The 144,179-nt window shown below is 40.5% G+C and overlaps 7 protein-coding genes and 1 pseudogene across 11 annotated transcripts; 4 read left to right on the forward strand and 4 right to left on the reverse strand.

Annotated features, from left to right (window-relative positions):
* Positions 1 to 5,575: 5,575 nt before the first annotated feature.
* On the forward strand, positions 5,576 to 38,064 carry spred1 (sprouty related EVH1 domain containing 1). Its single transcript, XM_038728539.1, has 6 exons — positions 5,576 to 6,434; positions 17,705 to 17,969; positions 23,182 to 23,350; positions 27,298 to 27,344; positions 32,543 to 32,698; positions 32,860 to 38,064. The coding sequence occupies exons 1-6, from the start codon at positions 6,403 to 6,405 to the stop codon at positions 33,550 to 33,552; spliced, it is 1,362 nt and encodes a 453-aa protein (XP_038584467.1). The 5' UTR covers positions 5,576 to 6,402; the 3' UTR covers positions 33,553 to 38,064.
* Positions 38,065 to 39,588: 1,524 nt separating this feature from the next.
* Positions 39,589 to 44,247, forward strand: fam98b (family with sequence similarity 98 member B). Its single transcript, XM_038729895.1, has 8 exons — positions 39,589 to 39,780; positions 39,994 to 40,142; positions 40,251 to 40,379; positions 40,482 to 40,654; positions 42,010 to 42,090; positions 42,184 to 42,300; positions 42,614 to 42,781; positions 42,878 to 44,247. Exons 1-8 carry the CDS (start codon positions 39,743 to 39,745, stop codon positions 43,127 to 43,129), a joined length of 1,107 nt encoding a protein of 368 aa, XP_038585823.1. The 5' UTR covers positions 39,589 to 39,742; the 3' UTR covers positions 43,130 to 44,247.
* A 399-nt stretch (positions 44,248 to 44,646) lies between these two features.
* ptpn21 (protein tyrosine phosphatase non-receptor type 21) lies at positions 44,647 to 64,511 on the reverse strand. Of its 3 annotated transcripts, none has more exons than XM_038729892.1 (19): positions 64,197 to 64,506; positions 63,031 to 63,329; positions 59,978 to 60,147; positions 59,420 to 59,517; positions 58,216 to 58,283; positions 58,045 to 58,115; positions 57,212 to 57,299; positions 56,898 to 56,986; positions 56,269 to 56,356; positions 55,836 to 55,915; positions 54,428 to 54,488; positions 54,136 to 54,217; positions 52,472 to 54,000; positions 49,715 to 49,855; positions 48,748 to 48,966; positions 47,276 to 47,404; positions 46,951 to 47,185; positions 46,515 to 46,675; positions 44,647 to 46,383 (listed from the first exon to the last, which is right to left on the reverse strand). In XM_038729892.1, exons 2-19 carry the CDS (start codon positions 63,208 to 63,210, stop codon positions 46,255 to 46,257), a joined length of 3,618 nt encoding a protein of 1,205 aa, XP_038585820.1. In that variant the 5' UTR covers positions 63,211 to 63,329; positions 64,197 to 64,506; the 3' UTR covers positions 44,647 to 46,254. The 3 variants fall into 3 exon arrangements, with proteins under 3 accessions (XP_038585820.1, XP_038585821.1, XP_038585822.1); XM_038729893.1 differs by lacking the exon at positions 64,197 to 64,506 and adding an exon at positions 63,735 to 64,167; XM_038729894.1 differs by lacking the exon at positions 49,715 to 49,855 and having other exon boundaries at positions 64,197 to 64,511.
* A 397-nt stretch (positions 64,512 to 64,908) lies between these two features.
* spata7 (spermatogenesis associated 7) lies at positions 64,909 to 74,075 on the reverse strand. 2 transcript variants are annotated; one of them, XM_038729550.1, is made up of 12 exons: positions 73,836 to 74,075; positions 72,777 to 72,839; positions 72,566 to 72,655; positions 72,340 to 72,387; positions 70,798 to 70,901; positions 70,141 to 70,607; positions 69,616 to 69,661; positions 66,887 to 67,008; positions 66,732 to 66,782; positions 66,491 to 66,568; positions 66,312 to 66,369; positions 64,909 to 66,176 (listed from the first exon to the last, which is right to left on the reverse strand). In XM_038729550.1, the coding sequence occupies exons 1-12, from the start codon at positions 73,885 to 73,887 to the stop codon at positions 65,535 to 65,537; spliced, it is 1,821 nt and encodes a 606-aa protein (XP_038585478.1). In that variant the 5' UTR covers positions 73,888 to 74,075; the 3' UTR covers positions 64,909 to 65,534. The 2 variants fall into 2 exon arrangements, with proteins under 2 accessions (XP_038585478.1, XP_038585477.1); XM_038729549.1 differs by lacking the exon at positions 73,836 to 74,075 and adding an exon at positions 73,621 to 73,819.
* A 2,404-nt stretch (positions 74,076 to 76,479) lies between these two features.
* On the forward strand, positions 76,480 to 96,383 carry kcnk10b (potassium channel, subfamily K, member 10b). Of its 2 annotated transcripts, none has more exons than XM_038728002.1 (7): positions 76,480 to 77,129; positions 81,899 to 82,314; positions 89,811 to 89,928; positions 92,250 to 92,410; positions 92,663 to 92,855; positions 92,953 to 93,095; positions 93,581 to 96,383. In XM_038728002.1, coding segments are annotated over exons 1-7 (1,680 nt in total). In that variant the 5' UTR covers positions 76,480 to 77,128; the 3' UTR covers positions 94,229 to 96,383. The 2 variants fall into 2 exon arrangements, with proteins under 2 accessions (XP_038583930.1, XP_038583928.1); XM_038728000.1 differs by lacking the exon at positions 76,480 to 77,129 and adding an exon at positions 77,148 to 77,722.
* A 10,996-nt stretch (positions 96,384 to 107,379) lies between these two features.
* Positions 107,380 to 112,195, reverse strand: LOC119910822 (psychosine receptor-like). The gene is made up of 3 exons (XM_038729619.1): positions 110,915 to 112,195; positions 108,892 to 109,800; positions 107,380 to 107,422 (listed from the first exon to the last, which is right to left on the reverse strand). The coding sequence occupies exons 2-3, from the start codon at positions 109,788 to 109,790 to the stop codon at positions 107,380 to 107,382; spliced, it is 942 nt and encodes a 313-aa protein (XP_038585547.1). The 5' UTR covers positions 109,791 to 109,800; positions 110,915 to 112,195.
* A 959-nt stretch (positions 112,196 to 113,154) lies between these two features.
* LOC119910728 (B2 bradykinin receptor-like) lies at positions 113,155 to 119,216 on the reverse strand. Its single transcript, XM_038729516.1, has 2 exons — positions 119,071 to 119,216; positions 113,155 to 116,567 (listed from the first exon to the last, which is right to left on the reverse strand). Exons 1-2 carry the CDS (start codon positions 119,088 to 119,090, stop codon positions 115,535 to 115,537), a joined length of 1,053 nt encoding a protein of 350 aa, XP_038585444.1. The 5' UTR covers positions 119,091 to 119,216; the 3' UTR covers positions 113,155 to 115,534.
* Positions 119,217 to 132,687: 13,471 nt separating this feature from the next.
* LOC119910823 lies at positions 132,688 to 133,371 on the forward strand (annotated as a pseudogene).
* Positions 133,372 to 144,179: the final 10,808 nt, after the last annotated feature.

The raw sequence follows: 144,179 nt of genomic DNA on the forward strand, positions 1-144,179 counted from the left end.
CGTCAATTGCAAAGGCACAACAACTCCAGAACAAAAGCTCCATTCAGAGTTAACGTGCTGCTTCCCTTCCACCCTATTCCACCATCAGACAGAGAAAAAGGTTGTTGGTTACATGTTATTTGACAGGCACGGGACTCTATGCTTGACAAGCCCTGAATCAGACCATTACTCTTTGGCATTCCTTCCTCACCGTTACGCTTACTTCCCCTATTCTTGCATTCTCCATTACTATCCTTATCCTTTTTCTCCTTTCCTTGTCGCTCATCCTTCACCTCCCTCCCTTTCTTCCCCTTTACATCCTCGTTCATGTCTGCTGGCAGCGCAAGCCAATTCCCGCCCTTCTCCCACTCACCCCCACCCCCCTCAGCCCACTTCTCATCCATTTCCATGTGGCGACTTTTCATCAGTGAAGTGCCTTCCTGGCCCTACCACCCCCAACCCACCTACTCCCTCCGCCACTCACTGAATGGATGCAGCATTAAAGAGAAAGGGAGAGAGAGGGCTGAAACCGTCCTGCCTTCCTCCTGCGCCACCCCTTTGGCTGTCGGGGAAGTGGTATGTTCCACAGCAAGGACTGCAGAAGTTGAGAGAGCACATTGTTTGTAATCTGGCATTGCAGGGGTCACTTCCTGAATCGTGTGTCCGCTCCCTGAGCCCCGCGCCGATCCCTCCTTTTTCCCCCTCCTCCATGTGTGTCCATCCATTGCCCAAGTAGCCTAGGGCTTTTGGACAAACCCTGTTCTTCCCTTTTGTGTAGGAAAGCTTCAACATCTGAAAACAATCAAATAATCTGGGCACAATGCGTCTCTTCATGGAGGGGTGCTGGTGGTTCCCAGATGAGCGGGAGGATTAAGTGGAGGAGGCCATATAGGAGAGAAAGAGAGGGATGGGGATGGGGGGCTACACAGCTGAGGGGGGACTTATTGTTACTAGATTTTCATAGAAAAATGTGTGTGTTGGTAGTTCTGTGTGTAGGGATGTTTTGGGAATAAGGAAGACCTCTGAATACTCTTCCAGAGAGTAATATGAGGAGTCATGTCTGACTCACAAGTTTTTAAGGTCATTGATTCCTTCTCATTTGATTCAGAATGGGGAAAAATTGCAGTGAAAACTACACACTGAAAATTAATAACTGTCTCTTCATTCTATTTTCACAGACAGAAAGCCTTCACATTGAATACATATTTGCAATGTTGGACAATGAAAGCATGTAAACGGTAACAAAAAATGTATTTACAACATGGTGCAGTGAGTTGAACTAATGCTATGCCCTTTGTATATTTAGGGTGTATTACTTAAAGGAATAACTTGGCATTGTGGAAAATACATTTATGTGCCGAGAATTTCCGAGAGTTAGATGAGAGAATTGATACCACCGACATGTCTGTACGGTAAGGAGCCAGCAGCTAATTAGCTTAGCACAAAGACTGGAAACTGGAAACAGCTAGCCCCGCTCTGAAAAACTGTAACTTTCGTTTTATGGAGCGTTATGAGCCAGACTATTTTTTGGCTGGTCTAGCAGTTTTCCCTATTTCCAGTCTTTGTGCTCTTTATCATGACAAAAAGCACATAACCTTATGTTATGTGCTAACCGAATGTTTATGTTAGAGATTATGTTTATATAGTCTTTATGTGCTAACATAAAGATTGCTCATGTCAGTCGCCTGCGAGCTAACTATCTACTAACTACTACTACATCTAACTCTCACCATTAAAAAAAATTTAAATAAATAATAACAAGCATGTTTCTCAAAATGTCAACTATTCATTTAAGTTTATTGTAATAAAAGTACCAATATGACATCATGATAATAGAAGAAATGTCTCTTTAGCTCTCTTTCCTCAGCCTTCTTTTATTATGCACAACTGTACAAGCATGCACGAGCCCACACACACGCACGCAAACTTCTTCTTCTCTTGTGTCTCTCATGCTGTTCCTTCTCATCCCCATGAGAATGGTAAATAGTCATCTGTAACTTCCCCTCAAACATATTCATTAATCCTTTCTATCCTGTGGGGCTGGATGATGATTACAGGGAAGCCAACTGAAGCCGCCCAAATAAACACCCCTCAGGCAGCAACAAAGGCCTGTCCACCTCACCCTAAACACAGCTTCCCCAGCGAGCTCAGGTTTCAATCAAGCCCACGCACAGCATGCAAAAAAAAAATAAAAAATAGGAAGTAACAATGTTTCGAGCACAGAAAAAGCTAACTGCGGCTGAAACCAATTTAGTTTCCCATTTTTGTAGTTGAGACGTTAGCAACTGGTATGAATTTACTGTAAAGAAGAGCTTAAGTGTTAACTGTAATCAAGCCTAAAAGTGAAGTGACAGACTGCCTTACCCTCATCACTCATGTAAATGTTAGATAGAAAGTGGTAGAACACCGTGTAAAAATGTTAGTACAGTGCTACACTTTTGGTTTCTCTTCATTTGAAGCAGAACAATAACACCCAACTCATTTCCCCTGTAAAACACACTGTAGTGTGGTTGTCGGGTGTTCACATATTTCAGATTCTAACCACTTACACAATCCATGAGACGTTTCCATCAAGGGCTTTACAGCCATAAATTGCCTTCCTTCTGAACCAACATCCTTGTGCACGGTCACAAGACCGGCTCTTTCAGCTTGACACACTTTACTCATCTATTTATCCACATCCATCTCTCTTCTAAGACATTCTTGAAACAAAATCTTGAAAAAGAAAATCCCCTCATGCTGCTTAAAGAACATCAAAGATTTCTCAAACATGTATTCTGAGGACGATTAAGCAATGTAATAAATGTTTGCATCTTTAGTTCCACACTGGTCACATGCATATACACACACTGAGACAGAGAGAGAGAGTCAGTAGACAGCGCATAGTCAAACATGCCTGAAGGCCCTCACACTTCCTTCCCCTCCAGCCGCTACACCTTTTCTACTTACCACCCTACAATTAGCGTGCCTAAAAGTTGCAGGCTTCCGAGGCCAGGCCCACACTAATCATAGGTATGCATTGTTGTGTTCAGCTGCCAGGCCTTTAAAAATCAGCACCTCTTGTTAAAGCCACACCTCTTGGCCCGGCTTGCCACGAGTCCACTGTCGTTGTCCGAAGGGGTCCCACAGACAAACAGGAGAAGCAGGTGTGTGTTTTTAAGAATGGAAAGCAATAACATTTAACCACTCAGAAACCCGGGAGTCCACACAGTGCTTACACAACATATATGTTTAAAAGTAACTCATGGAGAAAAGGCAGGGAGGTAAAATAAAAAATAAGGCAGAGGATCCTGAGATTAGGTTATTTACCAAGTGACCAGAGGCTACTTGTGCTGCTGGGAGCTGGTGATCACATCATCTGTGTTTTGAGGTCGTCATCTGATTCTAGACATCATCGTCCAGTACTAGGAATGACTCTCCTGTGCTATTTTGAATAAAAGTGGCCATATAAAGATGTTTTTGGGTTTTTTTTTTTTATGCCATTAACTACATTGGTTCATCTCTCATCACTATCCCCTTCATACCATCATGTTAACAAATCCGTCTGTGTATTTTCAGTTTGTGAATCGAATTCTAGTTATTATCTGCAAACAGACCATCAATATGAGCATTACATTCCACTCCAAACACACACCTACAGGTCTACACAGAAGTGTCAACTCATAGCTAAAATCCTAAATGAATGCTCTCAAGTTCATAAGTAGAATAACAAATCGGATCCAAGAAATGGGTAAATAAGTTGTGTGTAAAATCAGCTTCAGTGCTGAAATTATTACTGAAAAATTAAGAAACTTGACCAAACACAAATCGCATCAGCGTATGAGCTGCAAATGATTTCAGCCATCTTCCTGGAAGTCAAGTAAGGTTCTGTTTGAATTGGATTGCTGAATGAGGTTTGTGTTGAGCTAAACACATCCTTTATTCTGTGGTTGTTTGTTGGCAATATAGGAATGTTTGCTTGTTTACCATCTTAAAGAGAATTGTGATGACCCTGATTGCACTTAGTGAGGGAAGCCAAGGGATGCCTCTGTTAGCTAAACATCCTGTTGCCGTGTTTAAGTAAGTGTGCTGTGTTCAGTGTGTGAAAAACACAGGAAATACACTAGGGCTATCCACATTTGTGAGATGAGAAAGAAGGCTGACTTCCTGAACTCTGAATACTCTAAAGGATACAAGCATGCCAGTGGGAAAATTCATGGTCATTGCTTTTTCTGCTCTATTTGAAACAAGGGACACTTTATTTGGGCTTGTAAGCTTGATCATGACAATGGTAACCCAATTCAAAAAGGAAGAAGTGAAGACAAGTGACCACATTTAGTAAAATGCAGTCAGGAACGATTTTCTTTAACCTGATTAACCAATCTGAGAATTTTTAGAAATGCAGATTGTTTTTTGGGAAATAAGCGCCTGTAACATTTATATCAGGCTGGCCTTCTGTATTTTTGGTGAGAAAACAATCTGAAGAGACAATTCCCCTTTGTTCTCAGGCAGTCATCAGGGTAGCAGTACACACCTCAGACAGAAAGTATAATAATAATATAAAATATATATATAATATACAATATGTGTCAGGGCTGTGCATGTGAGGGTCCTGTGTGCACGGGCTGTCTATATACAGTGACACAGAGGGATGTTTTATATGGCTGCAACATAAGGCTGTGGCACAAGCTTTATGAAAGCCAGAGACATACAAAGAAACTTCTCACACAACATGCTGTCACTATGACAACCAGGCAGAATCATTTAGCCTGATCTCTTGCCATTCCTCACAGCACAGAAATCCAATAGCATTTAAATCTTACGCAACCAGGCCACCAATTCACTCTGCGAGGCTGTTAACACATTTGCAAATAAGATTCATAGGTGCACACTTGAAGTTTTCTAGTGGTTTCTAAGGTTGTTTTATTTTGGAGGGTGCTCCAGCAGCCTGGAGTGGGTTTGGGGTGCAAGGTGGGGCAGCTTTTAACTATATGAGTAGACTTACTTGTATGCATTTTAGTCCCCTCCTTATCCACATTTGCAAGCTCAAAACCCCCTTTATGGCTTAGTGATGGAGGTCAATCACATGCCTCATTTTTTATTTACCACTACCAGCTATTGCATTACTGAAACAATAGCACACTGCAATTTCAAACTAGCCCTCAGAATAGATTCCACTTGTGTTTCAGAAAATACACTCTTTTTCTGTATAGCCTTTTCTCAGCCTTTCACTTTACTTTTTGGTGTGAAGCTGTGTCTGTATGTATTATAACTGAACAATAAACACACACACAAACCCGCTCTAAAATAGGAATACAAAGCATGAAAGGGATTTAAAGCATTTCTCTAAAATTTTACATCAAGATTTTAAAAAGTGGTTCGGGGGCAGTCGATCGCGGTAAAGCTGCTTAATGAAGGAAAACTACTGAAATTGTTAATGGCCGAGTCTGTGTGTGTCAGCCCAGGTCCTTCCTCTAGATTATTTTCTACTTTGCGTGCTATCACACAGACGCTTCCCTCTTGTATCAATGCGTGATTGAAGGGAAACTTCTTTTGGGAAGTGCGGGGACTACTTTAGGTGAACTTTGGAACGAAACACTCCTAATTTACTGCATACGGCTACAGGGGCACGCAGTTTAGCGCAATATACGTTACTCTTTAACGAGATACGATACATCAAGTGCTAGTTAACACTCTTGCGATAAAATATGCTTATGTTTTTACTACGTCGCGGAAGGATCTAATTTTCTCAAGCGAAGGTCTACACATCCGCCCAGTTTTCCGATGTTTCATTCCCCCCGAGTTGAAAATGGAGTTCGATTAAAGCAGATGTCCACCAACTTCGCAAGGAAATTTCAATTCTAGATGCTTTTACTTTACGCGTCAGCACTTATATTGAAAACAGTTGAACCCGGTTTCGGCTTTGGATGCCTTTACTGCAAATAACTCAGACACGTTGACGGAGCGACGCTCCACAGCGCTTTTTCAAGTGTTGTCCTGGACCTGAAGTTGGCGAATGGATGCTCGACAGCCAGCCATAAATAACCTGCCAAACATTATTGTCTGCAACAATTTCTACATTTTCTGAGGATCTATTCACGTTTTGCAAACCGGGGATCTGTGTTTGTTGAAGAGGATGGTGCCGATGGCCCATTTGTTGTGGTCGGATTTTACTTCCAGGGAGGATAAAATGAATCAACGATTGTCAATCCTCCTCGCGATTTAACGTTAGTTCCAGCCAGCAAAGCTAACGTTAAGCTAGCTTCATTTGGTTCTCACAGGGACGCTTAGTCTGGCATGCCCCGTCGTGCATCGTTTATTTACCATCCAAAATAGGGGTGATTTCTATATGTGAAGGAAAATGGTGATATTTGTGGCATTTTATCCCGCCGTGACTGCGTCGTCGATGCTATTGCTAGGATTTGGATCCCCGTGAGGAAAAAAATGAGTGAAGATTCAACAAATCCAAACAACGAGTGAGTAACAGCTACTCTTTATCCATTTTCCCCATTCACATATACAACACACAGCTGCAATAGTAATGTACTTGCACATCTTCAGATATTAACACACGCTTTCCTCAATGAGCTATGCAGTACCAGTTCCCAATGACATTTCTAACCGAGCGACGCCGGCGTTTCACCGTCTTACTTTCTTAATATCAACAATAACAAAAACAGATTTATAATCTTTTTAGTTTACTAGACTAATATAAAGGTACGCCAGGGATTAAATTATTAGTCTTAAAAGGAAGAGTGTCTGACAAGGAATGGCATAGGCCCTTAATAATTCTGGTCTTATAATTAAACTAAGTAACATGTATGATATGATAATTCATATTAGGCCACAGTAAGTATATTAATGGTTGCGTGAATGTAATAGATTCAACCTGACAAGTATATGCCCAGGATATTATTACTTTATAGGTTTGGTAGTTATACGGCAGTTTATGAGGGATCACGCATCGTAGACACATACACAGCAATAATCCAGTGTAACTATGATTTTATATACATGTCTATGCAATGCATCACGATCAGAATAGCGTTATAGTGACAATCTAGATCTGTATGTAACTGCTGTCCGCCATGATTTCGGAACATAATCATCGATAAAAATCGTGCGGATCATGTTTGTATCTCAGTCCAGCCTTTCGTGTATGAAAAAAACCCTTCGAGCGGATTGCGGCAGTGTCAACGTTGAAAAGCTGAAGATGCCATTTTTTTTTTCTCAATCGCACTCATTTACATATCACAATCCCCATTCATAAAAAAAACGCTTTAAAAAAGGCGTCGCATTCACGCCCAAGTCCCCACAAACCGCGGACATGAATTGTGATCTGTATATGAGGTGTTATTTGTACACGTCGCGCCCATTTCAAGTCGCATTTCGCTATTGTTTTAATGGGCTGATCCCCTGTGTGCGCTTGTTGACAGTCAGTGAGAAATATCTGCTTCGGGAGGTGCTGCGGTCACATGATCCCCTCCATTCATAAAGTACCTGCCTGCCCATTCACAGCACTGTACACTGTTTCGCATTGCACCGGCGGTCACACAATGGCCACTTCTTCTGCCTTTACTGTACAGTGCATCACGCAGATGAACACCAGTGCTCCTCCATTAAGGCGTTTATTTTTTTTTTTACATAAGCGCAGCACATGCTCACCATCTCCGAGGGTTTTCGTTGATAATGTATTTGTCACAGAGGAAGTTAGATGGCCTTTTCAGCTATTTATAGTGTGACGGTTTAATGTTCGAAACGTACCAACGTATTTCATCTCTCTGCCCTTTTATAAGGTTAAGATTGATTTAATGCATGGAGGCTTTGTCCTTTAAGTACACTTCTGCATTTTTATTTAATATGTCAAGGAGTGCCCCCCCCCCCCCCCCCCCAACCTTACATCAAAAAAGATTGCATTTAAACTGCAAGCCCTCTATTGATGAATATTGTTTTAGTTTTTTTTTTTTTATGTAAGCTGATTTTTGCAGTTTAGATTAAAATTGTGGAATAATGCTAATTTGAACGGTGTAACCTCTCATTGGAGCAGTCATCTGAATACATTTTCTCATCATATTAACCTCCAGTGAGAGAAATTACAGTGAAATTAAACAATCCCTGAATTAGCTGGGACTCCCTGCTGTGGTAACCTCAGGGACTCCTCGAGGCCCCCCAGGTCCCACTTTGGGAGCTACTGCCATAGGCTACAGATGATCGATGTTGTGCAAGCTTCAGTATATGCTGAGTTTGTTCCACACTGCATGATGACAACAGCTAAGATGGCGAAGTGATCCAAACATTGTTGCTATGATTCCACCGCCTTTCTGGCTGTTGTGTGATTCATAGTAATGGAGTGAACAGAATACAGAACATTGCTTGAGCCATTTATTTTTGCTCAAGAGAGTCTTCTTAATATTCACCTTCCTAATGACACACTATTCACAAAAATCTGATTTTGTGTCTTGTTTTTTTAGCATCATGAATAATCAAAATGTTTTTCACAGTGTGTCCCTTTTTACATTGTGACATTATGCTCTCTTCCTTTTATAAGATAAATTCAGATCTTTGATGAGTCACTTGCTAAATCCTAAAAAATCATCAACCTGCCTTTTCATTTAATAGATGGATATTGTTAATTTAAATCCTGGTTATCTTTTGATGTTATGCTTCGTAATTCAGGAAAAATGTCTCTGTTCCCCTGTAGCCTTCATTGTAAACATTAGATTTTCCAAAAATGCGTGAAGAGATAGTCCTGAAGTGGTTTGGTCTCAATGATAGGTGGTAAGCCAAGCTGGTGTACACACAGCACACCCTTTGCTGAGAACATGTTACTTGGCCTTGGTGCAACTATGTTCGCAAGGCTAAAATGACAAGAAAGCACATAAAGCCTTGTCAGATTTTGGATTGCGTCTGCTCTGGGACGTGTGTCGTTGTGGAGCGGTGCGGTGTAAAGGCTAATGTGAATTTTGCAGACAGAGACTATGGTCATACTGGGAGAAGTGGGAGATTTATGAAAGTATGTGCAAGCAGCCTCTCTGCTGAATGTCATGTTCATCTAAAATATTTATCTCAACCAAGGCGGTAGTCTGTTGAGGTGCACTGTGCTGGCACCTGTTTTATCTGTGTACTGTAGATATTCTTTTTTTTGTTTGTTTATTGTATACATGTGAACAGCTTGTTTTTACATTGCATTTCTGGATTCTAAACTAGAGGTTTATAATAGGATAAAATTTGACAAAGAGAGGCTTCTTTGTCTTTCCTCAATCCATACCATAAGAAAAAAAAAATCAAGCAGGTCATCTTGTAGATTTTAGTTTGAGGGCCTACAGAAACATGAGTCACATTTTCAGGTCTGTTGCCTCTATATTCCATTGAACATGTATAGGGTAATGGCCTTGTTGTTTTAGATTCCTGCAGTTCTGTGGTATTGTCTGTTGCCAGTCAGGTGATCCTCAGTGATTCCTCTCTCTGCGTCCTCTTCCTATCTGTGTGATTGATTTGACAGCTCAGCATTTTATCTGCAATATGGGTGTCATGATCTTATCACCTGAGGGCTGTTTTGCACTCCCATTCCTGTTGCAGAGCTTTCCAAACACATTCCTCCTAAACCACCCCCATCATGTCCTGAAACGACAAAGGGAGACAGCTACTTCAGCTGTTAGGGCTGGTGCTTTATGGCCTGGGTAATTGCCCATATCCTGTGGGCCCTTATGTTAAGCTAAATAATTTCCTGGACCCTTTTTTATAGGTAGTATTATTTGCTGTTATTGCCAGTTGTTAGATGTGATCTCCGTGTACACTTAGCTTTAGTAGCTGAACTAGTCTTAAGCTATAGGCTTACCTTTTGACAAAGTCTGCTGAGCTGAACACATCTTTGGTTTTGCTTCTGCGTTCTTTTGGGGAAGTGTTGCTTGTGACTGACCACAGTGGTTTACAGAGACTATTGGCATGTATTATTTGATGAATATACAGAAGGGCACACAGCATTTTACTTTACTGATTGCTAAGCATGCTCTCATTTTAGATTTAGGTATACATCTATATATAGTAAAGTGTCTTTACATGAAATCTCTCACCTTATTTAATTAATATGAAAAATTGCATAATACTAAGTTATTTTGCATATAGAACATTTCTACCCCGCTGTCTTCTTGTTCTGTTAGAAGCTGTCATATTGTTTGTGTGATTAATGACAATGATCCTCTGTATAACTAGAGGGCTTGGACGGTCTGTAACTGAGACACGCCAACAAACTGAACAGGCCTTGTATAGTGGTGGACTGTTCCATTCCCATGGCCAGATTTAGGCTTGGATTCTGTGTATTTTAAACCCAAGCCACTTCCCTCTTATAATTTTCATTTCCTCTTCAAGTATTTTAGGAGCAAGCATAAACTGGCGTAAATGTCAGCAATGTATTTAGAACATATTTCAAATAAATGGTCTTACTCGTAAGACAAAGACCTGGTATGGACGCATGCTGTGTATGAAGGCTGTGAAGCCTAAACTAAAAAACACTTTGTTTGTGTCTTCATCACAACATCCAGATAGCAGGCTTGTCTTTATTTCTTTGTCAAGAAGCTCCTCTGATGTTCACAGACCATATCTCAATGCCTTTAAGAAGTGCTTTTAGCACTAAGTGTCTGAATTGTGGATATTGTTTTCAGTTGTGCTGCATGCGGGAGCATGAAGGCTGGGCCTTGTTGCGAGCTCTTTGCTGCAGCTGGGCTGAGATGGTTCTTTCCTGTGAGGCCACAGACATAAAAGGGCACAGATGTAAATCCTAAACCTTGTGTCTTTGATTGAGTTTCCAAACACTTTGAAAACAGGAAGGGGTTTCTGGGTGTGCGTCTGTGCGCACACACTTATGTGTGTTTATTTCTCTGGGAACATTTGGCATGTGTATGTGTTTTTGGGAAAGATAGGCCCGTATCCCAGATGAGAGAATTTAAGCAAACATGGCTTTATGTTTTCAAAAATAATTAATATTGGAGGCCTGTAAGAACATATTTTTATCTGCTCAGTAACTTTTGATAGATTTTGTTCTGTCGAGTGGCTATATTTAGAATTTGGAACAGACGTTTATTGGGTAGTAATTTTTTGTTTTGTTTTTTTTGATTCCTCCTAATCTTAAAGACCGAGATTCAATAAAAAGCTGCTTGAATGTGAATCTAATTCATTTTCAAGATGCACTAATCTGTTGGTTTCTAATGGTGATGATAATGTTATGATGATCCCACAAACGGGGCATGCTGTGATGGTTTACAACTTGTCATAGCAGTTTCTCTTTACATCCATGGGCCATCATCATGGTTTGGCGGTTTGTCCTTCCCAAGTTGCTCCTGAGATGTATTGATGGTTTCTCCCACAGCTAGATGGCTGCCTTGTTCCCTCAGCTTCCCGTCTCCCCCTTGGTTTCGGAGTAACTGACGAGTAGACGCTCAGTCCCTGGGGACTACTCTTACATCAAAGAAGACCAGAGACGCCGTAGCAGTCCAAATTTGTGGTTCCTCCTTCTTTCTTTTTTTTTTGTTTTGGTAATGGCAAGCACAAGGTTTTAATTTTCTAAATGCTTGTGGTTCAAATTAAGATCATCTCAATATGTGGCTTTGATTGATGTTTGAGAATAGTTTTTTGGCATTTGATACACATATGGGATTCTTTTCATTTATAGTGCCACGGCGCAGCGGCACCTAGAACATTGTTGTTGGGGTCACAGGCCCAATCCAGTAATAGAGGGGTTGGTTAGAAAATCAGTGTTAGAAACGCTGTCATGAGTGAGCAGATTTGACATTCATTTGCTGGTGTAAGTCTATCTTTGATTTGGGCTACAGGCTAATTTGACCCTGTAACTGCTGTCTGTGACGGATCCTTCCATAAGTGTGATGATCAGTTAATTTGTCATCATATTAGGTGGTGTTTCTATGAAAGGGTGGTGATAAATTTGAAGTGTAGCTTTGCTGTGTGGTGCAGCAGCAGAGTAGACTTGTTCTGTGTTTTTTTTTTTTTTTTTTTTTTTCCCTGAGTCAGTTGGTAGCTAAGCTGAATGTTCTTGTGAGGGAGATGAGTCACCAGCAGCCTGAGGTGTTGAGAGGAGATAGGGCAAATTTCTCTTTCACTTCTCTTTCTATAGCCAACGTTTTAGTTTTCACTGCAGCTAATGTAGCAGGCTTGCGATGCTGGCTGCCTGTTGGTGTTTCTTGCAGGCATTGTCTTTTATTAATGGCCAACAGACAGCCCCTTCAAAAGTGTCTTGTTCTGGCCTTATGTCATAATTTGCACTGCATCCATGTTGGGTCATGTTGGTGTTTGTTTTGGGTATGTCCGTGCCCTTGAGTTTGCCACTGGTTATTTAGGGGATTTGAACCGTGGCTAATTGGCCAGCTAGTTTGCACCATTCAGATTAGATGCACTGCTGGAATCGACGGTCGAGTCCCAGATTGCATGTTATTCATTTCTTCAATGAGGCGTGATCGCAGTGAAGAAAACTGCTCCACTTTATCCTCTTACAACTTTAGCACCCAGTTGCCATTTGTTACTCGAGATGTATGTTTTGGAGGGAAATATTATGCCGGATTACTTTTTTTTTTCATTCAAATAATTCAAATATTGCATACTTTTCTGCTACTTTATATCTACAAACCTTGAACCTGTGTACATCTTTGGGCAAGTAGATCTACATTGAATACATCAAGACTTGCATTTTAGGTAAGGCTAGCTTAAGGAAATGTAAAAGTAGCGCATTTTGTCTATAAAAACAGCTGTTGAAGATAGCCACATAATTTAGTAAGTATAGAGAATAAGTCACACCTAGAGTAGATTTTCACACCATCTTCCGCTCCCCTCTCTGCTTTCCTAGTGATTGCTTTCCTTTTGGAGGATAATCTATAGAATCGGATTGGAATAAGTAGCTTGTGTTTATTTTCCCAATGATATTTTAATGATTCCCCCCTCCTCAGAAGTCCTACAAACCAAAGTGTTCTAGTGGAGCTTGACCGAGCTTGACAGCCTCCCTCCGGTTTTGATACAGGGGAGAGATGGGGAGGAAAGGGGGTGATGGAAAAAAAGGGGTAGGTTGGTGAGGGGGACTTTTTCTCCCCTTTTCTGATGCTAATGAAAGGAGGAATGGTTTTCCAGCTTTTAGCTTGCAGAGTGTGTCTCCCCTGCAGCATGCTCCGCTGCCTGGACATTGTGGGAGGACAAAACTCCAGGCCCGGGATCCAATAACGTGAAATTTCAGCAGAGAAGCGGCCATTGTGTAGAGAGAGGCAGCCAGGGAGGGGTTGGGTAGAAGGGGGAGATGGAGCGGAGGAAAGGGAGGGTGACTTGGCGAGCACCCAGGGCTCAGGCCACATCCTTTCTCTCTTTCCTCTCCTCTCCTGCACTCCTCCTCTTCCTTCTCATCCTTCCCTTCTTCTCCCTCTCCTGTCTTTCTTTCAATACCCCTCCACCACCACTGCCATACTCCTGTCCTCGCCTCCCCTCCACCACTCTCCTCTGGGTTGGGAAGCCTAAGGCTGAGACAGGAGCAAAGCATGATGGCATGCTGGAGCCCAGTGAGCCATGGGCCGGAGCAGCAGACAAACGGCCACTTTGTCAACTTAGGAAATGGTTGTCCCAGGATCCCCCTTCTCCGCCATACACTGGAGCAGCCGGCCTCGAGGCCCCCGGCCTGCCTGGTCTGCACGTGCTCCCTCATCACGCCGTCTCTTATCTTCTTACAATTTATTTCAAGTGGAAGCTGAATTCTAATTTAAGTTATGGTGTTGTGTGCTCTCTCTTTTGACTGAAATAGTAAGATACTGTTAATTCTCTTATTGTGCATTTATAGATGCCATAAAAAGCATTTGCCCATCCTTTTTAATGAATAGAAAAGGCCATATTCAAATGCATGCAGGAGCTATTGACTGTCACCTTGGTCTCCACCCTGTTCCCATCCACAGCCACCTCCTCCTCCGCCTCCCCCCGCAGTCCTCTTACACTCTCACCCCTCCCTTCGTTTTTTCTCTCCTGCTTTTGGTCGGAAATGAAGTCAGTCATCCAGCAGAATAAGTTGGAATAATTTGGAATGGTGTGTGTGTGTGTGTGTGTGTTGTGTGTGTGGGGGGGGGCTCCTTTCTCTCTATCTCCCCCCCCACTCCCCCTTGCTCAAAAACCCAGGCCAGCTGATCTGCTTCCGCTCTCAATTGTGTGTGTCCAGTCGACTGTGTGCTCCCAGCAAGGGGCGTGGAGGCCAGGCTTTTGTCTCCACCATCCTACTCTCGTGTGTGTGTGTGTGTGTGTGTGTGTGTTGCAGCAGATTGCGCTCAAATATCTTTTTGCTTACTGTTTTTACTGAAAGAAAGGAAAGATTTTTATATTAGAGAGAAGAAGAGGAGCCGATGGGACCTTTAAAATTCCCTTTTTTGTGAATGATTGAATGATTTAGTTTGAATTAGTTGATTTAGTTTTAGCTTAGTTTAAATCATTTTGTTCTTGGTTGAGTTGAGTTTCGTTGTTGGTCTGCAGGTTTCAGAAGTGTACTGTGGTGATTGATTTTAATTATTGACCATGACTAAACCATGACCTAAAACAAAGTTGACTTGGGTGTTTTGAGCTAGATGCAAAAATGCACGTATGCACAGTCCACTTAACTTCCTCTCTGGGTCCAGCCCCCCTCCCTGTGAGTGTCATGGTTGCTGGCATGTGTGTGATGGTGGGTCTGAAGGGTCAGGCCTTGGTCATTGTGCCCTGGTCATGGCTGAGCGACACCACCGCCTGCCTTCTGTTCACCCCAGGGACCCCTGCCTGACTGACAGCCGCTCCTGCACCCATCACCCACATCCTTTATTGGGGGCCGTAGAGGGGTGTAACAGCAGCAGTATTTCCCTCTTTTACTGCCCGTTATACTGCTAAAAAAAGCTTTTTTCTGCTGTGGCAGGGGTTCTCATGTAAGGTTATGCATTAGCCTTCTTCTGCGGCACCGCTATGAGGCGCAACCAGAAAAGGAGGCTGCAAGGGGGAAGTTGGTTGTGTTTTTGTGTTAGCCTCCCACGACCAGTTACAGTTTAAGCTCTGGGACAGCGCATTAGAGAGAAAACTGACAGTTGATATGAGAACATTTAGGAGATTCATAATGTTTGTAAATTCTGGATCTGTTATTGTCCATCCCTACTATTTGTTATTATCTGCTCATATTTATGAGATTGGCAGAATATTTACTTATTTTTGGATCAGTTTAGTCATTATGTGGCAGGAAAAAAATCACAACATGATATTTGAAAATGCCCTTGGAATTATGATGGTTATAATAACAAGTAAAAGACTTCCAATGTTTTCCACTTTTGTTTGCCCTGTGACTGACGAGGCTTGCTGAGAATAAAGACAGATTGGCAAGGCATCAACAGAGTGTGCACAGCTCTACCAAATTTAATATCGTTGAAGGATTTGATAGCCATTTGGTCTGACGAAAGGATTAATGGGATAACGGATTCTTGTTGCCAGTTGGCATAGGCAGAAAGAAGTCGTTTACACATCATTGACATATCACCTTTTAATTTAATATGGCAAAGTTCTTAGCAAAAAGTTGCTTATATTTACATCCAGCAGTTATGGCGCAACGTTAGCTTTCATTTGGAGTCGTGTTTCTGTCCACCTGATGAATGTAAGTCCAATATTCATATTCTTTTAGCTCTGTAGTTGGTCTCTACCCACTCGTGAGGTAAATATCAGGCTCTATAGCTGCTAAATTCTCCACTATGTTCACCGGTTAGTCACTAACTGTGTCTGTCTGCTGTTTGGTGATGAGCAGATAGTGTACAGTGGGCTTTTCTTTTTTGTTGTTGTTGCTGAAAACAGCTGTGTCTGAGGGAACCAAAATAGTAAAGTTGCCCGACAGCTAAACAATGAGCTGAAATTTGCTATAAAGTAATTTATGCAGAAATTGCTAAAGTAAATTTGTCTGGAAAAGGCTGGTGTGTGTGTGTGTGTGTGTGTGTGTGTGTCTCTCTCTCTGAACAGACCAGAATTAGCCGGATTTAAGTCTGTTTTGTCGGTTTGTTTATTTTTTGAGTTGCTCGTATTTATCATGCTCATCAGTCCTTTGAGTGGAACTTTAGTCAACTATTACCAGGTGCCAGGATATCAAAGCATTCACATGAAGAAACGAATGGCTTCAGATTTAATGCTCAGTGGCTCTTAGATTAATTACTAACCAAAAACCTGGGCACTGCCATTTGCCAAGGGTGTGGAAGGCGGGAGGCCAAAGGTTAGCCTTATTGAGTAGGCCACGATTTAGAGAGGGGGAGCAAGTAAGGGGGAAGGACGCAACAATTCTTCTTGTCGAGCACCAGCAGCTACTTGTTAACTGTGTAATATATTACATGTTGTCAGTTAGTGGCATTTCCCTCCCTTAATCACTTTCAGAGAAGAAATTCTTTACCAAATGTGTGGGACCCTGTGATGTCATCCTTATTGGTCAACCCGGACGTCAGCCAGAGAGCAATATGTCACCGGAAGACATCCGGCGGTCATATTCTTTACTTGCTTTACCTGTTTCTGTCAGCTCTCAGATCTTCCCCTGTCTTTAATATCTTACTAGGAGTTTCTGCAAAATGCTGCCCTCAGCACATCCTGACCTTTGTCATTTCCGGTGGCCCAGTGCACTCTGTGTTATCTAATCAGGGAAACATCTGATTCCAAGTAAAGGGACAGAGAGGCAAAAGGGTGTGGGAGAAAAAAATAGAATGAGTGATGTAAAATTATGATGTATAATTTACTATACAGTTATAGTCAGAATCAAAGTATGGTGTGATGCAGTCTAATGTAGCAAAGTACAATCCATTTGGTTGTGATATTGTCGTAGACATGTTCCCTTTCTTCAGTACAGACTTTTAGATTTTGATTGGTCAGCCTTTTTCCCGTTTGTGACTGTTTGACATTTGAATGACGATGCATGCGTTTATGTTGCTGTATGTCTGGGGGAAAAAAAAAAAAGTGAAGTTTTATGCATTTTTGTACATACCGTCTCATGTCAGCTGTGTATAAACTTATGTTATGTAAAACTAATGTTATGTATTATAGACCACTGCCTTACTTTGTATTACATCATAATTCAAAGAGGTTGATGTGAGTTGGAGCCCCTGTTATTAGTTGTCTGGTTTGAAACCACCTGCTTTAGGGGAAAGGTTGTAAATCCCCAGTGGGCAGAGCCTGAACTTGGCCACATGGTCAGTCACCCTCTGGCCGGGGGTTAACCATACACCGACGGCTTCAGACTTGAGAAATCGTAGCCAGTAGTCTGTTATATCATGCGCTAAAACCAAAACATACATTGAATCCAAAATTGAATTCTTGACTTTGCTTCTTCACATTCTGTCTTTAGTTTTGTTGCTTGTAAGAGCTTCTGGTTGAGGTGAACTTTGTTTAAGTGCTCAAATTGTAGGACAAATGTGATGTAGACATTTTAGACCTCTCTCCTGGCTTTATCTTATCTGTTTGTTTGTATAGCGTTCCACGCACATGTACTGTACTGCGATTTGTTTATGCTGCGGTTCAGCTGTATTATGTGGTCTGATATTTCATGTCTACTTTTGATGATGTTTTTGTAATCAAAGTGATATAAAAGGTCACAAGAAAAGATCCTCTAGGAAAAGTTTAAACTGCTTATTACTACTGATTATGTTCACTAAAAGCATTGTTTGTTTTTTTTTGCTCTTTCCCTCTCTTCCTCTTCCTTCCACACTCCTTGTCTTCCTCCCTTCCTCCTCCACAGTGACAGTTATGCACGTGTGAGAGCAGTGGTCATGACTCGGGATGACTCCAGCGGTGGGTGGCTTCCCCTGGGGGGCGGAGGCCTTAGTTGTGTCACCGTCTATAAGGTCAGCCGGGCGGAGGACAGCAGCAGCACCCACAGTGGAGGCAGCGGAGGAAGCAGCAGCAACCTCAGCCCCTGTAGCCCCAGTCCCAGCCCTAGCCCTAGTCCCAGCCCCACCGCTGTGGAATTCCACATCAAGGGCGAGAGGCTCAAGGACAAATTGGTAAGGGAATCTCTAGCTCATAATGTTAAAACAGCCTATTTTTAATGTATTTGGTTATGCTATGTTGCATACACTCAGATTAAGATTGATGCGTTTACTTTCTCTGTTATTTAGTCACTCCTTCTCTTACATGCACACTCAGGTGCGCAAACGCAGAGATCGTGCATTCTCTTGGATAAGATCACCCTGAGCCCCCCTTTCACCAGACTCCCCTCGCTCTGTCTCACTCTCACACACTCACACAGGAAGTGGTTGTTTGGCTTTCCTCCATGGCGCAGGTATCTGAAAATAGGAGCGAACTGCGTGACGCTGTGATGCATGATGATATCATCAGGGAGAAGGGCAGATTACTCAGGAGCAAAGAATGTGGGATGAGGGATGTGGGAAATGCACAAAGAGCAAGAGAGAGGGACCCTGGATGATGGAATATGGGCTGGAAATTCACACTCATTCTGGTTTTCCATGAGTACACGAGTAGTTGCCCATTTTCTTTATTAGCATTTCCTCTTTTTAGATGTGTAATGTAAAGACTGTATGTCTCAGTAAATTAAGCCAGAAAAATATGTCTCTGGTTATTCTAACTGTGCATTCAGACCAAACGCGAATTTAATCCACACAACGCTTTCCTCACGTGGGTTTTATCGGTGGACATCCCTGGAGTGTTCACACACAACGCGATAACGCGAATAAACACAACTCGCCATTACTACAGCTGTATGAACCCAAAGGAAACATTTTGCTATGATTAAATTGCAATAAACGGATCAAACTGATGCCGAAATAACTACAGTATGATGCAGATTTGTTAAACATATGAATTCATGCTTTGTCATGTCTATTAGCAAGACAGCAGAACAACAACTTCTAAAATGTTTTTTTTTCTGAATGGAGTTTGGATCGATCAGGGCTATGCTATGCTAACTTGGTCACAGTAAAGTACAACAATAGCTAGAATAAAGTTACATACACATGTTTTCTGACCTCACAGGTAGTTCAACCTCCTCGCTTTCTTTTCTCCCAGCAATGTCCCATTTTGTCCGTTTTTTTGATAAATATGAAGTAGTGCCAAATGACCCAAACAACACTGGAACCGGATGTGCACGGAATCTAGCTGCTGAGAAGCTCGAGTGAAGCCTGGCCCTCTTCACACAACGCTCTGAAGCTGTCGGTGAAGTACGGACAATCTCAACATTGATAGGCTATCGCGACTCAGCGTCATGCGAATTTCTCGCTTGAGTTGAAAATATTCAACAAGACATTTATTGAGAAACGCATCTTCACATTTGAGGAAATTTGCTTGAAAAATTTGTCAAAACTAACAATTCATTACTAAAATAGCTGTTGATAAATTTTCTGTCAAACAGCTAATCGATAAATTAACGACTAGTTTCAGCTCTAGTGTAAAATATTTGAAAGTCTACAAACTGAGCAATTACCATACGATAATGAATTGAAGGTTTTCTTTCGAAAATCTTTGTAGGCACTGTATTTTGACATGGGTGCAGCTGGGTCTGCAGCCACACAGTATAATAGCATATCGCTATCAACGATGGGCAGAGTCGAGGGTCAATGGACTTTCTTTTGGTAGATTTTAAATTCAACAAAATAAAAAAGAAAAGAAAATTATATTTCTGTCTCATCAACAAATAGTTATCCTTTACAACCACAGTTTGTCAGTAGGCGCAGTAAAACCAGTACAGGGCTACATTTAGAGATAGCGAGATATCCTACACAGCAAAAAAAGACCTCACCTGCCATGCTCCACTTTGACTTTTTATTTAAATTTTTACACACATTTTTGGCACCATATGGAACATCTACACATACAAACACATAACCAGCAAACTGCATGGTCATCCTGTCTCCTCTGTTTCTGTAGTATTATGGCTTTTGCTGGAGTTGCTGTAAAGCTCACAAGCTTCTTGCCACAGACTCATTCTGTGTTGTAGATGTAAAGCAGATCCAGTAGATGTACAAGAATAATCCTGGTCTGTGATAATGAGAGTGTAAATCTGTGTGTTTGGGAGAGAAAACTGTCTGTCAGATGTCAGGAGACCCACAAGGCCACCATAATGTACAGAGTCTGGCATCCACCATTAGAGGCTTGTTACAGCAGGGCGTCTAAATCACCTTTTTTTTATCTTCTTTGACTAAACACATTTTATGTGTGTTGTGTGTTTACGCCGTGTTTGTGCTTTTGTGTGTTGCTATCCAAGCGTGTGTGTGTGGCACAGGAAAGGGTGTGCCGGGAATGCTGTTGTTCAGACAGGGTATAGACATGGCTCAGAGACCCCGGCAACTCTTCTGGGATGTGGTAAAACACCCCTATCACCGCCAGAGTCCACCCCCAGCCACCACAACAAACACCCAGCCATATGTAGGTCTGTCGGGATGCCACCCAGTGCCATGGTGCCACCGACAGTCTGGGGGCATCAGAATAGGAGAGGCAGAGTGATGTCCATGAAAACAACAGCAACAGACAAAACCACATAAGATGTCTGCCAGTCGAAAAAACAAAAATGCAGGGCAATATCAGTACATGTCTCCACAGTGTTGTCTAAAACAGTAACATCAGTGTTTTGATTTCAGAAGTAAATGAAAGACCATAATTATGTTGTATGAGGGATGTTGGAAACAGAAAAGGGAGGCCTAGGGACGAGCTCCTAAATGTTTGAAAGACTGTTTGATTTGTTTTATCTAAAAAACACAAAAAAGGAAAATGCAGTTCCGCGATTTAGATGTATTTCTTTGTCATCTTAAGGGATATAATTTCAGTGTTTTTAATTCAGCCAGAAATGGACAGAAAAGGAAAAAACAATGACACCCCCCACCCCCCCACCCTATCCCTGACAGGAACCTGAGCTAGACAGAGGAAAACAGATCAGAGATGCAGTTATTTTGAAATCACAAAGGCACGATTTTGGCTGGTAGAAATGAGGTAATTGTGGTGCATGAGATATGAGATGAATCAGGGAAAGAGAGTGTGTGTGTGTGTGTGTGTGTGTGTGTGTGTGTGTGTGTGGTCAAAGAGCAGGAAACAGAGGTGGAGCCAGATAGACGGAAGAGGTGGAGGGGATCTGTCTATAAGCGCAGTGATGCGGCACAGAGTGTACTGGTGATGACTCAGCTGGCTCTCCATATAGCTACCAATCACTCTCCTCCTTGCCGCCCTGCCTCTCTCTCTCCCTCGCTCCCCTTCACTCTTATTCTCTGACACTCTTAAAAACTACAGAGCTGATTGGTTGATGATTACTTACCATACTGGCTCTCGGATTATGAGAAATCTCTTGGCTTAGCTCTCACCTCGCATCCTGTTGTTCGTAGTCTTTGAATCCCGGTGATTGATGCAGCTGTGAATGCGGTGTAGTCCAGTCTTACTCTAAGCACTTTCTTAGGACAAAGTCCCGCTTGATACAGTTGTTTATTTCTTCTTTTTAACCTTGTCGTTTGATTTGGTTTTGACTCATCCTTGCTAGTTGTTTTAATTTTTTTTTACCTGTAAGTCTTGGGTGAGGGGGAAAACTGGTCTCAACTTTAACCAATGCCTCTTACCAAGCCTTCAAAAGTCAGTGCTTAAATATTATTGCATACCATCTTTCATGCTTCTGTATCTATATTCCAAGCATTGTTATTGGAAGTGATTATAGGTAATTACAATTCTAAAGGGGCAAAAGCAGTGTTCATACATTGTCGCCTGATTTCTCCCTCTTGGTTTCTTGTGTGTACGTCTCTATCTTCCCCCATTTCCGCTCTCTCTACGCTATCTCTTCACTACTCTCTGCACGTCTCACCTCTGCCTGTCTCTGCCTCCGTCCCTCTCCTCCTCTAACATCTCCAGCGTCTATTCCGTTTCAGTCTCTCCTCCTCTCTTTTCTCTGAACACAGCGTGGAATGCGGTGTTAAGTATCGTCCTTCCATGCAACTGTGATACTTCCTCCTCTGTTGGCCTCGCTGTGCGCTCACCTTTCCTGCTCCGGCTCCATTCAGTCTCGCCTCCACAATCAGCCCCAAAGGCACACCCCCACCCCGCCGCCGCCTCTCTTTTCCTTGCCACCGTATCCTCCTCACATCCATCCCTCTCGTCTTCCCTCCCCTCATCCACTGGCTCTGGGTAATCACACAGGCTGAACCTTTGACCCTCCATTTCTTGGGGAAGCATGTTCGCAACAGTGACACGAGGGCAGATATTGTGCGATCTTCCGCATGCAGAAAAAGGACTTGCTACAGAGTGTGTGCAAAAAAAAAAACAACAACAAAAAAAAAAAAGTATCTCACTCAGACATTCACAATGAAATGTAGACCTGTGTGCGCCCTCTCTGACACACATATCACATGTCATCAACCTCTCACACAGCTGCCCCATATCAGCCCCTTAAAGCGTGCATGTTGACTGCATGTCCAGATCGACGGGGAAACGGTGCCATCTGCTTTCAGTTGTCGAGTATTGGTTCGTGAGCATTATCCTCCGACAAGGCGTTTGCGCTGCAAAGATGCACAGTGTGGTGCTTGGGTCACTGAACTTTTCATCACACCGGCTCCTGCACTTGCGCATTCTCTCACGCAGCTCGCCAATGCGCACGCTCACACATTCACACCACATAAAGCCACCTCTCGTGCACGTCTGTAAGAAGGAAAAAAAACCCTCAAAGACTGTAATGGCCGTCTCTCATTTCATTTAATCTGCCTAGAGGAAGGCCGGGAGGCGGCCCAGTAGCCCTGATTAATAATAGGCTTTGGAAACACAGTCTCTCTCTGCCACACACTTGGGCTGCCTGGCTCCAAAACATACTCAACCCCCCTTCTTCTGCCACCACCACTGCTCTCCAGCTTTATCATCATCTGAAATGAAAACCCCACCATTTAGACTGTGTTTTACAAATTATCCAAAGAAGCATGTGAAATGATTTCGTTTAGGATGATTTTTGTTTTTTGGCATTTTCTATTTCTATTTTAGAAACTATGAACTTGTGTGTGTGATGCAGGCCTCTTGCTCATGTTACTGTGGAATGATTAAATGTGACACATTTGAAAGGCTTAGGGTGAGGAGCAAGATGAAGGATTTACGTGCATGTTCCCTAGTGAGTTCCATCGCCAAATCTTTAAAATCTCCAAATGATGCAGTTTCCAGTCTGCATACTAGCAACTTTAGCTCGACCAAATGTAACTGCAATGTAGTCGAGTGCTAATATGCCTTGTGTATGTGTGTTGTCAGGTGGTGCTGGAGTGTGTCCTGCAGAAAGACCTAATATACAACAAGGTCAACCCCATCTTCCACCACTGGAGGATCAACGACAAAAAGTTTGGACTGACTTTCCAGAGCCCCGCCGACGCCCGTGCCTTTGACCGGGGCATACGTCGGGCCATCGAGGACATCAACCAAGGTGGGTGTCTGTGGGTTGGTGGGTAGTTGATGGTAGCTGCATGTGTGTGTTTTTAGAGTTTAGAACCCTATCAACAAAGCACCGGTTTTGTTTGGAATTCCCTCCAAACAAACCTGAGGGGTTGCAGTATACTGTGTGTGTTGGCAGCTATCCAACACGTGTAAAATAATACGGGTATATGTGTATGAACATGCATTGTTACCTGGTTTCTGCAGCCTGTATTCCTGCCTGTTTGTCTTTGGCTTGTAATGGCTGACCTAGCATCTGTTCTAGGAGAGATTCATAGCGTTGATTAGCGTTGATGATTTCCCCCACTGCTACCTGCTCACTCACCCAAGCATGACCCCTCCTGTGCTATCTTATCAGCGCCAGCTGCCCAGATAAACTCTCAACTTCCTGTAGAGACTGGTAGGGCAAGGCTATGCCCAGACAGTGGGTGATATAGGACAGAGGAGGGGGGTTGGTAAGAAAGAGCGGGGCTGGAGTTGGGACAGAAGAAGGGATGGCAACCTGAGATAGGGGCAGAGCTTTAGTGAGAAGAAACTTGACAAGGTGCGGCTTTTGTGCTGCTCAAACTTGGTAAGTAAGTTTGAGGACTGGCTAGTCTAGTCTGTCTGTGTTCAATGTGGCCTAAAAAAGCTAAACTAGATATTACACTGGAGTTGAATGGCTGAGTTTAGTTAACAGCTTTGGATCCATATAAGCATTATTTTCAGTACAGTGCCAGAGGTTGCAAAGTCATCCAATTAGCAGGAGAATCGCCAGCTCAGCAATCTGCCACCCAGCCCTGTGTTACACAAGAGGCTGGCTGGCTATGGAGCTATAATCTCCTTTACTCTAGACCTGGGAACTCTGGGGAGCATAGAGGAGGCTCAGCAGAACATATCGTAAAAGGCTTATCGCTGCTAGGCATCAGTCGCTTCTTGCCCACAATCGTTTATCTGAGATTTGAACTTCCTGGGCACAGTCCACACATTGTCTAGGTAAAAGGTAATTATGGACAAAAAATGTATGAGCGGGCTTTGCAAATAGCTCTGCCTGCCAATGCCAGTTGAAGATTGAGAACAAAGAATCGTGGATTGCTATAAACATAACATATCAATGAGGAGATGACAATGCCATATCAGAAGTAAGGGCTAGTTAGCTAGTTAGACTATAAGCCACGTGAAGAGCACTCTTTAGCCTCTGGCACAATCCCATGATAAGTGTTTTATTTTTTACTATTTTCTGAGAGAAAATAATCTGATAATGAAAGTAACAGTTAGTTGCAGCCCTAGTTCACACAACAAGGTGCTTAGGGAAGAAAAGTTGAGCATCTCTGATACCCGTTCTGTGTGATTAAACACATTCCCCTCACTTTTACCCCAGAGGCTGTGCAGCTTCTGTCTCCTAGTAAATGCTTCAACTCTTTGTGAATGTCAGCTAGAGCAGGTGATGGTGAGTTTCGTCTCCCCAGTGCGCTCCCTCTCTCTCTCTCTCTCTCTCCCCCCTTCCCCTGCTCTCCTTTCTCTCCTTTCTCTCCTGGCATCTTTCTGTATTCTGCCGGTGTTGTGTAATGCCTCCCTCTTCAGCGCAGGCAGGCAAGCAGGTTCTTCTGTATTCCTGTTGCATCGTTCTGCTGTTGGACTGCAGCGTGAGTGAGTGAGTGAGTGTGTGGGGGGGGGGAGAGCGAGAGAGAAGAGAGCGAGAGAGAATATGTTTTGCCCGTGTGTATGTGTGCGCACGTGTGTGTTGGTATCAGTCTTACAGTCCTCTGTTGCCATGGCAATGCCGGGCACATGGCTCAGGCAGCTTCGCGGCCCAGCACTGCCAGAGTCGTGCTGCAGGAAGCCTCATTCTCTGTAGTGAAATGCACACACACACACACACACACACACACACACACACACACACACACACACATGTGATTCAGACCAGTGGACAGACTGGGTCTAACACAAGCTTAGTGAATTCTTCTGTTCTCTTTGGGGCAGATATAGCACTGCCATGGCCATGTTTTGCTGTAACACCCCCCGCCCCCCCCCCCCCCGAATGCAGACAGACTAACTGATGCCTCAGTGCTTCAAATGAGGCCTCGGTGATCCTAATTAAGTGAACCTAAGTTTTAAAAAGAACCTCTCGATGCCCCAGGTACAAACAGTTTCCCCTTCTTCTCAATGGAAATGGTTTAATCCCTGTTTTCTGCAACATTGCCAAGACCGTAGCCTCAACTGTTTTCTCTTCTCTTAAGTTTCTTTAACAAGGTTCTCTTTTGTCATGATTATTCTGGCTGCTGCTGCTTGAAAATCAAGTGCAAGGTTGGCTCTAATCAGACATGCACTAGTATTGTGTGTACAGTACTAGTTTCAATGATAATTATAGTAAATAGTAGTTTTAGTTTAGTCTTAATAGCTTAATAGTTTACTGACTTAAACTGATTTCAGCATCATTAGAAGTGTAAAGAATATCTGTTTCCCAGATTATTTTTGTTGTCACTACTGTGTAGCAAAGTGGTTGCATGTATGAATTCATATACACATAATTGTGTAAATTTTCTTCACTTTTGTTGTTGGATGTCTAGCTTTAAGTTCCATTAATAAGACCATTAATGCAAGATTGAAACAAATGACAGCAACTCCTATGTTATACATAAAGCTCGGTAGGTATCGCATGCCAGGATAATTTTACTGACGTTGTGATGCTGCTTGATATCGTTTTGATACGCGTATCTTGAAAGCAGCACAAGTTTTTCACTCCCTTTTTATTTTTCAAAAATCAAATACAAATCTTGAGATTTTATTGGTCTGCGTAGCCTCATGCTTTGCTGACAAGCTTTCATTTAAGCCAAACTTCTTGCACGTAAGAACTTCCACAATTAATGAGTGATTTTGCATTGTTGAAACGTACGGACACAATTAAAATTGTCAGCAGTACATTGTTACTACTTCAGATTCATTTTTAAAATCTTATATAGTGTTTAAGTAGTACTTCTGGGTAGTATTTTTCATTAAGGACAATAATACTACAATACTGGGCAACAGTATTATCTCTTAACCAATGGTGCTCTCAATGTGAAAAATGTCACCCTGCTTTATTAGCAGAAAAGGGTTTAACAAAACAGCACTTTGTGTTAAAATATCAGTAACATTAGTGTCTTTCATCGGGTTACACCATCCACAGTTTCATTCTCTGTGGTAATGAAAAGCTGTAACATGGTCAGCCTAATACCTGAAACATAAGCTCTGACTCCAGCATCAGCAGAGGTGTTTTGGATTGGATGCGGAAATGGCACATGGCGTTTTAGCCAAGGTCGGGGTTACATTATTCTTGACATGCATATTTCATTAACTTCTGTGTGCCCCACTGACACAAAGCAGCTTTCATTTCCCCATTAGGCTGCAGTCAGAGGAAAGCAGAAGGCTTGTCCTATTCTGGCCTGACAAGAATCAGCGTTCTGTTTTAGCTCAAACATGCTTTGTAGAGGAGGTGTCATCCACTGAGAGTAAAATAGTTTCATGAATACAGTATAAATTATATATGTTCTTAAAAATTTAGCTATGTTTTCTAAATATTACAAGGAAGTGGACAAGTCTGGTACACGATTTCACTGTTGTTCCACAAGATTTTGCCCCTAGTGGTAAAGTTCCCAGACCAAGTCCTTCCTTGTATTTGTTAATCAAATGTAGCTATCAAAGAAACTAAACAGTGTGCTATGTGTATGTGCTATTATACAAGTTTCGTAATGTACAATAACCTGATGCAACATGTTGATAATACCATTAGTTACTGTGGGAGGAGGTTTTATTGCCATAGAGAATGATGATCCATGGATTGTGCGCTCTTAGTACTTTACTGTTGTAAGCTTTTAGTCGCTTAACTGTAACAATGACTATTGGTTTAAGTGTATAAAATGATCAAGTCAGGGCGCTAATCTTTCTCCCATCTGGGTTCTTTCTTCTCTCTTCCAGGTTGTCGGTCGATTGGGGAAGGGGATATTCCCGAGGATGGACCTCCGGTGAGTGAGATTAAAGCTGAGAGGTTCTGCCTAAGAGCTTTAGCTTGAAGAAATTGTGTGTTGTGTGCGTGCACATGAGTTTGTTTATGCTATAAGCATTTTTCACAGTACTTTCACATGGTTATGTAATGTACAAGTGCAACTACCTGTAGGTTTTTACAAGGTTAGATTTATCACAGAACTCTCCCTTGCTATTAAATTGGAGGCAGGTCATAGCTAGAACCTGAGCCATATGTTCTAGCCCTGATGTGTCCCACCCAGGCGCTGACACCTGCCTTTGTTTTCTAACAGTTGTTCTCGGAGATTTACAGGTGTTTAACCAGTACCAGCCAGACCCTGAGGTGAAGCTGGGTGTTGGCCAGCGAATGTGCTAGAGCAGGCTTAGCCGTCTCTATCAATCTAACTAGGTAGCTGTCACTCTTGTTACAATTGATGCTGTTATAATAACTAGTCAGTGCCTCAGGAGCTGGTTGTTGAAAGGTAGCTTGGTGAAAATGCTCTGTGATGTCAATGTTCTCCAAACTGAATGTGTTTCTTTGTGAGCTGGGCCTGTTTTTGTTGACAGGCTGAAAACTGATAAGTGTGTGGATAGATAGATAGATAGATACTGTAGATAGATATAGAGACTGTAGACTATATATAGTCTTATAGTCTACACACCCATGTTCATTTGTTTTAGATATCAGGCCTGTAACAGGAACGTCAGTCATCTTTTCCACTTCTGATTGCAAAGTAGGTGAAAAGACACCTTTGTGTGAGGACGGCCAGTTCGTGTAATGCATTCTTAGAGATGCAGAAACCATCCAATACAAACAACAGTCCTGCAATAGGTGCTATTTTTGTGAAACATATTATTAATTAGCATTGACACTGTGCCAGAGAGGTAATAGATTCAACTCTGGTCATTCTTTACTCTGTAGTTTGTGGTGTACACAAATGTACAGCTCAAAAAGGATTTATTTCAGGTGCATTTTGACTCTTGACACTGTACCACCTATGAGTTTGTTTTTAAGCTGTGAGTTCACTGGACTTGTCAGAGGCTAGTCATCACCTTTGACCTTGCTAGCATCTTGCTGGTCCTGTATGTTGTATACTATATGAACAGTGAAGGAGGGAGAGCTGCGTTCCTGTGGCGAAGTTCCTCTTTAAGGAATAAGCCTGAACATACAGGAAATCCAATGGCACCACTGTTGCTAGGCAGCGGGTGGAGGGGGTGGGGGTTGTGCAGTGGGAGGGGGGTTAGAAGGGGGTGTTCACAAGGTTCAGCGAGTGAGCCACCGAGGGTGTCACCATGGTGATTTGGCATCCGAATGTTGCGGTCGGAGACCTGGGCTACAGAGGAAGAGCAGGGAACCAGTGGCAAGTGCTGCAGCCAGAGAACTAGCAAATACCATTACACAACAAGGTGGGATATTAGCTGTGTTTCTTTATACTCATAAAGTCACAACACAGCCCGTACATATAACCTGGTACAATATGGTCTCTAAAAAAATACACAGACTGAGGGAGGAATGTGGTGTCTAAAAGAATTCTAATTCAGGTATTTAGTTTGTGTTATTGACGGGCCCCTTTAGAAGCAGGAGATCAGTCCCGAGTAGCCTTGACCTTGTTGGAAAAAGCAGAAACCAGTGTCTCATCAGTACGGGAGGTCATCACCAAGCCTTCTTTGATTAAATTCAGACATCTCTAAAAATAACTCTTAATCTTAGAATTTTGTGTGTGTGTGTGTGTGTGTGTGTGTGTGTGTGTGTGTGTGTGTGTGTGAGAATGTACATGCGTTCACGGCGGTCTTCTCCACCCACATCCTGCCCACTGAGGCTCAGCACCCACTTGTATGCCCTTCACAAGCTTACCACATTCTTCCTCTCACTCAGAAACACACGCACACACTATATGCACATGCAGAATATTTTACCCATTAAAAAAAAAAAAAAAAAAAAAAATTGTTGCACAACACCCTGCTCAGCTGTGATGACCCACTGCCAGGAATTTTGCCGTACCTCCACAGTCCTTCCGCTGGTACAAAGTAAAATGTGTTTCTTTCGAATGCCACAGGAAAACATCCGCATCTAATTTAGAACTGGCAGGAAGTTTTCTCTTATCAGTTTAGTACACAGAGGTTTTGTTGGCCAGTTGACATTTACAGCCTCACCCACAGACCGGTTCAGTAGACTGGTTTGGTGTGTTTCAATAGTGCTCTATAAAGCACGTTGGAGTAATGAAGAAGAGCGGTTTAAACGAATAGTTTTATTAGCTTTGTTGAGAGAGACTTAGATGAGAAGATTGATACCACTCTGCTATGTCTCTCTCAACTATGAAACTGCAGCCTGCAGCCCGTTAGCTTAGCATAATTACTGTAAACTTTCTGTTCTGTCCAAAGGTTAAAAAAATCGGGCCTACCGGCACTTTTAAAACTCACTAATCACCACATGTATACCAATTTGATTTAATTAGTACAAAAGCCAAACAATTAAAATGACATGTTCTGGTTTTTGGGAGGTTAGGTGTGGGCATATTTTTTGGCTGGACAAAGCAACCACCACTTTTTATACTTTGATTAAACAAACAAGAAACTGTATATGACATGTTAATTAGTGAGCGTTAGAGGTGCTTGTAGGTGTGCTTGTTACCTTAGGGCAGAGTCCCTCTGTTTCCGGTCTTAAGCTAACCAGCTGCTGGCTGTAGCTTCCTATTTAGCCTACAGACATTAGTGTGGCTTCAATCTTCCTATCTAACCCTCTGCAACAAAGCTAATAAGCGTATTTCACAAAATGTCAAACCATTTGACACATGGGGAGTAGCCTTGAAGTTGGCTGTACTTCTTTTTTTTTTGAGTTAACAAGTCACAGAGATGAGCACTGCTCGTGATTCGCCTCATTTAAGCAGAGTTGTATTTCTAGAGTGTGAGAAACACATAAACAGACAAACCATTTAGTGTGATCAAATGTCTGAACGTGCACATTCTTCTCCGTTCTTTTCTCTGTCTAATGGAGAGATCCATGATGTTCTGTAGGTTTGCAGTATGGGGGCCGACCCCAGCTTTCCCTGTCCTGAGCCCCTGTGCCTTGCATGCACTGCAGAAGTGCATGGATCCCTGATGTTGGTGTGGAGCCAGGTTGCCCCTGGCTCCACACCACCTCCATCCTTCGTCTCCCTCCCACTCCTCTCCTCCCAAACCCAGCCACATCTCTAGGGTCAACTCAGCTCCAGATTGGCCCCCACGCATGCCTTTGAATGGTGGGGCTTAGGCAAGCGCTTTAAAAGGAAGCCCAAGTCTGTTTCCCATTTCACCCCCCCCACCACCACCCCTCGCTCCTTTCTTTCTTTCTTTCTTTCTTTCTTTCTTTCTTTCTTTCTTTCTTTCTCTCACATACACACACACACAGCTGTCATCTGGCTTTTTAAGTTCCGTGCTGCATTTCTCCAGCTGGAGCTGGTTTATGACATTCCCTCAGCAGACTCTTTGGCCTCTCACTCTCTTTCTCCCTTTCTCTCGCGCTCTCTCTCTCTCACTCACTCACTCACTCACTCACTCACTCACTCACTCACTCACTCACACACACACACACACACACACACGAATACAACACAAAGTCATTTTTTCCTGTTCTGTTCTTTCTCTTCTCTCCCTCCACTGTCTCCTATTCATGACATTCCCCTGCAGACGCTCTGGATCACCACTTGGTATGTTTGGAGGCAAAGAAGGAGCAAAGTCACACACATACACACACCACGTGTTAGCAGTCTGGGTGGGGGGGGGCGGGCAGGCAGGCAGGCAGGCGGCCGGGGGGGGGGAGAGTCAAAGGAAACATCTCTTAGCAACCACAGGACAGTAATTACTGTAGCAGCAGCTGGGAGCAAACCAGATTTCCGCTGTGCGTTAAAGCACTGGCGTGGGCTACTTTACACACGGCACTGACTAACCAGAGCCAGTAGCCTCCTCCACACGCAGAGCTGAGAGAGAGAGGGTGGGAGAAGGAGAAGAGAGGAGGACTAACCCTGCCTTGATGAGGTCGGGGTGTGTGTGTGTGTGTGTCTGTGTGTGTTTGGGAAAAGAGGGACTGCTAGCCAGTGTGTACAAGGCTTGAATATGTTTCGATTGAACTTATATGTGTGAAGATACCGCGGCGTGTGTGTGTGTGTGTTTTTCTGAGTGGGATTTGAAGAAAGCCATAACCTTGGAGACATTTAGCGGTTTATATGAATCATTTTCAAGCATTGAGAGAAAATGTTGTTTGTTTGTTTTTTTTGTTTTGGATGCAAGCAGAATTAGGGCTGATTGCATATTTTCATGTAATTTGCGTATGTGATGGTTGGTTATACAGATGGCTGTGCTGAAATAATGAAATAGCATCACACAGCTCTTGATGTAATGGTCGACTATCCTCCCCCATCTCTCATCACCTCTGCACGCATGAATCATGAATAGCCATCACTTTTGTGATTTTGTTGCAATGAGGACTGAAGTATTAGACTATTTCTATTTATTTTATTCCTGTCAATGTGTAGAAATATTTTTATTTTAAAATGTGTATGATGCAGACTGTGGCATTTAAAAGGATGTTATTTATAGACATCTCATTATGGCTGAGCTTCCTTCTTGTAATTATGAGATTGTTAGGCGTGAGGTGGAAGAAATGCTCACACGGTTTCCGTAGTCTCTTTCTGTTTTTTCATTGCATGTTTCAAGCATCTCTCTGGTTTTTATTTTTGTTTTTTTTTAGGCCCGTGTTTGTAGATTATGCATCAGCTAAAATGTTTATGGGAACACATGCAAGGCTGATGGGAACTCTGAGTTCTTAACAGAAGGGCCTTGAGTCATCACCACACAGCACACAGTCATTTGGCCAAGTGTGGGCACAGGATGCCCCCTGGTGGTTACAAGTGGAACACACACAACCTACACACCCTGAGTCAAAACAGTTGTGGTCATGAAAACTGAATTGATCCAACGTTAGTGTTTTTAGTGTGAGAATGATAGCTAGATATTATGGGCATACTACGTAATACAATGTACACAAAATCCTAGTATACATACTGACAAATAAAGTATAATTGGATAATTATAATGAATTATGTCAACACACAGGTGTTTTGTGTTTCTTTGGCGTGCGTCCGTCTGAGGGGAAACACAAGATGTATTTGAGTTTTCAAAATACTTACCTTACTTACTTTTAATTTTCTCTGTATTCCTCAAGGTGTGTGATGAGCTTCCCTCTATCTGTACGCCAATGAAAGAGCCCTTCTCCCCGCTGAACAACGTCGTGTCCACCGAGCCATTCAGGGGCTGCTACGTCCGCGCCCAACCCTTCGACGAGTTCCCCTCCAGCAACCGCCGCTACCTGCCTCCACAGGTCTGCCACTTCTCCACACAACCATTCACATCTTTAAAATTTGAAGTAGATGACACTATATTGCATTGTGGCGTCTTGCGTGCGTTTCTTATATTTAATTACTGCTACAAAGTATTCTTGTTGAGTAGTCAAACTAATTCTCAATTTCTGCTCTTCTGAAGGTCTCCTTTAAGTCAACTCGTCATGTCAGTTTTCACATGGACGAGGAGGAGATTGTTCGCATCAACCCACGCAAAGACGTGCTCATCCGCGGCTATGAGGACTACCGCCACCCTGTCATGTGGAAACAGGAGGCCGACCGCGATGACCTGGACTTCCCCACTGCCTTTCACAAACTGGACAGTAAGAAGTGCGAGTACCTTTTCCCTGATGGCCCCGGTGGGGACTCCCTCTCTGGCCCTGGTATGGGCATTGGAACAGGTATGGGGCTGGGCAAGGACACAGCAATCAAGACTCAGCCCTCGCCCTTGCTCAAGTCGAAGAAGGGCCGACGGCGGCGAGAGGATGGCGAGCGCTCTCGCTGCATCTACTGTCGGGAGATGTTCAACCACGAAGACAACTGGCGGGGGCAGTGCCAAGACGCCCCCGACCCGATCAAGCAGTGCATCTATAAAGTCAGCTGCATGCTGTGCGCTGAGAGCATGCTGTACCACTGCATGTCCGACTCTGAGGGTGACTTCTCAGACCCCTGCTCATGTGACACATCTGACGAGCAGTTCTGCCTGCGTTGGCTGGCCCTGGTGGCGCTCTCCTTCATAGCGCCCTGCATGTGCTGCTACCTGCCTCTGCGCGCCTGCCACCACTGTGGCGAGGCCTGCCGCTGCTGTGGGGGCAAGCATAAAGCTGCAGGGTGACCCGACAGACTCTGGGACACCCTCAAAGCTAGCTAACACAGGAAGTGGATAAAAGCGGAAAATTAAAAGCCGGCATCCTTTTTTCATTCCCTCTCAGACGGGGTGATATGTTGTTGATCCCCAGCTCTGAGGGCTTTTGGAGATTTCAGTTTGTGTTTGTCGCCGACAAGCAGCAGTGGAGGACAAACCATGTGCTTTGTGGGGGCTCTGAGCATCAAGCTAAGTTCAGGAGCTTAATCTGAGGAGAAGAGGAGGAGGATGGATCAAGATTAATAGACTTGGAGATGTTACTAAAAACACCTGTAAACACACACATACACACACACCTACACGCCTCTCTCTCACATTCACACTCATGCATTGACAAAGCCAGGCCACAACTGTCGGAACTCTGCTACAAGTAATGTGTAACTTTATGAAGGAAAATTGTCTTTTGTACAGAGAGCGACGACTTAATGAAAAAAAAAGAAAACAAAACTACTCTGCGGTCCGAAAAAATACTTGTTGTTTGAGTATGCTAAAAGGGATACTTTATTGCTTTTTTTGTGAATTTGCAGTTGGGTAACAGTGGCCTTTCCTTCATGGCTTAAGCATTTGCGGACAATGTAATTACTAGACAGAGAAAAGTGCACTAGAAATGGTCCCCCCCCCTTCCCCGAGTAAAGGTAATCCTCTCAAATTCTTGTGGTACATTAACTACCATATTTAGTGTAATTTTAATATTTGAGAGATGTTGCTGTGATGGATGTATGGCCAATTCCTTGTTTTCCTTTCCATCGAATGTTGAAGAAAAAAATCAAAAAGTAATGGCTTTTTTTTTTTTTTTTTTTTTTTTCAAGGTACAGCTTGGTATAGCTTTTGACATTCATTTAGAAGTTAAAATGATTTAAAATGATTACCTTGCTTTCCCGGGGTGATTTAGACTATTTGATTGCATTCCAAAATAAAGGGATCGATTCCATGATTAGAAGGGAAAAAATGGTAATGACTTTACCATGCAGTTCCCCAAATAGCCCCCCCACCCCCTCATGAAAATAGCATTAGAACCTCTTGAACCATTTAAATTGAAACCAATACATGACAATTTGATTTACTCCAGTGAATTTCAGTTGTAGTCCAGTTATTTACTGCTGTAGTGAAATTGTTGGGTGTTTTTGTTTTTTCACTGTTATCTTTTCCTGCTCATTTTATAATTATTTTTGAAACAAAGGCTGAAATGTTGCTCAACCAGCAAGTTTTGTTTTGGTGAGTAAAGGGGTTACAGTGCTCCTTGGCTAAATGATGAGGCACTTAAATTAGGTTGTTTTACTGAGAATCCCTCAGATTGTGAAATTAGTCTGTACATACATTTGACTAATTTAACATCCATTTTGGCACAGGGGAAACCCCTCCAGAAAGCACTGCTCTCCAAGCTTTGGTTGCAGCACCCTCTCCAAATGTCCATGTTTGTCCCATGAATGAGTTATTTTATTTAACTTTTATTTTCCCCTCTTATCCTGTCTTAATATAGTATTTTGTTGTTCCTCAAAAGCCCACTCCTTCTGTGTTTCTTCATTTAACAGGCCCTGAATGAATGAATGCATTGTTTCAGGAATGCTGAGTATCTTAGCTATTACAAAACATACAGACGTGTGTGTGTCTCTCTCTCTATATATATATATATATATATATATATATATATATATATATATAAAATGTGTATGTGTTGACGTCATGTAACGTCACCATTGAATATGTAATTAAGGCTTTGACTTATGACAGTACAAACAAGCGTCCTGTTTTCCAAAGTATCTTTGATATTTTGGGAAATTTGCTTTCTTTCCCAAAGTTGGATAAGAAGATCAATACCAGTGTGTTCAATGTTAAGATGGAGCTTGAAGCCACTTAGCTTAGCATAGCATAAAAACTGGAAAAGAGGGGGAAACGGCTAGCCTTGCTCCGTCTGTTTGTGACCAAATTTGCCTACCAACTCCTCAAAAGTTCTCTAAATAACATATATGTCATTTGTTCATATAACATTTGTTTTGTTCAGATTAAACAAACAAGATATAAAGTATTAATTAGTGAGCTTTAACTGTGCTGGTAGGTGAGTTTGGCAATCTTTGGACAGAGTCAAGCTAGCTGTTTCTTCTTGTTTTTAGCCCATTGATAAGCTAAGCTAACCAGCTGCTGCAGCTTCAAATGTAACAAATAGATTGTAGAGTGGTATCAATCTTATCATCTAACCCTCAGCTAAAAAGCAAATAAGTGTAATTCCCAAAATGTCAAACTACTCCTTTAACATAGTTTGGGAAACAGGGACTAGGCAGACTGTACGCTAGAGTCTAGCTGTGTTTGAACCCCATTTTCCCACCTAAGACAATTTTTAAATTGAGCGTGTCTTACTCACAAAACCATAGTTAACTCAAACTAGTCTAAACAACAACACTTAGATTAGAGTAAACTCCCTCTCAGTTTGGGCGTCTGGCTGCAATAACCAAAATTATCCCTAAGCAAGGCATTGGCGTGTTTGAAATGAGTGCTAATTGTGATTCACCTCAATATTTAACAGCAGATTTGGTACAGCATCCATGTGCTGTTTGCTAACAGATATGCATTTCTTCTCAACTCCTGTCACTCCTGGTTAAAATACAATATGGTGGTCTCGACGCGACACACACATTTATATTTTCCTAATTCCACCCTGGGCCGACGCTCCCTTTACTTTCTATGCAAACTTTCTAACGTGGGAAACACAGTGACCTCTCTGCAGACTGAGTCAGTGATGGGACAGGACACTTTAACGCTATGTAGATAGGACGACCAACCCCTGGTACCAAACTCCAAACACCTGTAAATACTTAACACTATATTTAAGTTCTAATAATAATCCCAGCTTTTTTTGTCTTTGAAATTTTAAAGATAGAGCTGTATTTATCGTTGCTGTCAGCATATACTGTAGCTTCAATTGACAGCATTATGTACATAGGTCACCTTTTAGTATTATTTCACATTGAAAAGTAGAGGGCGTTTGTGATGGAAATGACTATTGAGCTTCTAATAGAGTTTCTCTCTAGTTTTGTACGGTAGAAGGAAGGATAGCGCTAACACGGTACAGTAGTGGCAGTCCACTTGTTTCAAAAGTTTGATATATAAATATATATACATACATATAAAGCTGCTAGATACAATCACTAATTTTATTGTTTTGACAGAGAAAATCAGCTATGAACGACTGTTAAACCCTAATTTTCCAACAGCATATAACCACGACGGTGAGTTTTTAAATGTTTGATTGCTCTGTGTGATAAAGAGGACACTTGTGCATGTGTGTGGGTGTGCGAGTGTTACTATATACGTGCGTTCTTGTGCACCCACGAGTGTGTGTAAAGTATGCGTGTTCGTTTCCAGCGTGCTGGTGGTGTGGGAGCGTGTGGGGTTGGTGTGTAACCAAATGTTTGGTTGGTTGTCATATTCTCCCATTGTAATTGGATTGCCCTGCATTCATTGCAAGCTGAACCAAGGTTTGATGAACCTGATTAAAACTTGCTGGCTGAGAAGCAAAATGTAGGACGTGCATTTATACGAAGTGTAGAGAATGCTGAAATAACACTTCTCATTCTGCATTAACCAGCACAGTGCAACTTCCTGTCATGTACTGTATTATATATGCAACATGTGTCTGTCTGCTTTAATATATATATATTTTTTGACCTGCATTATATAAGACTTCAGTTTTAACCACTTTGCTGCTAGTCTTTTATCCTCTTTCAATCTTGGAAATTGTGCATATCTTTGGGAATGCATACAAGTGTACATTCTTGACATTGTGTAGATTAAAAAAGAAAAAGCTATATAAACCTGTTTCTCTTCAGTGTATTGTTTTTAAAAAGGATTACTTTTCACAGCAGTTGAGTGGTTATGTTTCAATTCTCCAATGCTTTGGTGCACTGATGATACTCTATGTAAGCTTTTTTTTCATCTTACAGCGCTTGATGTAACATTTATGTGATTAGTTATAAATAGTGGAAGACATTTGTGTTTTGAAACTTGCAGTATAAATGGTACTACTCTTAACTATTCTGTAAACACTGCCTGTTTTCTTTCCTTTTCTTTCTTTCACTCTCTCTCACTTTGTGCATTTTTCTTTCCTGTGCATCTTTAGTTTTTTCCTTTGAATTTTCTTAGTGCCATCGACTTTCACATCCTGACAACCTCAAAAAAGTGCCTCACGTCCATCCTAGTTTCCATTTTATAATTTAACATCTCTCGTTCTGGTTCTATTGGTTTCTACACGTCTAGGTATTTCTTATCATGGTTCGAGAATACCAAGTATATGATGTAAAATTTGTAGTCCCAATAACTCATGTCATAGTTGTATTTTCTTTATACAGATGTAGCTCGTTACTTTTCATAAATATATAATGTAAATATGCATACATATGTTTGTAACTGTTTTTATGTTACATCATACACTTGTAATTTGACATATCAAATAACATTATCATAATAAAATGGTGAGTTTTAATCTTTTGCTGTGCGGGCGTCATTGTGTTTCTTTTCAGCGATCCTTAGCCATGTGAAAACACGATTGGGAACTGGAGCTCGAAGGTGTGCAGACCCAAAACATGACCAGAAATAAACTGTTTGTTTGATCAATAGAAAATTAATCCGTAATAATTCTGATAATCAGTCAATTTGTGGGTTTAAGTCAACTATCAAGTCATGCTGTTCCTCTGTTTTATGTCATTGTAAACTAATTATCTTTGGGTTTTGGACTGTTGGTCGGACAAAACAAGACATTTGAAGACGTCACCTTGGGCTCTAGGAAATTGTGACAGGCATTCTCTTCTGGCATTTGATTTATTGATAATGAATAATAATAAAATTAGTTGGCACTCCAGAGGTTGCAAGATTATTCTACTGGTGAGCATGTTTAAGGCAATGGTGATTAATATTGGCATAAGTTAAAACAGAGAAACTACTTAGCCTAACTAAAGACCATTTGCATCCTATAACAACAACACTAATAATTATCCTCAGATGTTTGGCCCAGATACAGTATGTTATGAGATTATTATTGAACTTTGAATAAAACCTTTTGCAAGCATTTACAACAAGTGAATTGGAAAGAAGTAACTAAGTATGTTTACTTAAGTACTTGATTTTAATTTAGATCAGGGGTTTTGAAAGTCTGGGACTGTGGGCTCCCTTTTAGACAAAGCTTAGAAAAAGGCGCCCTCTCAAACCCCGTTGTTTTAGTTTTGCTCAGCTCCTGGATGCCTATGGGATGATCATTTTATTTGATCCCATATACACTGAACAATTGAGCCAAGATAGTCTAATGTGGCTGTTTGACATAACTTCAGATTACATCGAATAGATAACAAAGGCCTGTCCTAAGGTATTTATTCATTTCTGACTCTAGGAAAGTGGGAAAACAATACAATTGTGAATATCTGGACTATCTCTTTAACCAAATCGCAAACATTGAGGCTATTCTATGTGATCTCATTTTGATAACTAATGTAGGCTACTATTTGTTCCACTTCCATTCACTGAGCCTCACCTGAATCAGTTTGGAGACCCTCAAGGGGAGGCCTGCCTCCCACTTCTCTGATTTAAATAATTTTAGGCACTATTTTAACAGGGCAATAATGTATTTAACTGTACAACTAGTTACTTTGCAGATTAGTCAATTTGAGATGGGACCATAAAATGCGGCTTATATCAACTTTGCAGGACCTGTGAGAAACAGCCTTGTTTTAAATAAAAAAATTCATTTAAGAGAATTTTCTCGAACTGTAAATTAGTCTATCCTTCAAATGCTTTGACATCATGCAACTCACACATTTGGATACACGCTTTATTAATGCACCAGTAATTAAACACTTTGGCAAGAGCCATTCCTCACAGTAAATTTTATTGCTAAAATATGGGTAAAATTCTGACTACATTGCAGTTTTCTACTGTGTATCCCTACTTATTTACCGATTGCAGGAGCGGAACCGTCGCAGCGGAACCATAGATTTGAACGTCATACGTTTCACTCTGACTCATTTACGTAACCGGAACAAATAACGCGGCATGATAGCGCCGCAGAAATGAATGGGTGCAGAAATTAAGTATGTTGACGTTGTTGTACTCGTAAGTTCGTCATGTTTAACGTTGATTAACGCATGTAAAAAAAAAAAAAGAGACGGACTCATCAATGGAGTGTGACATTTTGGACTCGTTAGAGCATCTTGGGTAAGCTAATTTAACGTTAGCATGGTGCGGTACGTGTTTAGTTTTTTCCGTCTAGACTCACAGTCATCGTGTTGTTCTCAGTCTTTGTGTTTACAAGAAATAGAGTGGCTGCAATAGCTAGTCATAATCTAGCTGGTTGACACAGTATCTCTATCTAACATCTGGGCGTTTTGATGCTAATTCGACTCCTCTCACGACGTTCACGGTCCCCAGCTATGACGGCCCTCTGCTGGAGGAGAAGGCTCTGCTCGGAGCCGCAGAGGGAGGCTTGTCCTCTCCTGAGTATGTGGACCTGTGCAGGTGGCTGGCATCCAGGTTAAAGCCGCTGTGCGATCTGGAGGAGAGCATCACTTCCGGTCCAGGTGAGCCACATCGACGTGCACCCGATTCTGATGCTCAAAACTGTCAGTTTTGTCTTTATGTTTCTCGCACACTCTTCAGCCTGTGTTCCTCTCTGTCCTCCTCTCTAGACGACAGGGGCAGCCTTCAGGTGGAGATGAGTGGTTTGCTGAAGGAGCTGCACTGTCCTTATAAAGAAGTAATCTCAGGGATTCTCAAGGGAAGTGTGCGAAGTTCAAAAGATCATCTTAAGTTTGTCTGTATGTAATCTGTCGTGTTCTTCATTCTCACCATTGTGCTCCAAGACCTCTGTGTGATGCGTAAGGAACTTAAGAATATGATTTTTGTGTATCCTTATAAAGTGTTTTTAAGCTCTGAGCTCCAGGCTGCTCAGATTGTGAGGAGCAGACAAGCCTCTGAACAACAAGAAGATAGTCCGGTGTGTCAGGAGCTCCTGGCAATCTGTGAAACACTGAATCTGCCAGAGCCCAAAGGACAGGACGCAGCAGGTGTTATGTCTCAAGTCCAAGACAAGGTGGGATTATTTAATACCATTTAAGTACATTAATATCAGGGCTGCCAAAATAAGCCTGTGAGAGTTTTTGTTGTGACAATAGAGGATTAAAAACACGCATCTCACTAATTATCTTTTTACTTTACATTTATAATGCCAATAAAAAGCATGTGTTGTAGTTGCTGTAAACACAAAAAGATATTTAAAACCATCAGTTGCCCCCTTGCATTGACTTCCTGTTAGGCTTCATATTGATGTTATATATTACTGGCAATGTTTAAGCATTATTTGGTCTTGCTCTATAAATACCGTAAAACTTAAAACAATTAATAGCCCAGCTTAATAGCTTAAGTCATTGAACTCACTCTGCCTATTTTTGGTACAGGCGTCTACATGGGACAGGTCTTTAAATCCTTTACCATGCCAGTGAATCTGAATGAATAATACTTTGGTGCTCATTGTTTCTGTAAAATTAACTATATTATTGAATTGTGGAGAATGTAACTGATCTAACAAGCGTAGCATGTCCATATTGACAAAAGTTTAAACATTTATATTGGTATACAGGATCTAAGCCAGCGGTTCTCTATTTTCTGTATATGTTCTATATTTATATCTATTATTAAGGACCCCGAAACTGACACAAATTAGACCACGTATTTTTATTCCTGAAAATGAATGAAACCCATGACCAAAATAGTCGTACGTTCGGTCACAATGTTACTTATGGATGGAATTTGAGTGAAAATAAATGATTCCCCTTTTTGCTGGGAAACCCCCTCAAGAACCCCTGGGGGTCCGTGGACCCCACTGTGAGAACCACTGATCTAAGCAGCTTAGAACTAACTCAAGCAGGTGACCCGTATAACTTTAAGAGTTTTTAAACATCCAAAGAACTACTATGAAAACCAAACCAGGTGTCTGATTCAGACCTGCCTTTTTTGTCACCCCAGGCTAGTAAAAGTGTGTCTGATTGGGCATTTTACAGTTTTTTAACTGGCCAGGTTCCTATGTGTCCTGTCCGCAATGTTCTCTTCCATTCAGATGACAACGGGCAGGAACCTGTTTCACTGCTAATACTACTAAATACTTAAACATAGATAAAACACGATCGACCGTTAAACAGCCAATACTCTTGACTTGTAGTCTTACATTGAACTGCACCTTTTCATGTGTTGTAATATGCTATTTTAGATATGAAAGTACAAGAATAAATGCAGATATCATTTGCATCTAAATTACAACAGAATTCGGTGCAGTACATACATTGGATGCTTGTGTATATTTGTAATTAGCATTGTGAATCAAAGATGTATTGTTGTATTTTTCTTCCTTTTGTATTTTGCTAATGCATGAAACCCTGTGTGTCACTGTAGGTTGATAAAGTACTTAAAGATCTTCCAAATGGCTCCATGAAAAACCCAGTGTTAAATAAGCCTCTGTCCAGTGAACAATGGGTCAGTAGATGAACATCTGAAACAAACCATATCATATGACTATTTTACAGAAAGTGTATTAACAAATGTGGCTTTCCCTCCTAATCTCTGCAGGAGAAGTTGTACAACATAAACAAGGTTCTGTCTTCAGAGTATGAGTGTCGGCGCAGGATGCTGATTAAACGGCTGGATGTCACAGTTCAGTCATTTGGGTGGTCAGACAGAGCCAAGGTTCGTTCATATAATAATCACATGAACCTTTTTTCTGTCCTCTTTCTTCATACGGGGGATCTAAACTGGTGAACATTATGGAGGAGACATAGCTGCACTTTGCAAAATCAAAAATCTGATTCCTAACACTGAATTGGACCATGAAATATTACAAAATGATTATCTGAGTGAATATTACTGATGCTAACAGCTTTTCACTGAGTGATGCACATATTTTCGGTCTGGGCTCTTAAATGTGTTTTTATGAATTTTCTTTATCCCTATTTTTTTATTAGAAGCTGTCTTTATCATACGTGTGCCTGTGGTTTGTTAGGTGAAGTTGGACAGCATGGCGAGGGCCTACCAGCCTAAGAGACACTCTCTGAGGCCACAGTCCACAGTGGACATGGCCGAGCTGCTGGCTGCCAGAGAAGACATCTGCAATGTGGTGAAGACCAGCAGCGGCTCCAGTAGGGAGAACACTGCTTGTGCTGTCAACAAGGTAAAGAAAAAAATCTTCCGGTTTCTCTGAAAATGCCTTAAATATGAGGCTTTCCTCTAACGCATCAGTTTCTCTCTTCATCTCTGTTATCCACAGATCCTGATGGGGAGAGTCCCGGACAGAGGAGGACGCCCCTCAGAGATACAAGCCCCAAGGCCTGAGATGCCGCCCTGGCAAAAAAGACAAGATGGCGGCGGAGGTGGTGGTGGCTGGGGAGGCCGAGGTGGCGGTGGTGGAAGAGGAGGAGGTTGGAGAGGAGGTGGATGGAACCAAGGAGGACATGGTGGACATGGAAACTATGGAGGACAGGTTGGGCACGGAGGAAAGAGAGGACGCTACCAGTATTAATTTCTACTTATATTCGCTTGTTGTGATCCAGATATGGTTTTTCACATGAACTCACTTCTGTTTTTAATGAGGAAGAAAACACTTGGATCTGATGGCAGTGAAAAATCTTCATGTAGATGATTTATAATGCTTCAAATTATACTATTAGTGTTTAAATTTAGAAAAATATCATTGTTTTTAAAATGAAAACACCAGTATTCCTGTAACATCTGCGCCGGGACATATTATAGCTGTGTCCCAAATCCAGACTGCGTGTGTTTTCTAAGGAAGATTTTGGTATGTTTTTAAGTTTATTTAACTTCACAAAAAAACCTTGATTTTTGAGTGTGCTGTTGATTCACCATATCCTCCCACAATGCAATGCACAACAGAAATGGAGGAGCTTGAAAAATTATATTAACTAATAGTAGATGGTAGTCAAATATCTCCAGAACTACAAACTAAAAAAAATATTTTTAACCATTAAAATGTGTAATGTTTCTTTTATACCAACAGATACTGCAAATAAACAAACAAAGATGATACTATAAAGATTAGTATTTACTGTATATTATCATTTATGTAGTGTAAAACTGGGACACAGCTTGTATTCCCAACAAGGTTTAGGTACCAGAGGGGACACTAAGCGGACTCCTGAACACTGAAAAGACCGACAAAGTAAAATATGAGCTCTTAACCCTTAACATTTCGCCTTTTTACACTGATGAAATTGAATTGTTTGAGGGATTTGAGACTACAGTGAAGGACGTTGAAAATTATGTCTGCAAAACTTAAAAGGCGAATGCAGACGAGCAACGTTTCCCTGGCTAAAGAGGTGTCAGTGTGAACCCTGATAACTGAAACCACTGCAACCTGGTGGGGAACAAGCAGAGGGCACTGTCAGAAGATTGGTCTCAAACACAGAGAGGTTCAACTTCTACATCGCTCTGTAAGTCACACTCAAGTGTCCTCTGCCTCCCTCTCAAGGACAAGAGATGGCTCCCTTTAAATCCATATTTTACTTTACTGACTGGAACACAACAGCTATCGCCTCCTTTCTTTGAAGTTTCTTTGCCAGCTATCATGACTGTGATCCTTTTTAACCTCTGAATTTATTTAATAAACCTCTCCCAAATATGTAAACTCTCCCTTATGTTCATGTAATTAACTGATACAGAAATAATGTAACCAGAGATGGAGCCACTGGCTAATTCCTGCAACATGATGGAATACAGTAGATGAGAACTGGATGAAAGAGAACAAATTATTTCCAAATATTTATTTTTGGCTGAAAATGTTTTCTACACTTTGTTTCCAATGGCATATAATTTTTTGTTCAATAGGTACAGTTTATACATAGTTTGTACAATAACCAATATTCATAAAAGCTAATTTTACATTGTGTACATTATGAACAACATGGACAGAACAGTTGCACCTTGGCCACAAAACACTCTTAAGTCTCCACAGTAAGACTCAATCAGTATCTTTAAAACCAAAAAACAAAATATGAAGCAAATTCATATGGGCCTTAAAAAAAGATCCAGTTAAAATACATCTAAACATCAATTAAGATATATTTTTCTCCAGTAAGATCATTGCCCAAGTCTGACACCAACAACATCAGGGTAGGACAAATGACGGATTAATCACTTCAGCCACATTATAAATTCAGTTGGTGCCTTGAATTGATAATGTAGGCAAAATATTTCAAATTAAAATAGTTAAAAACATCCATGTAAACTTTGCAATGCCAGCAAGCATTGTTTCTGTACAGGTTAACTTCATAATTGAGCTCTAAATACTACCCATAGCTGCATTAGGAAATGGACACGTACTGCGTCCGGCTCCTGTTCTTTAATAGTCAGGGGGCCATGGGTAACAGCAGGAAGTGTCTCTGCAGAGGGACATTTCTCACTGGTGTGAAAAGCGCGGCAGAATACTGTAACTAGAGATGATCTGTCCCTTGGATATTCTGTGACCACCATAGCCAACACACTGCACAGCACTGTTAGTGACATCTGAATACTGTCAAAAGGCCTCATTTCCCCAATTTGTATGTAATTAACAATGAAACTAAGGCCAGACTTTTCCAACTTAAAGGATCTTTTAAATTATCCGGTTTGCAATGCTTGTGCTTTATGCTGGGGTGTTTCTCAAATGGATCGATTAGCATTAATAATCAAGTTATCACTGCAATAAATCAAGCAAGAAATGACACATTTCCTTCGTATTATGCAAACATGTTCAGCCCTTTTAACTTTACAATGCAGATATTTAGGCACTTTGTCTTGGCAAACTATTTAAATGTATACTGCTCCAGCTCAAATACAACAGAGTTCTCCTGATAAAACAAAAAAAGGGATGAAATATATGAATGATTATTTCTGGAACCTGTGCAACGCATTTCTACTTCCCATCAATCTAGTGTTTTATAAAAACCAATCCATCTCCCACTGACGACAATCACATTTATGCACTTGCTTTTAGCAGATACTTTGTTTAGTCGGTACTTAGGCTTTTTTAACAGAAATTTTGCCCGTACAAAGTAGCACAAGGTAAGTGGTATACAATAGCATCATTCTGTTAAATGTAAATTGTCTTAAGTTAAATGGAGGGACAAACCCCTGTTCCACCAGAAGCCACGTGATAAAGATAAAATCTGCCTGAACTCTGACCTCCATAATCAAACCTTCATGAGACACTCCACTGTCTTAATTACTATAGAAAAGTCCTTCATTATCATAACAGTTGACCACACCGCAATACAAAACATTTATTTAAAAATGACCGTAGTCAAATGAAAATACAACTTTTTTGATACACATCTATATTAAAAGGTATTTTAATGCAGCTTAACATTGGTTCATTATGTACAGCAAAGTACTGTAAAAGTGCGGGGTTTATTAAGCAATAACGTATGTAAAAAATAATATATATATAATACTGTTTAGAGGCAGGTCAAAAGTCTATATACTCCTTCATCGCTTCTTTCTTGTACATCCACACATCATTCCTTCAGCCTTGCCTGAGTCGATATCGCCAAAAATTGACTGCTACATTGAACAGGTTTATATGGCTGCATCTTCACAGTGCAGTTTGGCATAAATCTGGAGCAAAGAGTAAAGTTGGGCCAGACAGACAGCTCATATGAGCCTAGAGTTGCGGAGGTACTGGATGAGGACCTTGTAGACGAAGCTGTATTGAGACAAGGTCTGAACCATCATCATTCTCTGCTCACGCAGCATAAAGAGGTATTTTGGGACATCCAGCGCCTGAAACAGACAGACTTTTCGTGTGAGAGAGACAGCAACCAAGGAAAAATACACCAGCTGCGGTCATGACAAAAAAAGCTGTATTACACAGGCTTTATTTATTCTGCTTTGCGTGAAAGTGGGGAGCTTACCTCGTTGTGCTCTAGACAGGCTATCATGATCTCAGACAGGATGACCACTCCAGTCCGTCCCACTCCAGCACTGCAGTGGACCAGCACAGGTAGGTTGGTGTTCTTTGGGTCACTGATGCTGTTCGTGTGTCTCCTCACAGACTGGATCTCCTCCAGGTAGGCTGGAAAAAACACGAGAACACTTACTTGAGAATTAATTGGGAACACAATAAATGAATACAGTAGTTTTGACACAGAACTTTGGAAACGTAAAATATTGTTTTAATGACTTCTAGGAGATCATCCACTTCCAACAAAACTGATCTTGTGTCCTAGCACCAGGTGGAATTAATGTTGCCATCAGTTCAAACAAGTCCAGTTTCAGTCTTTTAGGCAGATATCTCATCATAAAAGCATGATGGCCATAAATAGATAAACTGAGGCTGATCCCACTCACCGAGGAAGCCTTTGAAGTCCTCAGGACAGCCGTGGTCAGGCCAGTCTGTGTACTGCAGGTGCCAGACAGTCCTCTCTTGGCCCGTCAGGAGGTGTTTGATCTTTAGCCCTGTGGTGGCGTAGCAGCCGGACTCTGTGCGGAACCGCGTCGTGATCTTGAACCGACCATACGTCACCGTGTTGTGTCGTGAGCCGAGTCGGGGCCAATACCGGAAGCTCTTTTCTCGGCCATTCTCCTGGAGGAAGCAGATGACACGTGAAAATGTCAGTCCGGGTAGTGATGATGAACAAAGTAATGCGTAGCTGTAAATTTTAAATCAACGCACCTCTTCAGCAGTGACCATGGCGATGATGGAGACACCCTGCTCCCACACCATCTGCCAGAAGTCCGGACACGTGTTCGACAGGGGACCCTGTGTGCAGATGTAGCTCCACTCCTGTCCACCTACAGTTATCTAATGAGACAGGGAGAGTATTTTTAAAGGCATCAGTCATAGGATTTATCTGTAATTCTTTTAAAAACAGAGCTAGAGCATCAGAAAATGGAAATCATTCTGTGTACTGAGTATTTCTATTGCATCATAGAGACTCACTAACGAAGGAGTGAATGTGACTAAAAAGCAGTTATTCCCACAAACCACCCTGTGCAAGTGGCATGCCTGCTACTCATGAGCAGCTTTATCCACAGAAGTATTTAGATGAACGGTTGTCAGGGTTGGATGCTAGGATGAATCTTCTGGGTAGATGGGTGGAGTCATTTATAAAAACAAGAATTACTCTGAATTAGATCATAAGGTAAGGCTTAAATTGGAAGTCTACCAATTTTGCATGTCAAAGTCAATTGACTTTTTTTCAAAAAGAGTACTACTCAGCCTGTGTAAACAGAGATTTTCTAAACTCTGAGAAAATAATCCAGGCGATGTCATCAAGATGATGTCAGTTTACGCTTGGAAACTACAAATTTATAGCAGAAAACCTGCCTTTCAAACTGAGGGGACATGGGAATATACTAGGCAGGGGAGTTGTCTAGTGTTAACAAAAGACACTATTTCCCATAATGCACAACATCAACTTGGAATATTTCTAACTCATTTATTTAGACAATTTTTGGTTTATTCGGTCCCTCACAAGTCTGCCGTCATTATGAAAGTACAATACTAAATCACTGGAGTAGCCATTTAAAAGTACTGAATATGAAGCAGGTCATTCTAATTTCCAGTTGCTTCCACTGTTTAGAAATGTCAGGCCATGCACTGGCAGTCACTTATTGCCACGTGTCACGCACACTATTGTTTTTGTTTTCTGAAGTGGTTAAGAAGCAGACATTTGAGAAACAATTCTGTATATACAACATACGCCGGAGTGTGTCTCAGAAGCGGCTCTCCAATCTGCTCTGCGGAGAACATGTGGCTAGTCTATTTATGGCACTATAGAGTGCAACAGGAGTATTTTAGGGATTTTCTAGTGTATTCAGTAGGCAGTAAGATGGTTTAAAAATGTAGGGCTTTACATTGTAGCAGAAGGTGATATGGTCTGTGGTATACTCATCGAAGCAAATTTACTTATAGCACTATAGCACTTGTTGTATTAGGTGTTGTTGGTGCTCTTGTATTGCACTAAATTAGAGAACAATTGCTTTTTAGCAAAGCTGAGCCTCTGCTTTACTGATGACGTCGTCCTCATGAGCACTGTCATTTTGATTTTTTTTCTGGGTGTGTATGAGCTTTGCTACAGTGATTAAGAACAAAATCATGTAAAAGTGATCAGTGAGATCACAAAAAATCTCTGCATAACTTACTTTAATATGTGATGCGTTTATGTAGCCTGTGTTGTTTTCTTTAGTGGGAACCAGCTCCACTCGGGTGTCATCGTAAGGCAGGACGTCTTGGAAGCGGTTTTTGTCTCCGCTCTCTGGCAGCAGGGCGATGGTGCATCCGCCTGATAAACGACGCTTTGGGATACTCTCGTACTCTTTTAACAGCTCTCCCATCTCCATATGCTGCTCCAGTGCTTTACACTACCACACACAAACAAGGACACAGTAAATACATCACTGGCGAGTCCTGACTCATAAACAAGTTTAATCAATTTTGACTTCCTTAGGCCACTCAGTTTAATTGTATAAATCATAAATAATTTGGCGAGATGTACAGTGTCATAGCTTTAGGAGTATTGATACTCATGACATCTAAATAAATGAATGAGATTTGAATAATTAACCAACAGGTGAAAACAGGAATAGGTGAAGATAGAAAAGTGGATTGCAAGATACATTTGTAGCATAAAAACACTTTTGTTAACTGATAATTAGGAAGTACAAGTACAATAAACTACGTCTTTGGTTATCTATCATTATGTGTGAGAGACATCCGCAAATCTACTGTATGCTCACAGTGACAACGTGATTAGCTGGAGAGCTAAATAAAGTTGTTAGTGTCTGGAATTTACCTTCACTGTTAATGTAAGAATTATCAAGATTAACAAGGGTAGCCAGTTCCGCTAGAGAACATTGAATAAGAAATTCTCCGTCATTTATCCTTTACAAGGCCTCAGCTACTAGAAAGTAAAACACAACCAGCAGGGTCTGGTAGTGACCTTTTGTTCCTAAATGTTTTTAAATGCCAAGTTGTTAACAATACACAAACAAAAATGAACAAATCTCAGTTTCAACTGCCTAAACTGACATTACATTTGCTTTTTCTTTACAAACTAATTTTTCAATGAGCAAATCACTGACAAAAATCAAGAACTCTGAGGTGTCCTACCCTCTCGTCATTAGAGGCTGTTTCAGGGTCATCCTTGACCTCGTCGTGCATTGGCTGCCTGGACACTGACAGCCCATTGAGATGGGCCACCTTCAGAGGGCCCATCTTCTTCACCTCTGACCTAATTCCTCTCTTCATGCCCTGGTATTTCAACGGAGAAGAGACAGAGAAAAAGTGAAGGCGACTGTGTGTGAGCCTCAAAGAAAGGAAGAGGAAGTATACAAGAGAGGAAGGACAGCGCAGCCTCACTGGGTGTTTTCTGGGAGAATGTCACCTGTCCGGTTTTTCTAAAGGTAGTCAAACTACATTCTTTCGACGTGTCAAAGTGAGACTGTTTGCATCAATCAAAGCTGGGAAACTGAAACTACCTCTAATTCTTTGTACACAAAGATCACACATACTAGTGTGATCTTTATATGGAGGCACAGGCATTTCATGTTACTGAGAAAAATACACTGCTCAAAAAAATAAAGGGAACACTTAAACAAGACAATGTAACTCCAAGTCAATCACACTCCTGTGAAATCAAACTGTCCACCTAGGAAGCAACACTGACTGACAATCAATTTCACATGCTGTTGTGCAAATGGAATAGACAACAGGTGGAAATTATAGGCAATTAGCAAGACACCCCCAATAAAGGAGTGGTTCTGCAGGTGGTGACCACAGACCACTTCTCAGTTCCTATGCTTCCTGGCTGATGTTTTGGTCACTTTTGAATGCTGGCAGTGCTTTCACTCTAGTGGTAGCATGAGACGGAGTCTACAACCCACACAAGTGGCTCAGGTAGTGCAGCTCATCCAGGATGGCACATCAATGCGAGCTGTGGCAAGAAGGTTTGCTGTGTCTGTCAGCGTAGTGTCCAGAGCATGGAGGCGCTACCACGAGACAGGCCAGTACATCAGGAGACGTGGAGGAGGCCGTAGGAGGGCAACAACCCAGCAGAAGGACCGCTACCTCCACCTTTGCGCAAGGAGGAGCAGGAGGAGCACTGCCAGAGCCCTGCAAAATGACCTCCAGCAGGCCACAAATGTGCATGTGTCTGCTCAAACGTGGTGGTATGAGGGCCCGACATCCACAGGTGGGGGTTGTGCTTACAGCCCAACACCGTGCAGGACTTTTGGCATTTGCCAGAGAACACCAAGATTGGCAAATTTGCCACTGGCGCCCTGTGCTCTTCACAGATGAAAGCAGGTTCACACTGAGCACATGTGACAGACGTGACAGAGTCTGGAGACGCCATGGAGAACGTTCTGCTGCCTGCAACATCCTCCAGTATGACCGTTTTGGCGGTGGGTCAGTAATAGTGTGGGGTGGCATTTCTTTGGGGGGCCGCACAGCCCTCCATGTGCTCGCCAGAGGTAGCCTGACCACCATTAGGTACCGAGATGAGATCCTCAGACCCCTTGTGAGACCATATGCTGGTGTGGTTGGCCCTGGGTTCCTCCTAATGCAAGACAATGCTAGAACTCATGTGGCTGGAGTGTGTTAGCAGTTCCTGCAAGAGGAAGGCATTGATGCTATTGACTGGCCCGCCCGTTCCCCAGGCCTGAATCCAATTGAGCACATCTGAGACATCATGTCTCGCTGCATCCACCAACTGTCCAGGATTTGGCGGATGCTTTAGTCCAGGTCTGGGAGGAGATCCCTCAGGAGAGCATCCGCCACCTCATCAGGAGCATGCCCAGGCGTTGTAGGGAGGTCATACAGGCACGTGGAGGCCACACACACTACTGAGCCTCATTTTGACTTGTTTTAAGGACATTACATCAAAGTTGGATTGGCCCGTAGTGTGGTTTTCCTCTGTGATTTTGAGTGTGACTCCAAATCCAGACCTCCATGGGTTGATAAATTTGATTTCCATTGATAATTTTTGTGTGATTTTGTTGTCAGCACATTCAACTATGTAAAGAAAGGAGTGTTTAATAAGATTATTTCATTCATTCAGATCTAGGATGTGTTATTTTAGTGTTCCCTTTATTTTTTTGAGCAGTGTAAATAAACAAACTGAACACGACACGGGGAGCAGTTATTTGCTTTTTGGTCAACCCTGCAGCTTGCTTGGTGAGCAGAAAGTGGTTGCTATCGTGGTCATTCTTTTCAAAGCAATACAAAATGCAAAGCTAGTTCAGCCCGTAAGGATTAGCTTGAGAACCGGGGGGGGTCGCCTGTTCAAATCCAGCTCGGACCAGGGCGGACTGGTAGCTGGAGAAGTGCAAGTTCACCTGTGGGCACTGCCGAAGGAGGCCCTGAACCCCTGAACTGCTTGGGGCACCGCACTGAGTGGCTGCCCCTTCACTCGGACATCTCTCCGTGTGTTGCTATGGGTTTTGTGCATGTGTGTTTCTTTCAGACCTGTGTGTAAAAATACTAACATAATAACAGAGTGAAAACATTGACTTCCCCCTCGCGGGATTAAATAAAGTATATCTTCTTCTTCTTCTAGCCAGGGCAAAACATCTAACCTGAGGAAACATCTGATCAAACACAAAACATACCTAAAAGCTGTGAGAAGAGCTTTGGAAGAGAAGAGAGGGGTTTTATTTTGAGTGGTGTCTAAAATATTATTATTTTTTTTTTTTTTAAATAGAGATTTTTGGACTTATTTTTACAACAGAAATTACATTTTGTTATAACAGAGAGAGTAAAGTACCAAAAACATGTACTGTTGGGTACAAGTCCCTAATTCCAGGTAACAGTATCAGTTGTTAAAAAGGCTGGCCATTAGCTTAGGAGTAGATTGGGAATAGGACTCACCGGAGGGGGCAAGCCTTCTACTGTTTTCTTTCCAGGCGGTACATCAGACACAGGCCTTTTCTTTAAGTCTTTCTTAGTCTTCTGCTTGGCCTGGCCACTCAGGTCTCCCTCAGAGACCGACGGCATTATCCTGGTCTGTCGTAAATCTGGCAGCAAGTACAGAGGCTCCCCCTCCTGGATCAAGGGGTGAACCTTGTAGGTCAAGGAGCTGGTTATAGAGGGGTCTAGAGAGGAGCCTATGGGATATGCAGGAGGCGGCTCTATGGGAGTCTGCTGCTGAGGCGTCAGAGAAGAGAGAGATGTCAAACTATGATGCTGTTGTGACACCTGGTTAGGAACAATCGCTGCTACTGCATCCTGAGACAGTGGAGTGTGACGCCCACTATCGTCCTCAAACTCCTCTTCTTCACCACTGCTGTGAACCAGCATGGTGGCATCTGAAAGGGACTTTTTGTGTCCATACTGTATGTCCTCCTTAATGTCACCCCTGTTCTCTGTCTTGGTACGCTCCAAATAAACGTTGAGCTGAGAGCCCTGAGAGCGACCACCACTCAGGACGGGAGGGGGCGTGGAAGTTTCAGCTCCTGAAGTAGACACGGTCCGCTCTTTGACCCTCATCCCCTCTAAACTATGTGCTAATCCAGCAATCTCAATGGAGTTACGCTTCTGAGCATGGTACGGGTGTCTGTGTGGGGGTCCACTGAAAAGAGGCTCTGACACCTCTTGTAAAGAGTGGGCAACAGGCAGGCTGTCCTCCTGGAAAGTCTGGACTGAGTGGTGCACACGCCTCGTGATGATCAGGTCTGGGTTGCTGCTGCTGACATACAAGTGACGTGACAGGTCAGGTGTGCTGTTTGCAGGCCGAGGATGGGCATACGGGTAGGGTGGAGGCGGTCGGTACACTTGTGTCCTCATGATGTTCGGGGCTGGATACTCCTGTGCCTGTTGTAACTGGACATTAGTGAGCTCTGGGACACTAACCGCGCCCACTACGGGCCTCCTCTCTGTAGGGTAGGGGTATGGAGAGGGACTGTGGAAGCTGGAGCCCAGATGGAAGGGATAGTGATGGTGTTGGGCTGCACCACCGTGTTCCCCTCTGATCTCTGGCTGGCTGTAAACTAGAGGGTCTGGTCTGCTGTAGGCGTACGAGTTTCCAATGTTCAGGTTCCTCATGGAGTGGCTCTGCCTGTGCTCTTGAGACAAAACCATCCCACCTCCTGCTCCTCTGGTCTTCTGACGCATCACTGTCTCGTAATCAGGTGTGGCGCGGTAGGAAGGTGGAATGAGAGCGCTGTGGCGATGCGAGGGGACATAGTCCGGCCTGGTGATATCGCTAGTGATGGAGGGGTTGGAGGACATGGGTGAGGGCTGAAGGTAGTGCTGGGGATTGGTTAGAGAGCTGGTGCTGTGGGCGCTGTACACGCTGCCGTTACGTAAACGCCCTCCGCTGCTGTATTCCAGAGGAGAGCAGTCCAGGCTGGTCTGGGAGTGGTAGTAATAACCGTTCTGATTGTTCATGTACAGGTTGTCTGTGAGAACAAAACAGCAACATTAAAATTTACCCGAAGACAAACAACATTATTAGCATCGTGTAATAACTTTATGTATTTTGCACTAATTTATTTAGGTTTCTAGTCACAAGCCACGCTCTATACAATAGATACCTTGTGATGATGTGTAAGGCTCTGTGAAATGGCCATTGTAGTGCATTTGCGGAGGGGGCATCATGTAGGCCTGAGGCTTTGGCTGTGAATCAACGGGAGAGGGATTCAGTTTCGGCTCACATGATTTGAATACTGTCCAAGAGCAAATAATAAAATACAATTGTGTGGTCTCACTCACACACACACACACACACACACACACACACACACACACACACAGCTAAATAATGATTTTAATATACAGATCATGTGCTGCAGTACAATCCAGAAATGGCTTTTGAGGGAGCATTACCAGAGATATTCTAGTAGAGGATCTCCGTCTGACTGGGTTGACAACTGTGGGCTGGGTTTGGCTGAAAAACAAATGTTAACGTTAACATAGTTGAAGTGAAAAGGACTCAGTAGCTATATTCAGAATTAATATAGGGGAAAGGCAAGCCAGAATTTCCTGACTCCTGCTACCTGCCACAACCTGGCATCATCCTAGCATTTTAACAGCTGCCACAGACCACAAGTGTCCGCAGCATACAGCAGTGCTCTGCACTCCTGGGGTGGGGAATATGATGGTGAGACAGTGCAGATGAAATATTGGGGAGATATGACCTGGCTTATCTTTTAATTGAAAGGTGCTTATGGAATAGTTACGGCTCACTAGCATAAGCACAAATAACACTGCTGGTTTGTTTATAATACAGTGGCTCGTGTGAAAACCAGCGTGTGCAACCTTTTAGTACGTTCGCAGAGTTTATATATGGAGGCCCCAGGTCAAGTCCATCAAACTTATAACAAGTCCTTCAACTCTTCTTCAGTACACCATGCAACGTTTTCTCTCCAGTGCACCAGCAAACGTGGTGTAAAAGAGAAGACTTGGGGCATGTGTTTTGATTTCAATTGACTTGCATTTAACAAAACACACCCAATTTATAACTAGGCCCTATATCTGGAAATATTTGATCAAGAAAAATGTACAGAGAACTAATAATCTGACTAAACTTTCAGAGTCAGCACTCAACAACTACTGAGGTTTTGATATCCTGCCCTAGACAGGCTGACTAAGACCAAGATACCAAATGAATTATGGGACCATAAAAGATAGTGAATAACAGTAATTATTTAAAGATTTAAAATAACCTTAAAAATATAACAATGGACGTCTTTTCATCTTTATTGGACAAATAGTACTGTGGATGTGTACAATGGTTTAATGTAATTTAATTGATTTTGATCCCTGTTAACTTCATCAAAACAGAGGCTGTTCCTCTCATCCAATCACACACACCACAATAAATAATAAGCCAAATACATAAATTAATTTTACTTTGATGAAGAATCACTACATGCTTCCCAATCCCAAGGCCCATTTCAGATATAGAGAGTTTGTTTGCTGTGGCTGTGTTGGCTACGCAGTCAGGAAGGGATGGGTGTTGGCACCTGCTTGATAGATATACTGTAGGCGGTGGCTGACTGTGTTGCTCACCCCTTATTAGAAGGCAGAGAGGGACGAGAGAGCATTGGAAAGCGAGGAAAGGATAGAGTGAGAAGGGACTTCTGGGAGACCTCAGAAGGCAGGGGGTCACACTCCTCTCTGAAGAGAGAGGAGGAGAGGAGGATAGAAGTGAGGCTATACCAAAGAGGAGACGACAAAGAACAAAGAGACAGGAACTCGGCTAGACGTTGAGGGGGAAAAAAAAAACACTTACAGGCTGCTCTTGTTAATCTTATAAAACTTGAGTCTGGCCAGACACATCCGGCACACATATTTTGAGGTTTCCATGTCTTCCTACACAAAAGAGGGGTGAAAAAAAATCATTAGATGGTGCGACAATTAGGATGGAGGTGGTGTTTCCTCACTTCTCTTGAAGCAAAGCCATTCCTGTGTATACCTTCAAGTACTTCTACATCGAGTTTCAGCTAATCGTATGTGACTTTATGACCCACACATAGGTAACATACCGAAGTAACCCTAGTTACAGCCCCACCCACACACAAACATAGGTGCATGCATTGTTAAGACTAGCTGATGGTTAAGTTCCATAGCAAAGGCCATTTTAAATTTGGCTAAATCCAATAAGAGACTGAAATGTCCCAGGGGACGGGTAGAGAAGAAAGGGTGCAATGGCAGCGGAGACTTACGGTCTGGAACTGAACACTCTCCTCTCTGTTGGCTAGCTCCAGGGCAAAGAAGGACCTGTTGTGACTCATGTTGTTAATTTCATTCCACCTACACACACAATTTAAGCGCAGTGGCAAAGAGAAAGAGGAGAGGAAGAAAAACACATGATGTCATAGTGGTAACAAAGCCTTTTTTTAAAAGAGACTGTAGCACAGCTTTAACAATGCATAATAAAATCCATCCACGTGTGGGAGTCAATCAAGGTATTTATTTGTCATAATGGTATGTAGAGAGATGCAGTTTAGCCGAGGTCAAGAATGTTCACTCACTCGACTTCAGATAATGCTGCTACAATCCTTTTCAGCTATCACTCTACCTGACTCATTTCCTCTTGGGCCACATTCAGGTCTACAGAGCATTAAGGGACATTACAAGGGACAACCTCGCCTAAAAATAGCTTTGAGCTGTGCCACAAAACTCAATCTATACTGATAGAATAATCTAATTGAATATAATTACTGCTCAGAGTCACAAGTTACCAGACAAGGCTTTTATTCAGCGCATCGTATTTAGTAGATCATATTTCAGGACTTCCTAGGCATTGCTGTGAGAGTCAAACAAACATTCTCCAATTTGTTTCTAGACTTACCTAAATAAAAGAAGCGGCCTGCCATTTTTATGCTTGACAAAGATGCCATCGAGGCAGGATCCCAGGGTAACATCTGTACCTGTACTGTCCTGTTTAAATAAAACGAGAAAAAACAAAGACATTCGAACAGTCTTTTTAGGTTTAAAGAATCCAGTCCTGTCTTTTTTTTGCTGAATAGTTCTTTGTTCAAGCTGCCCGATGGTAGAGGTAGAGGTAACATGCAGCTTATGAGTTCAATTTCTAGTAAGCCAACGTCATGCTTGTTCGCGATTTAGGCTTTTGAAGATTGTGGACTGAACTTTGTAAAAGCCTACCTTGGCTTGATAGCTTTCCTGGCCATAGCCTTCCATTTTCTCCAGCTCCTGCATGTACAACATCTCTGCCTCTGGGGGTGATAAACCCCTGAAAAAGACAAAACATGAAGAAACAACAGTCAAAAATCCCACTGACCCGTTTGGTTCGATTCCCACTGTGACCCATGCACCGTTGTGTCCTTGACACTTAACACCTAGTTGCTTCAGAGGCGTGCAACCTCTTACAAGAATAGCAACTGTAAGTCGCTTTGAAAGCGTCAGCTAAATGAATAAATTTAAATGTGTAAATATGGGACAAATTAAAGTATACAGATTTAGGTCATTATGCATGTAGGTGCAGGAACACCTGTGTTCATTCGAGCATGTATGGATATGCATGTTTGTACATTAACGGCAAACTCTATATATTGAATGTTATGTACATGCATAATATACCATGAAACTTCTAAAGCCAAATTAATTCAAGTAATGTATACTTCATAGCTATGTAAAATTCAGTTTCCACACAACAAGAGCAGGGGAGTGATTGGTGGGGTGAGTAGGTTGAGGTTAGTGAATGAGGGAGTAAGTGTTCTGTAAATCTGTATGTATACATCTCTGTATGTATACATGCTTTTTTTCTATCAACATGAAACCAATAAAAAGTTGTTCATTAAAAAAAGAAGGAAAAAAAATCCTACTGAACCTACATAAAACACCAAGACAAGACACAAATGGGCAAAGTAATGCATAACTTCATGGTAATACTCATTCAAAAAAGTCACTGTGCAATTCAATGTGTTATAGAGATAACAAGTGGAGCAGAGCTGATGATGCTTTCAACACCTGCTCACCTGAAGGACTGATAAAGAAGAGCCACTTTCTGAGTGGCCTCTTCCAGCACTCGCTCATCCTGGATCCATTCCTGCAAAAGACAGAGTCAGGACTGACACAATGCTGGTGGCAAACACAAATAAGCACAGGACAGCTGCGCCATTTTTCTCCATCAAAAATAGAATGCTTACAATTGGAAACAGCGCAAACTTCTGGAGGAACTCCTGGGAATCATAGCGATTGAAGTCTCCAAAGTCAGCTGTGGGGGGAAAAAAAAACCCTATATCATGTCAATCCCTGCATTTAGTACAAGGCAAAATAGCCATTCAAAAATTGCAGAATGGTGTAATGCCTTTTGGAAAGCTGCAGTGTATGATGACAAGAAAGACTAATTTTAGGAGAGGAGGGGCCCGTTTGTTATGCAAGGGAATTTCTTCAGCGTCTGACAACGCAGAGGTCCAAAACTGTTACCAGCTTCAGTCTGCCCGCTGGCAACACTCGCGACAATGTCGGGTATCCCAGGCATCAGCACAGCTCAAAAACTGCCCTTCACTCCAAAATATCCCAGCCAGGGACACAAAATGGGAATAGTCAACTTTATTTTGAGCATAAATGGCAAGTTTGCATGACAACTTAAGCAGTGACTAAAGGGCCTTTCTTTAGGGCACACTGCAACATGGTCAGTCATTTGAACACATGGCTGCAACAGTAAGTGATCTCAGCGGCTCTGCTATGCTAACACCCAGGCCAGTAAGTTGCAGTGCCTGATATAACTTTGCCAGCAGTGTTTGAGATTCTTCTGGCTGAGCATAAGTTGGAGGACATGTCAGGGCCAAAGCTCATGCAAGGAGAGTTCACATTCACACACAAAACACCTGCCCAATTTAATATGCTGGTTTAGGTTCAATGGTGTTTGTTAAGTGCAATATATTACAAGAATCACAAAAATGTTCCTATAAACCCATGGTTAAGTGGCTGAACTGAGGTTTCTGGCAAACTACTGTGAGCAGCAGACCCTTAAAACAAGACATAGGGTGTAAAAAAACCCCAATAATTTATGAAATTAAATTTTCCAGCTGTGCTTTGAGAATAAACTACATTTTGGAAACAAAGATATTTACTATCAGTTTGTTAGGTATTTTGTATCTCGGTGGTCTCCCCACATGTCGAACTACTACGCAGTTTAGGGTGTGAGCCTCCAGTCAGGAAATAATCGGTCCAGTCCAATGTCTGTAGATGTGAGGGGGAGTTTAGAGTTTCATGATTTACAGACAATTGCTGTGTAATTGCACCAGTAATTACTCTGACTGTCCCAGTTGAAGCTGCTGCAGTCACCAGAGAGATTTAGGCCAAGAAACATCAGGCTCATCAAACTGAAGTTTCTGTTCAAATTACCTTGCACTGCCAGGCTAGCTAAACGAATAGCTTGTTCAAGCGAGCATGAGATCCTGCCCTCCAAAACATCCTTCTTCAGCTGTAGGTAATACTGATATCTGTGGAGAAAGAGAGGGTTGCTTAAGAGTGGATAGACATGAAGCCAACAACCAAATATGACAACTACGTCCAGGTTTGCAGAAAGCTGAAAGTCATTACAGAGCAAAACTTCTGAAATACATCAGTATTAAGATGACTTACGACACATTTAATATTCCTGATTCATTCATGAATTTAAGTATTAAAAGAGATGGATGTGGAGAGGTAAGAAGCATCTGATTAAAGGGACACTGAGCAATTAAGCCTCTTCATCAACTTCTTTCCCATTAGGCCACCTTAGCATGGCCAAAGCTTATTAACAGAAACACACTTGATGCGGCTACACTTAACTTTGCTTGGTATTCATTTCATAACTAAAATTGATAACATTTTAACAGCTATTCTTGAAGATAAATTGCCACTAAGCTAATAAGGTTATTGGCTTCGACAAGACACTTTGTATGACTGATGGAACATCACCTTGTGATCTCCTGTTGGAGTTGGGTGACACTGGGTATGTAAAACACTACTCCAAAGTAAACGGTGGGCTCCAGCCCATACTTGTCCAGTTGCTTTTTCAGTGGCTTCTCCAAGTCAATCCATCTTTGCTGGTTCTGCTTGTTTAAGTACCATAGGCTGAAGTACGTTATCTAACAAGCAAAGAAAGCAAGCACAAGCATTTACACCTGAAAAACACTGACATACATTTTAGACTTTACAACAATATTATGTGACTGCTTGAGATCAATATCACACACACCTCCTGTTTAGTTACTTACATTAAGTGCACAAATGTGCAGGTCTTCTCCGAATCATCTACATATTATTAAAAAACATATGTAGACCTGAAAATTCAACCGTTGCAAACTTCAAGATTTAGAGACTGGTTGCATGCCCTGCAGTCTTGTGACTGTCCGAACATCTCACAGTAAACACAAAGTAACCACTGTAGGCTTGCTGTTTACTGTTTACAAAGGACAATTTAGCTGAAAGAGACCTATTGTGATTTTCAGGTAGACAACAAAGCGACAATAACAACAAATAGGTTAGGGCATCAACACAGGTTAGGGCATCTAATTTCTTGGACGACAAACAGCCTACAGTCCAATGTAAATGAAACTGTGGCTCTTATTAAATGTGACCAACATCAGGCTGAAGCTGAATTAACAGATTTTCAAACACAGGACCTATTAACCCATATAGCGCAATCACGCATTGGTTGAAATGTGACAGTGAACTTGATTTGACTAATCACTGAAAACACAATATCAGAAGTCATCTTAAAGAGGTCATATTATGCTTTTTGGCTTTTTCCCTCTCCTATATTGAGTTATTTACCTTTTTTTGTGCATGTAACAGGTTTGCAAAGTGAAAAAGCCCAAAGTCCAGCCCAAAGGAAGTTCCCATCTCCCACAGAAAACACTACTCTGAGCTGCCTGAAAACAGCTCTGAGTAGTGTAGTCCAGCCTTTTCTTCCGCTTTGCTGTGACGTCATAGCAAAACACACGTCATAATGCTTGCCAAGCGGCTAGTCCAACACGCCCTCAAAAACACCCGTGGAAAAACACTTTGAGCTGCAGCACACAGCGACAAGATGTCCGCCTGCAGCCTCCACTCTTCCTTCCAAACATTACCCTCCAGGCAAGTTGTTACTGTGATGTAGAGACAGTGCTCAGTTATAACTTTATGGATGAAAGATACATTTGTACATATTACAGAACATATACAGCTGAACCGAAACCGCGTTTGCCAGCTTTTAAGGACCCATCCTTCTCTGCTTCTGATTGACTAGTAGTCCTTAACTAGGTATGTGCAACTCCCAACAAACTCTTGTAGATGTATCACTCCACAGTAGGGCTGGACAATAAAACAATAATCGCAATATAATTTTATTCAATAATAATATAACAAATGTTCAATAAATATTCAATAAATGTTTGACTTTATTCACTTGAATCATACACAAATTAAGACTTAACTTTTTTATTAAGATGTTTATTTTGTTGAGGAAAAAGGACCGAAAAAAGCTTTTACTTCATTTTACTTGTGCATATTTGTTGAGAAAGATTTTTATCATAATTGTTTTGAATGTTCTACCTCAGATTTGTGAAGTGATCGACTGTTTGGCATCAAGTGTTGCCCATAAAAAAAAAAAAGGTTAAACCACAATTAACCATCAGTTATCCAACGAAGGTTAAAGTCAAGGGCAGACGTTTCGTCCCTCATCCAAAGGACTTCTTCACCCTTTGGATGAGGGACGAAACTTCTTCCAGTATCTTCAACCAAGTTCAGTTGCCCTTGACTTTAACCTTCGTTGGATAACTATGACCTGGATGACTGAGAATCTTCATAGACAATTAAGCATCAGGTTTCTTCAACTTAAACTCAGAAGCAGAAATCAGCCTTTAAACTCAAAAGAAACAACGATTTGATACTTACTGTGATAATTATTGATCTCGAAAGATATGAAACTTTTTATCGTGATAACATTTTTGGCCATATCATCCAGCCCTACTCCATAGCCTGCATAACTTTTCTATCGAAAAACCACATGATTGCACAAACAACCGTGGTGACATCAAACAAACAACATGGCATTACCCATTGCATACTAGAAAAAAATCTAAACGAGGGTGGAGGCTTGTCACCAACACTGCTAGCCTCACTAATGACAAATAAAGCCTTGCTACATTATGCAGCAAAATAACACACACTGACTCACATAGTGCAAGTCCCTATGCCAGAGCGGTTACACATTCAGCAGTCTGAGCTGTTGATTTTAGGTGAAACTGGGAATGACAGCATTCAGGTTTACATCCCTTTCAGGACATGATTAACAGGTGGTGTCAGTGTGTGACCCTAGTGTGACCCCAGTGAACAAATCCAGACAGCAAGCTAAGTACATGATTCAATCCTGACTCAGAACTCCTTTTCTTGACCACATTGTCCATGCTAAGTGAGGGCAGACACACACTCTGCCTGAACGAAAATTTCAAAAGCATTCAGAATTTGTTTGCTAATCACAATGATTAAACTGGTCAGTTGCCAACTATTAAATTAATTGGATAGAGAAATGTTTTAACAAAAAAAAAAGTCAAAATTATCTGATTCCAGCTTCTGCGATGTCAATATTTGCTGGTTTCTTTACTCCTATGACAGTAAACAGAATGTCTTTGGGTTGTGGACAAAACAAGACATTTGAGGATGTCATCTGTGGCTTTAGAAAACACTGATTAATTTGAAAGATTAATCAACAATGAAAATAATCGTTATTTGCATCCCCAATATAATTATAAATTTAGAGTATGTAATTAACAAATTCATGTGGTAAGCAGGACACATATTATGATGAGAGATTACATTATGACTATGTTGATGATAAACTGGTTATCTCAGTTCCTGTGGTCATGCTTGCCAGTTCCAAGTAAGAAAGACAACCTTGCCATTAACACTTTCTTGCTGAGGTGGCAAGTATCAAAATGTCCACAAGAGAGAACACTCAGCATTTGTACTGCATGAAAACACATACATACCTCTCTTAACTCAAGTCTCTGGGCAACTGCCTCCAAACATTCCTGACCAGTGCTCTCCACTGAAAGTGTAAACTCAACAAACTCTCCATTGAGCAGCTGAATACGAGTGACAAGACAGCTCTTGCTTGAAACAGTATACCTTCGAGTCCTTTTAAGTTTTAAGCCAAATGGCAGGGGCATGTTTCACACTTATTCAAGAGGGAGATCTTCACTTAGTCCAGAGAAATTACTCTCCTTGCTGTCCCATCAGAAATTGTGTGAATGTTCCAAGTCATGAGGTTCATCTTCCACAGATAGATCTGAAAAGTGTGATAAGAAAAATGTAAGAAAATCTACAAAATACCACATAACACAGGGGGAAGCTAGCTAAACTTGGAATCTTGGAAAAGGGAATGTAAAACTAAAAGCTGAATCACAACTTCAGTGGCCATTCTCATCACTAAAGACTGTGTCACGATCCTTTTGCATATGGTCTTCACAACTGGTCACTCTGAAACAGATGCCAGACCAGACAAACATAACACTTATCGTAAAGCAATCCTCTTAAATGAGGCACTTTGTTTTAAGTCACCTAACGTTAATTCAGCTAACGTTATCTCTGATTTTCTACCAAAGGTATTTTCTTAACGCTACAATTTCTCTGAATTCGTAAATAGTTCATGGTTTTTCACACTGGGGAAAACATTTATAGCACGCTAACTCACCTGACCCGTGTAATTAATGTTGTCTATAATAAGGTTGGCTTGCCATTATTCCAAGTTTGTGGTTAACGTTAGACTAATCCCCTTCCGGCGAATAGTCTGATCCAAATTCTGACAAGAGCGACCTAATTCAATACGCAGCAGGCTAACGTTCCTTCTGTCGAACTCGGCATTGCAAAAAACCCTGCTCCTTTCCACCTTAACCATGCATCACTCTTACTGCAAATGATCTACGTTACAACTTAACTTATTGAAGTACAAAGAAGTTTGTACTAAAATGTTGACAATTTCCAGACTTACTAGCTACTTTTCATTTGTAGTTTTACTACCCACGTAAGTGTTTACTACAACTACCATCAAATTAACTTTAACGCTAGCGTGCTAACTTATGTACCAGCAAATAGACGACACCCATGGGAAGCTGACGTCGCCGGTAAATATTTTGGCCAAAAATGTTAACGTTACCGTTAGCCACCAGATGCAATTTAGTAGTCCAACTAGGATTCGGTCCTGAGGGATTCCGCCATCAAGGTCAATTGATTAATACTTTTTAGATACTTATCGGAACTGAAGACTACTCATTTGTCTGTAGTTTGTTTATGGATCAAGACTAACTAACGTATCACCCCATGCCTCTTGGTCCGACAGTTCACTCAAGTCCAAGCGTGTTTCGCTTCCTAGGATTGGAAGCGCAACAAGCGTATTCCGTCTATATCCGCGGCTCTATAGCTTTAATAACTATGTTTCAGCAATTGATAAATCACCAGATGCATGGGAATATACTCTGACTCTTCAATAACTTTATACAAAATATATGGTTTACTATACTGTCTTGGGGAAACGCGTCAAAATGCATTGTAGTCCCTTCGTGGCGGAGGAATACATGGAGGTTTTCAGAGCCATGACATCAGACAGCTGGAATGCCGAGCGGTGAAAATGCCAGAAATGGGACGAGTGCCTGAACTGCTGGTCGCTGACCTGTCTGTTTACCTTTAACATCGACTGACAGCTGTAAACGCAGGATAGTGCGCAATGGTTTAAGAGTTTCCCTCTGTGATTATTTGCAAAATGGCTCAGGTCGCGACCCTCAAATATGGTAATAACGCTGGTTTTGCTGCTGTTTGCAGGCTGAGTAATGACCCGTTAGTAATGGACTTAATAATCAGCTGCAAGCATACAAGAAGCAGAATAGAAAATTTATTGCAATTGTAAAGACACTTTCTGGTGACAGTCAACTTCTATAGCTAAATGTCAGAGGCATTATGTCAAGTCAAACGCACTTTCTTTATAACAGAATTGCTCTAGAAAACCAGAAAATGTAAACTGTAGCTACATTATACTGTCCTTATGTCTAACTGGGTACACAATCTCCAATCCACTCAAACTAAAAGATACCACTAATTCCATCTGACATCAGTGCAGTGCTATGGACTATCCTTTGAAAATGTAATCATACTGGTTACTATGGGATAATAATTTCGATAATGTTTAGAGCATTACTCTGGAGTCAGTTAGAACTCAATCACTACTGTTCAAGTATGTGCCCACTTTACAATATCCTAAATGAGACATTCAAGACTGATTAAGTTGCAACACCTCATGCAAAATTTTCATTGTGCTTTTGTATAAAGATAAAAAAGCAGAACAGAACTACACCAGGTGGGGCTTGGTAAACACAACCAGCGTTATCACATTTACAAAACTATACTTTCAGACATTTCATAAATTCCATTTCTTTCTGGAAAAACACTCACTTGGTAACAAAAACATTAAAGGACATTAAATCCCTGAATACACCAACACTCAGAACTCATCATCACTGCCTGAAGCAGCTGCATTTGTATGTTGCTCAGTGGTCTCAACATTGTTATAGTGTGTATTGCTGGACACATGAAGCAACTCTGACAAACTCCTCCCCAGATTCTCAAGTTCCTCGGATTGTCCATCGTGACTGACCTCAGCATGGTCCTGATGAAATCCTTCATCAGTGGCTATAGTGGTGTATTCATGGTTGTCATTGCTGATTTCTTCATTTGGTGCAGTTATGCCTATTTGATTTTGGAAGTTCTCGTCACTGATTCCTGTATTATCAGAAACTTGCTGACTGAGCAGAGGAGGGCTAATGCCCTTTTCCAGACTGTCATCATCTCCATCCTTTTTATTTGTTTTAATTGGTGAATCAGTCCTTTCAGGAGAGCAGAAGGGTGTAGACACCAATAAGGGATCAGCAAAATCTGGCAAATCACAGTATTTAATTAGTGACGCATATGGGAACAGGTCATTGTTTTCTTTGGTCTGCACTTGTTTCCCCCCTGATTCTAGATGTGGTAAGAATGTATCAAGCAGGCCATTCTCATTTTTTTCAAGCTTTGTACTGGAGGTGGATATGTTGGCTGGCTCTTCAAAATCCTTTCGCAGCACTTCCAGAAGGTGGCGCATTTTACCCTAAAATCAAACAATGCAATCGGATGCATGAGAAGAAGTTGAAGAGACCTTTGTGACAACCTTCTAAAATTTTTTCAATATTTATTTAAAGCTGTAGACTGAACACTTAAACATGGCATTAAGTTATATACTCACTTCATCAAGATGTTGCCGATTCATGTCAATATGGCGCTTTATCACCCGGTCTAGGACCCTTGCAGATGACATAGACAGTAAAAATGACTCTGGGGGTTTAAGAGTTTCCTTATGCTACACATGTGCTGTAAATATCTGTAAATAGAAAATAGTTTTAGAGAATAGAGAAAATGACAAACCTATCAGAGATGTGTCCCCTGGACAAGATATCCTCTGTTACAGCAGAAATGAATTCGAGATACATTAATTCTTCCTCCCTGTTGAAGAACAGATGAGAATTATTTCACAGACACAATATTTTAAATTTTCTCAAGATTTACCGAAGCATCACACTGTCAAATCTGTATATATGTAGCAATAATTCTCTATAACATCTATTAAAAGCTATATTAGCATCAGACATTAGCAAAGACAACTTACTCTGTAGATACACTCTTCATAATGGGAGATTTCCAGCCTTCTGGTGAGACCCTAAAAGATGAGGCTTATATTCTTTTGGAACTTTACAGAGAAAATACACAAAGTATAACATTATGCTTAAAATGCTACATAGTATTTAAGTTGTGCGATTTTACCTGGAAGAGGAGTCAAAGAAATCATGGTCTCTGCTCTTGTTTGCTCGACTGTGTTGTCTAAATGTTGAGAGATATGTGCCATTGAACACATCCTCAGACCACTCATGGTCTGTATTAAATCCCTGTAAAACAAAGTGGACAGTAAAATGAGAATGGATATTCAATACTGTCAAGGCTAATCAAATAATCAAATATTTTATGTGACAATAAACAGTTCTTTATGGTTTAAAGGGACAATAAACCAAGTATTACTGACCTTGAGCAACACAAAATTATACCCCATTATTTTTCGTAGTATTTATTTGGATACTATACCACATAAAGCCCTTCAGTTCAGTCAGTGTAGGTAACTGCTGCAGTCATCTTCACTGACATACAGTCCCCTCCAAAAGTATTGGAACGGTAAGTTGCTTTGTTTTTGTTGTTCACTGAAGACATTTGGGTTTAAGATCAAAAGATGAGTATGAGACAAGAGTTCAGAATTTCAGCTTTTATTCCTGGTATACACATCTAGATGTGTTAAACAACATAGGACATATCACTGTTTGTATTAGACCACAGCATTCTTAGGTGTGTAAAAGTAAAGGAACAAATAATCTTAAAGTAAATAACATTTAATATTTGGTGGCATAACCCTTGCTTGCAATAACTGCCTCAAGCCTGCGACCCATCGACATCACCAAACTGTTGCATTCTTCATTTGTGATGCTATTCCAGGCTTTTACCGCAGCTTCTTTCAGTTCTTGTTTGTTTAGGGGTGGTTCTCCCTTCAGTCTCCTCTTAAGGAGGTGTAATGTATGCTCTGTTGGGCAGGTGATTGACTTGGCCAGTCTAAACCCTTCCACTTTTTCCCCTGATGAAGTCCTTTGTTTTGTTGGCAGTGTGCTTTGGCTCATTGTCCTGCTGCATGATAAACTTCCTCCCGATTAATTTCAATGCATTTCTCCGTAAATTGGCAGACAAAATGTTTCTGTACACTTCTGAATTCATTCTGCTGCTACCATCATCAGTTACATCATCAATAAATATCAATGAGCCTGTTCCAGTAGCAGCAATGCACACCCAAGCCATGACGTTACCTCCACCATGCTTCACAGATGAGCTTGTATGCTTCGGATCATAAGCAGTTCCTTTCTTTCTCCACACTTTGGCCTTTGCATCACCTTGGTAGACATTAATCTTGGTCTCATCAGTCCATAAGATTGTGTTACAGAACTTTTGCGGCTCATCTCTGTACTTCTTTGCAAATTTCAATCTGGCCTTCCGATTCTTACTGCTGATGAGTGGTTTGCATCTTGTGGTGTGCCTCTATATTTCTGCTCTCTGAGGCTGCATTCCAATCCACAGTGTACATAAACAGTACTCCCTGCTCCCTGCTCAGGGACTGTCGGTTAAGGGAACTTTCCTTGACAAAATTCTACCATTCAGAACACCCTGCAACATCATCAAAGCACACGTCAGTTCCGCAGTGGGTTACCCTGGTAACGTAAACACCTTGGATACCCACTGCTACTGTGGACATTTACTGAAATTAAATATTGAATATATGTTAAAACAAACTGATACAATTACAAAACTTATATTTCCATAACTTCTTCTATTTATATTCAATTAAAATGTATGTAACTTGTGAATGAATGTGATTGGATTAATTTATAAGATATGCAGCGTCATTCTTAAAAAGATTCATGTAGCATTGTTGTTTTTAGGCAACCTAACCTCTGAAATGATCATATAAATAATGATAACATTAGTTACAACGACAATAATTACAGATATACAAACTCTGTGGTCTGCTCTATTGTTAGCTCCTATGAGGTTCAAAGGCTTATGGGTAATCTTTCTTGTCAACTTCCTGCAAACTGATGAACTGTTGTTCACTGTCAGTTCACAGTGCCCTTTGAAGTGAACATGTTGTGCTCCCTGCGGTTTGGAATCTCACTTAAAATGCACCCTGAGTCTTCTTCCAACAGTGGATTGTGATACCTTCACCCCTGCACTGTGGAGGTCGTTAGTGATGTCGTTTTGGGGGTTTTCTTCAAAGCTCTCACGGTATTTCAGTCATCAACCACTGTTGTCTTCCTTGGCCGACCTGTTTGACGTCTGTTGCTCAGTACACCAGTAGTTTCTTTCGTTTTCAGGATATTCCAAATTGTTGTGCTTGCTATACCCAATGTTTGTCCAATGGCTCTGGTCGATTTTCCTTCATTTCTCTGCTTGCCAATGGCTTGCTTTTCTCCCATAGACAGCTCTCTGGTCTTCATGTTGGTTTATCCTCTTTAACAGGAAACGCAGTCTTTATAAGACTAGTCATGCAGAGCTATTTAATGTTTGGACAATCAACCTATAAGGCACCACCTGGGCAGCAACAAAACATCTGTCAGCCACATGTTCCAATAGTTTTGCTCACTTGAAAAATGGGTGGGTTCAAACAAAGGATGGTATGTCCTGAGAGATGTGAATACCAGGAAATGAGAGCTGAAATTCTGAACTCTTGTCTCATACTCATCTTTTGATCTTAAACCCAAATGTCGTCAGTGAACAACAAAAACAAAGGAATTTGCCTTACCGTTCCAATACATTTGGAGGGGATCAGTTTCTAGGCATGCTGTGAACCAGTATATCTTAAGTGATGTTTGAGAATTGGAGTGCAAACACCAAAGCCATGATCAACTAATGGATTAATTAATCATTAAAAATAAAATTGTTGATTTAAAATTTGAAATTACCTGAGATGGTTCATAAAATTCCTGTGTGTATTCCTTGTTTTCTGTGCTGCATAAAAAAAGACAGAATTTAAGTTACTTTTAAGACATTAGAACACACATTAAACATGTTGAATGAATTGTTTTAGACACATACCGTAAAACTTCAATGAATAGCGCAGGCTTTTATTTGCTTACCCTGTCTACATTTGGGACTAGCGTCTATATGGGACAGGCCTTCAATTCCTTTACCATGCCAGTAATAATTTTGTGCTAATTGCTTCCGTAAAATGAACTTAACGATTGAATTGTGGAGAATCAACAAATCTAACGAAGTATAACATGGCCATATTGACAAAAGTTTAAACATCTATATTGCAATGCACACACTAAACAGCTTAGAACTAGCTCAAGAGACCTGTGTTTATTTTTCAAAACATGCAACCACACCCAGCCATTTAAGAGGGATGGGCATCTAATTGGGACAAGGCTTTAAATTTTAAACGTTCTATGGTATATTGCTTTCCTTCAGAGATGTTTGGTAAGTACCTTCCATGATATATCTCCTGTCGCACCGATTGTGAGTTGGTGCAATCCTCAGTAGGTTCCCTCCGTGGTGCTCTGTAATAACGATATTTTGACAGATAGGAGCTCTTGTCTGATTTCAGGGTCTTAGGTGTGAATGGTTTGTCTTGGGTAAAGTGCTGTGAGTGTTTCTGGAGCAGGTCTCCGCTGTACGTCTTCTGAACAGGGTCCTGGAAAGTCTTGTAGCAACTCTGATCCCCCGAAGCTGCCAGTGAACATGCTGACTGCATCCTGTGAGAAGCTGCCTCTGGGCTCTGGTACTTTATTTCTGATGCTGGGCGAGTATGATGAGACTGGTTCTGTGATCTGACTTTACACAAGGGATAAACTATCTCCTTAGCATGAAAGGAGGTGCTGAACCTTGGGCTGGAGACTGAGGAACTCCTTGAGCAGAGGTAGGGGCTGTCATCATACTGCACAGATAATCTACTCTGAAAAGCAAACACTGTATTGAATCAGGTATTGTACATACTGAAAAAGTTTGAAAGACAAATAATGCAGGCTTTGTATTTAAAGCACACTGCTGATTGGCAAGTTTTCTAGTCAGGCTACTGCATAAGATTCGTTGGCATCACATGAAGCAATGAGAAACACATCAGTGACTCTGCCTTAATTTCTTACCTGGGCAGGGGAGCAGGAGGCTCTGCAATTCCTCTGTGAGAGAGAGTGGGCTGACTGAGGACGACCCCCTTTCCTCAACCGCTCCTGTCTGAGCTGGTCGTGGTCTGCAAACAGGCAATGAAAAAATAAATAGACACAGGAAATAGTCTACTCAGCACTGTGTAACTATCACTGGCTACAAAGCAGATTCCCACACACCACATGGGTTATTCTGTAAATTTCTTTTATTTTTATAAAGACTCACTGCACTCAACTGTGAGGTATTTGAGGGTCATAGAATATAAGAGAGCGGGACTTTCATTAAAGATAAGGATGAGGATGAGTTGCATCCCGTACTCAAATGTGATGAGGGCTGCATTGTACTATTACTTACTGAGACTACTGTCAGTGCAGAAATTGGTCTCTGCCTGTAGTATGATTCATGTCTTCCCGAACTACTACACACTGGTGCAAAGTGGTGAGTTCAGAGAGAAAATGTTGGTCTTTGATTCTGACTACCACTGATACACCAATGCCTGACTGTTAAAGAAAGTCATTTACACTAATTATTAAAAACCATTGTGGGTGTGCTAAAATGAAAAATATATTACCTATAAAAAGCCCAGAAATACATCCTCATTTCAAGAGCAAAAAAGGGTTTTGAGTTGAAGTAATTTGAGTTGGTCATGCCGCTTTACTCTATACAACATATGGAAAATCAGGCCCTACCTCACTCAGTATGCCACCTGGTACAGGCCATGGTTATCTCTCGCCTCGACTATTGCAATGCCCTCCTAGCAGGTCTTCCAGCTTGTGCGGTGAAACCCTTACAAATAGTACAGAACGCAGCAGCGCGTCTGGTTTTTGATCAGCACAAAAGGACTCATGTCACTACATTACTCGTTGACCTCCACTGGCTCCCCATGGCCTCCAGAATCAGATTCAAGTCACTAATGCTTGCATACAGAGTGACTACTGGGTCTGCGCCCATCTACCTAAACTCCAAAATACAAACTTACACTCCTTCACGGTCACTACGCTCCTACAACAAACGCCGCCTGGCTCTGCCATCTCTTCACACAAAGCAATCCCAGTCCCGGCTGTTCTCATCTGTGACACCACGATGGTGGAATGAGCTACCACACGCCATCAGAGCAGGGGCGTCCCTCTCTAACTTCAAGAAGCTTTTGAAAACTCATCTCTTCCGAGAAAACTTCCTCTTATAACACCTCTAACTCCTAACCTCTAACATGCACTTCCTGTGCTCTTCTTCTTCTATCCCTTTACAATTATCTTGTATAGATTGCACTTTTTTTTGTTAACTCTTACTTCCTTCCCTAGGTATTTACCCCATTGATGTGATATGAACAATGAGCTCTTACTAGTATTTATTGCTGCTCTCACTAGTGTGTATTTTCAGTTGTAGATCTGTATTTGATGCTCTGTAGATGCTTGTATGTTGTTCCTCAAATGTAAGTCGCTTTGGATAAAAGCGTCTGCCAAATGAGTAAATGTAACTGTAAATTTAATTAAGCATTTAATATTTGATACTTGGGTACTTACACTTTACACTGTGTATCAAGCTTTTGGGTACTGAGGCATCAATGGCAGCTGTGAAACAAGGCAAAAATGTAAGATCCCAACAGTTTATTAATCTTATTATTATGTAACAAAGATACATGTTTTAACTACTAAACATGTAAGCATATTATGTATGCAGGAGCTTAATTAGTTTGGTCTACTGAATGTCAATGTAAGGATCATGATGTATGCCAGCCATGCTTCTCACCTTTAGCTGAGTAAACCTTTTTATAATGAGACACCATGTGGTCTTTAATGATGGACTGTGTCAACTTGCTGGAGGATGGAGGGCAGAAAGCTAAAAATACAGGACAGAGAACAACATGTAGTACACTGTACAATTAAGCTAGTACATTACCACTGACCAATACTGATTAGGTTTATTTCTCATTACAGTATTAGCACATTTTAATACTTACGGCTACTTTTCAAAGTCTGTCCTCTTGTACCAGGGCTGCAACCCAGTCCAGATGATACACTCCCTAAAAATAATAATAGTTTTAATAAATACTTACCAGTAATTTATCATGCAAGCATTTGGTGCATACAGCTTCTCAAATGTGAAGATTTACTATTTATTTACTTACTTTCTTCTTTGTAAACTGAATACCTTCTTAAATTTTGGTCAGAAATCAAGTGATTTTAAGAAATCACTTTAGGCTTTGATAACTCCTGATGGGAATGTGTCATTATTCATAACATTTATTGACTAAAGAGTCCAAATATTTTCAACAAGTCTTAAAGTAGTATTAAAAAAAGGGAGTATTATTACATTAATCATTAATAATAATAATCCTGCAGTCCTTTAGTCAGGGAAAGTACTACGTGTCTGGTGTTTGCACATTTCTGTTCTAACTAGCATGCTATTATTACTATTATTAGTAATTCTTTTTTAAAGTAAGTTCAGAACAGATAGGCAATTTAATCAACAATGCATACAACAATGAAACCATTTTCAAAAGGTGAGTGTTTTTAATCAGCAACACTGTTTTACAACATTATACTTTGATTTGAATTTATTTCGGTTGATTTGTATCTGTTTTTAATATGTCTGTTGTTAATGTAGTTTAATGTAATCCATGGTAATACGGTAGTGTAAAAATTAATACCACTCTGAAGACAGTAAATGTTATCGTCGACACGGCAAAAACATAAAATATCGTTTTTAAATAATGTAGCCTAACGTTAGCTAGTGTTAATCGAAGCACCATGTTACAAGATATAACGTTAACGTTACTGTATTATTTGCATAAGTTAACTTACTGTATAAAAGAAGTCTTGAGAACAAGTAACTTAATGTGAGGAAAGGGCTGACCATTGTCAAGATAAACCTGAAGTCATATTAGAGTATTATAGTGCATTCGCTGTGAGCATGGGTTTCTTTGGGTTGCTGCCTAAGCGCAATTGAAATGTCCTTCCTTCTGCCGATTAACTAGCCAAACAGCTAGCTAATGCTAATGCTAATAGCGTTTGCATACCTATTCTCGAGTCCATGACAATGTTATAATCAGAGTATCCCATTTTCCTCATAAATATTCTGGGGCAGCGACGGCACAGCTTGGACACATCCAGAAACTACAGTGTACTCGACTGTAAACATTGCAACGTTGTGTAAGGTAATCAAGTAAAGTCAAGTAAAGGGTAACAGCCTTATTAGGTTAAGCAGTTGAGGAGCAAGGCAAAGCCTCCCCGTCGCCATGCTGGTTGCTATGATTGCCTTCGTCATCACGCTCATGCGTAAGAAAGGAAGGACACGCCACAAACCACCCACTCCCATGTGCACAGACAAACACACGCGCACCTGACACTTTACTGGGAAATATGGAAGCATATAGAGGACTAAATTAAAATTATCATGCAGACTTGAAAATGAAAATGTAATCCCACAATAACATTATCATTTTCCACATATGTATGTGTTACTGTAAAATTTAAATGAAAATGCAATCATTGTCATTTTCACATACTTGTGTGAGCATTCTAGGACCATATTAAAATAAAAATGGAAACAGCATTTGACATTTCATTTTCAAAGACTTAGTCCGCTCTATAGTGGACTATATTCAAATGCAATGAGTGAAACAGCACCCCCAGTCTATTGCATTTACATGTCCATGTTGCTCATGGCCAATTTAAGTCAAAATTAAAATTGAATTCCATTTTTTCAAACTATGTGACAATGAAAATGAGAACAGCATTTGACATTGCATTTTCAAAGACCCGGGGATCCCGTCTAGCACTGGACTGCCTGAATCAGAAATTCCTCCATGAGAAAAGACTGTAAAAGGATCATTTTGGTATTTTTAGAGTTTGGAATCCATGCAGTACATGGCTTCTGTGAACCGGCTGCAGTGGCTGCAACGTATTCCTTTGGGGCAATTGTGCCTGTCAAAATTACGTCCACAAAACGTGCTTCTTTTTGCCACCAACAGGCTCAGACTGTAATGCGAGTTGTCTGACAACATCATGGAAAGGATCCCTACAAGTAACCCACTGTAACAGAAACCAGATACAGAAGTCTTGCGCTCAAGGACAAGAATTTCTTGCTCTGAAAGCTAGTGAGAGAGACCATGATGCAGGAACAAGAACGTGTTGGATGGAAACAAGGAAGAGGAGTTTGTTGTGTACATAGAGAACTGCTTTATTATCTTAACTTTCTCCAACACAACAAACTCCTCCCTCCAACTCTGACTCATGTTTCCACCGTTATTTTGCTGCAACATCTCGCCTCTCACGAGGTTTGCATAAAACTTGTTGTGCCTTTATTTTGTCATTAGAAAATGGGTCTTACTGGCAATTGCAACTGAAGGTGTTACATTTCTGCTTCAATGAGTGGCGGAACAGGTATGCATTACTGATGTACACAATTGTCCCTGGACATTTTCACAGCAAGAGCTTTGACTTGCTATAGTAAGCACCTAAAGCGTTACTAACATTTATTCAAGTTCTCCAGGGTGCTAGATATCAGATGCACCGAGATTATAAATAACCATGTCATGGCTGGTAGCCTATCTTGTTTATTACCGGTGTGCTGTTCTAAGGGACGTTTGTGGTATACAACCACCACATTTATAGTCAAGTGGCAGCGTGAAAAAATGACTAATGTAGGAAAGCACAGAGTGCAACAAATATAAATTCTGATTCAGCTGAGTACATGTCGGTCATGAGAACATTCTGTCAGCAGCGTATTGTTAATTCTGCCATGTTCCTTGTATTGTTTGATAGACCTTTTCACCCCTCACGTCATTTACCAACAAAGGTTGTGAAATACATTGTGACAGACTTTTTGAACAGTGAAGTAATTTTAATTTAGTGATTTTATTATCAAGGTTCAAATTAATGTAAATATGTGTATTAATACCCAATGCTGCACTTTGAAATTAAAGGACAAAAAATATCCCCATTTCTCATGCTGCTAAAGACAGTGATAAGCCCACGTCAGTGGGCTTATCATTGTAGATACAGGAGTAAAACAGGGGAATATTTTCTATTATGATGAGCTGAGAACATCTTTACTTGGCGTTGATGTTGTATGGCAAATTGATTGCACAACATTACAGTTTGAGCCTAAACCTGTTCTGCTCCAAAACATTATAATTTCATTTTGCTACCTGAATAAATGTATATCTTGAATCTTGATCTACTTTTTTCATCGTTTCCAAATGAATCAGATTTATTTTACAGCTTGTCACAGCAAGAAAAGCACAGGTGGAACTGATAACATTAATGATGGCTCGGTTGCAATTATTGCAATCCAATGCAGTTATTAATGTTATTAGTTACACCTGTGTTTGTCAAGTGTCTATTCAACTTTCATTTTACTCTAAATTTCCCTCAAGGTGCATGTCCTCTCTTGCCATGGTTCTGCATAATGAGTGTCTTCTATTAATAAATTATATTTTTAATTTTTTAAAGCATTTTTACTTTCCAGGCATACATGGGTTTCTTTGTTTTTTCAATGCTGGCCCATTTGATATCATCTGTTCAATCCCTTCTTTAAAAAAAGCAATTTTACTTTACAATTCCTATGTTTTTGGTCAAATTTAAGTAACTTTAGTTTTGTTGTGTTGTCTTGTTTTCCTCTTTTTTTTATTATCAACATATTGCATTCTGCTCATTTTGTGTGTGTGTTGTAAAGCAATTATCATTATAATAATAATTAGTAGGCCTATCAGTATGATGCATTCTCTAGTGAAGCTTGTATTACAGTTACAGTTCAAAACATAATTTTGACCACATTAAAAGGAGTTCTCATGCATGTTTCACATAGTAGCTATATTGAAATGAATGGAAACCAACGTCTACCTGTAAGGTAGGGTGGAAAACGTATTAAACTAATCAAGGTTAGTCAATTACGCTTGAATGATTTGACCAATGAACAAAAACATGCAAAAACAAACACAACCTTGCAACACCTGTAGAACGTTTTGACTCAAAATCATCAAAATATGAGAGAAAAGTTTTGTGTTACAGGCCTTCTACAGGCCTACAGACTTATTCTACTTAATAATTCCTGAGAATAATTTGGCCTAGCTGTTTATAAATTTCTAATTATCTCATTTGACGGGATGGGGAGGTTACCTATCTTTAGGTAAGTTCATCAATAATGCACTGTTTCCCATCCATTTGAATGATGTAATCATTCACAAGTCTGCTGCTGATTTGGTGAACGTCTCTGACTCGCCGCCCTGCGCCATGTGCTCCATCGCCGGTTGCCAAATGATGAGAGGATCGTTCTGATTTGGGGAGGGGGAAACAAGAACAGGAAAAGAGTGAGTATTCAAAAACGGATTATAAAATTTATTGTGTGAAATTGTAACTGATGCAAAGCTAGAAGTACAATTTCTACAGCTATGCTAGTTACAGTAAAACGCGGGTGGAGTTGTGAGCTTTGGGTACGAAAGGGAGGAGAGCATCCTTCCCCCGTTGTTCTCACTGCAGGACACGGGCGTAACGCGTGGGTGAAGTTGCTTATTTGGAAGCACTCCAGCTGTGTTTTTGGACCGAACCACTGGTGTGTGTGGTTTGGTACGACAGCTCAGTGAAGGATCTCACAAGTATCTCTCTGTTAGGCGAAGACCGCGAGTCCAAGCGAGGTGGAGACAAAAAAAGGAGGGGGGACAGCAGAGGCAGACAATGCGGTTTTGCAATGCGTTTATTGCTCCGTACAATTCGCACCCACATCCACCAAAACATGCTTTGCCGAAGACGTGGAAGAAGAAATCCTCGTGATCTGACTATCTTTCTGTGGGCTTTTTTAAAATAATCGGAACAGATTCCCCTATGTTTTGACTGAGAACAAAAATAGAGATGAAATTTCCAATAGAAAACCCAGGGAAACAAGTTAACTGGGACCCTGAACAAGGTTGGTAAATGCTGCTTTCTTATTGTCTGATAACTTTAGATTTTTGCATTTTAATAGTACTCCTTATCTCGGCAACACCTCATGGAGATACCTGAGACACATTAATCACACCAGGCTACATTGTTGCTTGAACTGCTTAGCAGACATTTCTTGTTAATTTCTTTGTTATTTCACTTCGTATTTTCATTTATGTGTATATTTCTCTTGTGTGAAAACAAAAAGGACACAAGACAAAGCGGTTGGGGGTATTTCTTATCCATCCTCCTTATGCTCATCTGCGTAAGGCGCTGCTGGGAGCGGTGCTTCAACTAATGAAAGCTAGGAGGAATAACCAGAGTGAAACCGGAAAAAATAAAACTGTCAAAATAAATGCATGTAAAGTTGTTGCTTAAAAAATATAAAGCTCTTGTCACAGGAAATTCTCTGCATGAGATTGTAATTTCCATCCTTAACTATATGCATTGTTTTCAGAGAAATGGCAGGTCACATACAGTGGATAATTACCAAATAGGCTATTTAATCTTAGGCTACAGAAAATAAGATACCTATGACTCCTCCTCCGTGCATTTTGTAACATATATGGTTTACAGAAAATAAAATGGGGATTTTGCTTGGTCTTCAAGCTCTGTTCAAATGAAATGTTGCTATTGATAGATTGATAGACGACTGCTCTTTCCAACTTTCCCAGAAAATGTTTTATTGTGAAATTTGTTTTGGCCGGATGTCCTTCATATTCCGGTGTTATTCAGGCTGGCTTGATGCATGATTTTGAGGCTCAGCTGGTGAGTAAAACGCCTACAACCTGTCTAGTGCCATGGGAATAGCTGGGCCAAGAGCCAACCTGAGCCAACCCAAAATCTGCTCTCATGTTTACTATTACTAGACTTAGTTTAGCATTTTGTTCATCAGTGGGTGACTAATGCTTTTATACAGGTAGGTCTAATATGAAGCTGACAGGCTGAAATGTTGACTGACTTAATGTTTCAAGAATCCAAGGGCTTCACTTTGTGTTGTGGTGGGGATAAAAGGTCAGAGATTAGGGCTGTGATGAAAGACTTTGGTCACGAGAACAAGACGAGAAGATATTTTAATACTATTTTGAAGAAATATTTGATGCTGAAATATATGAGTTGGGGGTCTGCGGGTCCTCCCTCCGGAAGATTTTGAGCCTTAAACTCTTAATTTACTGCATTCTGGATACATTTTCAGCACCAATTTATGGTGATAGATGTCTTTATTTATATGAAGGGAAACACAAAATTCAGGTGGCAGGTGAATCAAAATCTAAAAATATAATGGAATATAATGCAGTAATCAGTAGCTTTTTGTTGTTGCTTAAGTTACTTTCTTGGACAATGCACATGTGTTTCTTCTAGATTTAAATTGCATTGCATGTTTTCTTATTGTTTATTTAACATATCTTGTTGCAAGCTATTTTTCATTAACATTTTAACAAATCCATTCAAAAAGTGATGGGGACAAAATCAGCCATTTTAAAAAGTAGTGGGGACATGTCCCCAGTGTCCCCAGTGTAAATGACACATATCCAAGAATCCCACCACAACTGTGATCCATTAAACAGTGGTAAATGGTTGATGCAACGCTTCATTGCCATCATCAAAATTCTCATCATTATTCACATACTTTTCCCATTCTTTTGGATGAATTGAGGATCATCTTCTTTTATAGACCAGAATCCTGTTGAACATTTCCTCTGCTTTGGCCAAACATGCTGGAGACAGAGAGTGAGGCCTGAGAGAGAGAGAGAGAGAGAGAGAGAGAGTATCAGGTAGCATCAGATAAAAACGCTTTCCACTCAGGCTTATTTAATTAGCAAAAATCAATATGAAGCATATTCAGTTGTTTGAAAAATATTTTAGATTAATGCCAAAGCCTCAGAAATTTAAAACGCAAACCAAATTGTTGTTCATCACAGTCTTGGTTTTGCACATATATATCCATCCATCCATCTATCCATCCATAACCGCTTATCCGTACGGGGTCGTGGGGGGTTGGAGACAGTTTATGCCAGTTTATCACAGGGCTGACAGAGACAAACAACCATACACACTCACATTCACGCCTGAGGGCAATTTAGAGTCACCAATTAACCTACCTACATGTCTTTGGATGGTGTGTATATAGATAAACTTATGAGTGTTGTAGTTTCTTTAATCACTTAGATGCACTAAAGTCAATGAGATACAACTTTCTGGACTGCCCTTCAGTGTATATATAGCTGCCTCTGCCCTGCTGCATAGAGCAGTCACACTCACTCACAAGATGAGATGCAAAGCAATTATTGTCTTACTAAGACTAGTCATGGACTTGGGCCAATTTGCAATTCATTTACCAGAAGATGTTCAACTGCATCCATCAAAATGACAGCACCAACAGGAGATAATCATGTAGGGTCACAGTGTTTCTGCTGCTTCACCTCTTAATTTTCTAATTCATCTCATGTTCTAAATATAGCCAGCCACCACCCTTAAAGGCATATACTGTGAATTGAAAGTGGCAGTTTTGCACCTTCCCAAGCTTGTGATGTCACTTTGTTGTTATTGATAACATGACACAGGGATTAACTAACAAGATTAACAGCTCCTTGATCAGAGAATGAGACAATTCCTGGACGTCCTTGACTCATCAGTATAGGGTGTGTGTGTGTGAGTGCATACATTTTACCTATCCTGTAAGTGATACTATCCCATTAAAGAAAAGAGTGCCTCCCTCAAAAAATCAATTTCTCCTACAGAGATGCATCATTGTAGACAACAGGCTCCTCCCATGGCCATGAGGCACACCATGATGAAAGAGGAGGGGGCGTCACGGGTGAAGGCCTGAGCTCTGAATAGCTCATATACGACGCTTTATATACATTAAAGGAATCTGAATTTGGCTGCCTCCAAGGTGCAGCTTGCCACTTGGTTGACCTACTGCAGCACACATGTGTTATTATATAACCCATCCAGAAGCCATTGACTGAAAATGGCACGTATGCCTCTCTTACAGTCTATTAGAAAGATTTTATCGTGTTTCTCAGCAAAGCGGGTAACTCAATTTTCACCTTGACCTAGCTATACTGTAAGGGTTTGGTGTGTGTTTTAAATATTTCCCAATGTTTTGTATTTTTTTATTCTGCCTTATTGTGTATATACATACATGCAATCTTCAGACAGTCATATTAATTGTAACCCCTAATTCAGAATGATTCTTCAGATTTTTCATTCATAACAGTTATTTAATGATGAGGTTTTGTGCATAAGTAATTAAAGCAGTAGCTGTGGACTTCTGAGTCTCCATTTCACAGGACTAATGGCTTTCATGAGTAGAACCAAGAACAAATTCTCAGTATGTCCTGCTGCAGCCCGGCTTTGACACAGCTGTAGGCTGGATAACAGGCATTTTTGCTGATAGCTTTGAGTGTCGGCTTTGGGAAGTGCCCTTTACAGTATTAGCTCAGTGTAATGGAATGAAATCACTTTTTAATGCTTCATACAGGAGGCTATAGAGTTTCGATGGCTGTGATGATCTTGTATTTATGTGTTCGGAGTGCAAAACAAATGCATGTCTTTCTTGCGCTCAGACCAAACCTGTACAGTGATTTCTGATTACTGTAAATCACTCCCTTTAAAATTATTTACTTTATTATATTAAGAAAAAGTACAATTTACTGCCTTATGTACAGAGGTATATTATCATTTTTGATACATCTGTACCTGACGATTTCTCAGAATATTGAGAAGTTGCTTCATTCTTTTTTGACTCAAGTCCTTTGGAATCAAAAATTGTTTGTAAACTTGTGTCTCTTTTAGCTGTTTTAGACATATACTGTAAGCACATGAAAGATTAAGGTGGGAAAAAATACAATAATTTATTTTCTTATTAATGCAACAGACTGGTTAACACAGACCAGTACAAAGGAAAAACATATGGATCTGGCACCAAAATGTCCTGATCATTTCCAAGTCACTTAAACTCACATTTTTCAATATCCACTCTGTAACAGATTCACGGCCTTGAGCCAACTGTTACAACAGTCTGTGAATTTGTATTTGCCTGAAATCATCCGAATCACTTTTAGAAGATAGAATTGCTGTTTCAGGATTGGTAACCTCCAACACAAGGGTAAACTAAACATAAATTAATCTTGTTTCCTCACCTCTCTTTTCCTAGTGGCGGTGCAGACCAACTTGGTCCCTCCCAAAAAGGTCCAGCCTGGCATGGTGAAGTCCAGTCTAGTCCAGGCCAGTGTGGCCACCATGCAGAACCCCATGAGCTGTGACCCTAAGGCCAGTGGTCACAGTCCGCTGCCACGCCTGTCCATCTCCTCCCGCTCAGCCAGCGTAGTGGCCAGCATGGATGCCAGCTGTGACGGCATGGCTGCCGCACTCCACTCAGTGATGAAGTGGAAGACGGTGCTGGCAGTGTTCATCGTGGTCGTTCTCTACCTGGTTTGTGGAGGCCTGGCATTCAATGCACTGGAGCAGCCGTTTGAGAGCAACCAGAAGACCAGTATCACTCTGGAGAAGGCTTCATTCCTGGCGAGACACCCCTGTGTTACTCCTGATGAGCTGGAGGCACTCATCAAGGTGAGTGTCTGAAAGTGGAGTTTTTGGAGTTTTTAGATAAAGTGAGACATGATATCCACATTTCCATGGTTTTCTCCTTCCAGCTGCTAAGACTTTGGAATAGTAAATGGTATTTGGCGAATCTATTCATTTCCAACAGATCAATTTGTAAGAGGGTAGTGAGATAAGAAAAAATAAATGATTACTTTCAGGGGTAATTAGGGGTTAGGGGTAATTAATTTAGGTTTCATTAGCTTGTCACATGATCTTGAAAAGCTTCCTTTTATGTCCAGATTGTCCTTCAGCAAAGCCTCTGTCCATCAACAGAGTCATCGCTCAAGTCCACATAAAACAACATATACATGACAACATTTGTCTTGTTTGTTTTAATAAATCACAATATACTTAAATAGTGAGTTAAAGTGTGACTTTTTAGTGAACTCATTTAGAACAGTTCTGATTTCAGTTTCATTTCAACATGATTGTATTTATGACAAACTCAACTTAAAGTGGCTATTATTGATCCTTTTATAATAACAATGTATGAAATGATAATGTGAAAACAATGTGAAAAAGGGTCGCTAATAGTGATTAAACTTCAGGGAATTATCACCTGAATCCCCAGCTTTCCTCTGCTTTACAGAGCTTTATAGTGTTTGACTGTCCGGCCCATGACTTTACTGTTTGGGTTCACTGTCACTGCTCTAATAAAGTCATTATTCGGTGAAACACGCAGCTGTTTTTAGTGAAACAGCTTTAATAATCCCACTGTACACTACTCAGAACCGAACAGTAGACATACACAGGTGAACATAATGGAGCAGCTAAATAACCAAATATTTCCCCCAGGAGTTTGTATAGAACAAAAATTTGAGTTAAAGTGTATGAATATTGGACAGAACTAGACTCCCAGTGATGAAATGACAGCACTGATCCTTATCTGCTGTGCCAATGATATGTTCGCAGCGTCTTTCCGCTGCTCCCAAGTAGCCAAAACAAATCAGTTATTGCAGGTGTAAAGGTCCCCTTACCAGCTAAGAGTCTTCATTAGTAAATGGAACTGCTCAGGGTTCATCACATGGCTGAGGTGTGTAATGTCAGCCACGTGACAATAAGTGGACCTATACTTAATATGATGACGACGCCTGTGCCAGTTCAATAGACTTGTAAGTGGACTGTTGAGACCATTTTGTCACATTTACTTTTCCCAACGTGAACGCTTACTTGGAGCAGTTTAGTTGCTGTTGCTGCAGATACACGCTAGAGCTAAATAATGATTTTAGATTTTGTTGTTGTCAGCTTCAGTCCAGTCAACTCTACTACATTCTCTTTCTAAGTTTGTATTCTGGATTCTACTTCTCTATTACGGTGCACTCAACACCTTAATTTGGGTAGGTTAGATTCACCCACACTCTAAATCAAAGGCACACAATTGGGATTTTACAAATTTTAAATGTTACATTGAACATTTTTCACTAAAATAGTGTTGCCATTGCAGTAATAATGCTTATTTATCAACATTTTTAATAACAATGTTATTAGGATTCTAACGATTCTGTTGATTAGCCAATAAATTGATCATATAATGACTAAAGCACCATCAGAAGACACCCCCCCTACTATTTGCCCCCTGGCTGTTGACGGTTGATGGGTAAATGTCAGGAGCAGATTTAGAGGCAGATCCATTCTTTAGCAGGAGGCACAATATACCTTCAGGGTCACCACAGAGTTACCCATAGTTCTCAAAAGTGACACTTCACATCTGTTGGCAAACACATTGTAGAATACATGCAGGTTTATGTTACATAACAGTACATTAAAGTAATCTTGTAGAAAAGGCCAAATAACACTTTGTCCTAAGATGTTTATCTTCATAGAAAAATCAGTCACTGTGATCTTTATGCTGTATCCACAGTTGCTTAGAGTGAATAATTGCGAATTGTAATTGCAGCACTATATTTATTTTGTGGTTCATATGTAAACAATGGTATTACAATAGCATAGCTGGTTGTTTTGAGAAATAGCTTTAAACTAAGTTGTTGAATGCCTTATAGCCTCAATAATAGGTGTATTGAAATTCCAGAGCGAGGCTTTAACAATACCCACACGGGGTGGTGATGGCGCAATGGATAAGATGCCTGCCTTTGGTGTGAGAAACCCAGGTTCAATCCCCCACTGTGACCCATCCATCATTGTGTCTCTGAGCAAGACCTAGTCGCTCCAAAGACATGCAAACTCTGACATGTATAGCAAATGTAAGGCGCTTTGGATAAAAGTGTCAGCTAAATGAATTAAAGTAATGTTTTAAATAGAGAAACTAGCTCACGACTACAGTAGAACGGTTGCCTTTACTTTAAGAAACATCTGAAGCAAAGTTTTCTGTCAAAACCATCTTCTATATCTTCTATTTATCAGGAAATGTAGTAAAACCTGAGGGGTTGAATGATCCAGGAAGATTTCAGGAACCGAGTGACCCTCTGATACTTAATAATCTACATGACACTCCATCAAAGTCCAACATGATCCTGGATATAAACAGCCTGTTGTTAAAAACATGACTTACAACTCTTATACTGTGACACAGACGTTGGTTCATGCTGACCTGAAGCATGCTTTTTCTGCACCACTTCTTTACCACTACCTGTGTGAATTGGACCAGATAACAAGCAGATTGTGAAATAAAAAATCCCATCACATCACAACTTAACCGTGCAATTTATTATGTCTTTTTACGGTGTCAGCTGCTTTATAACACAGGGCACACTGCTCTCTGATATCACGTCCAGAATTATGGGCCAACGCTTAAGGTCACTACATCAAGCTGACATGTAAAACTGGAAGCGGGATTGGAAAATGATTTGAGACGTGTCAGCAATGCAGTAGGATGAGTGGAAAGTTTGATTCGTGAGGGAGTGTGGTGATAGAAAAGAGTGGGACTAAAAATCAATCAAGCCCTCCTTTGCAGAAGATTTCACCAAGAAAAAGAGGGACAATCTGTCAGTATGGGTTGTTTTATTTTCCGTTTTAGCAACAGAGTACCTAATTAGCAGCATTGTGCATAAAGCATATGGAAATACAACAGATCTAGCAGAAGAGCACTGCAAAAAGCAAAAAGACCCTTTTTGCAATAATTTGCTTTCCATGTTTTTCTCATGTAGTCTGAGGACAATAAAACAAGATTCCTATTAGTGAGTTCCTTGGATTCTATTAAGCTTGAGATAACCCCAAAGAGAGAACCAACCACACGGCATTTGGTGTGCTCCACTTTCCGCTAGAATGGCTCCATTTGATGTCAACTTCTTCAACACTGCTCCAGTGAATATTGGACTGCCTATCTGTCGCTCTCTCCTTCTCCACACCCATCTCTGTTCTTCTATTCTTTCTCAGAGAAGCATCCATTTTCCTTCTTCTTCCTTGCAGTGCTCAACCTTTGAGCCACAAAAGCGCTATCATTAGTTTGTAAAAAAAATCAATGACAGTATTTCTTAAGGAGAAGTGTGGAAATAAAAACATCTAGCATGGTGTCCTTGGGGTCTGGAGGGAATCTATTATTTATTGCACAGGCCAGAAGTACTAGCAAAGCAGCACAAGACTGTCTCTCGGACAAATGATCAGATTCATGAGATAATGTATGACAATGTGTCTCACCAAGAACTGAAAAGTTAAGGCGTATTTGCCTGTCTGAAATTTCCCAGAACTCATTTGCAATCTGTAACATTTAATGTATTAAAAGAATAGTTTGATATGTTGACATATTCACTTCACTCATATTCCACTCTCACGTCTATACACTTAATATAAAACTACCACCAGCAGCTGCTTAGCTTAGCTTTGCACAAAGACTTGAAACAAGTGGAAACAGTCCAAAAATCACGAAATCCACCAACTTGCACATCTAAAACTCACAAATTAACATATATTATACATATATCTTGTTTGTTTCATTCACACAATAAACAACATGTAAAAATTATAAGTTGTTGTTTATCTGCGAGTAAATTTTTTGGCCCGGGAGGAATGAACTAATTAATAATTAAACCACAGCTTGTCGTATTAATTTTTCTTTTTATGTAAAGATCAAACAAATGAGATATAACTTTTTCATCATGAGCTTTAGAAATGCTGGTAGGTGGATTTTTTAGCTTTGACAGATCCAGTTTCCTTCTGTTTCCAGTCTTTATGCTAAGCTAAGCTAACTGGCTGCTGACTGTAGCTGCATATTTACTGTGCAGGTGTGAGAGTGGTATCAACCTTCTTAGCTAACAATGAATGAGTGTTTTAATCAAAATATCAAACTATTTCTCAGGAGAAATAAGATTGATTTATCACACTACTAAGTTATGATGATACTTAAACTCTAAGCATTGCAGAAATAACGAATATCATGCCATGTGTGGAGCCCACACTGACATATAACACAATTATTTTCCTGCCGTCTCACGAAAAGGCCTTCAGGCTGCTTCACAAGTACTCCATCGAAGTGTCTGTCTGGTCTTCTAACAGGTTCCGTTAATGGTCTGTTCGTGCTGTGTCAAGCCTGTCACTCAGACAAAGATCCTCTGTGGCGACACAGCAGTGGTGACTCACTGTTGTCAAACTGTTTGGCTTAGGAGATGACAGAAAAATGGCAACCTCAGGAAGCATGTGGGTGTAGATATACAGCATTTGTGTGTGTGTTTCAGCACTTGTAAAGGTTTGCACCATAGCGTGTGTTGGTTTAATGTTTGTGTGTGTCCATACACTTCTATTAACCTCCTCATGTCTGCTTCAGTATCTGTGCAGTCCACCTACCCACTGTGCGCCCACAAAGACAGCAGACCTAATTGGCCTTCCTAGCGCCGTTGGTATGACTCACTCTGTGGCACGATGTGAAGCCGCGCTATTATTGACACCAGTCAAGCCTTGTTTATTGATGAGTCACTTATCTGCAAAAACTTTCATAAACACTTAACTACCTGCAGTAAAACTACGTCAGGATACGCAACCACCGTTGTCATGGTTTTTTATAGCATGAATAACATGATGGATTTTTAAAGATCACATGGATTTACAGTTGTTTGTGAGAACTATTAACAAAGTTGGGCTCCTTTTTTGAAAATTCTACAGTGACTAATAGGCTCTTAGGTGTCTACCTAACGTGCAGCAACTAATGAAAATGCTATAAATATCAACAAACCCTTGTGTGTTCAAATGTCTCAACAAGTGATACTGAACAGTATATGCAGTGGTGGAATGCAACATAGAGCTCTTAAAGTACTTGTAATGGAGTATTTTTCCACTGAGGTAATTCTACTTTCACTTAAATAAGGGATCGTAGTACATTATCAGTGCTCAATATTATCTTAAGACTCATGGAAAGAATATGTGCTCACTACACGAACAGCTCTGCAAATCTGCCTCATCTGTGATGGAGCAGAGTCTTCCTGTTTGGCAGTTATTTGTGCAGCTTTAATGCTTCAAGGTGGTCGGATTAAAGCTCTGGATATTAGTGATGGTGCAAGTGCTGCAGAGGAGAGTGCTTGGCACCAGCTCACAGTGAGGGTGGGTGAAGAAGAACCTAATGCACCCCGCTGGCTGGATCACTGCCGTCACATGCTGTGGAGTAGAAAGGCCACACTGAGAGGATAAAGATCTGCAGTGAGTTAGCTTGCTCTCTAATGACCCTGCAGTGTAGAAAATGAAAATGCGCATTAGCGAAGAGCCCATTAAGTTTCTGTGTGTGTGTGCAATAATTCTGCATGTTGATTCTTCTGTGCAGTCAAACTGGAGGAGAGCATGTGCGAAACAAAAACACCATTTGTCGTCCTAATTAACACTCTGCAACACAAATCAAAGTCAATATCCTCAAAGCGCCTCAAATGTGCATGTGGAGAAGGAAGATTTTCCACATCTCTAATGTAGCGTGGACTTGGCTGTGCCTGTGTGTGTGAGACAAAAATAGACCTTATCATAAAGTATTCAGATACATTGTGATGCTATTAATAGCTCTCCCTTGACGCCAAAATTAGATTATTTGGGGTTTATTATAAAATTTTGATTTTGCCGTTTCTGCCCAAACCTATGAAATAGCATTAATGTAATTAGCTAATTTTAGACACAAAAATCTGTCTCATTAAGGGCACTGCACTGATGGAGCTGAGGTAATCACATGCAAGATTATGAGCGGGCATGTGCAGCTATGTGTGTAGAAGGAGTGGTCCTCCACTCTGTCTGCTTTGAAATGTATGTCATGAGAGTTGATACATATTTTATTATATCCACATGCATCTCACTAACAGCTTGCATGGATAGATTGGGGGTTGCTCTGAATGAAGAAGCTGTATGTTACATCCCACCAGGAATGTTGGTAAATGCAGTGGAGCTATTTCTTACCAAAGGCATCCCTCACAATGACTTTTCTTGTCAGCAGAATCAATGTTTATTTGAGCCCAGATGCAAAATTCGTACTGTAAATTTCCACGGATAAATAAAATGCCCATAAACAGAGAATTTAGAAAGAACTAGATTAACTTCTCGTGGCTACATAATGGAAAACAGAAGGAAATCAATAAGAATAATGATGCAGTAAATGCAGAGCATTGTGGCTTCTTAATGTTTTTCAAGCTGAGGATAAAGAAGAGCTGAGGGACTAAAGGAAAAGGTTGACACTGAAGAAAAGAGAGATAAAGGTGACTCTGCTGCAAGTGAAAGTCTTTGTGGGAACAGTGAAAACATGCAAATTGGGTAAAAATGCTGAGTGAAGAAACAGTTCCACACTGAATAATGTGAAAAGATCTCATGTTAGATGTTTGTGTTTTCATGTAGTGACATTATGTTTTCTTATGCGCATAATAAAACAGTGCCCTTGTATTGCTTGTATTACTTTCTGTCAAAATTTACTTACGTTATGCTTATTTTTTCCCCTACTTCTCTTAAATGTGTGCTTTTTCTTTTGTGAGTTACTGTATAATTTCACATCTTTATTACTCAAATAAAGCAAGGAAAATTACACTTTGCTTGAATTGGTCACAAGCAGCAAATGTGTGCATCTAGTGACGAGGATTTGCAAGTAGACACCGCTTAATTTTATGGGGTCACAAGCCAGAAATGTTGGGAATAGATACAGTATTATTGAATTGACTGAATTAATTGTAACTCCGTCCACTTAGCTCTACTTCTTGTGTTATTATAGCTTCATAAGATGGCTCTAGAATGAATTCACTTCTCCCTCCCTCTCCCATTTTCAGGACATTCCTTCTTTCCTCTTTTATCAGGTAGTGTGACCTTCCAGGTTCAGATCAATTACTATCCTCAATTACCTCACGAGTGTTACACAACCAGGGGTCACACATGAATGTTGGCAGGAGATGGGTTAACGTGATCACTCTTTTCCAGCCATCAGGACATTATATAGGGAAATCATAAGAGACACGCGTGTGTTGTGTTGCCATCAGCTGAGCTGGTATGCACATGACCCTGAACTCCTCTGTTACTGAGAATCATAATCATTATAATGTAAGCATTTTCACTCTTTCCAGCATGCCATAGATGCTGTGAGTGCAGGAGTGAGTCCTATTGGAGACACATCCTACAATTCCAGTTACTGGGACCTGGGCAGTGCTTTCTTCTTTGCTGGAACTGTCATCACTACCATAGGTAAAGTTTTAAATAATTCACTCTTTAGTACTCGTTAAAGTTAAATCTGCTTTTGTTGACAGTCAATACAACTGCCATTGAAAAAGTTTTATATGCTGATGTATTATATTTTTAACACACTTTTCCCCCATTACCTTCAACTTTGGTTTGTACTTTTACACATTCCCAGAATGAATTATGACAATCTCTGAAGAAAAATTAAAGGAGGGGTATGTGATTCTGGAGAAATCCAATACCATGACAAATACCATGATATAGGTTATATATATAGAACTTTAGCTTAGTTGTGGGCTAGAACACTGTCACAACAGTTGCAGCTGTAAAGCTAATATGCAGAGAGGACAAGACGGTAAGACGGTCCAAGAGCCAGCACACCAGCTCCAGACAGCAATACTCTCTTTATAATATAGCTAACATCAGAACAACAGCTGTGAATATGTGTATTGGATTAGAATTGGTTGTGCCTCTAGTCTTCTGTTTTATTGGTATAGGTTAAAGCACCAAATCACATAAAGAAAAATGATCTCCAACAAACCTTATGGAAAACTTTACATTAAATGTAAAATTCTTCCTCTACATAAACAGACGCAACAGAATTTACAAGGTATTATCACAGAGGTATGACTGAATGAAAAGGAAAAGCTTCAGTCTAGCTGTAATGAATTAACTGAAAATGCTTTGTTTTGTTAATCATCAGTCAATCATAAATAGCATTTCAAGTCTACTACTGCCCTGTCACTCTAAGCCTCAAATAAACTCGGGAGCAGACACGGACAGCTGCAGACCCCACGGATGCGGACTACTTCTGTTAGTCAGTGAGGAGAGGAGGATTCATTCCAATGTGATGTAAAGATGAAAAATAGATGGTTTCCTAAATTATCACCCACAAAACAATTTTCCCCCAAACAAATACCCACTTATAAATAATCATTCTTATTTTCATAATAACAGAGTTTAAATTGGATATTATTTTTTATTTCATCATAGACACTTTTCTTTAAAAATCAATGGCATTTTTTCCGCAATAAAAGTTTAATTTCATGTCACGTTTTCATGAAAAAAACATCTATTAATTTATTTTCACAAATTGTTATTTCAGATACATATTTATAATATAATAATAATATTAATGTATTTATCTTTTTAACAATTGCTTATTTATTTAAATAATTTTGAAAACTTTGGGGCCTGGTAACAAAGAAAAGAAGAATTTTGATCTCTACATAAAAATGGTGGTCTTGTCAACATTTGGTGATGAGCAAAATGCTTCACCAAGTAACTACATGAGCTTATAAATTCAAGACTAACAGCCTTAATTTATCAAAATGCATTAGTGCTTAAGATGGGCTTTGTCCTTTCAATTTATTAAAGGTGTTTTCTCATTACAAACTGCTGTAAAGCTCTGCAAATCGTTTACTCTTATTGCTGCCCTCAGGTGAGGTACAAATCCCTTTGCCCTCATGAGCTTGTGCTAAATGATGCAAAGCCAAAGCACTGTAAGATTTAACAACCTGTGAACGACATTATTGAGGATGCTGACAAAACAGGCACTGCCACTGCATAGGTGATGTGGTTTTACTTTATGTCAAGGTGTCTATAAATGCTTTTTAACCCTTAAAAGGCGTTCTCGATTTTACAAGACAAACATGTTTTTAATTAATGTTGGCATTTCCTAACATGTTGCAGAACGGTGTCTTTCAGTGGCTTCATTTGCTTCACTCTCCAGATTTATTATTTTTAAATATCAGAAGTAGGATACAAGAACTATAAGTTTAGATATATTAGTATATATAATAAATTTATGTGCAAACAATTCAAGATAAAACTGTCCTTGATGTGAGACAGAAAATCAGAAAAACACCATGACAACGGAAGAAGTAGAAGTAAACATGATACTGACGGGATGCTTGTTATGTAATCTAGTCACAACTTTAAAATAACTGTATGCTTTGTCCCCTGTCTCGCTGACATCTCTGTCTATCTCTGTCAGTCTCTGTCACTGTAGGGGTACATTTATTGCAATTCCATTAAGTGGAACCTAATTGTTGTCTGGGAGCTTATTTACTGCAGACCCCTGCTAAGGGAACTAAGACACATTACATAAGCGCTTCAATTGATTATGTTGTATAAGAAAGTCTTGATTTGCTTCTTTTGCTTCTAATCGTACTCGCAATACTCCTTTGCCTCCTCCTCACCTCTTCTTCACGGCCTCTCTTTGCATTCCTCGTTTTATCTTCTTTAACGGCATGTTTCTTCACTTGCTTACACTCTTTTTTTTTTCTTCTTCTCTCATCTTCCTTATGTTTTCCTTGTTTTGACAGGTTATGGAAACATAGCTCCAAGCACAGAGGGCGGGAAAATCTTTTGCATCCTTTATGCCATATTTGGCATCCCTCTCTTTGGCTTCTTGTTGGCGGGGATCGGGGACCAGCTGGGGACCATCTTTGTGAAAAGCATCTTGAGAGTTGAGAGGATATTCAGGGTGAGTTGCAAGTATCACATTGTATTGCTTATTCTTTCATCTATCTCTTGTAGTGCTTTGTAGGTCTTAGTGATGTTGTATGTGAATGACAACAATGTAGTTTTAGTTCTTTTTTATTCACATTTGCCATTTTTATAATGGGATATTTAGCCATTCTCAGGTCTCATGTATCAGTGCCTTTGAACCTTTGTTCACTCTATTGATCTTTTTTAATTGCTTGTATTAGTAACATCTAATATTTGGTTTTCTCAGCAAAAACACAAACAGATCAGCCAGACTAAGATCAGAGTGACGTCCACCATCCTGTTCATCCTGGCTGGCTGCATTGTTTTTGTCACCATCCCTGCTGTCATCTTTAAACACATCGAGGGATGGACTACACTGGAGGCCATCTACTTTGTTGTGATCACTCTCACCACAGTGGGGATAGGAGACTATGTGGCAGGTAGAGGGATGGTTGTTCTTCCATGATGGAAATGACTATTTTGTCAAATTATCATGACTCATTTTTGAGCGTACTTGTGTTTTTCCTTCCCCACCAGGTGGAAACCGTAGGATCGACTATATGAAGTGGTACAAGCCTCTGGTGTGGTTCTGGATCTTGGTGGGTTTGGCATACTTTGCGGCCGTCCTCAGCATGATTGGAGACTGGCTCCGAGTTCTGTCTAAAAAGACCAAAGAAGAGGTAGGGTTCATTCAATTACACTGTTCAGTATTGCTTTGGATATGTAGAAAATAAAAGGTCACTCCACTGCTGCGTCCTCTGCCCCTTCTCTCTAATTTTGCCTGTTAATTGCTGCTTAGGGCTCATCAAAGGTTCTGTAACAGGCTGCTATTGATCCTCTAGAATGGAAAAAGATGTATAGGGGTTCAATACAGGGCTTATCAGTTTTAGGATTTGATAGTCGTTATCAATAGTTTCTACCATCAGAGCCATCACTTCACACTAGTAAGAAAAACGGAAATCTCTCATGTGAAATAACAAAACTGTTCCAGCTTTGGCAGAAGACATTATCATTTAGAACCTGATCACTCATACTGAGAAGCTGATTGAGACATTATTTTATCGGGCATTTAAGAAACAATAGTTTAACACAGTGACAATGTCTTGCAGATTGTACCACATACTCTTGTAATAACTATCTGATCCTTGCTGCACTGTCATCACAGGTTGGGGAGTTTAAAGCTCATGCAGCTGAATGGAAGGCAAATGTACGAGCAGAGTTCCGTGAAACACGCCGGCGCCTGAGCGTCGAGATCCATGATAAGCTCCAGCGGGCCGCCACCATCCGCAGCATGGAGCGCCGTCAGCTTGGCCTCGAGCAGCGGGCTCACTCCCTGGACATGTTGTCTCCAGAGAAGCGAGCCTTGTTCACCAGCCTGGATGCTGGCCGTTTCAAGACTTCCTCGCAGGAGAGCATCGACACCAAGCTCAACAACCTGAGGCTGAAGGGGGCCTGTGAGCCGTACGACCATCAGGGGAGTGAGCAAACGCCGCAGACAGCGTCTTCCTCAGAGGAGAATCTCTTCAACCTGCGCTTTGGATCCCTCACCAAGCTGGCCAGACGCAACAAGAACCGCGAGCTGCGGAGGAACATTACTGAAGATGTGCGACGGTCAAGTGTAGGCATAAACAATGGCAGTGCCATGCTGGGCGAGGAGAGGACGGAAGAAGAAGGCGATGGAGAGCCAGATGACGAGATCGGAGAAAGAAAAGAGGGAAACACTAGTCTGACAAACCTGTCACAGTACGCAAAGGAGCGCACTAAGTTGAATGGGTTCACACCAGTACAGGCCAAAGATAGAGAGAGCGACTAGGTATAGAATGGAAGAGCACTACAAAGACAGAGAGCGAAACAGAGTGAAAGATACAGAGACAGAGACACCGAAAAACAGTGCATGGTCCTTTGAGATGTCAAGAAATGTGCCTTTCTGTTTCCTATGCTTAGATTGGAACCGCTCCCAGGAAATTCAGTCATTGTGCCATAGCCATTGGAAGAAAATGTGTTGCCAAAAATGAATGAATTGAAGTGACAGAAGAGGCTGTAGTTAAAATACCTCATATCTGATGTTGCTGTAGAGTGGGCTACTTAAGAACTTTCATTTCTACAGAATCTGTCATTCCAGCCTCATTGTCTTTCAGCCCTGACAATGCGACACTTGGGCAATGGCTGTGTGTTAATGCTGAATCTTATTTTTAAATAATGTGGGCAGGACATCCCAAGAGCTAGCTTCATGTCATCCATCTTCAGAAACATTATTGATCTCCACTTTGTCATCTCATACTGCGGTGGCTATGTTTAGCTCAGCCAGGCTGCTACAAAAGGACTACTACGTTCAATGAATGGGCGGGAAGTTGTGTTTCTGCTGGATCAATAGACAATACGAGCATTTACCTAGCTGACAATTATTCCTACAAGGTATGTGGCTTGGAAGATGTAACCCTAGGGCATAAACTACAACATGCTAAAAGCTCATAAAAACAAACTACTCACATTGATTGTGCATGGTTATTAAAACACAACCACAGCAGTTAACTGATATAAACTAACTTGAAAGCTTGAAATTACAACTGTAATAATGTTTCTTTTTGTTTAAATAAAATGAAATGTGTCTTTCATTCATATTTATGGTGAAAAAAAGCCACTAATTCTTCTTCTTGGATCAACACAGAGCTGGAATTCACCTGACAGACACTGATTTAATCACCTTTGGCCATGAGATTGTCAGCAAAGTTAAAAACACTCTTTTTCGTATATGACATTCACTTTATTACAGAGGTCTTGAGACTACTTAAATTACTTTTTAATTAATGAATGTGATGCTCTTGATTTTGTACTCACCAAGCATGTTTGCACCTGTTTACTCCTTTTTAAATCGGCCGAGCACTTGAGTTGAGTTTTCCATTGTATTGTAAAATATGAACATAATCTCTTTTTTTGCATTTCTTTTCTGAAACTCAGTAGAACATTCTGGCTTCAATCATATCCACACTGAAATGTGTTTTACTGTAGTTCCTAAAGGTTTACTCAATGAAATTTTTGTCAGATGACCATTCATCACCATTCAACTTTGTTTGCATTTTATAAACAGGCACTCGCAATACTACCCAATGCCTACCATGTATCCATAGCGTGCACTGCATGCATTTCTAAAGCTGAATTACACACACACTGGAACCTGTAACCTGATTTGAATAACATTCATCTTTTCATGACCATTACCTGTGACAAGTTGAACGACTATTTGTTGTGCACAATTTATTTATTTGATCACATTAAATGTAGTGAGTGCCTTTTCCCAAATAATAAACATGACCAAGAAATTTGAAAGTTGGTATACAAATAACATAATTAGCATATTCATTCAATATGCTGGTGGTATAGGGTGAAGGGCAGTGCTTTTCCAAGGTCATTTCTACAAAATTATATTCCAGATTTGAAAAACTATTGCTAGCTGTTTTTCAGTAAGAGGTTTCACAGTTGCTGGAATTACTAAGTTAATCATGTAACAGGTTGAAATTCAGATCACACTGTATGGATTATCATCTAAACATACATTCATTCTTTAGGAACGTGTGAACATGAAAATATTTATGGACGTTCTCAACTCATGAACTGTGTTTGTAATAAGGATTGGCCCATTGGTGGATGAATGCCACATGTTCTCTCTTCATTAAAGCTAACTTCCTAGCCCCAGAGGCTCTAGGCTACAAAATACAAAGACAGAATCATGCAGTAGTAAGTTAGCCTAGCTACCAATCCTGTACTAGAACATACGGACTGAATGTAACCAGCTCTCTTAGGGCAGGTTACAGACTATGTTTTGTGTGTGTGTGTGTGTGTGTGTGTGTGTGTGTGTGTGTGTTTTGGCCATCAATTTCTCAAAATGTTTTGGCACACATATGATGGACAGTTGAGATGAATGTGTATTTAGAAGACTGTTTTCTGTTTTATTTTATTAAATTTGGGCTTCTCTTGGTAAATGTGTATGTGCTTTAACTGGAAAGTTCAAATGTATTTACATCTGGTAGGTGGCTTTAATGATTTATGGTCCATATAATGCCACAGACTAGAAAATGGTTAGATTTTCTAGTGTAATGTAATAAATTGTCACATACTTTCCGGTACAACATTGTTGACATACTGTAAGTGAAAATATTCTTTAGCATTTTATGTAGTTTAATTCCATTATACTAAATGCTACTATGTAGTATTACTATATACTGAAAAAATTAATGACTTCAAGTTATACATCTTTTTAGTGTATTACTCACAGTTTGCCTGTAAAAAATCACGGAAATGATGACAAAGACAAACCACACTAATTCAAACACAATATGTCAAAAAAGCATCCCTTCTCTTCACACTTTATTTTTTATCCTTTTCCTCATTTCACTCCTCTCAAAAGTGTAGCCTAACTTATTTTTAAAATATACATTATCACTGTGAATTTGCCTTGATGCAGCTTTTGGGTAATTAAGTGACAGAATTCATTATTTTGCCACTGACTCCCATTGTGCTGGAGCCCGAGGTCTCCGTCTGTGCATGTCTTGCTCGGAGCCACAGTCACGTGTATCAAAGTGTGTATGGCACAGAGGCAAAAGACCCAGCTGACAGCACCACAAAATAAAATAATCAGGGAGACAGGTCAGTAACGGCAGAGCTATAAATTGCATGAAAGGGTGTGTGTGTTTATGGAGGTTTTCCTTTCAAGGTGAAGTGACCTCAATCTGCTCCGCCCCCCTCCTTCCCTTTTGTATGTTTCTCACTATCTTTCTGACCTCCTATCTTTAACTTTGTTCCTCCCCCACACATGATGAATCAACCAGGGATTTTGTTGGTGTTGTTCTGTTCATTAGTCTATTTACTCAATCAGAGTCATTGACATGGAAGACCCTGGCAGAGTAGGTCTTACTATACAGCAGGAAACAGCTGTGATGGGTAAATGCTCACATCACGCCCAAAGGCCTCCTTTAATGACTAGTCACGATAAGGTGAGAAGCAATTTCACCTTGATGGCTGAGGAACAGACTCTTGATTTGTTATACTTACGGCTCTTGACAATCCTGATGATGCTGTATAACCAAGCTGCATAATCATGTTGTGTTTACATTTTTATTAGTTCTCTCCACATTGACTTACTTGTGTGATCAAAAGCTTGAAAGTTTGCTGCATCTGTCTCATTGGCACATGCACTTTAAAATCAAATGTGCACATGCAAATTGTATGTGATGTGACAGAAAAAAATAACATTTATTCATTTGATACTTTGGCAAATTATTTGCATCCATCTGGTCTCCATCTAAATCATGACACTTTGCCAGAGTAAGAGTAACTGCACATTTTATTTCAAGCAAACTGACAGAAAAGGAATCATCAACTGATGTCAGCCATCAATGTGTTGTAGCTTTATAGCTTTTTCCCCTTTAAGAGAGCTGTGCAGTTTACCCCGAGTGGTGCTGCAGAATCACAAATCCATCAAACAAGAATTGTTTTAGAGGGTGTTGAAGAAGAGCAAAGACTTGTGTGGACCTGGAGTGGATGACCCTGCATGCGTCAGCACTCATCCTAATTGTATGACATCTGCTAGTGCTCTTAAATAAAGGCAATCTCAGTGAAGGTAGCCATAGCAACAACAGAAAAAAATACTTCTCTTTCATTTGAGTTATGAAGGTCACGAAACAAATCATTGCAAATAGATCAAGTATAAGAGTAGAGTAGATTGTAAAAGTAAACCCTGCCACTCTCAGTTCCCTTTAAACATTCCGTTCAAAATGGCCATGAATCATGGAAGGCTTCTGCTAACTCACCCCATATATTTATGCATCTTTAGTAATGCATAAAGCTTACATGTGCTACACATATAACAAGCAATGCTGCAGCTTTTCTCAGACAGAATTAGACTTGGCTCCCTCTTGTTTGTATAATTAGGACCTAAAACCATTCTTATGCAGAGTTCCATTTTGTGGAACTTGCAAAGTAGCACTACTCACTGAGTTTGTGTTTTCTCCAACTTTCTAAATAGAGGAAGTTTTGTTGCTATTTTAGGTAATCCCAGAAACAGCAAAAATCTGAAAGGACAAAAGAGGGAGAGCAGAACAGAAGTTGCATGATATAAAGGTGTAGTTTTTCAGTTAACTGGAGCTAATGTTAAGTAGATTAACATAGCTCAAGTACCTACATGAGCAACCCTATAGGTTTAGCCACTCCTGCCATGTGAGATTATTGTAAAAAGCAGAATTAACAAGCCACAATAAGGACCTTCATTTAAATGTTTTAATTTCTACTCAGCCCTGCAATGGATCGGCAACCTGTCCAGGGTGTACCCCACCTTTCGCCGATGTCAGCTGGGATTGGCTCCAGCCCCCCACGTCCTGTACGCTGGATAAGTGGTTGACGTTGGATGGATGAATGGATGAATTTCTACTCAAATTAAAGCATTCAGTTCATTACAATGATCATTCACCTCACCATTGAACGTAATATGCAATTTTTTTTTGCCACATTAAAAGATGACTGTGACAGTGAGTGCTTCTTGTTAGTGACAAGTCTAAAAATCACAGAAAAGTACTACAGAGGTAGATATTAAAAAAACAAAAAGGCATCCAAGAAAACAAAAAAACATTCCTCTTCCTATTTTCAACAATGAAAACAGGTCAAGTTGATACATAATAAGTCAAATTGATTACGTCTGCTCTGCACTACTGGAGTCTAAAAGCTTGGCTTGTCCAGCAGGTTTTTTGGTTTAGCTGTGCCATTTTAAATTATTAATTGTTTTCACATTTTACAACTTTTCTACACACTACAATGCTAACTTCAAAAGTTAGATGTATTTGATTTAAATTAAATGAGCTAGAGCAAGTTTATAACACATATGATGTAAGCAAAATAAAGCATTATTTTTAATTTATTTTTTGTTAAAATGAAAAAATACAGAATTAGATCTAAGACATATGATATTTCAAAATAAATTAAACACAAACATTGCTACATTATTATGCCGAGAGTTGCTACCCTCCTTTAAGTGATTAATTTCCCCACAACGAAGAGAGGATATTGCCAGAACAAGGAGTTGTTGTGAGGAAGGGAGAAGTGTGAAAGTGCTGAGAGCGACAGGGCGGATGTTGTTGGAGGGAGTGTCAGACAGTCACCTGGAGGAGCCCAGCGTGCTTCACATCAAATGCAACAGGAGAGGCATGGCAGATTTCAGCATGATAATATGTCTGGCAGCTGAGATACTGAAGTGAAATGAGTTGGAATATGTGATCTAAACCAGCCAAGAGAAACTGACAAATCAAATACATCATGTGACACTGAAGCACCACAGAAGGCTTCAACTCAGACCAGAAGTTGGGTTTGAACTTAACTGTTACTGGACTCCAACTGTTGCTGTTTAGCAGAGTTTCAGGAGCGGGACCACACATCAAGCACGTCATCGCCAGCATTTCCATAAATACCCACACGTCCTAAGTTTCCCCTTCGCCCTCGTATCCTGCATGGCTCTCGCATTCCGCAGACAAACCGAGACCAAGCAACACTGTGTCGAGCACGCTACGCTAACATCCAGTAACGCGAATTATTACAAGCTACTTCCATCCACTTACCTCTTTGAGAAGTGTCGGCACATCACTATCCCCATCGGACGCTGAATTATTCAGACGGACATCTTCAATGTTCACGTCAGCAGACCCAGCACCAGAACCTGAATTCTCTCCTCCGTCTAAACGCTTGAGGCACCACTTTCTACAATCCTAAAGTCGGCCAGGGAGCGGGTGAGTCCAGCCTTAACACCATCCGCCTTCCACGGTCCACTTTCCTCAACAATCAGAAACATTGCACCCGAAGAATCCCCTGCCTCTCATTGAACAACTGATCACAGCGTTTCCACGCGCCAGCGAGGTCCCGGGTCACACAGTCTTCACGAACTATAGCCACTCTTCAGAAAACGGTTAAAACTTTTCAAGCTATCATGTCAGCGTGCCATGCATCCAGTTCCGTCAACTTCCAGCAGCTACAGCAGCCAGTTCCATAGAGGGCCCCAGCACCAAGATGCTAGCGCCCACAGTCGTACACCTCGAACAACCTCAGCAGCCGACTTCAGTAGGGACATTAGGCACCGGGATGCCCACCGTCTGCTCCCATCAACCACTAACCTGACCGCACAAAATGGTCCATTACAGAGAACCATCCGAAAAGTCATTGACGGAAACCGTTTCAAAGGACAGGAACTTCTTGCCATTCTTCGCTTATCTTTCAATAGTAATCTCCAGTTCTGTTATAACTGACGCTAGCAGCATACAAGCTAACCGCTCAAGTACAGTTGTTTCGAGTTCTTAATCATTACAAGCTCAGCCATTTCAAGCTAACTTCAAGCTAACAGCCGTTTCGAGCTAACTAATAGTCGTTTCAAGGTAATTTCGAGCTACAAGCCATTTCAAACTAACTTCGAGCTAACAGCCGTTTCGCGCTTAGTTTGAGCGAGCTAACAGCCGTTTTGCACTTAGTTCGAGCTAACTAACAGCCGTTTCGGGCTTAATTCGAGCTAGCTAAGTCAGTCTTGAGTAAACGGTCATTTTTAAGCCAAGTCGTTTCAAGTAAAGAGTCGCTACCTAGCTATGTCGTTATCTAACCACGTCATTTCAAGCAAACAGCCATCAATGTGTTAAGTCACTTCGAGCAAACAGTCATTTCGAGCCATAGTCATTTCATGCCATAGTTGTGTCGAGCTAACAATCATCTTGAGCCAACAGTCATTTCCTAGCTTAGCCATTTTCCAACTAAGTCATTCCAAGAAGTCATCTTCTAGCTAATTTGGTTTGAGCTATAGTCGTTTGTTTCTTCTAAAGTCTTTCAAGCTAACAGTCTTTTCCTAGCTTTCGAGCAAAACTAGTTTTGAGCTAATCATTTCGAAACAACCCTGACACCCTATTCTGCAGTTATACAAAGAAGACTAATTGCAGGAAAATGGTCCCCGAAACTCTACTACCAGCATAACCCTCTCTCGGGTTACAGGCTTGCTTCGAAGAACTCAGCCACCGTCACAACAAGCACAACACGACCTCCCCGTCATTCAATCTCATCACCACTTCTCATTTCACCAACATGCCCACAGTGGCAATAAAACACACTCCACTGAAGTCCATCTTAGCGGAAGCACTGGCTTCTTTTCGAAACTTCCAAACGCATATATATATATATATACATATTATGGCATGCCGTTTAGGAAATAATATATATATATGAAGTTTGTCAGTCTGAATATATGGAATGAAAGTCTGAATATATTTAATGAAAGTCTGAATATATGGTATGGAAGTCTGAATATATTGAATGAAAGTCTGAATATATGGAATGAAAGTCTGAATATATTTAATGAAAGTCTGAATATATGGAATGAAAGTCTGAATATATGGAATGGAAGTCTGAATATATGGAATGGAAGTCTGAATACATGGAATGGAAGTCTGAATATATTGAATGGAAGTCTGAATATATGGAATGGAAGTCTGAATATATTGAATGAAAGTCTGAATATATGGAATGAAAGTCTGAATATATTTAATGAAAGTCTGAATATATGGAATGAAAGTCTGAATATATGGAATGGAAGTCTGAATATATGGAATGGAAGTCTGAATACATGGAATGGAAGTCTGAATATATTGAATGGAAGTCTGAATATATGGAATGGAAGTCTGAATATATGGAATGAAAGTCTGAATATATGGAATGGAAGTCTGAATATAGTGAATGAAATCTGACGTCAGTGATATGAAGTGTGACACTGTTAGTGAATCAGCAAGAACGTGTCCAACGTCCGCAATTTTGAGCAATGAAGAGATCATAAAAACACTGGCGAATGCATGTATGAGCCAAAATATTGGAAACCACATCCAGTACCGTTCTCCTGATCTAGAAATGTATTCCCTATTATCGTGGAAGACCAAATGCAGGAACCCTCCCAGTTCAGGCAGTTCCCGTTTATCAGGCAATCTGAAATACGCCTTTAACGTCACAGATGCCCCCCACAACAACCCCTATATACAATCTTCATATGTCCACCCAAAAGGGCTCAGGCAGTAACTTTTTAAAGAGTAAGATCCTGTGTTTAACCAGAAATAGCTGTTATATCGCTCTCTTCAAAGCCACCGAACTCCACTGACAAAAAATGTTACCGCTGCCAGGTTATTTTTTCTGTGACTTTGGTGTTTAAAAGATTAGTTCGGATGCGAACTAACTTAAGCTGTTGTGGGGGCACGTGTGAGGTTGAAGGCTTGTTTTCCTGATAAACGGGAACTGCCTGGCCTGGGAGGTTTCCTGCATTCAGTCTTCCACGATTAAAGAGAATAAATTATTTCATCAGGAGAACTACTGGATATGGTTCCCAGTATTATGGCGTGTACATGCATTTGCTAGTGTGTTTGTAATCTCTTCAATGCACCAAATAGCTGACACTAGATTTCTTACTTACTCCATACGGATTAATCACATCAAAAACAAGATGGCGCCAGTGCCTTAATGATGTCAGATGATGATTTCATTACATATATTCAGACTTTCATTCCATATATTCAGACTTCCATTCCATATATTCAGACTTCCATTCAATATATTCAGACTTCCATTCTATATATTCAAGGTTCATTCCATATATTCAGACTTCCATTCAATATATTCAGACTTTCATTCCATATATTCAGACTTTCATTCCATATATTCAGACTTTCATTCCATATATTCAGACTTCCATTCAATATATTCAGACTTTCATTCCATATATTCAGACTTTCATTCCATATATTCAAGGTTCATTCCATATATTCAGACTTTCATTCCATATATTCAGACTTTCATTCCATATATTCAAGGTTCATTCCATATATTCAGACTTCCATTCTATATATTCAGACTTTCATTCCATATATTCAGACTTCCATTCTATATATTCAGACTTTCATTCCATATATTCAGACTTTCATTCCATATATTCAGACAGACAAACCATAAATATATATTATTTCCTAAACGGCATGCCATAATATGTATATATATATATATATAGCCCAACTTCTTAGAGGCATTCAACGTCAAGAGACATTTCAAGACCCCGGCAGCTTTCCTCTTACAGCAGACTCTCTGTCCGGTCTGCATCCACACCATCTGCACCAGTTACAGCATCCCTCACTTGACTTGAACCTTAGCCGTCACTTCCACGCTCGCTCTCTTCGGTTTCATTTCACTGCATCTTTACTGCATCATTACTTCGGTCACTCCTCCAGGATCTGAGCTAACATTCAGGCTACTGCGGCGTCATTCCCGAGCATCAGATACCGATCATGCGCACCGGTCTTACAAAGCGTACCACCACTACACTAAGATCTCCAGATCCCAGATCACCCAATGTTCTCTCAAATAACTGGAAGCTTTTTGGGGGTCCGTCGTGCCCGGGTGCTACAGCGGATTTCCCTATCGTAGCTTCCCCACAACGCTTTCTAATGTCTGTTCAGCTACTGCAAGCTTCATAAATCTTCTGTTCATTAATCAATAAATCATTTAATCATACCTGTTGATTGTGGTCCTTGCTAGTGAATCAAAAATAAGAGAAATGCCTGAAGAAACACTTTAAGAAGATATCAAGTGTGAACAGACATCTACTGTATTTTCATTCACATTGATGCAGATTTTACAATAGGCACAATTTGAATTAATGTTATCATAAAATTGGGATACAGAATAACTCAGAGACAAATTGCAAATACTTGTAGTTAAGACACAAAACAAAACTTCCCGAAGGCCCAAAAATGCACAACAAAGAAACATTATTATTTTTCATGTGGACATGTCTCTTTACAGTCCATTATTTTTTGACTTCTTATAAATCTTCAGTCTAGCAAGAGTTTAAGAAATGTCTTAAAATGCAAATATGTGGTAAATCTAGTAGGTGAAGACTAACAGAGATAAAGAAGCATGTGTTGATGTCGATTTTCACATGAATGAATACAAGAATAGCTCGAAGAGCCTCAGTTGTCCTTACTGAAGGGCCTTTCTGAAGGGCTCTGTGGCACCTCTTGTAAAACCACAAATCAAGCCACTTATTGGAAGTTCTTCTTAACCCATAGATACCTTCTTCACCGCTAAATTCATTAATTTGGTAAAACATTACTCATATACGCACATATTCATCTATGGCTGAATTAAAGTTCTGTTGTTGCTGTTTTGTCTTTTAATCTGTACCCCATTTAAGTTAGACTGCCATCTATTTGTGTTCAAGATGAAAATAGTGAACTATCATTAGATGGCAGATTGGATTTTCATGAGCTTTGTATTTACATTATTACCTACAGTTGATTTATGAAGAATTGTGTAAAAGCTTTGATGCAAAGTGTAAAAGGGATAACTTCCCCTTTTACTGGGGGCCAAATATTTCTGTTGCAGTGCCTGATTTGGCCCACATAGATACCTTCTTCACCGCTAAATTCATTAATTTGGTAAAACATTACTCATATACGCACGTATTCATCTATGGCTGAATTAAAGTTCTGTTGTTGCTGTTTTGTCTGTACCCCATTTAAGTTAGACTGCCATCTATTTGTGTTCAAGATGAAAATAGTGAACTATCATTAGATGGCAGATTGGATTTTCATGAGCTTTGTATTTACATTATTACCTACAGTTGATTTATGAAGAATTGTGTAAAAGCTTTGATGCAAAGTGTAAAAGGGATAACTTCCCCTTTTACTGGGGGCCAAATATTTCTGTTGCAGTGCCTGATTTGGCCCACAAGCCACTATTTGCCTACCACCACAAGGCCTAACATGATATTAGATAATTAAAGTGTTTTATTTACCTAGCACTGACCACAATTATTTATCCCTCCTGAATTCATTTAACCACAAGACCTACTGAGGTTGGAAACCCCTTTTGTAAGAGAGCTGAGTGGCAGCAATAAAAATTGCATACAAAGCAATGCAAAACCAGACATATAGAACAATAATAATAACAAAGAGCGGACACAATAAAAATGGAGGCATTTACCATAGACTTAACAATGGTCTTTAATTCTGTCAGAAATATCATGTTTAATTGATTATGCTTAATCACGCTGATGATACATAATATTTGTTCTTACATAATGCATCATATACTGTATGTATCTCCAAAAACACTTTTCAATTTAAGATATGTCAGGAGTCACAGTGATACAAAGAGCTCACCAATGGTCTCAGCTTCTCTGCTCTCCAATGACTAAAGATAACTACCCTTGTGGCTGAGTCAGACTGCACACATCTGGCAAGTGGGAAAGAAACAAGTGAGAGAGAGAGAGCGGGACAGTTTGGATTATAGATTGGGAGAGAAGCTGTAGAGTGCTGTGTCTGAGAAAAGAAGATTTATTAAAGGTTTTAGATTAGAATAATGCATCATTTAAATACACAAAATCACATTGCAATGAGTGGCAGCAATGCAAAAAGGAAAAATATTTCAGCCTAATGAGGCAATGAGGAAGGAAATATAGCTGTGATACTGTATATTGCTAAAAGTTGATAAAACATTAATAACAGTCTGATTTAGTCATAATGTATATAATGTATTACATTAAAGTATTAAATACAATAAAGCTAGATATTATATTCTTAGTTCACATTCCAAATGGCTTATGTGATGTTGTTAAAAGACAACTATACACTGCTATATTTGTCAATCTGTTTCTTTTTTTTTAACACGTGAGGTATTTGGTTTAGATTTTCTCTGCGGCATGTGTGTGTATACATTACACCGACTATTCCCACACAGCCTGCATACCAGCAACCAGACACCAGGGCAGGGACTGACCAAAAGGTAGCTGTGCATCCTAATTCAAAGCTTGTAAGAGTTGGACCTCTTAATGATAAGATAAAAGGAATTATCTAGTCAGTATAGTCACCATTGATGTTTTGTCCTCAACCAACACTTTGACTGATCATGTTTCTATTACATGTGTGTGCATACTAATAGATCACCAGTGTAGATTGCAGTCCGACTCATTCATCATTCCTGACAGAGAGCAGATGGTCACACACGTGTACCTTTGAATCTCTGCCAACATCCAGGTCGAATCTGGGATTTGCTGACAACACCTATTGATTCTCAGTTACCACCACGGGTACTCTACATTTGAAGAAAGTTGTCTGTTACAGAGTCAAGGACAGTGGAAGGTGAGAGGTGACAAGATGGGCGTTCACATGGGCTTAATAGCCCCTTCTGCTGATGTAGCATTAGGTGATGCATATTACTGTATTTGACATTGATAGATGGATGGATGGATGGATGGATGGATGGATGGAAGAAAGCAAGAGGCAGGACAAAGACTCACGTGGAAGAGCACATGTCCTTCTCAGCCGTTGCTGTTATGAAGGCATGATGGCAAAAGAAGAAGGGGAGGAGAAGTGTCACACATTTTAAATACCTGAAGAGAAAAAATAACGTGAGATGCAAGGTTGTCATATTGTTCTCCTGTCAAAATAAAAATCTATTCTCACAGTTATATTATGGGGACTCATCTACCATCAGAAAAAAACAGCCGGCCCCTACAAGGTTACTATTTAGTTTTTTAAAGATCTATGTATCTATATCAAAGTCTGTGTGTTTATGTTTGTGTGTTTGTAGGTATGTGCATGTGTGTATGAGCTGCAGGGACATGTTTTTTTCTGTGTGTGTTTCCTGTATTATGCACATACCAGAAAGTACACCACAAACCTACATGGTCAATATCTCATGATGCTAAAATAAGGATAAAACAATAAAAAAGGAAAATTCATATACATTACAATACATTCATTTTTATATTCGGTGTAATTGCTATAATAAAATAGTACAGTTTATGTAATGAAACATTTTGTGCAAAGGCAACACATAAGAAATTTTTATCTGAATATTTCAAGTGTAGTGTGGACAGCTTGCTGCACTTCCATAATTGTCCACTAGACAGCCTTATACATCCACGTTTATCTCAATGCCACACCTTAGACACATCCTAAAGATAAAAAAACTTAAACATATTCTGAACTGTTTTCAAATACATACTTGTGTACATTTTTATGTCTGTTAACAGACTTTTATACATGCAAGATTTTATTGGCTAACTTTTCATTTTAAAATAATAGTACTTTGTGGGATAATCACCGGAATCAGAAACAATCCTTCTTATGACTTTTATTTTTCCTCAGGAATGCAGGAAATTCTATTTGTTGATATCATGAGCAGTTTGTGCCCATGACAAGAATTTAAAATAACATTTTCCTTACAAAAACCCCTAACAAACATACACAGTTTCATTTTAACATGAGGTACCCACAGACTGGACTATGGCATTTGAAAATTTGCAAGCTGTCATTACTGAAATTATTCTTGAGCTCTTCTTTATTTTCTAATTCACAGCATTTTAGATCATAATGTGATGGTAGTTATTTATCTTAACTACACACAACACATGTAACACATATGTACCATGTTTTGTGATGGAATAAAGGAACAAATAAAATGTGTATGTTAAATGCAAATACATTCATAATATCTGACCAAAAATACAAATAGTGTGTCAAAAAAAGCTGAACTGAAACCACAGTCAAATATTATTTTCCTAATCACACATTATTTAAATGATGCATGGCATCACCTTTGCATTTAAATCCCTTTATTTTCTTTGGACTTGTCTGGGGGAGGTTTCACAATGGTGGTGTTAAATACTCCACCATGGAACAGCTGTTCTCCATGAGTCACTGCTGATAAAGGGTATATGCTGATGTTATTAAAGTACCTTGATAGCAGAGATGTGCAGTACAAGCAAAGCAAACTGTCATTTTAAACAAGGGGGTGGGCAGACATAATAATGGTAACACAGATCTGCAATTGGGAATGATCAACTTTGAAGCCTATTTGGTAGCCAATTAAGACCCAATATGCAACTTACACAAGTGAGATACACAATACTGAGAACATTTGACCTACTGTGAAAATATAGGAGACTTGTATCAAGCAGTTTAAAAAATATTTGCATTTTTAACAGATGTTGGATTTCTCAATGAGGGAGAAGGTGAGGATGTAATCTTTACATTTTAAAGGGGGTAACTTCACTTTTTTTGTGGAAAAATTATTATTCAAAGCAGAGTAATTTAAAGATTCATGTGTTCATTAGAAATGTATGGGCTTGGAGCAGAGTGCCACAGACAAGGTATCAGAAAGCTCTGAGAGACAGACTAACCCATTTTTGTTTTGGGTCTTTTATATAGAATATAGAATATACATAGATCTACATTTATTTAAATAGACCTACAGCTGACATCATTTTTGAAACAGTTTCTGCAATTGTGTAAACTTTTTATTATTGACTATTCTCCTCTGTTTAATGTATAACTGTCTTGTGCTTTATTTAACCTACACCACACCATCATCTTTGCTTCTCTTCTTAACCTGGAAGAAGAGAACAACCTGATTGACATTTGCCTTCCCGTTCTAGTAATGAAGCAGTAAAGGAGAGGGTCTGCAAGGCAGTTCAGGCTCGAGATAGCTGTGCTGATCTTGTACGGATAGAGAAGCCACGCAACATTCCTGCAGTCATCCACTAGTGTGCGGAGAAGCATAAGGACGTGAATAGGTCCGAAGCAGAACAAAAGGCAGAGCAGGACAACTGTCAGCAGCTTTGAAATCCGTTTACGTTCCTGTTCCTCTGTGGCCTGGTTGGATTTCACTGCCTCACAGATCCCCCAGGTGGAAAACATCAGCAGGAGAATGGGAACAATAAAGCCCAGGAAGAAACGTGCTATATTAGCCCGAGCCAAGGTTTCTGACAGTGGGACGAAGATATCAAAACACACCGAAGACTTGTTGTTTTCATGGTATGAGTCCTCCCAGGTGATGGTGGTGGCATTGAAACAGACCACCAACACCCAAATGGAAGCGCTGATTACTGCTGCAGTGCCAACTTTCCTCAAGAAAGTGTACTTTAATGGGTGAACCACTGCCAGGTAGCGGTCAACAGCAATGCAGCAGAGGAGAGCATCGCTGGTGTAAAAGTTAGTGAAGAGAAAGTAGACAGATAGCACACAAACGTAGCCACCGTGGGCCCAAACACCTGTCCACAGAAAGTGCAGCCACAGAGAGAGGACGATGGTAAAGGTCAGGTCACTCAGGGCCAGGTTGAACAGATACACACCCAGCTCGTTCTTCTGTCTAATGTGCTGCCAGGACACGTAGAGGGAGAAGACGTTGGATGGGATGGCAGTGACGATGATGGCCAGGTAGAAAAATAGAAACGGCTTCCTCCTGGATGAGCTATCAGCCGAGTAACATTCTGAATGATTGGTGGCCAGGGTTAAGTTTTCCATTGCAGATGTGGTGTTCATATGCTCACACCTTGCAGAGAAACATGGAAGGAACAAAGGAAGGAATACAACAATGCATATGAATACCTAAACCTTAGGGGCGCTCTACACATTAAGTTCAGTTTACTCATCAGGGAGTTCAATTAAATAATGTCTTCTGTGGCTTTGTGAGCTTAAAATTAAACTCTTATGTAGTTAGTAAGTATTTTGATTTGGTGACAACAAACTGGGAGTGTGAAGTTTGAAAGACATGGCAGTTAGCAGTCAGTGAGAATCTTTTTAAAAGATGCAACTGAGCTGCAATATGGGAAATGTAGGTTTTAGACTTGACCCATGCTTGAGAGTGAAAGTCAGGATATCTCAGCCTCTGCTGTTTTTATTTTTTACCAGTCTCATGTGAGCCACCCAACTTCAGGGAAGTGACATACTAAATCACTGGGGTCACCCTTAAAAATATCACACAAGGAAGTTTGCTCATTTCAGCAAGTGAATCACAAATAACATTACCTCACACTGATGAACATTTTCATGGCAAAGTCTTGAAATTTGTTTCCTCCTTCCAGGAAACCTTTCGTTTCAGTAAATTTCAGTAGATTTGGAAAATCAGCTTGCACAATTTAGTAACTTAAAGTCCAGACTGGTCATCTATCAGTGTGACAATTTAATCTGCTTTCTGTTTTGTCAAAGCTACTTCATTTGTCAACAGCTCAGTCTGCCTAAATTCAAAACTTATGTAGCCAGTTCTTAAATCTCTGATGTTGCACTTTTTTTGCCTGCACCAACACTGAAGGAGGTCATTTTACAACGCGTCCTGCTGGCAAATGCATTACAACATAACAGCAATGTTACAAAAACAATTATTGATCAGACGTTAACTGTAATGGATTATCTATTGTAAAACAAGTGTCAAGTCTAAATGTAGGTTGTTGGGGGTTTTTTACACTTTGCTGAAATGAATGTTAACTAGTGACCTCCTGGAAGATGGGATATCAATTAAAAAACTTCCATCCTTTGAAGTGCATTAGCTAGAATGGACCTATACAATATAAATGGGCTAAAACATGAAAAATCTGTGTGTCAACCATAAACATTAAGAGTATTTTATAAGGAAAAGCACAATTCAACTCAGATGAAGTTGTACTTACTCTTTATTCAGTTGTAATTCTGCTCCAAATTCTGTCCATAAAATTCATTATTATTCAAATGAAAACATTAAAACACATGCAGAGTTGACTCATTCAGTTGTGAGGTCTTCCACTGCTTAATCAGTCAGCTTTAAGGAACAGGAAGAGTATGCAGCTGCCTCCTTTTTGTCCCTGACTACCGTATGCAATGTACTGGGTGACAGGCCATGACAGAACAAACTACCGGTGTTAGAGGCCCACATGGTAGATTTAATTAGGGTACTAAGTCTATATGAGACTGCTTGTCTTTATGTGGTGTGTCAATATTGACATGGACTCAGGTAAAGGTAATGCTGATTTTTGTCTGATAAAGGAATACATATCAGCTTGACTAATTGTTTCCATAGCGCAGTTATGTTGTTATGGCTGGTTGTTATGTTTGTTATGGCAGTGCCTACGTGCTACTTTTTTTTAGTCTGCCTTAAAAACAATGCTCACATGTCCATTATGTGCATTGAAAGTGTCACTGGTTGCTGTAATTGTTCCTTCTGTCCATATACTGAGATCCCTTTTTAAAGCAATTTCAGCATTATGATGGGGAACAAAATCCACAGTTCCCGTTCTTTGTAAAAATCAAAGGTTCAGCCAAAGTTAATATGAGGCTCCAGCAAAGTTAATAAAATAAAATAAATATATAAAATGGAGATCTTCCAAAGTCACAAAGTCTTTTCAGTACCACATTTCTTCTTTGTGTTACTATCGCTCCGCTGTGGCTCAGCAAACAAACCCTGTCTGTGGAAGCACGAATTAGGTATTTTGGACTAATAAGACCAATTTCCCTTTTAATGTACATATAATGTGGCAAATACATCAAATAATGTGGCATATACATCCACTAAGATAGACTTGAAAAATGTGAACAGATCCTTTCATGCAATAATGCACCAGAAAAGACAATCTGTTAAGAATTATATATGTAAATGTGACCTTGTTTACACCACAGAAAACAGTTGTACATGACAGTAATAAAAAAGATGATTTGTCCCAACAAAATGTCAATACAAGGCAACATAACAATATCAGTAAAAAGGCATCAGAATCTGAACACTAAGTTTCCACCTCGTAAATTACACAGTCCCAGTCATTTGTTTTCTATTTGGTTTGCACTTGTATGTTAAAAATAAAAAAAGTTCAGTTCCCTGACTGAATTCCAATAGAGCTCCTTGACCAAATCCATTCATAAAAATTCATTTACCTTTCTTGGGAGCTTTCCTAATCTATTTCTGAGCACTCTCATTGATTGAACAGTATTATAGGATCCAGTGTACTGGTGATCGTGACAACTGTGACCAGGTATGGATCTCTGAGCCTCATAGCCCAACCCACGACCTGGCTTCTTCTTGTGTCATGGTTATTCTCGCCTCACATAAGTATTTTGAGGAGAAGGCTTGCAGCACCCCCGTGTGGTAAAGCAAGATAATGTGGATGGCAAGCTCCAAAGTCCCACAGCAGTACTCAAAACTGCAGCTGTCCGCACCACTCTGACCCAGTGAAAGTGGAGAGATGATAGACCAATGTTAGGAAGTGATCAAGGGATATTTTAAGTTCACTTTTAATGCATATTTTGTCTGATAATACTGCTAAATGGGGTTTTAAATGCAAGACTTTTAGTTATAATGGAGTATTTTTCTAACCCTGACCCTACTTTTTGAAGTTGAATAGCATGTATTTGCATGCATATAATTTACTGCTGTCAGTGCCATTGTGGTGCTGGGAATGATTTTCTTAGTTCAGTTGTGTTTCCATCCATCCATCCATCCATCATCAACCGCTTATCCTGCGTACAGGGTCGCGGGGGGCTGGAGCCAATCCCAGCTGACATCAGGCGAAAGGGGTCCAGGGGTACACCCTGGACAGGTCGCCAGTCCATCGCAGGGCCACACATAGACAAACTAGTTGTGTTTCATAAAGTTGAAATGTGGCAAAGCATTGTGCTTGTGTTGAGACAAGACAGGCACAGACAGCTTGCTAAGCAGCACTTCAACTGGAACTGGAACAAGAATCTGTTGACGCTAAGAATGGTTTCCACTGAAAGGACACAAACATGTTCTTCCATGTTTAGTCTAATATTTAGAGATCACAGCTCACCAAATAAAGGCTTGTTAGAGGTGCTGGAGCTGTGATTCAATGTAAAAATAGGAAAGACATCAACCCACTCCGATCTGTACAACATGTGTGCAACACTGGAAATCAATGAAATATTATGGGAAAAGGGTTGGCTTTATTTTATATTTTAATAAGGATGGATGCATGCGCTTGTGGTTTCTAACAACACAATACACTGTACACTTTAATACAGACATATTTCAACAAATACTAGGAGAGGCTAACTTGACGACATAAACAATGTTTAATCTTACTGAACAAAGTCGTGACACTGTTCTGTGATGTGCTAAATCAAATAGAAACTCCTCTGAGCCTGAGAGCATCAAAAGAGTATTTCATCAATTTAGCATTGCCCTTCTTTGTAACATGTAAATATGTTTACTCAAGTACTGTACAGTACAAATTTGAGGGACTTTACTTGAGTATTTTCATTTTATGCAGCTATCCCTCCCACCCTACCCAATTAGCTGGACACAAAGCTGAAAACAAGGCTCATTAAAAGTTGACCTTTTACAGATATGTAGTTCTCACAGAACAGCAACGTTATAGTCTTATAAAATATGATGCATTACTTTAGATATAACTACCCAACAATATATAAAGTAGTTAAAATAAGCACAAACCTACAGAAGTAATATGCAATATACTCATTAATGCAGCAGTATTCAGGAAAACATTATATATAATAGTAAAACAATGACAGTGACCAATTTATTGTGGAATGTGTACTTCAACTTTTGTTAGTTTAAGTAATTTAAATGTACTTAAATAAGGTTTTGAATGCAGGTACGACTTTTACTTAAAAGTACAATGTGTAATTCCTGGCCACGTGTTCCAAACAGATATTTTACCTCCTCCTCCCCCTCAGCAATTCTAATCTCTAAAAAAAAATTCTGCTGCTCTGCTTTTGTCTGATCACATGTTAAGATTAGAGCTGCTCTTTATAATAACCTCTTGAATTAAGCTTTGTACATCTACATGGATTAGTTGGCGTCGCTTTGTCTGTAACAATAAAGTTATGCCACTTGAGGCAATTTATCATATTTCACACTGCTCCTTCTGGAGGCACAAAAGGCTTCATACAACTTTTTTTCACATATGCAATGGTACTCCCAAAACTTGTAAACAGACGTTGATGTGTAAAATCAGCACACTTCCCAATTTTAATATTAATCTGTTTTTTGTTTTTTTTATCACATACTTTCACACTTTTGGTTATACTTCCTATTGACACTAAAAGATTGCACTCACCATGTTACTTGCTAAGATCTGGGGACACTGAATTGGTGAAAATGCTTCTGGGGACTTGGAAGAACCATGAGCTGTTAAACAATCATAGAAATTTTAAACAAATAACGTGATGTGATAGTTTACACACTGACTTGTTCTACCAACATTGCTGTGTGTGCATACAGGTTTCCTATGCAAGGGATAATAACTCACGTTTACTTCCAAATAAAGTGTCTTGTAATCTGTAATCTGACTACAGCCCTGGCTTGTTTATAACCTTCCTGATTGGCCGCTGTTGCAGCGATGACACTGTGTTCCCAGATCTCAGTAATTAAATTGGAGAGATAAGTTACAATAACACAGAAAATACATCTATGAAAACAAGAACCGAGATGTAATACCAAAAAGCTTTGTATATATTTGTGTCATGTTGAACAGCATGTCAACAGCATGTCTGTAAAAATTCACATAGGTGAAAGTTTATTCGTATACTGTGGATAAGCAAAAGGTAAAGTCTTTTGAACCTCAGGTGATACTTGAAATTGATTAAGCAAATAGTTTCACAATTGAAACATAGAGGTTGTTTCAGGCACAGTGTCGTGTGTTGTCACTGTAAAGAGATACTGGCTGCAGGGTTCGTTTATAGGTGTTAATAAAATAAAATATGACAAGACAGTCAGAGCAACACAATGTACAAAGAAACAGATTCAGACACTTATCCACGGACATGCATACAGACAGGCCTGGAACATTTTACAATTAAAGTGTCATATTAAGACTGTAAATTTGTGCAATTAAACACAGTGACACAAACTGTGTTTTCATCAGTTGAATACATTATTTCCATTTTCTTAGTTTGTGCCCATTAGTTATGCAATCTAAAACACAATCTGGTAGAGCTGTTTAATTATGTAGCAGCGCTATTATTGTTCTAATTCAGAAAGCATTTCTGATGGAAGTAAGTGTTACAATGGCAGAGCTGGTAATTTGAGTCTCACTTCCTGGAATGTTGCACAATGTCAACAGGATATCACTAGAAACAATCAGTTGTAATCCTGACATGACATAAAATGACCACACCTTTGTTGAGAAAGGCCAGATACACATAATCCTGATCTCTCATTTGGAGTCAAATGTTTTTCTTCTGGGGAAATAACAGCTCATTTCATTATGTGAAATTATGAAAAAAAAACAAAAAAAAAACAAAACAAAAAAACCATACCCTTGCTTCTCCCCCCCTGCAGATCAACTTGAGACCAATTTAAAACTTCTCAACAGGTTGGAGCGTGTGGAGTTGATGGTGAGGGTCGACGTTCTCTTATTGCTCCACTGAGTGAAGAGTTCCTTAGCTCTCTTTCGGAAGTTCTTTCCTACAATGACGTATAAGATGGGGTTGAGAACACTGTTGAAGAATGCTAAGTACACAAAGAACTGCAGACTGATGGATTGGACTTTGATGATGATACACGCTTGCAGGACATTTGCTTTTATGAGCAATTCTACTATCTTAAGCAGGCGGAATGGGACCCAGCAGATCAGGAACGCCAAGAGGACCGCCAGCACCAGAGTGGTGGCCTTATGCTCCACTTTCTGGGAGTTTAGCCCCTGCATTAACCGGTTATTCAGAGCTTGAATAATCTTTATAGTGCAGTAGCAAATAATGGCAATAGGGATGATGAAGGTGAACGTAGTCAGCATCCCCTCGTACAGCAGCTCTTCATTGATGTTTCGGTATTTAAGATAGCACTTAGTAAAATTCAAGCCAGGGTCATGTTTCAGATCCCTGAAGATGAGTGTGTGGACACTAAGGAGGAAGCCCAACCCCCACACCAGCACACAGCCCAGTTTGGCATTTCTTGGCCTACGCATTCTTTCATGGGACATTGTATGCACCAGTGCCACATAACGATCTATGCTAACCAGAACAAGGAAGTAGATGCTGCAGTAGACGTTCATAGTAATGCCCATGTTGAAGACTTTGCACAGGATCTGATCAAAAGGCCAGTTGAAACCATTGGATACATTGACAGCCCAGGAAGGCAAACAAGCCATTAGGACAAGGTCAGCAGCAGCCAGGTTGCTCAGGTAGATCTCCGCCACGGTGCAGGCCTTCTTATGAAGCCAGAAAACCATCAGGACAAACAAATTAAGCACGATTCCCAGCACCGTGATAATCAGGATATACAATGGGATCACAGTGTAGATCCATTCATGGTTTTCTCCTGTAGGACACGTAGTGGCATTTGTGTGGTTTTGGACTCCATGTGTAGTTGTCGGGCTGAAGTTAGAGATAGAGGAAGGCAAACAAGACAAAACATTAAAACAAAGACAACTAGAAGGTCACTTTAAACATGTTCTTTAAGATGTTGTTATAATCATAACATAGAATTCTTAGAAGCAATGACCACTGTCAAACACTGAGGAATACTGAATACTCAGTTAATGACATCTACTGTGAAATATTCAAGCTTGAATGACAAAGAACACCATAAAGCATTTGCGTTTTCCCAGTTTGATGTTGTTCCTAGAGAAGTTTTTGTGGATTTTAGTGGCAACATTTAGCCTCAATGTGAGTCCATTTTACATTGATCTTGTCTGTGAGAGCTCTTCAAGATAGCTAAGGTTTGATGAGTTCTCATAAAACTCAAACAACAAACACTCAACAAAACATTGGCATGGCTGTGTTGGTTGAAAATTAATTAAAATGGAGATTTGTTTTGGCAAATTAACTCTTCTCATTTACAATTTCTCATTTGTATAAGTCAATATTTAAATAGATCATTAAATTACTTATTATTAACTTGTAAGCACATTAAAAGCTGATAAGTGCTGTTAAACTAAATAATTGTCAGACTTTTTAAAGGGGTCATAAATTATTTTGTTTATTAGTTTGATATTTTACTTAATCGACTTATTTTTGGCATGGTGAGATGACACAAGATGATTGATCAATTGCAGAAAAGCCAGACTGGGTGCAATTAGAGTCTTCATTGTGCCAATACCACTGGTTTATGTAGCCTTGACACGCATTAGCAATACAGTGAGTTTAAATATAATACTTAATCATTCAATGAGAATTTGGGCTCGGTTTAGAAAACATTTTGGGCTGTGAGGAACTTATAACCTCTCCCCCATTAAGTCAAATCATTCATTCATTCCCTTCTGTACAGATCCTGCATTTACTTTATGGTTTAATAAAGGAATTAGATCGATCCATAATCTTTTCATAGGAGACAAATTTGCATTATCCTATATATACAATAGAACCATTTCTCCCGTTACTGACAGATCAGTAGCTTTTTACAAAACCTTTTAATACATTTTTAGATAAGCCCATAAAATCACATGTCGACCATATCCTAAAAATTAGCTCAGACCATAGAGAACTGATATCCCAAAATTATATGCTCATTAACAAGATGAATTCACACTCCAATGACTCCTGAGACTCTGGGAGTTTTAGTCCTCTAGTCCGTTAAACATGGCATAATACAACTGAACCCATAAATGCACTGTTACACTGTTTAGTGAGCGCCCCCCAAGCAATGAAAAAGGTGAAATATATCCAGGACTTAGATGTTTCCTCAAACACTTTATAGTGGAAAAAAAAGGAATAGTATGAGTAACACAAGCTTCTTCGACAATGAGAAGCAGCCGGTAGCTCCGTCAAACTTCGCAACACTGTTTTTGTCATTGGAAGATGAAGACGGGGTGTTTGGATTAAAGAGCATCAGACCAAAATCCACCCGGCCCATACAACCGGACCAGCCACCACATCCGCAGGTGGTCCATGTTCCGAGCTGCCAGCGCAAGACTCTGACAAGATTCTGCTGTATAATGACTAATAAACAAACTTGTACCTTGTACTTGTAAAAGATAACATTCACTGGGATGCTGTGCTGGCTGCAGGGGTTAAGGTGCTGATCATAAATTGCAATGTTGTCGGCTCCCATCTGGTAGGGGGCCTTTGTTGCGTGTCTCCTTTTGTATGGACTATGGTTGCATTTGTTAAGTATCTTTTTCTGTGTGTTGCTCTTTGTGCGCAAATTTTTGAAAGTATTCAAATTGCATAATACATTAATTTAAATGTATTTTATTTAATACAAGTGTAATTATATTTGTTACCAAAACACAAACATATTTTTAGTAATTTCCTTTTGTGCGCCCTGACCTATTACTTAATAGATGTCAGACACATAATATTAAAAGCAATATTAATAGCAATTGCAGAAAAGGCTGTTTATTTGTCTACCAGTAACAACATAACAGCATTTATTTGACATTTACCGCATCCACACTTGCATATGCATATCTTCACTTACAGTTGCAGTGTTAAAATCCTTGCAGTTTAAAACTTCATAGATTTATGTATCAGCACAGTAAAAACAGTACAACGGTTTTAAATACTTGTCATAGCGGTCTTAATGCTTGTTTACTGTGGCTAGACATCTAGCTCTAACCGTGCTGAGACAAATATTCTGGCAGAGCTGCAGTCTAGATTTGGGCATGTTGGAACAACATATATTTTGGCTCGGGCAAGTTGTGCCTGTATGCAATGCCTAGATTTGCCCCTTTTCTGTTTAGTTTCTTTCATTATGTGTTTGTATACTGTCATTCACAGACAATGTTAACGCATTACAACATTATTAATGTTGAACAATGTTGCCAATGTCCCCTGTTAATATTCTAACTACAGTCAATAAAGGTAAAACATAAAAAAGTAATACAGACTAATAAAAAATAATAACACAAATATCAAATAAAGCTGATGCATTCTGTACCTTGTGGGTTGAAGAGCCATTCCTCCTGAAGAAGTCCAGATGTAAAAAGCCCAGATACTACACTTTACTGTTCTACTGCCTTCTGAAACTACCCTCTGTCTCTTTCTGACTCGCTCTCTTAAAGCAGGAAGTAAACTGATATTAAAATGATTTATTGCTCCCCCTCCCCCTTCATTCTGTCCCTCTCCTGTTTTTTCCATCTTCTATTAGCATTGCAGTCAGAGCATGTCTGTCTCTTTCCATTAAAGTTTCTTTTTTTCATCATCAAGGTCAAGATTGTTTTCCAATATAGTGATGTCTAAATGTGGAAGTTGTGGGAACACAGATGGGGTTGGGGTGAATAACCGTAATGTGATGTTTGTGTGCAGCTCCCAGATCAACAATCCTGTCAAGTTGCTACAGTAAAGAGTCCTTAGCAGCCTTTGTTATGTTTAATGTCACTGTCATCAGTAAGATTTCCTTAGTAAAAATACATTATAAATAAATAGATGCAAACATGTTTTTGTTGTGACATTGTGACACAAGGAAACAAGGCTCACACTGGCAGTAAATAGTTTAATGTGAAGCTTTTATTCTTTCTAAAAATATATATATATTGGGGGAATGTTTCTTTCTTTATTAGATAGATTATGGTACAGGGTTAAATTGAAGACTTTACAAGACTTTTTATACCACATACAATACCCTTTTCAAAAACATACTGTTGCACATTCAGTATGATGTAAACCTATAGGGACTAGAATTATTTATTCAGTACTTACCAGCAGTGTATAACAATAATTCCCAATGAATTTGCACTCTTACCCATCTGCGCCAGGCCTGGTATCATCAAATGGCATATGAATAACTGTCAAACTGTGGGCGTGTCTGTTCTGTTTTGGTCAGTCGGTTGTTTTCAGTCAGTCATGTTATTTATAGTTTGTTTAGTATCTGTCTTATTGTCTGGGGTTCTGTCCTGTGTCCAGTATTAGTTATATAGTTAGTCTGCGTTTTGAGTTTCAGTTACTTCTTGTGTTTTTCCCTGGGTAGGGTCTCTGAATGGCTGCTGGGCATTTAGTTTGTGCATTGGAGTCTGGGGGAGGCATTTCCTCGTTGGCTTGGAGGGACCCGTTTGTGTTCCTGTTTTGCTTCGTTGGCCTCGGATCCATGCTTCCCCATTTGTCGGCCAGTTGTTGGACCCCTCTGGATACTGAAGTATAAAGTTAGTTTTCGGGATGTGCAGTGTGTGTGTGGTGCAGGGCTGTGCTCCGGTTTATTCTGGGCTTGTGCCTGGAGTTCTCGGCCCTTGACGGGTGGGTGGGTTGGTGGTGGCGTGCAGCTGAGCTGGTTGATTTTGCCTCGTTGCTGGTTTGGCTGGTGTTGCACGGCGGCTGGGGGGCGTGCTGTGCATGGGGGATGTCGGCTGGCGCGGGCGGCCTTAGTTTTTTGTGGTACTAATTAGCAGAGTTTCACAAGCGGGACCACACATCAAGCGAATCATCGCCATTATTTCCATAAATACCCACACGTCCTAAGTCCTCCCCTTCGCCCTCGTATCCTGCATGGCCTTCACATTCCGCAGACGAACCAAGACTAAGCAACAACAGCAAGCGTCTAGTACGCTACGCTAACATACAATAACGCAAATTATTACCAGCTACTTCCATCCACTTACCTCTTCGAGTAGTGTCGGCACTATCCCCATCGCCAGGGAGCGGGTGAGTCCAGCCTTAACGCCATCCGCCTTCCACAGTCCACTTTCCTCAACATCCAGAAACATTGCACCCGAAGAATCCCCTGCCTCTCATCAAACAGCTGATCACAGGTCCCGGGTCACACAGTCTTCACGAACAATCAAGACACGAACTATAGCCACTCTTCAGAAAACGGTTATAAATGTAACAATTCCGATTTAGAGAACAGACAATACAGCAAACTTTTCAAGCTATCATGTCAGTGTGCCATGCATTCAGTTCCGTCAACACCAGCTCCTTTCCAGGTGGTGCATTACGCACGCCGTGACGTCAGCGCCACTGTTAAAGGGACAGTTCACATATTACCTCCATCTCAAGATAGCAGAGAAGTCGGTTCCAAAGCAAAACAGGACGTCAACCAACACCAGAATTCCAAGCCTCCACCTCTCATCGGGGTTGACCGCACCAGCTGCCTACATCTCACAGGACAACCATATCAAGTCGTCAGCACCCGCCATCCAGCTCCCGAAGTACCCATATGCCAGCACCCCAGCCGTCTACATCTACCAACCACAGCAGCAGGCTTCATTAGGGGCCTTCGGCACTGGGACACCAGTGGAACAGATGAACACTTCCTGCAGCTACAGCAGCCAGTTCCATAGGGTCACACCTCGAACAACCTCAGCAGCCTCAGTAGGGGCATTAGGCACCGGGATGCCCACCGTCAGCTCCCATCAACCACTAAGCAGTTTCGCGCTTACCTTGATCTAACAGCCGCATCGCGCTTACTTCGAGCAAGCTAACAGCCGTTTTGCGCTTATTTCAAGCTAACAGCCGTTTCGCGCTTACATTCGAGCGAGCATACAGCCTCGTTGCCCTTACTTCGAGCGAGCATACAGCCACTTCGCGCTTACTTTGAGCGAGCATACAGCCACGTCGCACTTACTTTGAGCGAGCTTACAGCCGTTTTGCACTTACTTCGAGCGAGCATACAGCCGTTTCACGCTTACATTCGAGCGAGCATACAGCCTCGTTGCCCTTACTTCGAGCGAGCATACAGCCACTTCGCGCTTACTTCGAGCGAGCATACAGCCACGTCGCACTTACTTTGAGCGAGCTTACAGCCGTTTTGCACTTACTTTGAGCGAGCTTACAGCCGTTTTGCACTTACTTCGAGCGAGCATACAGCCGCGTTGCGCTTACTTCGAGCGAGCATACAGCCGCGTCGCGCTTACTTTGAGCGAGCTAACAGCCGCGTTGCACTTACTTCGAGCGAGCTAACAGTTGTTTCAAGTAAAGAGTCATTACCTAGCTAAGTTGTTATCTAACCACATCATTTCCAGCAAACAGTCGTATCTAAGTTGTTTCGAGCCATAGTTGTTTGAGCAAACAGTCGTTTCGAGCCATAGTTGTGTCGAGCTAACAATCGTCTCGAGCCCCACTCATTTCCTAGCTTAGCCATTTTCCAACGAAGTCATTCCAAGCAGTCATCTTCTAGCTAATTTGGTTTAAGCTATAGTCGTTTTCAAGTAAACATTCGTTTCTTCTTAAGTCTTTCAAGCTAACAGTCGTTTCCTAGCTTTCAAGCAAAACTAGTTTTGAGCTAATATTCATATCGAGCTAACATTCGTCTCCAGATAACAACAGTTTTGAGTGAACAGCGTTTCTAGCGAACAATCGTTTCAAGCTAACATCCAGCTAACAGTCGTTTCCATTCATTTAAACCTTGTCGTTCAGAGCCAATGTTGTCTCAACAGATAGTCGTTTCGATCGAACAGCCGTTTCAAAGCAAGTCATTCCAAACAAACAATTGTTTTGAACGAACGATCGTTTCAAATTAAAGGGCTCAGGGCACCGGGATGCTGCTCCCTCCCTTTTATCACCAATCTGACTGCATCAGTCAGTTTGTTACATAGAACCATCCAATTCGTGGTTGGAAACAGTTTCGGGCTGGCTTAGTCGGGTCATTAGGCACTGGGATGCAAAAACCCCTTGCAGCCCACATCCATCAATCTCTGCAGGTCGCTCCAGTCTGGGATTCTGGCACCGGGATGCCAGGATCTACAGCATCTCATCTTACCAGTCCAGCAACTACAGCTAGAAGCTCCGGCACTGGCACCCAGCGTTCCTCCATAGCCCTAACAGAACCAAGTTATTTCCATCTCTAATTTCAGTCTTTCCTCTTAACCCATTACGCCACCATCAGCTAATCCATCTGTAATTTCAGTCTTTCCACTTAACCCATTACGCCACCATCAGCTAATCCTGCATCCTGCATCTCCCGTTCTTCAGCTCACTAGTTTACTCAAACACATTGTAAACTACACGATATCTCGTTCTTCCCATCATGCCTTTTCCTCACCAACCTCCAACTAAAAGATCCCTCGAAGGGCACATCTACCCGAAAGGGAGAAGATTCAGCCGGTTGAGGGAACTCACTCAAGGGAACTCACTCAAAAGTTGCGTCCACCTTCTCCATACACTAAAACGATTACATGGCCATTATCCTAGATTCGGTCCCCAAGTCAGAGGCACAGGTTCACCAAAAATCCACACTGCTCCCAAGCCACAGCTTGCTTCAGTGGTGTAACCAGGGCCCACTCGACCATGCAACCCTAACGTGCCTCCCAAGCGGTTCCCAGTCTCATTCTAACCCATTGCCACCGCTCCAAGCTCTCTGGTTTCTCCAACCTCCAGGTTCCAAGGTCTGCATAGAAACAGCAGGTCTTCCCAAGACCCTAGATTTCCAGGATTCACTCTCGACACAATCCATCTCACAAATTTATCTGGATTGACAGCCCATGCTATCAGCATTCAATCACCAATTCCTCCTCGCTTTGGCTCAACCTTCGCCAACGGGACTGGTTCAACTTTTCACAAACAACCACGACACCCCAAGATACCAATCGTACACCGCCGCCACATATTCTGCAGGTTTTTGGGGGTTCTACAAAGAAGACTAATTGCAGGAAAATGGTCCCCGAAACTCTACTAACTGCATAGCCCTCTCTTAGGTTACAGGCTTGCTTCGAAGAACTCAGCCACCGTCACAGGAAGCACGACACAACCTCCCCGTCATTCAAACCACTTCTCATTTCACCAACGTGCCCACAGTAGCAACAAACGTACTCCACTGAAGTCCATTTTAGCGGAAGCACTGGCTTCCAAACGCATTCCCGCATAACCCAACTTCTTAGAGGCACTCAACGTCAAGAGACATTTCAAGACCCCGGCAGCCTTCCTCTTACAGCAGACTCTCCGTCCGGTCTGCATCCACACCATCTGCGCCAGTTACAGCATCCCTCACTTGACTTGAACCTTAGCCGTCACGTCCATGCTCGCTCTCTTCGGTTTCATTTCACTGCATCTCATGCCCGTAATTGAGTCATTCCTCAAACAACACCGCGTTCTACCAAAGCGATCCGAAATCCAGTCAATTGGGGCAGCTTACTTTCATCTTTTCTTCAAAGTCCAGTCATCTCTGAACACTCTAAGACCCTTGTGAACCAGGGAAATCCAGCGCACAACCATGAGAGATCATCTGAGACCGGTCTAGTAGCGACTCAATTCTGATTCTACCAGCAGCTCCGCCAAAGGTACTCTTTCACACGGTATTCTCCCATCCATTGCTTCGATCACTCCTCCAGGATCTGAGCTAACATTCAGGCTACCGTGGAGTCATTCCCGAGCATCCGATACAGATCATGCGCACCGGTCTTATAAAGCGTACCACCACTACACTAAGATCTCCAGCTCCCAGTTCACCCAATGTTCTCTCAAATAACAGGAAGCTTTTGGTGGTCCGTCGTGCCCGGGTGCTCAATAAATCATTTAATCATACCCGTTGATTGTGGTCCTTGCTAGTGAAGTGGTGCTAATTAGCAGAGTTTCAGGAGCGGGACCACACATCAAGCGCATCATCGCCAGCATTTCCATAAATACCCACATGTCCTAAGTCCTCGCCTTCGCCCTCGTATCCTGCATCCCTCCCTCCCACCCACCCCTTTCTCTGTCCTGCCTCCTGATCTCCTTCCTCCTCTCCATAGGTTTATAGGGGGTCCTTCGTGCCCGGGTGCTACGGAGGATTTCCCTATCGTAGCTTCCCCACAACGCATTCTAATCTCTATTCAACTACTGCAAGCTTCATACATCTTCTGTTCATTACTCAATAAATCATTTAATCATACCCATTGATTGTGGTCCTTGCTAGTGAACTGGCAGTTGGGGGGACGGCGGACTTTTATTGGCGGGTGCACGGTGACCTGCGCGGCGTGTTTGCTGCCGGGCTGGGACTTGCTGCTGGTGTTTCTCTCCGCTGGCTTTCACATATAGACACAAACAAATTTAGGTTGTCCCTGGTAGAATTATTTCTGATGCTTTTCTTTCAGTTACTTGTTTAAATTAATTGTTATTATTCCAGCTCTCGTGGCTGTGCTGTGTTGCTTATTTAGTGTGCTTGACTAGTGTTTCTTGTTTTCATTTTTCTATTAGTTGTCTTACTATGTCAGCTGTTTATTGCTGCTGTTCCGCTGGTTGTCTTTTACTATTATTATAATTTTATTGTTTGTTTTTGTTAGTGTTTATTCGTTTGTTGTTGTTTTTCTCCTCCCCAAGCCCCCCTCTCTGTTCTATTGCAGGTTTCGTTGCTTTCTACCATTGGTGTTTCCCTCTGCTATTCCCTGTTGTCCCCACTTCCATCCCCCTTCTCTTACAGGTGTTGTCCTTTCTCTGTGCTGTCTGTTTGTGCCCCCCCATCACCATGTCTGCCCCCCTGTCCGACCTGGTGACAAATCAGTACATAATTAAATAAATAATAAAACAGACAAAGGAGTATATTAATACTCTCTTGTTAAAGTAAAACCTGTCTGGCACAATATGGTATCCAGGTCATCATACTCTATACTAGGCTGCTGGGCAAGACAGGTTTAAAGAAAAAAAAAATGTAATCTGATTTTGTTCATTCAGCTCTTGCCTCTGTGTTGCTTTTATTATTATTCGTCCACATCTTACTTAGTATCTGTCTTGTCTCGTGTCCTTGTTCTTAGTCCTGGTCCTTAGCTCATGTTTTAGTATTCACTCCTAGACTCCTCTGTACTCTAGTTCTGTGTTCTCTTTTAGGTTCTGGCACTTTGTAACGTGTGTTTCTGTCTTTGTTGGTTATTCATGTTGCCCCATGTCTGAGTTCTGTTTTACCTTAGCTTCTGTCTGTGTTCCTTGTTGGTGTTAGTTTATTTGTGATCTGTCCACTTGTATTAGTTTATTTATAATACTCTGATGTTTAGTGTTGAGTAACTTGTGTTTTGTCTTTTCCCCCCTCAGTAATCTGCCTGCCTGCTAGTCTCTCTGTTTTCCCTGCTGTCTCCGTGCCTGCCTGGGTCTCGTTAGTCTCATGTCTGTCACCTGTGTTGCTCCCGCCCTGCTCATTAGTGTTGTGGTGGCAGCCCGACTGACGGTGACAGTCCTGGGTTTTTTTCTCCTTTTTATCAGTTATTCTGCTTTTTCCTTGGTTTTCTGTTCCTTGCCTGCCTCCCTGTGTTTTCTCCCCTGTGTGTGTGCTCTCTCTCCCCTCTGCTCCTGAGCCCAGCAAACGACCCGCACCTGCACCTCATCAGCTACCTTGTCAGCCTGCCACACCTGCCAGTAGTCAACCTCATCCCTGCCTGTATTTCAACCCCGGTTCTCCACGCCATTCTTGCTTGATTGTCGTTGCTTCATACCCGTTGCCACCTCTGCGTTCAGGAAACGGGCATTTAACGAAATGAGATGTCCTTTCCTCGGAGCCCTCATTTTAAAGCAACATCAATTAAATATGACCTGTTGCACAGCTGCATCATCTGTCCACTGTTTGAGTTGTGATCTCTGTCAGAGCAGCAGAGCAGCTTTTGGCACTAAAGGCTACAGATCATTTCTTCACAATCCAGAAACAGCTCTGTCAATATTATAACATGTAGAAACATCTCGAGGTTCCAATAAACATTATAGCATCAGGTTTGGTTATTGGCTGAATATCAGAGATATTCTAGGAATATTAATAAAATAACCAATAACCAAATATGAAATCAGTCTAAAAAGGATTAATTCACCTAGAAATTGTCAATAGGCCTAATCAAACATTATCATTCAGTGATAGGTGAGTTTGAAGAGTGAGTCCGTACACTGGCCATCATAACCAACTGATGTCACAATATTCAATACAATAACTACAAACAACGACTTCTTAAACGGGATTCTTAACAGGATTTATTCACTATAGCAAATAAACACTCTAATCTAAGTCAAACAATCAAACAAATGACAATCAACAAATGAGAGGGGAGTGTATGAGAGTGTGTGTGTGTGTGTGTGTGTGTGTGTGTGTGTGTGTGTTATTGTGCTTTCAGACCAAAAGCGAAGCGAGCGCTCATGGCGGTGATATTACATACAAAGTCAATGCAAAGACGCGTAGAGCCGTGATTGTGTACACACTTGGTAAATAAAACACAGCAGTATCACAAGCAGAAATTCAGGCTGTGTCATTGTGTCGTAACTACCGATTATTGACGAGACCCGCTAGTGCACGGAGCGTTCACTAGCACAGGCTCGGCCTTTGACTCTGATAAAGGATAGGCTATTTAGCGATCACTTTCACAGACGGCTGAAATCTGTAAACCCCAGTCAGTTAAGTGGCAGGGATGATGTTAACACAGCGTGCTTGAGCACGTAAACGCAACAATATCTATCCAACGAAGGTTAAAATCAAGGGCAACTGGTTCGAACCAGCGGTATCGATGACCCGGGCCAACGACCCCACTGAGGTTAAATAGCTGAGTTTCCCTGCCAGTCAGTCAGAACTGAAGAAGTCCTTTGGATGAGGGACGAAACGTCTTCCAGTATCTTCAACCAAGTCCAGTTGCCCTTGATTTTAACCTTCGTTGGATAACTATGACCTGGATGACTGAGAATCTTCATAGACACAACAATATCTAACAGTGGACGCGGCGGCCCATCAATCCACAATGAACATAAAGCTCAGCACATAACCAATACAATTAGCCTATGTCTATATTTCTGTCCAGACACTTTAGTTAAGCCTCTCACTCAGGCGACTGTTGCAGCGGCAGGTGGAAACAGTCCAGCCCACTAAAATTTTGGGAAAGGAGGATGCGTGGTTGTCTTCTTCACTATTAAGCACAGAGTTTTAGTTATCCGACTAAAACTCATTAAACAACAAGGAACCTAAGGATCCAAAAAGGTCAATGTATGTTTGCGTACTGTGACGACTTCCTCAGTCTGCCTGCCTTCTTTTCTGTTTTGCAGATTCTGGGTGTGGCTTGTAGGTAGAGCTGGGAGGGTCCAGTGCATCTACCTGCCCATTTGGGTTGGGCTTCATAGAGGGCATAAAAAGGCTGTTTTTCTAGAAATCACTCTCTGCTGGCCTGCTGCTTTAACCCCAGCCTTTGTTCCTTTGTTTAATTTGCTGCACCCACCAACATGCATTACACTTCATCCTCACTCATCCACACACTTCTGACATGACTGATGTTACTCATATCTACCCACGCCATCAACTTAGTTAAGTTGTTTGTTAGTTTGAGTTAAATAAACCACTTTTCTGTGTGAGGCCTCCCTTTTTGTTGCTGGCCTTGAGCCAGGCGGTGAGAACAACAATGGCAATATTTTAAACTGATCTACTGTCAAAAAAATTACAAAAAGGACTGTTGCATTTTGATGAACATATCTACTTCCAACGATCAGCCCATAAAGTATGGACAGCAGCCCATTGGGTAACTTTCTATACTGACAGTGGGCTGGCCCAATTACATCTCTTACTAGCTCCCATCCCCTCTGCTCTCTGTTTCTTGTGTTACAAGCCACAAAAAAATCAGACTGAGGCTGCCAAATGCGTGAAAATAACCGATATGTTTGCTTCAACATCAGCTGCAGTACCCTGCATAGTGCAGGCACCAGAAGAAGTAAAAGAGCTGTAGCCACGTGAGACAGAGCAGAGGTGAAGTGGTAAGCATGGAGCAGCTCAGCCTGTAGGGAGGGTCATTTACACTGGGGACACAGAAAGGGCAACCGGCATTTGAAACCACGACCTTCTTGCTGTGAGGCGACAGTGCTAACCACTGCACCACACACCCTCAGGTAACAATTCACAATATAAAAATATAACAACATATAATGCAGTGATCAGTAGCTTATTATTATTATTTGGTTAACAAATGCTTTCAAAAAGTGGTGGCTACATGTCCCCAGCAATCCCCAGTGTAAATGACCCTCCCTCCCTCCCTGCTCCCTAACTATAGGCTGAGCTGCTCCCTCCCTATAGGCTGAGCTGCTCCATGCTTAACATTTCACCTCCACTCTCCTCCTGCTCTCTCGCTCCCGTTTGACGATGGATGGATGGATGAATTGTGACCTGCCACCTGAATTTTGTGCTTCCCTTTATAAAAATGAAGACATTTCCACCACAAATTGGTGCAGAAAATGTCTCCAGAATGCAGGAAATTAAGTGTTTAATGCTCAAAATCTTCTGGGGGAGGACTCACCCCCCAGACCCTCCTATTCAATATTTCAGCTTTAAATATTTTTTCTAAATAGTAGGTGTATTAAAATTAAAAAATTTGTAGTCATGGACAGCAATCTTGTGCAATGTCACGTCTCAGTGTTTCATTACACCCCTAATCTGACCCCCTAAATGGAACAATGGTATATTGGTGAGTGGTGTCCGACCGATGTCGGTGGGCCGCTTAGGCCAAAAATGCCAGGGCAGATTTTCTGTCCCAGTCCAGCCCTGATTGTCGCCATCAATTTTTTTTAAAGAAATGTTCTGAAAAAAAGCACCAAGCAACTTTAGCTAACAAAACATTAAAATCTGTTCTATTTGAATATTTATGAATTGTCCCTATACCAGTTGATCTCCTTGCTTCCCTTTACATAAATAAATACGTTTCCACCGTAAACTGGAGCAGAAAATGTCTCCAGAATGCAAGAAATTACGTGTTTAATGCTCCAATTTCCACATTGCGGTTCATGGTTACACACTTCTTCCGAGTGCCTGGTGTAAAAAAGAAAAAAACAACAACTCTGAAGTGATTCATCAAATGCTTAATTATTTTTTAATTTGTGGAATTCTAATGTTAGGTGGAGGCAAGAAACAGTGGTTCTAGCAACTTGCAACCCTGCCCATGTTTCCTTCTTTCCTCTTGTCAATCTTATGGGACTCTTAAAATCCAGAGAGAATAAGCATCATGACAAACAAGAATGTGAGGTAGGGGATCTGAAGAAACTCTATTTAAATTAAATAATTACTTATTAAATAACTGTCATAATTCATAGAAACCCTCTGCATGTGAAATAAAAAACAAATGTCTTTTCCAAGATCTGGAATGAAAGGCGTAGCAAACAACGGAAATGGGATGATTACAGCAACTCAATGAGATTAAACCATGCAGGGCAAATGAAAGCCTCAAAGTAATTAACTGTAATTGTTAAATATTAGATTTAGATAATAGGTCCCTGGAAATGGATGTCAAGTTGGATCATACAGCAAGCCAAATTACTGACAGATCAGGAGTTACACATGAATACCTAAATATATATAAACATAACCCCCTACATTTTTTAGTGAAATGTTAGTAAGAAACTTTGAGGGTGTTGGTATGGTAACATGCTCACATTATGTATGCAGGTTAGCATGAAGTGTTCACTAATCTCAAGTATAGCTAAAGCTTACAAAGTCCAAAGTAATCTGTTGTGAAATGATGCATTGAGAAGTGGAAAGTTAGTGGTGCTTTATGAAATAGGGAATCACAAAAATTATTTAGTCATTCCGTGGGGATGATGAACATCTCCACCAAATTTCTTCAACCATGTTAGCCAAACAAAGTTGACCATTAGCTACTCCTTACACGTCTGTGTTACTGTTGCTACACCTATCAAACTTTCCATGCTTGCATGACAAGTCTGCAAGAGCAGGCTTTTTATTTTTACTACAATATAAATTGTTGCTAGAAGAATTTATCAGCTGTAGGTAGCAAGCTATTTTATTTTAATTCAGTGAGTTAGTATGAAACTCCATGCAAAACATTAAAGGTTACAGGCAGAAGTCAGCAACATCGCTGGTTTATAATCCATGGGTGTGTCCATGCACTGTAAAAAAGGATTGGATCAATAAGTTATAGTAACTTCTTTCTATAATTTACCTCCACTTACCATAATAAGTAATGAAATTTCAACTTAATTTAATGAGTTATCACTATTTCAACTCAGGTTTGTAAGCCAGTTCAGTGAAATGTAAATTTCAATGTGTCAGCTTAACTTCTAACTGAGTTGGAATATGGTAACCGGATATCTTAGAAAGTGACAATGACCCCGGTGTAGCGACAGTATTAATGCGCAGTGCAAATAGTCCTGAATATTTTCTCTTGATCTGATATACACGACTAATAACTATGATGGATTTTTTGTAACACATTCATGAGGCGCTCCACCCAATTGCAATTCCCCATTGACAGAAGAAGAGGAACACAAATTAAGCCGACTGACAATGGTGAGCAGATAAGCAGCGGATAAAAACGTTTTTTACAGCAAGATCTGGATGAGACTTGGCAGCGGAATAGCGGGTCTTTTCGTTTTAGAGCAAGAGAAGCAAGGTGAGTCTTTCCATCCATCGTCAACCGCTTATCCTGCGTACAGGGTCGCGGGGGGCTGGAGCCAATCCCAGCTGACATCGGGCGAAAGGCACGCTACACCCTGGATAGGTCGCCATAGTATGAAGCTGCAGTACCGGAGACTGCAGTTTCAGGACCCTCGCAATCCTGGGACCACAGTTCTAGGACCCTAGTTCTTTTGCGACAGCACCATCTAGTTGAGTGGTGGTGGTAATGCACAGCAACACGAAGGAGGTTAACCCTGTCTGCTAACGGCCGACGTGTGCAGCTGTAGGGTTAACCGATCAACATGCATATGATCAACAACTTAGGTTTAGGCACACACTCGGTGGTGGTTGTGGTAAGGGTAATTGGCTTCGGGAGGATGTTAAGAGTAACATAGCTAGCTAGCCAGTCAGCTAGCTGGCAGTATCAAAGTAAAAAAGGGTCCTGGAATTGCAGTTCCGGTCCTAGGATTGCGGTCCTGAAACTGCAGCCTCCGCAGGAAGGTGAGTCTTTCATTTATAATAATTGTAACCCAATTCTATGAGGTACCCCTAGGGACATTATTCAGAATTACCATGCATAAACATGTACTTTTCCTCTCACATACACATATGAAACCAAACTCATTCACATACTATACTGAAACTCACACACATACAAGCAAAATGCTTTTACACACACAACTGAAATGCTGTCACACACACAACTGAAACTCTCTCACACACAACTGAAACGCTCTCACACACACACACAACTGAAACGCTCTCACACACACATTATTGTAGTACGGCCCACTAAAATTACTGGATATATTTACATTTAGTTAGTGATTTATTGGATTTAAGGTACTACTAAGTTTTAGCCCCTTGCTATAACAAACATTTTACATGACAGCTAACGATGAGCTTAAATAGATAAATAAAATGATTGCTTGTGGCAGCTTGTTGGTAATGCTTGAGTAAAATAGACCTGTATTATGAGTTTAAGTTATGATGGTCTAAGAACGTTTAATTTATTATCCATCTTCAGAAAGTCTTAGAGAATAATTGTGAATATCACCAAAATTGTGTGCCTTGGTCCTCCTGTCACTAGAAGTGAGAGTAAAAGTGTCCAATTTTTCCATTGACTCCCATAGTAAAATTGGATAGGAAAAAAGTCTCTGAAAATACTCCTACAGTATCTGTACTCTAACTTATAGATAGGAGGGTGATGATTACCTTTTTCCTTGAATATAAAAAGATGGGATTGGGATTTGGGATTCATCACTGAAGTGAAAGACTGCACGCACTCCAAACTTTACGCAATTTTGCACCATGGCGAACTCGTGTCTTCAACTGAGCGGCTTTCTCGTCAGCTTCATCGGCTGGCTGGGCATTGTGGTCGCGACATCCACAAATGAGTGGGTGACTACGTGTAAATATGGTTTGAACACCTGCAAGAAGATGGATGAGCTGGGAGCCAGGGGACCCTGAGCAGACTGTGTCATCTCCACAGGACTCTACCACTGTGTCTCCCTAACGCAGATCCTGGACCTGCCAGGTGGATACTGTAAATCCCTGCAACAGCACTGTGGTTGTATGTAGATACAGTTAGGTTTATTCTGTCATCGGATATTATGCCTTTTTTTTTACAACATGTTATTTCCACCACTTTAATTTAGTCTCCCATTTCATGAAAAAATGTTTAACTCTGGAGAGTTTTCTTTTATGCTTTTATTTTTTAGCAGTAATTTCATATCTTTCATATGTGTTTCTATAGCCTACATCCAGACTACTCGTGCCCTGATGATCGTAGGTTCAATACTGGGGCTCCCAGCTGTAGGAATGATCCTCATGTCCATGCCCTGCATCAGCCTTGGTAATGAACCCCAGAGCTCCAAGAACAAACGCACCATCCTGGGAGGAGTGCTTATATTCATAGTTGGTAAGAGACTCAGCTTGACTTTATTCACACAGTGCAACTACAACGAATTAGTGGACAAAGACTGAATGTCATTGGTCAGACAAAATATACAGTATAAATGTAAATCCTCTGTATTTGTATATCATCTTTCTAGTCTTTGTGACCACTCAAAGCGCTTTACACTACATCACATTCACACACTGAGCGTAAGTGCTCAAACAGAAACTAACATTCACACACTGGTGGAACAGCCACCAGGGGCAATTCGGGGTTCAATATCTTGCCCAGGACACTTCAACATGTAGCCTGGAGGAGCCAGGGATTAAACCGCTGATCTTTCAGTTAACAGGCAACCCACTCTATCTCCTGAACCACAGCCGTATATTAGAGCAGGTCAAATTATTCTGCTCTCACATGCATACAGCAAGATCCCGTCCAACTTCCATGGCTGTGACCTCTTTTAGCCCTACCTCAAATGTTTACAAGCTGCTAAGAGCAGAGGATGTTGAATGTGACTGTCTTCCTCCCCAGGGTGCGTGCACACACACACACACACACACACACACACACACACACACTTAATATGTCCCTGTTCCATTGAACCCTTCCCCCCAGATCCCATCACATTCCTCTCCATCATATGCTTGTTGCTCAGCAGGATAAAAATCCACTCACCATATTGCCTATCACTGCCTCCATACTGGCAGCAAAATTGAACCAGCAACAGTCCAACTTAAATTATATGGGTTTACTGTGTATTCTGGGGCATCACTTGGGAATCTTTCAGTCCACACATTATTTGTGGATTGGGTTACTGCCCATTGTAGTGCAGTATAGTCATTCAAACTTTATTGGTAGTAAAATTATTTCATACATTTGTTCTGTGTTAGTCTCAGGTGTATACTGGCAAATCTTCAACATATACTGGATGTGGCCCTGTCAGCAGTGTAGGGGATTTCAATATTTGTATAAGGCTTTTATAACATCATTAAGTCTTGCTGCAAACTAATATTATTGTACAGTTCTTTCTTCCAAATTGTCATGAGATATATATATATATATATATATATATATATATATATATATATATATAAAAAATACTTTCTAGTCTCTGTGGCTAGTTATAGGGAAATATTTTCAGAGAACCCCATTTTATATGTTGATTACAGACTGCCTATGACATTGTTAGACTATCAGTTTCAAAACAGATCTCTTTATATGTGTGTTATTATGACTGTTTTGTTCTACTTGTGCAATAAACAATCTGCTTTTTGTGCAGTTAAGTCTTCAAATGTCCAACAGCTCAATGCCCTTTTTTTAATAGTTATACAGTAGTACTGTAAAAAAAAAATGTAAATATTATTTCATAACAGTATATTACTGTACTTTATTAAACAGTATGCCAAGAAATAACAGCATAATACTGTACTTCATTATACAGTATGCCAAAAAAGTAAGAGTATAATACTGTACTTCAAACAGTACATATACTGTGCTTTATTTTACAGTATGCTAAACACTACTGTTGTTGGTTTTTATAGTAATTTTACCGTAGAATGAAATACAGCAACTACTGTATAATTGTTGCCAGTAAGTTAATTCGACAATAAACATCTTACAGTGTATAGAAGGAGAAATTCTTTAAGAGACAAATGTGACATTCACTAAGAAGTTACATAAAAAAAGAATGATCTGTACACTGAATAGTTTTGAAGCTCTATAAATGGTGTCATTTATCGTGACCTTTGAGTAGGTCTTGTGGATATTGCATGTTTATTGGCTTACTGTATAGTGTGTAGTGAGGCAAAAGGGTGAAAAACATTAACTGATAGAAAGCACATATTTGCTACAAGTGCATTCAATCAGCTGATTGTTTATTTTTGCTCTGTGTGGGCTACTTGCCTGAGAATACCTCAAGAGTTTGCAACATTGCAATTAATGATACATCTAGTGGGGTTCATAATTTCTCAGTCAACAGGTCATTCTTTGTTTAAGCACTTTACCCAGTTTTGTTTGGATTTGTGCTCATTCTCTTGTCTTTAAACTAGACTTACTGTACATGAGAGTAGCAAACAAGGCACTCTTCAAAACCTTCTCTGGCTCTAGTTGCCGAGTGTAAGGCTCCTATGTTATCTTCAAGTATAAGGTACAATGTTAAACTGCATTACTATTTCGTCTTCTGACCTTTTCTGACCAAGGTCAGAAGACGAAACTGTATTTTCACTTTTCTACTTATACTAGACTGCTCTCCCTTAGCAAAAGAGTTAAGCTTTAATATTCAATGTTTTATCTGTATTGCATAATGAGCTGGTTCTTTCAATTGACAATCAGAATGTAAAATGAACATTTTCAGTCAGTAGTAAAGACAAAATAAGTCTGAAGTATAAATATATTTAGAATTTATTGCAATGGGAACCATAAACCATTTTTTTAATGGACATAAAACACAGATGTATAAAACCACAGTGGACGATGAGGAGATCCAGTGCTGCTCTTCCTAGCAGGGAGTGGGAATAGAAGTAGAGAAGGCCTTTTAATGCCTTAATAGGCCAAAAAGTGGAAATAATAACTATGGCTACCATTATGCAAGCAAAATAGCTCATGTTACCATATTTAACTTAACATTAGCTTACCACTGACTTATTAAAAGAAACACTATAATCAAGTGACATCCAAATTATTGACTCATAACTAAAGTTATGTGAAAATCTGAATTCAGGTTTAATTGATTTGCTTCAAATAGTTTGTTAGACATTTAACAGTTAGAACTTAGTTTAAAGCTGATTCACGTTTAGACAATTGTGGTGTTGCAAACCACAATTACAGTAAATACTTAGAATCATTAAGGCATTTTAAATCTTATGTATAATGTCAATAACATATAAATCATTATTTAAAGTTTTGGTGTATAGCTTTAATGTTAACTTACCTGAAGTGCAAGCTGGGATCATTGGCTGGGACCAACCATAGAATTTCACTTGTATGTGTGTCAGGTTTAAATTTTTGTGTGTGTGTGGGAACGTTTCAGTTGTGTATGTAAAAGCATTTCACTTGTATTTGTGTGAGCGTTTCAGGTGTGTGTGTGTGTGTGTGTGTGTGTGTGTGTGTGTGAGAGAGCGTTTCGTGTGTGTGTGTGAGAGAGCGTTTCGTGTGTGTGTGTGTGTGTGAGAGAGCGTTTCGTGTGTGTGTGTGTGTGTGAGAGAGCGTTTCAGGTGTGTGTGTGTGTGTGTGAGAGCGTTTCAGTGTGTGTGTGTGTGTGTGTGTGTGTGTGTGAGAGCGTTTCAGTGTGTGTGTGTGTGTGTGAGAGCGTTTCAGGTGTGTGTGTGTGTGTGAGAGCGTTTCAGTGTGTGTGTGTGTGTGTGTGTGTGTGTGTGAGAGCGTTTCAGTGTGTGTGTGTGTGTGTGTGAGAGCGTTTCAGTTGTGTGTGTGTGTGTGTGTGTGAGAGCATTTCACGTGTGTGTGTGTGTGAGAGAGCATTTCACGTGTGTGTGAGAGAGCATTTCACGTGTGTGTGTGTGTGTGTGTGTGTGTGTGTGTGTGTGTGAGAGAGCATTTCACGTGTGTGTGTGTGTGAGAGAGCATTTCACGTGTGTGTGTGTGTGAGAGAGCATTTCACGTGTGTGTGTGTGAGAGAGCATTTCACGTGTGTGTGTGTGTGAGAGAGCATTTCACGTGTGTGTGAGAGAGCATTTCACGTGTGTGTGAGAAAGCATTTCACGTGTGTGTGAGAGAGCATTTCACGTGTGTGTGAGAGAGCATTTCACGTGTGTGTGTGAGAAAGCATTTCACGTGTGTGTGAGAGAGAGCATTTCACGTGTGTGTGTGTGTGTGTGTGAGAGAGCATTTCACGTGTGTGTGTGTGTGAGAGAGAGCATTTCACGTGTGTGTGTGAGAGAGAGCATTTCACGTGTGTGTGTGAGAGAGAGCATTTCACGTGTGTGTGTGTGTGAGAGAGAGCATTTCACGTGTGTGTGTGTGTGTGTGAGAGAGCATTTCACGTGTGTGTGTGTGTGTGAGAGAGCATTTCACGTGTGTGTGTGTGTGTGTGAGAGAGCATTTCACGTGTGTGTGTGTGTGTGTGAGAGAGCATTTCACGTGTGTGTGTGTGTGTGTGAGAGAGCATTTCACGTGTGTGTGTGTGTGAGAGAGAGCATTTCACGTGTGTGTGTGAGCGTTTCAGTTGTGTGTGTGTGTGTGTGTGTGTGTGAGAGCATTTTACTTGTATGTGTGTGAGCTTGTGTGTGAGAGAGCATTTCACGTGTGTGTGTGAGCATTTTACTTGTATGTGTGTGAGCTTTTCAGTATAGTATGTGAATGAGTTAGGTTTCATGGTAATTCTGAATAATGTCCCTAGGGGCACCTGATACAATTCAATTAGTAAATTAATTTAGTTATGAAGAAACTACAGACAACAAATTGCTGTCATGAAACTTTCTAAATATGGGATAGTTCAGAGCAGCTTATTAATGCAAGTAGTGTTGAGCAGTGAACCCAACTTTACAGTGTTTAATGTTAACATTAGTCCTAATGTTACTTTTTATTTTTATTAACAAGAAACACAAGCAGAGTCATTACATTCACCCCTCATAAAAGCACATTTATTTTTGCCTGTACATAAGAACATTCACAGGCGGACTGCATCCCTTTTACGTAGGCTGCAAGCAGTCCTTCATGTGTCAAAGTCAGCAATTCAAGAAATTGTGGATGACTTATTTGATATTGGTGAAGGTGCTGGACAAATAACTAGGCAGGCAATTGAAAATATTTTGACGGTGCATAATTGCACATCTGAGGAATTGACATCATCGTTGACTGTAGCATTACAGAGTTCAAAACCACTCACTTTGCTTTCAAGAGCGGGACCTCTAGGCACAGAATATTAAAGGCAGTCATTTTATAGACAAAACCTTTCTGTAATTGAACCTGTTGAATATGTGTTGAGTACACAAAAAAAGGTCTCATACTGTTGTTTATGTCCCTATTCTAAAATTACTTTATGATCTACTCAAAAGAGAAGAAATACTGCATGTATTGAGAGTAAACAAACCATTTGAACAGTCTGGTCACTACAGGTCATGTCTTGATGGTGACTACTATAAAAATTATCCACTTCTCTCAGGTCAAGATTTTAGTTTATGCATAACGTTGTACATTGACGATTTTGAAATTTGTAATCCCTTGGGGGCCTCCAGTAAAAAACACAAGTCTGTGGTGGGACTCTTGCCAATTTTCCAAGAAGATACAAGTCATCTCTTTCATCAGTCTACCTAGCTTTACTGTGCAAGACTGAACATATCAAGATTTATGGGTATAGTAGTGTTTGAAGCCACTGATAAAAGACATTGAACATCTAGAAACAGTTGGTGTGTTTGTTGAGAAACTTGCTGTTAATGTTAAAGGGACAATCTTGTATTAGGTGGATTCCAAGAGTCCTTTAATGTGAACATGTTCTGTAGGTTTTGTCTGAGTAGTCATGAAGAAATACAGACTTGTGATGTCAGAAGTGGCAACTTTGTTTTATGAACACCAGAATTGTATGATGAAGCAGAGTGAACTTGTGTTGTCCAAAAACTTCTGTTGATGGTGTAAAACGAGAATGTCCTCTTAACAGATTGACAGGTTTTCACGCATGCCAAGGCTTTCCACCTGATTTTTTGCATGTTTTGCTGGAAGGCATTGTACCCATAGAGCTAAGTCTTTGCCTTGCAGATTTAATTTCAAACTATTTCACATTGGACGAGCTTAATAATGAAATAGAAGGCTTTCCTTTTAAATTCGCTGACAAGACAAACCGCCCTCAGAAAGTTCCATCAACTTTCAACGGAACAAGACTCTAGGCAGTAATGGACATGAAAACTGGAGTCGTGTGCGTTTCCTGCCCCTCATCGGTCACCGTGTTCCACAAGGTGATCAAACATGGGAATTAGTTCTCGAGACGTTATTGTTGACTCCATATTTTGCTCCAGTATGGGGGTATTTATGTTTCAATATTATTTGTGTGAACAGATGAGCGATCTGTGTATAAATGTGTAATCTGTAAATATACAACACTTTGCGTAAACACAAAATGAAGATTTGTAAACTCACAAAAATATTTTGCAAATAGAAAACAGATCTGCAAATACATAAATTCCACAAATAATAAAAATATCTGTGAATATATTTAATAGTTTACAAATAAATGAACCACATTTGTGAATAACTTCCTAACATTTATAGCTTTCAAATATGCATTTTGAGTCCAGTTTTAATTTACAAATTGTTGAAAAGTATTTGTTACTTTCAAACAGGCAATTGTGAGCCTGTATTTGTCAATTGTGAGCCTGTATTTGTCAATCTCAGTTCTTCACACATGGAGCGATTCAAAACAGCGGTGTCTAAGAAATAGTATAATTATATTATATAACAATGTATTAAGCTATGAGCACAGGGAAAGTCTGCTAGCCGCAAGGCTAATTTCAGCAGTTTGAAAACGGCACAGGCTCTAGCTAATGATGGTGTTTAGCAAAAATCAAACCATGACTATGAGCCAAATGTTTGTTAAAAGTTAGTGTGGGTTGTGTTTGATGTGTGTTAGTGGACTGTACTGAATTTACATTTAACCATATACTTGTTTTCCTAGTATGGCCAAAAGCCGAGTGGCCATCGATGGTAGTTCCTGTCCTGTGGTCAACACCAGCATCAAGAAGTGGACAAATAGAAGAACAAGAACGCAATTAAGAATTAATAAGTCCTTTAAGATATAAATTACAGTTTAATGCAAACAGTGCCCGGACAGTTGGAGGTGTGCACATAACAGAGACCCGTGATCTCTGTTAGGCTACTAGTCTGAGACCAGTGTTGCCCCTGTATCCGAACGACGCATTTCGACGCTGCTGATGAATGAATGCACGCTACTTAAATTCTACACGCTCTTCAATATGACATTGATTTTCACCTGTACACTGTGCAGCACTCATCGCTGTTTTGGCTCCCTGTGTGTCCTGTGAGCGCAATGCGAGTGTGTGTGACAGCGAGAGAGAGAGCGAGCGAACGGTAGAGACAATTGAGAGAGAACGGGCAGAACGTGACGGTGATAGCGGAGGAAAATATTTAAGTTACTTAGTAAGTTGTCAGTCTGGCAGAACATGTGCAGTGTAGGTTACAGTCTATCTGTTAAGTCTGTGGTTTCCGCAACTGCTAGCTAACATCTCCCCTGTAAAGCATGTTGTATTTTTTGGCTGCAATGTAACGTTAACGTTAGCTAAATTTGTAACAGAGTAATGTTAATTAGTTACGTGTCATTACTACCTGACTTGTCGCGGAATGAGAATATCAGGTTGAAGCTAAACTGGGTAGCCTGTTCAGATACTGTAGCCTACATCCTTAAGTTATATTTCAGTTTCCAAAGGAGTCTGACAACTGGTTGTTGAAGGAAGGACGCTGGTGACCACGGAGGAGCTAGTAAAGTAAGTCAGGGATGTAAATGAGTCATTTTAAGAAAATGAGGAGACTTTTCTTTTGGATTTTAATGTGCAATTATCCAGAAATCACAGAAAAAAAGATGCATCAAGATAGATCGCCGCCCTCTGAACTGTAATCAAATCGAATCGTAAGGTGCCAAGACATTCCCACCCCTGCTTCCCAAACAGTATTCCCTTTTACTTTGAAATGTCCTTTAATATGTTTTGTAAAATGCGGTTGACTCCAATTGTCCACTGCATCGTTTAGGGCCTGTCCATATGGTCGCCACCCTTTCTCCACCCTGAGAATGAGTTTCCTTGATGTAATTAATTTGCTTTTTTTGCTAAACTGCAGTGTTCACAATTCATACAGATTGTTCATAAAGTGAAGAAACATAAATAAAAGTTGTTTTCCTGCGCAAAATGTGTTTCACTTTACTTAAAGCAAACAATTATTTGGTACAAGTTATAAGATAAGTTATAATTAGTTATGGTATTATGTCCAGTATAAGCTATTATCCCATTTTACATCACTAATTGTAAATGATGACTAAAGTGTATTTATAACGAGGCAGATTCGATGGTTATAATGTGTTATGGAACATGGTCGGAGATTCTTGACGCACATTGATATAAACTGGTATTACTATTAGTTATAAAACATTAAATCAAAAGGTAATAATGACATGAACTTTGCTATAGCGCCTAATACATGTTTGTAAGTGATTATAACAATTGTTATGTCTTCTGGACGCATTATATCATGTTATAAATATATGCAGAAGTCATTATAGCAGTGACCATAGAAAGTGTTTGTGCTGTGGCTCAGGAAGTCTGAGTTTGCAGTACAAGTGTCTTTGGGCAGGACACTGAACCCCAAATTGCTCCTAATGGCTGTTCCATTGTTATTTACATCAATTACAAAACCTTACCATAGCCTGTAACTGAAATGAGGTAGCTAGCCTGACTAAATATGACTGCCAACTCAAGAAGCAGTTTCTATTAAGTAACTATGGTGTCTTTCTTCAATTGTGATGTGTTACCACAATGCAATAATATAAAAAGAGCAATATAAACATTAATTTGTCCCGCCTTCAGAAAGACAGCCACACTGCAGGGATTTGCATGTATACTCCTTTACTGTATGATTTGGAATAAGAACAAGTTCAAAGTCATCCTGCACTGCAGCAGCTTATAAAACAGGCTGGAGTGGATAACAAACGTATCTTTCTCAAGTAATACAGTGATGTAGTAATGTGATATATGTATGTCATGTATGTGTTACACGCCCCAGGCACAGGGCATGTGGACAGATGATAAAACCTGTAAAACAGGAGAAATTAAACCTGCTGCCTTTGATCTTGACGGTCTTGACAGAATTTATTTAATAAATAGAGTAATTTAAGTCAATCAATAAAGTCCCTTTTTGCACATCACTCATTTCAACTAAATTACTACATTACATAAAGTTAACAACATGTATATATCAATAAACACAGATTCATACACAAATATGACAAATAATCCACCTACTCATCATACCTTGTTCGACTCATTAGAAGGGAGTGTGAACCTATTACATATCAACAGGGAAAATAAACCTTTCCTATATTATCAAGGAATGTAGACCTTTCACATTAACAGGATAAATAAACTGTTTATCACAATAGTTCTGTAATAACTGACAGAGACGACTGACAGACGTTGCTGTCCTCAATTTACCAACGGTTTATACCGTTCCACACAAGACAGTGACTTTTTTTTAGCAATTAATAATTAATATGGATGACCTTTAACCAACACAAAACATAATTTTATAAACAAAATACAAATAAAACACTAAAATGAAGAAAATGAACAGGAGCTGTTAACATTAACAGTGGGCATTTATATTGAGGGAGCCGGAGAGCTAGCTAACGTTTATGTTTGTTTTACCGTTACTGAGGGCTGTTTCACAAAAGCAGAATTTAGAAATCCAGGATAAGAGATAAAGCTAGGCTTGACCTAGTGCGATCAGTGCATCCATCTTTATCAGTTTCACAAAGGCCAAACCAGGCTCAGAAGGTCTGACTATGTCAAGGAAGGTGTAAGTAATTCAGATAAATGGGCGTCAACAGCTTTCTTCAAGAGACCACGCTATCGATCACAGATTCATTGATGATGAAATGGAAAAGATGTGTGCAGCATACTTTATTCGCTGTTACTCACTGTGTGTAAAGGTTTTTGAAGAATAAATGCACATAATATAAAAAAAAAAATTAAGAAACACAGCCGCAGTATTAAAACAGCGAGAAAAAGGCGTGGCAGTCAATAGAGGACAGACTTAATAAGTAGGCTAAGTAGCTAAAAGTATCACTGCTCCTAACTGAAACTGTCATAATAACGTTACCATAATTTGTAACGTTAGGCCTATGTCAGACCTTAAAAGTGAGCAGTGGATTAATATGTCACTTAGCTAAGTAGCAAGTAGGCCTATTAATTACAGCCACTAATCAACATAATATCTATTTAATTCAATTTTATTTATATAGCGGCAGTTCACAACAAAAGTATTTATTTTCCTCATAGTATTACCAATTTAACCCTATTTTGAAATAATATTCAATGCTGAGATATCTGAGTGGGTAGTCTGGGGGTCCTCCACCAGACTTTTTTTGAGCATTAAACACTTAATTTTCTGATGTCTGAAGAAATATTCTGCACCACTTTATGGTGGAAATGTCTTTATTTATATAAAAAGGAAACACAAAATTCAGCAGGTGACAATTCAAAATCTAAAAATATAATGCAGTAGCTGGTTTATTTAGCTTAAGTTTCTTTTTTGGACAATGCACATATTTTTCTTCTATGTTTGCATTGCATGTTTTCTTATTAACCTTTCTTAAAGCCTTTTAAGTTATTTACTATTTTTATTGCATGCAATATTTTTAAAATACTTTTAAAAAGTGTGCTTGGCAGAGGGGCTGGATGTCTGTCAATTTTGTGTGAAAATGGGGTACTTGTTTAGTTAATATGGATAATAGATAAAAAGTCAGTGTTGTGGTGCTCATACAAAATACTGTCTCTAATATAATATCTGTAACTTGACCCTGAGGCTGTAGTCCTACAGTCTGACAGCCAGTCTGCCAATGTAGTAAGTATAAGCACATCCACAGGTGAATACTTCCTGCTGTGCTGTTATGTGTTTCACAAACTGTTAGATGTCTGAACTGCACACACTTGAAAAAATTAACAAAATAAAAAACAGGACTTGGACTTAGATATGGAGATAAAAAAATGGAAATCCAGCAACTACAAACAGAAGTGATTTTTGCAAAGTTCACTGTAAGCCTAACTGGAATGTATTACGGTAATCATTGTTTTCTCTCCCAAACTTGCAGCAGATGATCCCAGGGAGAGAAAAACATTGTGCTGTCCTCTCCCTGTTGTTTCATGAATAAAAAAATAAATTA

Source organism: Micropterus salmoides, unplaced genomic scaffold (genome assembly GCF_014851395.1).
Source record: "Micropterus salmoides isolate LMB-PRFRI ecotype aquatic unplaced genomic scaffold, ASM1485139v1 Ms_hic_scaffold_19, whole genome shotgun sequence".
In the NCBI taxonomy this organism is placed as follows: domain Eukaryota; kingdom Metazoa; phylum Chordata; class Actinopteri; order Centrarchiformes; family Centrarchidae; genus Micropterus; species Micropterus salmoides.

Coding starts and splice junctions, on each gene's coding strand:
- spred1 (XM_038728539.1), top strand. CDS start 6,403: ATGAGTGAAGATTCAACAAATCCAAACAACGA. Junction 6,435..17,704: donor TCAACAAATCCAAACAACGA/GTGAGTAACAGC, acceptor CCTCCTCCACAG/TGACAGTTATGCACGTGTGA. Junction 27,345..32,542: donor TTCCCGAGGATGGACCTCCG/GTGAGTGAGATT, acceptor GTATTCCTCAAG/GTGTGTGATGAGCTTCCCTC.
- fam98b (XM_038729895.1), top strand. CDS start 39,743: ATGGAGTGTGACATTTTGGACTCGTTAGAGCATCTTGG. Junction 40,380..40,481: donor AGATCATCTTAAGTTTGTCT/GTATGTAATCTG, acceptor ATCCTTATAAAG/TGTTTTTAAGCTCTGAGCTC. Junction 42,091..42,183: donor CTCTGTCCAGTGAACAATGG/GTCAGTAGATGA, acceptor TAATCTCTGCAG/GAGAAGTTGTACAACATAAA.
- ptpn21 (XM_038729892.1), bottom strand. CDS start 63,210: ATGCCCCTGCCATTTGGCTTAAAACTTAAAAGGACTCGAAGGTATACT. Junction 58,116..58,215: donor AGTTTGCGCTGTTTCCAATT/GTAAGCATTCTA, acceptor TGTCTTTTGCAG/GAATGGATCCAGGATGAGCG. Junction 49,856..52,471: donor TAGAAGGCTTGCCCCCTCCG/GTGAGTCCTATT, acceptor TTGAAATACCAG/GGCATGAAGAGAGGAATTAG.
- spata7 (XM_038729549.1), bottom strand. CDS start 73,675: ATGGTCAGCCCTTTCCTCACATTAAGTTACTTGTTCTCAAGACTTCTT. Junction 72,388..72,565: donor AAAGGTTTACTCAGCTAAAG/GTGAGAAGCATG, acceptor CTTGTTTCACAG/CTGCCATTGATGCCTCAGTA. Junction 66,177..66,311: donor ATCGGCAACATCTTGATGAA/GTGAGTATATAA, acceptor GTTTGATTTTAG/GGTAAAATGCGCCACCTTCT.
- kcnk10b (XM_038728000.1), top strand. CDS start 77,668: ATGAAATTTCCAATAGAAAACCCAGGGAAACAAGTTAACTGGGACCCT. Junction 92,411..92,662: donor GAGTTGAGAGGATATTCAGG/GTGAGTTGCAAG, acceptor TGGTTTTCTCAG/CAAAAACACAAACAGATCAG. Junction 93,096..93,580: donor CTAAAAAGACCAAAGAAGAG/GTAGGGTTCATT, acceptor CTGTCATCACAG/GTTGGGGAGTTTAAAGCTCA.
- LOC119910822 (XM_038729619.1), bottom strand. CDS start 109,790: ATGAACACCACATCTGCAATGGAAAACTTAACCCTGGCCACCAATCAT. Junction 107,423..108,891: donor TTCATTACTAGAACGGGAAG/GCAAATGTCAAT, acceptor TTTTATCTTTAG/GATGTGTCTAAGGTGTGGCA.
- LOC119910728 (XM_038729516.1), bottom strand. CDS start 119,090: ATGGCTCTTCAACCCACAAG. Junction 116,568..119,070: donor ATGGCTCTTCAACCCACAAG/GTACAGAATGCA, acceptor CTCTAACTTCAG/CCCGACAACTACACATGGAG.